A 144,179-nucleotide genomic window follows, 5' to 3' on the forward strand; every position below is an offset into this window, starting at 1 on the left:
CATACCCACCCCATCTCTACCCTCTGTTGATACTCGTTTTCAGGTACTTAAGTACAGGGTACAGAACAGGTTGGAAATTCTGAAGGCTGCCCATGACAATAAGCTGGATCATGTGGCTGTTGGAAGTTGAAGTTGAAGTTCTATATCTTTGGAAAATCTGTGTGTCTGAGGCTCCTGGTCCAGCTGGTCTAGCTCTGGACTTCGGTCATTGGAAGGCTCTTCAGGATCTCAGAAAGTGGAAGTCTCTACAAGCTGAATCTTCTTGTGCTGCTGCATCAGAAGTTGATGAGATGGAGCCTGAGGCTGATGAGATGGAAGTTGACAATCCTCTGCCTATGGTGGTTTTGAAGCCATAACAATATCCTTTTGCTCCCAAGGATTTTGTTCTGCTGACAGGGGACATGGAAACTCTGTTTTCTTGGTTTGACGCTAATCCAGTTGCTCAACCTTTGGTTCAAGCCCCTTCTTCTTTTGTTGCTAGTTCGCCAGCGTCTGAAGTGTGGAACACTCTGAAGGAACTTCGGAAGAATCAAGAAGCTGTCTTTGATCGTCTGGCCAAGCAAGATGATACAAATTAAGAGATCAAGACCTGGATGCAGAAGTCTGAAGAGACTTCTAAGAAGCAAGCAGAAGATACCGCTGAGATCAAGAACATCCTAGCCCTCTTAGCTTCTAAGTTGTCTTAGTCTGTGTCTTGTTTTTAGGAGTTTTCCTTTGTTTTTTCTTGCATCTGCTTTATTATCATTTTGTTTATCAATAAATCCAGTTCTTTCCTTTTCTTTCTTTGCTTTCATCTGAATCTTTTATAATTCTTTTTGATGACTGACAAAAAGGGGGAGAAACATATTAATTGAATTAATTTTATTATATTAGTTGCTAGACTTAAGTCTCACCATTTTCTAACAAAAAATGCAAAGCTCTGTATCTGAAAGTGTTGTAGGAATATAATGCTATGAAAATCTCAAAAAGGGAGAAAATATTCTATCTACTTAAGGGAGAAAAACAATTTGATGTTCTGAAGATCTTAAAGATAATGAATGAAATACTAAAAGATCTGAAGCAAAAAAAAGTTGATGCTCTGATACGCTGACTATCTAAGGAAAATTCAAAGCTCTGAACCTGTTCAAGGAAAGATCTGAATCATTCTCAGATAAAGCTCAACTGTAAAGTCTTTTCTGAAATGGAAAATACTCAGGGAAGTCTTTTTATAGCAATTTCATCTGGTATTTATTTCAGGGGGAGATTATCAATCTCAGGGGGAGATAGATTTAACATGCTCTGATTATTTGTTTTATGCTTTCATATGTTTCATATCTTATTCTGGATACAAATTCATATCAATTTTATATGTTTTTGTCATCATCAAAAAGGGGGAGATTGTTAGAACATGAAATGTTCTGATCATATTTTCTAGTTTTGATGATAAAGTTAAATATGAATTTTGTATAAGACAATGTGGTACTTTAATAAATAGTGTTTTCCATTTCAGGAAAAGTATAAAAGAGTATGCACTACATTAGCTTTCAGATGCCCTGTCTTAGATGTTCTGGATGGTTTCATCAGAACATGGTCTTGAAGACATCAGAAGATGAACTTGAAGTTCTCAGATCATGACAAGCAGAAGCAAGCTCTAAAGCTATAAAGGTATCACGCTCTAAAGAACTTCTAAAGGCTGAGGCGCTGAAGTTCTGTTCTGCACCAAACGCTGGAAACTCTGATAATCAAAGCAATACATAAAGTCTGAGTCCAGAAGAAAGCAAATGATGAAAAGACTAACTAGACTAGTCTGTGTCTCTGACAAAAGGAACGTTGGAAGTATGGCTACAAAAAGCAAAGTCAAAAGTTGCAGTTATTGCAAGGCTCGAGGTAGTTGACAAAAGTGTGAAACATTAAATGCAACTTTGTACTGTACACGCAAAGCATTAAATGCAAAACTGTTCAACGGTCATATTCTCATGCCCATAAAAGGAAGAAGTCAGCAAGGAGAAACGTTAGAAAGCTTACGTTCATTTTACATACTCTCATCATCTGACTCTGAACTTTCTCACGCAAACAGCTAAAGAAAATAAGCAACTTCATCTTCAAGCTCACATACTTTTGTATACTTAGTGAAATTTAGAACTTAAGCTTAAGAGAATAATCACTTGGTGATTACAACTTTATTAGAAGCAACATTAATCTCTTGTATTTGATTATATCTTTGTAAACCAAAATTCCTTGAGTGATCAAGTTGTGATCTGTAGACTCAAGAAGACTTAGATGTTGATCTAAATGGGGAACCGTTGTAATCATTTTTGATTAGTGGATTAAATCCTCAGTGGAGGTAAATCACCTGTGAGGGTGGATTGGAGGTTGTTTGAGTTCAAACGAACCAGGATAAAAATAATTGTGTTCATTATTTTTTTTTCCAAAAAGAAACAACCCTTATTCAATCCCCCATTTATAAGTTTTTTTCACTCCTTCAATTGGAATCAGAGCGCCTTGGTTCTAGGTGCAAGCACTTAATAGTGTTAGACAAAAGATTCAGGAGAAAAACACACGCCAATGGCAGCTCCAGTACCACCTCCTATTGAACAAAATAACAATGGTAGTAACAGTTTCAATGGATACAACAGACCACCAGTCTTTGATGGTGAAAATTTTGAGTATTGGAAAGATAGGCTAAAGAGCTACTTTCTATGTCAAGATGGTGACCTTTGGGACTTGGCGTTGGATGGTTACAAACATCCTGAGGGTATATGATAGAAGACCTTTGGTGTTGGAGAGTTTTGGAAACGATGCTTATAAGTAGGGGAAAATGGTTTGGAAAGTGATGGTGTTTTACTGCATGGTTGTTGCATGGCCCATGCACAGATTTTCCTAGCAATACCATAGCTGGACACGCTTCCAAAGGGCTCACTTTGATGCTTCACATCTCCTTCCATATTTGATCAAAATTCATGAGATGAGGATTAAATGAAAGAGGGCATAGGATACAAGAGCTTGATATGACAATGGGGTCCTAAAGATGCTTGTAGCTTCCTAAAAACTGATTTGAAAATGGCACACTGAGTGCTTGATGAAATGCCTTGCGCGTGACCTATATTCTGGCCCATGCATTTGGCAACACGTGACTTGGTCAGAACGTGACTTTGAGGCTTTGTATCTTACTCCACACTCAACCAAAGGTCACGGTATTGGTGTCAAATGAAAGAGGGAATGGAGGAGAATGTATTGATATTGGATTTGATTCTATATGCTGCTTGTAATCCTTTAGAGCTGACTTCAAAAATGGTACACCACGTGTTTGTGAGAATGCATGTGTTGTGCCCATCAACTTGTCTTGAACCAAATGTATTTCTTCAAACTTCTCTCTTTTGTATCTTTTAAACCATGCTTCAAATGGAAAAACACTCAACGACAAAGTTGTTCATCTCCATGAGATGAACAATATTGATGTTGAACATTTTATGAAATAATGCCTTCTGACACATGTAAACTGGTGCTGAAGTGAGCTGGTCAACCAAGTCAAAATTCCAAAATATTTTCTAAGTGTTAGAACCTTCCTTTTCAGGAAACTTCACATTTCAACTAACTTTCCCCATTTGGCAATTTTTGAATGTTTCTTGATTTTATTCATTCCTTTGACTTTTCTTTGACCGATTTTTCATCAAAAGTCAATATTTCAGAATTGACCCTGATTTTGCCCAAAAAGTCGACTGTTTGACTTTTTCTGTTCCAGATAAATTTTCTGATTAATCGATCTCCGATTCCACTTCAAATCAACCATCCACCAAAGAAAATCAATTGCGCACCCTCACATGAGCCTCATTCTATCTCACACTATAAAATCATCTCCTGATTAAATGTTAACCAAAAAGTCAACTGTTGTTGACTTCGGTCCAAAACCCTGATTTGGGAAGACCGGATGAACTTCAAGCCTACATTCTCTAATCAATGCCTTGAGTTAAAGATTGTGAAACCCTAATTCCAAGAGAATTTCAATGGGGATGATACCACACAATCAGACCTAAAATCCACCTCTTTATTAGGAATCTCCTTCAATAGAACTCCCTTTCTTGTCAATTCTTTGAGTAGTGATCATGAAATGATTGAATTTATGGGATGAATGACCTATATGGAATATGCACATGAATGTAAGTCATATAAATAGGGTAGGAAAAATTTGGGGTATGACATTTGCTGCCCCTATTTAATCGTCTTAAACCCGAAGGTGAGAGTGGCGTCGGCCTTTCGAACCTTCAAGGTAGAAGAATATTAAATACCAATATTAAATCCACCTCCTTGTTTTTTTTGTTTTTGATATCTGCAAGGGAAAGAGAATTTTTCTTTCTGGTGGAAAAGTTTATGGTGAGTAATGGTTGAATGGTGATAGCTTGTAACGTGGTAACGGTGCCAATACAAGGTTCTCAAAGGAAGTGATTCTTTCATGAAAAAGTGATTTGAGAATATAGGTTCTGACGGAGAGATAATGTAACACAGACAAGTGTTTTAAGAAAAGATACAAACGAGTATCGAAAGGATAACACAGGCGAGTGTTTGAATTAATACAGACGAGTATTGAAGGGAGATACATACGAGTATCAAAAGAATAACACAGACGAGTGTTCAAATTAATATAGACGAGTATTGAGGAACGACATGGACGAGTATCAAAAGAATAACACAGACGAGTGTTTGGATTAATACTGACGAGTATTGAGGAAGGACACGGACGAGTATCAAAAGAATAACACATACGAGTGTTTGAATTAATATAGACGAGTATTAAAGAAAGATACGGACGAGTATCAAAAGAATAACACAGACGAGTGTTTGAATCAATACAGACAAGTATCAAAAGCATAACACAGAAGAGTGTTTTGGAAAGCAAACAATGAGGTGCTTAACTGATGGACTCACTAGGTATTGGGAATAAGAAGTGGTCGACTTTAACACTATTGTTGAGAGAAAAGATGGTAAACATCAACACTAAGGTTGGAGGACATCAACACTAAGGTTGGAGCGAGAAATGATAGACATCAACACTGAGGTTGGGAAAGAAATAATAGATACCAACACTGAGGTTGGAGAAACAAATGATCGACATCAACACTAAGGTTGGGGGACGTCAACACTGAGGTTGGAGAAACAAATAACCGACATCATCACTGAGCTTGGAGGAAATGCTAGACATCATCACTGACGTTGGAAAAGAAATAACAGACATCAACACTGAGGTTGGAAAGCATCAACACTGAGGTTGGAGAAGGAGAAGATTATCATCAACACTGAGGTTGGGGATTGGGAATTGGTTTTGAATTTGTTTTCCAGGACGCGAACTGGGCTTTGAAAGGTTTTCCAGGGCAAGAAATGGACTTTGAAAAAACGTTTGCCAAGGCGAGAACTGGACTTTGACTTGGTTTGCCAGGGCAAGAACTGGGCTTTGAAAAATGATTATGAGGACGGGAACTGGAACTGGATTTTGAAATGGTTTGCCAGGACGGGAACTGGGCTTTGAAAGGGATCACCAGGGCGAGAAGTGGGTTTTGAAGTGATTACCAGGACGGGAACTGGGTTTTGAAATGGTTCGAAGGTTGGAAGGCAAAGGGTTCACAACACAAGGGTTGGATCCGAAAAGGTTGTCCACATAAGGGAAAATTACCACGGAGACTAGTGACGACTAGACTCAATCAAAAGACATCAGTAAACACCAAAGAGTCACGGAGATATTGATGCTTGTGAAGCACAAGAATTACATTAATCCCTCAGGCCAAAAGGCAGGGTGTAACTCATCAAGAGCGACAATCATTCGAGTTGCCACACACCAAGTATGGTTATTCAAATGATTGAAAATGAGATGGGTTGAATACCCATCCTCATTCGTACTCTAATTTGCACGCAACATGCGGAAAACTAACCACAACAAGACTAGTAACGACTAGACTCGACAAGCAGATGACAGTAACCACTGAACATCACGGAGATATAGATGTTTGTGAAGCATAAGAATTACATTAATCCCTCAGGCCAAAAGGCGGGGTGTAACTCTTCAAGAGCGGCGATCATTCAAATTTCCACCCACCAAGTATGGTTATTCAAATGATTGAAAAATGAGATGGGTTGAATGCCCACCCTCATTCACACTTTAATCTGCACGCAGTATACGGGAAATAACCTCGGAGACAACGATTCTGACGAAGAAATACATTGTACCGATCCACATTGGAGAGAGAAGATGAGACTTCTTCTGGGGATATATATCACTTCGTACCTTTTGGGCACATACAAACTGGCTTATGCATTGATGCATGTTTGAATTTTTTAATGGCATAATGCTCCATTTTGATGGACATGCTACGCTTTTGAGGATGCAATGTTATATGCAGTGAATATTATATGCAGAGTGCCAAATAAAGGCATTAGTGAGGTAAACACCAGGGAGAATCCCCTTAGTGTTAAGAATTCTATAGAAATGCCAATAGATATTGTACTTTGACTTGCAAGATGTACCTTCTGGTTGTTGACTTGAAGAATAACTCTTGACTTCTCACCACGTGCCACTGCTTGGAAGATTTTCAGCTTCACGAGATTCCCTTGATTCACCATGTTAGGGATGAGAAATCCAGATAAGGAGACCAGGTTGGGGAAGTGGAACAACTCTCAGGAGAAATAAACTCCGGTGCTTGGGGAGAGAACAAGTTTCCAGGATAAATAAACTCCTGTGCTTGGGGAGAGAATAAGTTTCCAGGAAAAATAAACTCCTATGCTTGGGGAGAGAATAAGTTTCCAGGAAATATCTAATGATCGGGGAGAGACAATATAACTCAAAATATTATGCCCCAAGCTTCATGACCTACGAAGGAATTCTCCTCAAAGGATCCTTGCACCACAAATACTCGAGATAATTTGCCCCAGTATGTTCAGGCGTTTGAAGTAATCCATCCTGATCAACGAACCCTTGAAGAGATTTGTCGAATCTCGACGTAACTGCCCTTGATTGACTGAACTTGAGAGAGATTCCTCAACTTGATTTCCCCAGATTGATGGAAGCTTGAAGAGATTTATCGACGTGATTGCCTCAGATTACACATCTTATTAGAATCCTCAAGTTCCACTATGATCAAGCAACATGTGGAAGCAAATTTATCACGCTCAACGGAGCATTCAACCTTTGCCCTCAGGATAATCAATCAAACTGCATTTGCTAAATAGAAAATTCAAGCCTTTCTCCTCAGGGTAGTCAATTAGCGGAAGTATCAACTGCTCATGCTCAACGGAGCCTTCAGGCGACTTTTCCCTTGATAATCAGTCTATGAAATGATTGGCTTTTTACTCCACGGAGTCCTCAAGTCTCGTTACTTTGACATGATCAAGCTCTTCACTGATTCTCATCCTTGAAAATTTCCTTGATGTTAAGCAAATGTTTTGCATGCAGAAAAATGTTAATTCTAAGAATAATAATTCTAATGCAAAGCCTATGTTAGTCTTGAAGTTTAAAGAAACTTTTTGAAATGACGTTGCGACCTCTTGTGAATGGATCACTAGTCGACACAACCTCGATTTTTTCATATGATAAAGCAAGCATACGAAACCAACATGGATATGTCACGCTTCATTGGGACTCAGTCAAACACTATCTCTTCGAAGTGTGCTTTCAAAATAAACTCTACTTCAATTAGGACTTTTGAGGGTTGTAACGTGGTCGGGGTCACGGTTTTAAAAAACAAAGGATTTTTAGGCTCAAAATTATTTGGTGCCCAACCCCTTCGTGATGTTCTCTAGTTCTATGTCCAGTTAACTCGACATGAGCATTCATCCCTCACAAGGAATTTTGAAATGGTTGAAGAATCAATGAGGTTTTTCGGACATGGTAGTCACTTACTTTCTTATTCTTCTGATTGATTATCACACGGCTTTGTCTTTTGCTTGGCACTTTTCAATATCATTTTATATTTTTTTTTGCACTATTTTTCTTTCATCATTTTTATTTTTTATTTTTTTTCATTATTTTGAACAAGTCGTGTGATCTTGCGTTGCTTTCGATTTGTTTGAAAGATTGTGGCTGCCTCATTCTTTTATTGATGAGGGATAACCATTGTGGCATGTCATCTTTTGACCATTGTGGTTTTGACATTCCTCAACCTTTTAAAGGATAACCATTTTTGTATCCTACCCTTGATGAGTTTTGAACGCTCGATCAAGTTAAATGAACACTACTCTGCCCAAAGATTAGAATTAAGGGTTTTTTCTGAATAGAAAAGAAACTCCTACTTCAAGGCTCAAAGGGGTTGACGAGGGTCTAAATCCCTTATATCTCCATTGTTTGGGGATGTGAAAAAAATGCATGTACATCATCAGTAGGGTTTTATTCAAAAGCACACAATTAGATATTTTTGCGCTTTTATTATTTTGTCATCATTCTCCCTCTGTTCTTTGTCTAAGCAAAGAATTAGTAAAGTTGATATCGTATGCAATCAAATCATTTTATGAGTGATAACGAATTGATTACTTCAAGACAAACAGAAGAGGAAAAAAAGGTGCAATCTAGCCCTTGGAAAGACGAAGATAGGATGACTAATGACTTCGACTCAGATAGAGTTTCGTCTATAAACTTAAAGTGCAATATGGTGTCAGTTCTCCCTCATGAGTATTATCAAGAGACGGAATTCGGGGATTGCGAGGAAGCTGACGAAGAAGAAATGGCGAAACACAGACCAGTGTGTTACTATGTGCTAAATAATGGTGCTGTCGAAGAGCAAAATGCATTCCTCGAAAGGCCTGACCAGGGTATGAGGAACCATCTGAAGCCTCTTTACATAAGAGCCAAAATCGAAAATGTAGGCATCAACAAGGTCCTCGTCGATGGATGGGCAGCGGTGAACTTAATGCCCCAGTATATGCTGAAGAGGATTGGCATGTTCGACACAGACCTAAAACCATATAAGATGGTCTTTTCCAACTTTGAAGGAAAAGTAGGACATACCTTGGGAGTTATCTAAGTAAACCTAACTGTAGGTTCAGTCACAAGGCCAATTATGTTCATGGTAATACCAGCAAAGGCGAACTATAACCTTTTGCTGGGAAGAGAATGAATTTATGGAGTGGTTGTCATACCTTCAACGATGCACCAAAGATTGACTATCTGGAGAGAAGATGGATTAGTCAAAAACATAGAAGGAGACCAAAGTTACTATATGTCTGAAGTAAATCAAGTCAACAAAACAAGCTTCGACAAAAACTTAGCCAACATAGGGTCATGTCAAGCAGCAGAAGAGATATAGTCTCCAAATAAGAATTCTCTGTACTATTTATCTCTTCACCCTAGTGGATTTCAGTGGAACAGAGAGATAATGGGAAATCTCGAAGAGACATAACACATAGAAGGATTAATAGGAATACAACCAACTGGATGGGACGAAGACGTTGAATATGTCTGAGTTATCTTTCTTCGAAAAGATTTTGGCTTACATAGCCGAGAATAAAAGAAAAGCGGCTCTTGAATCCGAAATATCAAACATGGCTGTCGAGGCCATACAAAAAGAATCAGAAGTACCAGGTCCAGGGATACACTTTATTCCAGAACCACCTGACGCTAAGGTCTCTGATGAACAGGTTTCAAGCGAACAAGCAAGTCAAAGATTAGACGTAATTTATATATCGTCCCACATCATCCAAAGGTCAGAGATATATATTGGTAAGGATAGACTATTTTACCAAATGGTTCGAAGCAATACCATTAGCTAACATAGACCAAGAGCCTGTGATTGAGTTCATTCAAAAAGACATATTATATAGATTTGGAATCCCATAGAGTATAACTACAGACCAGGGATCAGTGTTTACCGGTCGAAAGATGCAAGAATTTGCAAAAGAACTAGGATTCAAATTATTTACTTCTACACCTTATTATTCTCAAGCAAATGGACAAGTCGAAGCAGCAAATAAAGTGATAATAGGTTTGATTAAGAAACATGTAGGAAAGAAACCTAAGAATTGGCATAAGACTTTAGAAGAAGATTGATTTGAAGAGTATTCTCTTCCCCTGCGGGATCTACGTCCCTAATAGAAGATGTTATTAACGATCAGGCGATTATATACCCTGGTGTTGTCATTCCATAGTGTGGTCATCTTATTATATGTTTTTTTTGTCAGTATGCACATAACACTCACTTATGCATTCGTACATTCATGCATCATATATTCATGCACATCATTTGCATTTTGTTGATATAATAAGTTTATTATTCCCCAAGCAATGTCTTTACTCCTTCCATTTAAGCGTCAGCTTAAAGCAGAAAGGCCCATATCCTTTTGTTTCCCCGATGAGTCTGTTCCGCATGGGAAGGTTTTGTTTAGCTTATTCACCTATTTGAAGATAGGATGAACCCCCTTTTATGAACTTGTTCCTCAATGGGAAGTGTCTTGTTTGGTGTTTCACTCCAACTCCGCCTTGGTTTTAACTTTGTTTCCAGCAGATATGATTATTTGGATAAGCGAATCCTGGATTCTCAGAGTGCATTTATTTGGCACAATTGAAGACCTGATATTTCCAACATGAACCTGTTTGTGGTTCCCCAGAAAGTTAGATTTATATCCCCCGTAGTTACCACTGCAATTTACCTGACAACAAGTAATGGTCTCATTATTGGAGCAGCTTGTGTGTCCCCAATTTCCTTCTTGAAAGAAGATGATAGTCTCTATGGAGCAAGAAATATATTTCCAGCACAGAAGTTTGGGAATGATGGAAGTTTCACAATAGTTGATGAAGATAGTCTGTTGAAGAACCTAATTTTGCAAGTGATTAGTATCTTGGAGTAAGAAGACTGTTCACTATAGAAGTTTCACGATAGATGATGAAGACAGTCTATTGAAGAACCAAAGTTATTATGAGTGGTTGGTCTCTCCAGCGTCAAGACAGTTCATGTTAAATTTATTATGAATGGTTGGTCTCTCCAACGTCGAAATAGTTCATGTTAAAGTTATTATGAATGGTTGGTATCTCCAGCGTCGAGACAGCTCATCTTAAAGTTATTATGAATGGTTGGTCTCTCCAGCGTAGAGACAGTTCATATTGTTGTTATTTCTCTCTTTTATGAATGGTGAGTCTCCCCAGCGTATGAGACAGTTCATTGAGAAAACCCATTGATTTCCTTCTCCAGCATAAGAATGCAACCTATGGAAAAGAGCTAACCTTGTTATATGTGAACCCATAGCTTGGTGTTATTGTTGTTATGTGTGAATCCATAACAAATCTTTGTCATTGCAAGAGAATCCGTAATTGACCCCTTTTGTTCTGAAAGAATCCAGAACCCTTTTTACCTCGTTGTGTGAGAATCCATAGTCTGGTGATGTGTTATGTGTGAATCCTTAACATTGTCATTGCGAGATAATCCGTTATTGACCCCTTTTGTTATGAGAGAATCCAGAACCCTTTTTTCTACCTTGTCGTGTGAGAATCCATAGCCTGGTGTTGTGTTATGTGTGAATCCATAATCCTTATTTTATGTCAATAGGACTAATATTTAAACCTGGTTCATTCTATGAGAATCTTGAATTCACTAAAGTCTGTGACATTGTCCCTTTCCCAAGTGTCAGGGACTGTTTATCATATGTCCCCAGTAGATCTATTTCCTTCCTCCCAGCTTAAAGGAAGGATGTTGTCTGTTTGTTTGTTCCATATAAAAAAACAAAAAATATATGTTGCTTTCATATCACGCGTGTGGGCTCTCAGGGTCTAAAATTGTGTTATCTTTTGTATTTAAGTCCCTCCTACCATGCTAGGATGAAGATTCCATCTTCCCTTCATCAGGTATTAGGAACTTAAATAGGGGTAGTTGTTGCACCCCAATTTTTGACCATTGAGATCCCACCTTATCTTAAACATTAGGATCATCATTATCATTATAATCATCATGCATTTATCATTTGCTACCAAAAAAAATACAAAAGATTGTTGTTTATTGCTTGTGTCCCATGACAGGAGATTGATCAAGAAGAAGCTAAGCAAATTAGGGTTTTAATAACCACAAAGAAATTCAACATTCTTCTATGATTCAAGGGATTATCTAATCAATATCAAGGTCCAAAGATGGGTCAATGCAAGATCAATCACCTTCAAGTTCATCAGAAGCTCCAATTAGGGTTTTGGACCTAATTTCACTAGAGGGTCGACTTTTAATCAGGACATGGTTCCAAGACTCAAACTATGATTCAAAGGCATCCAAATCAACATTATAGTCCATTCATATCATTTATTTGAAGAGGAGAGTTTGATTCATGTGGAAATCACAAAACTGCAGTTCATTTGGAAAAAGTCAACTATGCAAGTCAACCTTTGACTTTTGAGAAAAATGGTGAAATATGGACTTTTAAGGATCCAAATCATCATCATATGGATGTTGAAGACATTTGATCAAAGAAAATTCAAAGAACTCATCAAGAATCAAAAAGTCAACAAAAGTCAAAATTAGGGTTTTAAGTGAATTTTGACCTAATTTTGAACTTCAAATTTTGCCTACAAACTCAAAAATCTCCAAACACGAAAGTTGTCACAATGCAAATTTTGGATAAAAGTGATTATTTTGAGAGATTTTGGATTAAGAAGGTTTATATTCAAAAAACTCAGAAAATTTCTAAGTGTTTTTTCTTAACTTTATGGCCTTTTTTCTCCATGATCCAAAAAGAGTTTGAGGAAACTTTCAACAAGTGAGTTGAAGTATGTAGCAAGGGCTTTCCAAAGAGATAAGTAGCATGAAAATCCATGGCTCCATCCAAGAGTTATCATTTTGTGAACAAAGCACCATGACACTTGAATTCAAGCTATTTCCATGAATAACTTTGAAAGATCAACGTGCAAGCTTATCAAAATCTGCAAGAATCAAGCCAAAACAGGTCCTTTAACTTGTTAAAGACCCCATAATCAGATGATTTCACAAACCTTTGAGCTATGATCCACTTGATTTAAGCATTGTCCATTGAAGGTATCCATTTCAATACTAAAGGCACCACTTCCATTTTAGAAAAGAAATGCTTTTTGCTTTGTCAATGCATTGAGCTACTCCCTTGTTTCTTCTGCACCATACTTCACATATTAAATTATAAGCAACATGTTTAAAGTGAATACCAACTCCAAGCATGCTTGTACTATGCATTGGAACCATGTTTGCAACCTTGCTTCAAAAACAAGTTATGAAGCCTTAAGTCTCCATGTGATCAGATTCAAACCCTAATGTTTTACTATAAATAGAGACCATTTCTACACTTCAAAACACATAAGAAATCACTACCAAACCTTTGAGAAATTCCCTCAAATCAAAATTGGCTCTAAAACTCCATTTTTGAGCTTTGAAGTCCTTATCTTCGAAACTCTCATCCCTTGCAACCTCTGCTCAAAACAACCTTTCAAACACTTTCCAAATAGCATATAGACACTTCTGTATGAATTAGAACTCAACTGAAACACACAAATCAAAACCTCCATTTCTAACTTGTTCATCATTGTAGGTTGAGGTTTGCAGGATAATCCAGGTGTTTCCAGATAAAAGTGAGCATTGCAATAGCTTCCTGGTGCTTCATGGAAGCTAACTGAATCGTTGGTTCATTCCTAGGTCCTCTCTAGCCCCATACTCAACCTCATTTTCAGAGGTATGTAGTTCAACTGTGAGCTCCTAGAATGGAGTTCAATTTATGTGTTTCTTGATACCAAAATGTTTATCTTAGTGTGCTAAATGATAGCACTAACGTCCTGATGATTGATTGTTTATATTAAGGATTTAATTTGAAAAATAAGTTTTTAGGGTTCATGCGTTTTTCCTGAAATTCATGTTTGTTTTTTCTTATTAGTGTTAATTAGCCACATGGTTGGATTCCTGATGAAATTTCAAGCAACTTATGTGTTTACACTTTCGCAAATGGTTGAGAAATGAAGGAATCAGAAAACAACCATGGAGGTTATGTTGTTGTTTCTAGCGCGAGGAAGAAGATGAAGTTTCATCTTCATTTAACTTTCAGTTTATTATATTTTTGACTGCACGCCGTTTATATACAAATTCATCGTATAGCTCAATTGGTCATTATGTGTGTACTTAGCGTGTCCCAAAGGTCTGGGATTCGAATCCCCCTCGCCCCAGACTTTTTGTGAATTGTTTTGCATTTTTCACTCAGGGTTTCTCTTCATAAATTATTCGCTGAATACGGCTTATATCAACTGCAGGCAGCTGGTCCAGTGGCTAAGCTTTTGCCTTGCAATCTTGAGGGCGTGGGTTCAAACCCTAGTGAGCACACTCCCTTCATTTTTATCACTTGTCCCTTTTTTAGCTTTTTTATAAAAAATTCAAAAACCCATAAAAATAGGAAAATTAACCTTTTTAATCCCTTTTTTTTTGTGTGTTTTACTTACTGTGTGTATTTATATGTTAAAAATCCAAAAAAAATATTTATTTTATCATCATTTAAAAATTAATCAAAAACATGTCTTTTAATATTGAAAAATCAACTAAAAATTGTTTTGTTTTGATTATTTCTTTAATAGGACTTTGTGTATGTTTTGTAATTATTTGTTTAGGGTTAGGATTAGATTTCATTAACTTCTCCATGTATCCTTATACCATTTCTCTTAAATAAATTGGTATTTAAACAATTAAAATCAATTAGGTTTAGGAGTTTATGTTTAAACCCTAATTTAAAACGCTAATTCAAAAAACCTTAGGTTTAAAACCCTAATCCAAAAACATGTTGATCTTTGTTTATCCAAGATTAATTAAGTTTGTTATCTTTTACATGTTGATTTTAATCCATGTTTTGTGCTTAATTATTATTTTAATCATTATCTTGTTAATTCATCTTATGTATTGTTTATCTAACCCCATATTTATTTATCATATCAATCATTCATCATTCATACATCCATCTCTCTTACTTGTTGATTATCATACTCACTTGTTTGTTCTTGTGTCACATGATATCACACACACACTTGAGGCATCCATTGTTGAATGCTTAAGATTGTTTGTTTTTGTCCAAAGGATAGGAATATTTTGGACTAAAACTGTCAAGGTACTCAAAGTTTTTTCCCCAATCTCTTTTATCTTATGTTTAAAGTATTGTTAAAGCTTTTGACTTTGTCTTTTAAAATGGTTTTGTATTGTTAAAGCTTAACCACACCTTTTGTTTTTAAACCTTGGCACTAAGAGTAGAATTATTCCCGGTGAAACTATTCTTAGTCCATTGACCTTTGTATTGTTAAAGCTAGGTCTTTTGTTTTAAACCTTGGTGTTAAGAGAAGAATTATTCCCGGTGAAACTTCTCTAAACCCATTGACCTTGTATTTTAAAGCTTTGTCCCTTTTGTTTTAAACTTGTTAAGCATTTTAAAGCTTAACCTTTTAAACTTATTAGGTATTTTAAAGCCTAATCATTTTTCAAAATGTTTTGTTATGTTATTTTAAAGCTTAACACCCAAAAAGATTTTGGCTACTTTTTCCCCTTTTTTTTCCTTTTAAAAGGAACTATAGAAGCTCTTACTTCCCTATTGCACTTAAGGGGTATGTAGGCCTAAGATGCGATGTCTTATCGAGCCTACTTTCAAAAACTTCTCTTCCCATCACCACCCTCTATTTCAAACAAGTTTTTCACATAGGATTTTCAAAAATGAACAAACAAAGATAATAACACAAAACAAAGAGGTTCCCATGGAGTACCGTGGATTTGAGGGGTGCTTAAAACCATCCCCTTGTATAATAAACCCTCCGTAGCCAGATCTCTGATAAGTTTATTAGTTTTGATTTAAAAAACTTCTATGAGTTTTATTTGCTCTTTCACCCATTCCTTTTGGAAACAATAAAGCGCGGTGGCGACACTGTTTAAAAATGAGCTAAGTCTTTCAATGACTGCAGTCTCACCAATTTCACTGCTACAATGGGGTCTTTTCTTTCGCAAATCACCATTCCATTAATTAATATTTGATTCTTATCTCATTTCTTGGAATTCGTATTCTATCTTGCAAAATTTTGTTTTTTGAAATTAATAGATTTGAAACAAAGTAAAAGTTGTTTTTCAAAATAAATAAAAAGATAGAACATTTTCTTAAAACTCTTGAACACATAGGTAAATGTTGACCTTGAGTCCCCATAAGAGTTGGTTCTCAAGACAAGAAACGAGAACACCAACAAATTTTATCCCCACAAAGCAACTAGGTTTTGATAAGTTATCTCCAACCAAGGATGGGTTTTCTTCTCGAAATGTGTTCCCATTTTCAACGGTTTCTCTCCTCAAAATGAACAAAGAAGATTGGTTTGAAGAGTATTCTCTTCCTCTGCAGGATCTGCATCCCTAATAGAAGATGTTATTGACGATCGAGCGAGTATATACCCTAGATTTGTCATTCCCTAGTGTGGTCATCTTATTATATGTTTTTTTTTTCAGTATGCACATAACACTCACTTATGCACTCATACATTCATGCATCATATATTCATGTCAGAAAGACCCATATTCTTGTGTTTCCCCGATGAGTTTGTTTCTCGTGGGAAGATCTTGTTTTAGCTGATTCACCTATCTGTAGAGAGGATGAACCCCCATTTTTTAGCTTGTTCCACGATGGGAAGTGTCTTGTTCGGTGTTTCACTCCAACTCTGCCTTGGTTTGAAATTTTTCTCCAGCAGATATGATTATTTGGATCCGCAAATCCTGGATTCTCAGAGTGCATTTATTTGGCACAATTGAAGACCTGGTATTTTCAAAAAGAATTAACCCGGTTATGGTTTCCCAAAAAAATTGGATTTAAATCCTCTACAGTTACCACTGTAATTTACCTAACAACTAATGGTCTCTTTATTTGAGCAGCTTGTGTGTCCCCAATTTCCTTCTTGAAAGAAGATGATAGTCTCAACGGAGCAAGAAAAATATTTCCAACAAAGAAGTTTGGGAATGATAGAAGTTTCACATTAGATGGTTGGTGTCATACCCCAAAATTTGCCCACCACATGTTCATCCTCAAGCTCATTTGAATATCAAAAGCTCAAGGCTCAATCGAGTACACACTCTCCTAATCAAATGCTCCTAAAACTAGGGTTTTGAATTTCTTGGTGAAAAAGGATAAGTCAAGGTCTCAAATGGAACCCATGGTCTCTCATATGCCACAAAGAATCCTCATGCCAAGTTGCAAGCTCTGATTCATAAGATCACTCAATCAACAGTTCAAATGGTCAACAGTCGATTAGTTTGACTTAAGAGTCAACTATGATCAAAGTACAGTCAAAATTCCTGATTTTTTGTCAACATCCCTATTTTGAAGTATCATTCATCATTTGATCAAGGATTGATCATGATTCATCAAGAAAAGCTCCAAAACCATCAAAAACCTATGTTTCTAAATTAGGGTTTTTGGACCTAAAGTCAACTGTACTTTGACCAGCCATAACTTTCACATGGAGCATCAGAAATTTTCCATCCAAAGCTCAATTTGAAGTAAATTGAATTCTGTACAACTTTGTCTATCACATGCCAAGGCTAAAAATGCTTCATTTAAGAGATATGAGCTAATACATCACAGGTCCTTCTAGAAGATCGCAGAAAAGCAATTTTTTGTCAGGAGAATATCATCAAGATAAAATCTCCAAATGAAAAATATTTTCCATAGTGGCTTGTAGAAGACATCTTGGGCTTTCCAAAAAGTCCTAGAACATCTCCATACCATAAAAAATGAGAGAGTTATAGCTTTCACAAGTTGGGCAATTTTGAGAAAATGCAGGAAGTGCAAAGTGAAGAATTTTGATTTTTTGAACCGATGGGCCAAAGTTTTGGCCTTTAAATATGTTCATGAAGTATATAAAAGCCCAACACGCCATATTTTTATTTGTAGCATTATTTATTTATTTTATTTTGAATTATATTCCTTTTAATTCAAAATTCAATGAAGAAATAATGATAACTATAAAAGATATGGTATTGATAAATTTCTCTATCAAATATTGTGCAAATATTGACCTATAAATCATGAGAGATTGATTGAGAAATATTGAATCAAATTTAAAGCCAAAATAGAAAGTTTCATGTAAATTTTCAATCAAAGATTTAAGCTTCCAATCACTTGATTCTTTCTATTATAATTGACCTAATTTGGTGCCCTATATAAACACAACAACTTCTGACCACAAGGGGACGAAAAATCAGAGGCAAGGGTTAGGGTTTCAAAGTGCAAAAAATATCAAAGGAAGGTGAATTTTCGTGCTCTTTGTTCAAGGAGTTTCAAAGCCAAAAAGCCACACAATTCTGTTCCTAAGGTGAGATAGAGTAAGTTTGGATCATTAACAATGCTTGCATACACTTAAAATTCGTGTACCATGGTCATCATATTTTCATGGATTCTTGATTTTTATATCTTACTATATAATGTGTTTTAATCCGAGCTAACAATCTCTTTGAGTCTATGGCTTCATTTAGGGAAGGTTGGACCCGTTATCATTGAGTTTTAACGTGTGATTCATAAAATGCCATGTTTAGGGCATAAAAGAACATCACGTTCTTTTTCATGTTTCCGGACATTCTCAGGACCTAAAAATGGCACCATTGAGTTCGTAAGGTGCCAATTAGTAAACCTGGGCAGATTTGCTTTTGTTTGATGTTGATTCTTGCAGGTTCCATGGAAGGAGAAAGACCTGCGGAAAAATCCTCAGGTAATTCCGAAGCTACATTCGCAAGAAATTATGCAGGTCTGGAGCTTGAAGATGATGAATAGTAGCCTGTGACCTTTGACCCTCACGCGTGGCGTATTGGCGCCTCCTGGTTGGCCAGATAAGTAAAGCAGTCTCTCTCTTCCACTTGGACCACGTGCGCCGTGCAATCATTGGCTGGTCAACCATTCTCTTTTCTCTCTCTGTCTTCATTGGACCATGCAGGAGACATGGGGGCCCATGTTTGAATGTTTTGAAAGCTTTGACATACTGAGCTTGTTTTATATTTATTATTATTGAAGGATTTATTTAACAGCTAACATTCATGGATCCATTGGCAAACATGAAGGTTTCATCTAACTATAAGGGTGTGGGTTCGAACCATATCCAATACATATTATTTTTCAGGGCTTTTCTCTAAAAAATCCAGTGCGCTGCTCTTTTCATGTGCCCACGCTGCACCTTCAGATCCACGCCATAGAATCTCCACCAAGCCATATCCAAGGGCCCTGGAATGCTACCCCACCATGGACCTTCAACACTCAACCACACAGGAGCAAAGCTAAGTTCCTTTTTTTATTTTATTTTTTAAATACCTTTTATTTATTTTCTTCTCTCTATTTTTTATTATCATATTAAAATTATTCTTGCACATGTTAATTATTAGTTAAATAAAGATTTTCATGACTCTCCAATTTATTTAATCGAAAATTCGATTTTTCTCATGACATCAAAATTTCTTTTACAATAATTGCCTTTTCACATCTGTTTTAATTCATTAATCAAGTTAGGGTTTTTTATATATTTTTATGTTTTAAATCCTAGTTTTTAGCCAGCTATTTTTCATCATGACTACTAATCACTGTTCTCCCCTAAAAGTTCCATTGTTGGTAGATGTTGCCCATTAACCCTGGTTAACTTTTGTCCCAATCGGGGTTTGCCTTTTTTGCCTTTTATTTGTTTGCCCAAAATTATTTCTAGTTTAATTTTTGATCTGTTACATCTACATTGTAATTGTTGAGATCTGTAATGCACTAACATTTTTCTTCTTCGTGACTAATAGGGTTTATTCCAAATAATCAATGAATCTCTCCTACACTCACCCCTATTATTTTCCGTTTAATTCTCAGATGTTAAGAGTCAATCAAGGGTTCGAGGAAGAACAAGGCATTCAAGATATGCAAATTAATTATTGCCCTCTCTTGTTTTCTACCTTTATTTTTCTGTTACCCTATAAGGGTTTTATTGTAATAGATTAGGTTTATTTTTCCGCCTTTTAATTTCCCCCATCCTCGCAGGTGTTTATTGTAATAGCGTAGGATTTTAACTATTCCATTTTCTGCCATGGTTAGTAATTTAGGGAGTGCAAGACTATTAACTAAATCTAGATCACTAATTTACAAGATAAATATCATCGAAGTAATTTACATGATTGTGCACCCACACACCTTTAGGGTAACCCTTCTTGTTGCCTGTTGCCTTATCACTTGCTGCCTTGTTGCCTTTATTTTGTTGCCTAAAAATAGTCAAGTCCCTCGATTCCGAGGATACCTAAAGCAAGGTTGCTTTTAAACATTGAAATTATCATATAATATTTTGTCCCTCGAAGTTGCCTCGGTAATACATGATAATTGTCCTAATTGCTAAGGTATCCTCGCATGATGCCTAAAAGATAAAATGACTATTATATCCTTCCCTTAGACTACCTGCCCACTTTATGGTAGGGACAGTCTTGTGGCGAACGATTATTCTCGATGACCCTTAAACATCCAATTGAAAGACTTCCTGCCCTCTCATGGTATGGATAGACCCTTTCGCCCGAAAGACTTAAAGAACAAAAAAGACAAATTTAGGGTAGGTAGTTCTCAATTGCTTGCTCAAATTCAAATCAAACTTTCAAATGCTTTTCACACCTCTCTTTTAAAATACTTTCAAAAAACTCTACGCTTATTTACAAGCTAAAGTCCTTAACGAAATCTTTTTACTATTCACACACGACACATCAAACTTTTCAAACAATTCAAACATTTTGAAAACAAAGTGAGCTAAGCAATTGAGAGCCCATGGAAAACCATGGATGCAAAGGGTGCCTTACACCTTCCCTTTGTATAACTTACCCCCCGAACTCAAAATCTTTTTAAAAGGTCTTTTCTTGTTCTTTTAGCCTTTCTTATTGGATAAAATAAAAGTCGATGGCGACTCTTGCTATCCGCGACATTTCAATAAAGTCAGTTCACCGTATTACAGTTGGCCTTCTCAAGATGACAAAGACAGTCTGTTGAAGCACCTAATTTTGCAAGTGATTAGTCTCTCGGTGTAAGAAGACAGTTCACTATAGAAGATTCACAATAGATGATGAAGACAATCTATCGAAGAATTATTATGGATGGTTGGTCTCTCCAGCGTCGAGACAGTTCATGTTAAAGTTACTATGAATGGTTGGTCTCTCTAGCGTCGAGACAAATGTTAAAGTTATTATAAATGGTTGGTCTCTCCAGCGTCGAGATAGTTCATGTTGAATTTACTTCTTTCCTTTGTGAATGGTGAGTCTCCCCAGCGTATGAGACAGTTCATTGAGAAAGCCCGTTGATTTCCTCCCCCATCAAAAGAATACAACCTATGGAAAGGAATTAACATTGTTATGTGTGAACCCATAGCTTGGTCTTATTGTTATGTGTGAATCCATAACATATCTTTGTCATTGCGAGAGAATCCGCTATTGACACCCTTTATTTTGAGAGAATCCAGAACCCCTTTTTACCTTGTTGTGTGAGAATCCATAGCCTGGTGATGTGATATGTGTGAATCCATAACCCTTCTTCTGTGTCAAAAGGACTAATATTTACACCTAGTTCATTCTGTGAGAATCTTGAATTTACCAAAGTTTGTGACATTGTCCACTTCCCAAGTGTCAGGGACTATCTATCATATGTCCCTAGTAGATCTATTTTCCTCCCAGTTTAAAGGAAGGATGTTGTCTGTTTGTTCCATATAAAAAACAAAAAAATATATGTTGCTTTCATATCATGCATGCGGGCTCTCAGGGTCCAAAATTGTGCTATCTTTTGTATTTAAGTCCCTCCTACCATGCTGTGACGAAGATTCCATCTTCCCCTCATCAAGTATCAGGAACTTAAATAGGGGCAACTGTTGCACCCCAAATTTTTATCACTGAGATCCCACCATATCTTAAATATTAGGATCATCATTGTCATCATAATCATCATGCATTTATCATTTGTTAACCCAAAATACAAAATTTGTTGTCTGTTACTTATGTCCAAAGACAGGAGATTGATCAAGAAGAAACTGAGCAAATTAGGGCTTTGAGACCCACAATGAAATTTAAAATTCTTCTATGATTCAAGGGATTATCTAATCAATATCAAAGTCCAAAGATGGGTCAATGCAAGATCAATAACCTTCAAGTTCATCAGAAGCTCCAATTAGGGTTTTTGACCTGATTTCACTAGAGGGTTGACTTTTAATCAGGACATGGTTCCAAAACTCAAACTATGATTCAAGTACATCTAACTCAACATTATTGTCCATTCATATCAATCATTTGAAGAGGATAGCTTGATTCTTGTGGATGTCAAAAAACTGCAATTCATTTTGAAAAAGTCAACTGTACAAGTCAACCTTTGACTTTTGAGAAAAATGGTCAACTATGGACTTTTGAGGATCCAAATCATCATCATATGGATATTGAAGACATTTCATCAAAGAAAATTCAAAAAATTCATCAAGAATCAAAAAGTCAACAAAAGTCAAAATTATGGTTTCAAGTGAATTTTGACCTAATTTTGGACCTTCAAATATTGTCTACAAACTAAAAATTCTCCAAACATGAAAGTTGTAGATCTTGGAAAAACAAACAACTTATCACAGTGCAACTTTTGGCTAAAAGTGATTATTTTGAAAGATTTTGGATTAAGAAGGTTTATGTTCAAAAAACTTAGAAAATTTCTACGTTTTCTTTTAACTTTATGGCATTTTTTCTCCATGATCCAAAAAGAGGTTGAGGAAACTTTCAACAAGTGAGTTGAATTATGTAACAAGGGATTTCCAAAGATATAAGTAGCATGAAAATCCATGGCTCCATCCAAGAGTTATGATTTTGTGAATAAGGCACCATGAACACTTGAACTGAAGCATTTTCATGAAGAACATGAAGAACAAAGTCCAAAATTCTTGCAAATCTGTGGGAATATCTCAAGTACAGACATTTTAACTTGTTCAAGAGGCCATAATCAGAAGATTACACATTCTTTTGGGCTATGGACCAAATGTTTTATGCATTGTCCAAGTTTCATGCCATTTATGAACTAAAGTCACCACTTCCATTTTGAAAAAGCTAGCTTTATGCACAAAGTCAATGCATTGAGCCTCTACATTGTTTCTTCTGCACCAAAAGTAATTCAAATCCTACAAGCAAGCCTCTAAGATCATATCAAAGTCCTTGCAAGCATGCTTAAAGTTTGTACCATCCATTGAAACCATAACTTTCTCATTTCTTCACAAAGAAGCAAGATGATACAAGGCTCACATGTGAGCTTCAAACTTCTGAATTTTTTCCCTCCAAAAACCCTAAATATTTCCTATAAATAGAGGGTATCACTCCCTTGATCAATTACACCAGAATTCTCCAAGTCACTACCTCACTTGAGATTCTCATTTTCCAAACTTTATACTTTTATATTGATTCGGAGTTCTAGCAATTCTGGGTGTCAACCAACACTTTAGACAACTTCTAAATACCATTTGGAAGCTTTCTATACCTTCCATAACCCCTCAAAATTCCCCTGACCAAAATTCACCATTTTCACTCCATTAAAGCTTCATTCAAGCTCATAACCTACCAAAATCAAAACCAAACACTTTTAAACCAAATCAACCATTCAAATAGCTTCTGTTAATCATATAGGAACTATCCATAACCATCAAACACCTATAAAAGGCTTGAACCAGAAATCACCTTTCAAAAACTCCATTAAAGCACCTTTTGAACCAAAGTTGTCATTTTGCATTTGGCTCGTGCATTTCTTGGCCTTTCACTTCAAACACCTTCTATATCATATATAGAAGCTATATAGGTCCCTAAACAAGTTCTATAACAACTAGAACATTGATTTCTAGCCATAACTTTTTCCATTTCCATTTGCATTGTGAGCATTCCAAAAGCTTCCTTGAAGATTCTTGAAGGTTCCTGAAGGTGTCCAGATACTTGAAGCATTCTCAGATCCTCTCAAACACTCTGCTCGACCTTATTTTCAGAGGTATGTAACTCAACTTTGAGCTTCCTTAAATGGAGCTCAATTCATGCAGTTCTTGATACCAAAATGTTCTATTTTACATGTGCAATGATAGCCCTAAGGTTCTGAACATTGATTGTTTGAGTTAAGAGTTTAATTTAAAATTTTGTTTTTAGGGTTCATCACTGAATCTCAGAAATTCTCATGATTGATTGTGTTTTAGTTATTGTTAATTACATGGTTGAGTTCATGATTGATTTCTGAGCACATTAGCATTTTATTTTGTTTTAAATGGCTAAGTTTTGAAGAAATTCAAATTTGTGCTATGGTGTTGTTGTTATTATGTTCACGTAGGCTGAGTGGAGAAGATGAAGTTTTAAACTTCATTTTAGGCGCGCGTTTTTAAAATATATAGAGTGGGAGGCATTTGCTAAACGACTACATCGTTTCAGCATAATTGGCAACCACTCTCATACAAAAGCGCCTATGACCCACAAGTCTGGGGTTCGAATCCCCCTCGCCCTAGACCTTTTTTTCTTTTATTTTTCATGTTTCGCTACTTGCCTTGATATTTTATCAAATGAATGGGCCTTATGATCAGATTGTACCGCTTGGCCCAGTGGCTAATGTTTTATGCTACAATGGTGAGGGCGTGGTGTTGCACCCCAAAATTTGCCCATATTTATTCCTGACTGGCTTTCACATCACATTCATATACATGTGTCATATAGGCCATTCATCCAATACATTCATTCATATCATTGTTACTGTTCGAGAAAACCGGTGAAAAAGAGGTTCAATGTGTGGGGTATCTGTGAGCAAAACAAGAAAGATTGAGGACTTGACTGCACAATACTGTTCTCATGGAGGATCCCCTAAAGATCAGGATTTCACTCTCTCCAAGGCAGGGCTCTGATTAAATGATACATGCTTCAGATTCATCAAGATCGTCAAATTAGGGTTTTCTGACCAACGTCAACTCTACTGAATTTTTGGTCAATATTTAATCGGGGAAGTGGTTATGGATGTGAAATATGGCTTCCTGGAAGAAATATTCATTGAAGCCTCTTTGGTTGAAGATTGATTGAGAAGTGGGTCAGAAACGATTTAATCGGGATATTCATCTAGAATCGGAGAAAATCAAAACAGGTGACTTTTTGGTCAAAGTCAAGGTCAAACTGTTAAATATTGACTTTTGGTGGAAGATCGGTCAAAGAAAGTCAATGAAATGAATAAAATCAAGTTTTAACTAAAATTTACCATTTTGGGAAAGTTAGTTAAGATGAGAAAATCCTAAAATAGAAACTTCTACACTTAGTAAAATTTCTAAAATTTTGAGAATGGTTGACCAGTTCACTTCCCAGCTTGATTTCACGTGGATCTATGCATTATTTCAGAAAATGTTCAACACCAATATTGTTCATCTCATGGAGATGAACAAATTTGTAGTTGAGTATTTTTCCATTGGAAGCATGGTTCGTGAGTTACAGAGATGCAAAGTCTGAAGATTTTCACTGAGTCAAGTCAAGCTTCCAGACAAATTGTCATGCTAGCGCAAGCATTTGCTCAAACATGTAGTGTGCCATTTTCCAATTGAGTTTCAGGAAATTCTAAAGATCTTTTTTAGGAATTATTGAGGTCTCTATCTTCCTTGCCATGTGTTCTTCCCAATGGGCTATGGGTTGTGTTGATTGAATACGTATTGATCAAAATATAAGGGCTCAAAGTCATCTCTTCATCAAATCGCGCGTTGACAAGTACAGGAGTCAAAACCCATGGCATGCATGAGACATTACGTCGAACACTTGGCAGACTACTTTTAATGCTAATTATTAAAGTCTACAAAAGTCCATTGAGAATGAGTGTGGAGCCATATTACTCTTTGCCACGTCTCCTTTCCATTAAGCCATATGCTATATCAATTGAACAAGTGATAGGCGAGATATATGGTCTGGAAGTCGTGTCCTGATCAAGTTAACTTTTGCCAAAGAATAAGGGCCAGAAGCTAGGTCACGGATGCCCTGGGTATACAGTGGGGAATCATTCGGTTTGCAAGCTGGTTTTGAATGTGTTACACTTGTTTTCTCTCCAAAGCATCAACATGAAAAAGGCTCTATCCCATGTCCCCTGCGTTATGAGCCCTTATTTGTGTCAAATGATGAGTCATGAAAGGATCTATGAGCCCACAAAGAGGGCTGTGTAGTTTGTTTTGCGAAAGGCTTGGCATGAGATAAGTGGCAGCAGTGTATACGTAAGCAGCATCCGGTACTTCCATAACGAACCATGCATCAGTCTGAGCCATCCAAAAGCGTGAGAGAGTTTACCAAAAAGAAACTTGTGTGTTCCCTAAGTTTTGTAGAGAAAAGATCCACTATTTCTCACCACACCATAGCCAACAATGCACACTCATATTATAAATACCAAAATCATACACATAGTTCAGGGACTTCATTTTTTTCACCCGTTTTCAATCTGAATCTTCTTCTTCTCTCGTTCTCTCTCCATTTGCTCACATAAGAAAGTTTGTTACACACCCAACAAACTATTCCACCAACCATCATCTTCACCATCCACCACCTCTCATCACCGCAACCACCTCTCTTCACCGCAACCACCTCCATCAACTTCCATCGTCGTTTCCGCCACCACTCGCTTCTACCTTGACAAGCATCATCTTCATCTACGATTCAGAATCATCCGCAAATGGCAAAAGCGTGTGGATCTTCGCCATATTACTGAGAACTTCAAGAGTCTTGCAAATCTGAGTTTATTTCTCAGATCGAAGTCACACGGTCAGGAGTGATTATCTTCGTTATCAAGGAGCTCGGAAACTTGCAGAGTTCTTCTTTCATTCTTCTTTGATTCAAGATCCAAACAGGTAAGCTTCTAGATCCTCTTAGCATAATAAATCGCATGCCATAGACTCTTGCACCGATATTCAGTTATGGATTCGTGAGGTTTGATTTCTGTTTGTGTGAAAATGATGCTTGTTTAAACGTTAACTCCTATATTTGAAGTGTGTGCGTGACGATGATTGGACGAATGTGCGTGTTGTTGATTTTGGTGAGCTTGGAAGAAATTAGGGCTTTACGTTTTGGTTCGAATAAGAAATTGGAAGGATTATTAGAGAAAAAGAAGCTCGGATTTAGACTCAGCATCAAAAACCGAGTCGAATCATGTGTGAATCTGTATTGTCCGGGTGTTTTCATGGAGGGACGGTGGCCGTATGACCGGAGAAGACGACCGGAGGTGGTTCTCCGGCGTCTATGTGTGCATGGTGGTTGACACTCCGTCTGCTTACGTGGCAGGCGTCCATTGGACCCGTCTCTTTTAAATTGTTTCCTTTTTGTCCTTTACTAAATGATTGGAAATGACGTGTTGCATTCTGGTTGGTTCTGGCTTTTATTTTGGCTTATTTGACTTAAGTGAAAGAGGGCCCAATTGATTCCATGTTGCGTTATGTCGTTACTGATAAAAATCATGTGATATAAAAAAAAGCTGCATGCATAATGATGACAAATAAATGCTGATAATCAAAAAGTGGAATAGCATGTGTATTGATTGGGCCACGAATCTATTGGGCTCAAGGTTGTTTTCTGGGTTACACACCCCAATTGCTAATGCTGTCACGAATTTGAGGTAGTGGGCCAAGAAGATTTATTCTTTCACCCCCCAGTTCTGGCCCAATGCGCCTTTAGTATAGATCTTAGTTCATTTGGTTTTTTTTTTTTTTTTTGCTGATTCACCCCCTTTGCTGATAATAAAAAAAAACAAATAAAATAGTTTTTTTCTTCTCGTGCTTGCTAATTGATTTTTGTTCAAATAAAAATGACAAAAATATATTTTTCACCCAATTAGAATTTTTAGAAATATTTGTTTTAATTGTTGATTTTCTTTTAATTTTGATTGGTCCTTAAAAAAAATATAGATAAATAGTGCTTTTAGTTTTAATTCATAAAAAATAGTTCTAAACATGAATAAAAGTGGTATGGTGCCTGTGTATTTTCCTTTTTAATATAGATTTTAATTCTTTTGGTTTGTGAATATTTTCAATCCTTTGTGAAATGACTAAAATACCCCTAGTTGTTAAAGGTTGATTTTGGTCAACTTAAACAACTTTCTCCTTTTCTTCTCCTTAGTCAAATCCCCTTAGATTTTAGGGTAGATTTTAAATAGGTTTTAGTGTATAACATTAGATTAGAGAATAGGTTAGTGCCCCTCTTTCATTTCTTTTCCTTTTTCAACTCTAAAATACTTAATAAACAAAAACCTGACAAAGATCACACTGTGACTTTTCTGATGTATAGTGAGAAAGAAATGATTGGGGTGTAGGCCCCGATGTACGTTCTTTCTCACCTAGTAGAAAAGAAATGATTGGGGTGTAGGCCCCGATGTACGTTCTTTTCTACTAAACGGAAAAGAAATGATTGGAATGTAGATTTCGATGTATCTCTTATCCGTTATTTAGAGAATCGATTGTGGTGTACACCTCGATGTGCATTCTCTAAATAGTCAAAAACAAAACTCTTTTTCTTGGTGTGATCTAAGTCGCAAAGTAAATCTCCCTTAAAAAATACTCAACCAGAAAACATTCAAAATGATTAATAAAGGCTTTGGCTTAAAACAGAGTAAGGAAGCGATGCGAAGCCCTGTAGAGGGTCTTCGTCATCGTGGAATTACAATAAAAGACACAAACCAAACTTTTGCTTTTCTTTTGCCTTGTTAGGCGCTTAAGAACAAGTTAAGTCCTTTCCAAAAGTAGGCGTATAAGTCTCCAAAGGTCGAGCATCGTGGATTGTGACCTTAACCGCTGTTCAACTAAAAAACACAAAACAAATGGAAACTATGGAGCCGAACTACGGTCGCTCTGATTCCTTGTAAGGGATACGTAGGCATTGGGTCGCGGGGCCTAAGCGAGCACACTTGTAAATGATTCCTTCTTTTCCCCGTATTTCTTTTGCATTCATTCGCATTTAGGTTTAGACATTAGATGCACCCTTTAGATAGAAACAAACATAGGTGGATACCATCGAGTACGATGGGCGTGAGGGGTGCTAACACCTTCCCCTCGCGTAACCGACTCCCGTGCCCTATTCTCTGGTCGAAAGACCTTGTTCTTGTTATGAGTTAGGTTTCCTGGTATTCCTTTCCCTTATGGGATAAATATATTAGTGGCGACTCTGATCCATTTTTCGCGGTAGCGACAGCTGGCGACTCTGCTGGGGATGTTGCTAGACCTATTGCTGGTCCATTCCTAGCGAGTCGATCCTAGCCTTTGTTTGTTTCTTTTACTGGGTGTTTACTTGTTTTATATCTATACCTTGTATATATGTTTGCATGTTTATTTTTCTGCTTGCATATCATGTTTATTTCTGTTTGCACATCATGCATATGGATTATATTCTGTGTTCCTTGGGGTCTTCTGTTCTGTTTTGCAGGTTGGGTGGGATGTTCTATGAGGTAAAAGGCCCAATACCCAGGCCAGAGTGACACATAGGATACCTAGGATAGAGTGGATAGTCATGACGCCGATGAGATGTCAGGTCTTGTCTAGTGCGATCATGAGACCCACGCCCAGTCGAGGTCCAAATGGGGTATCATTGTTGGCATGTAGATGCAACAACATTGGTGCCTCAGGAGGACTGATAACGCTGGTTGCCATTTTGACCTACCCTGACCTAGACTACACCCGTGAGTAGGGAGGGATATACATGACAGGTACCGTTGGTGACTATTTGGTTCTATTGATGATTATGGTTCTTCTGGTTCTCTGATCTATGCCGGACCTTTGATCCTATGATATCTTCTTGCTCAGAATTATTGCCTTGGTCCCTCTATGTCGTGGGGACCCAATCTGCATCATTTTCATCATAGCATGTTTAAATTTCAAAAAAAAAAGAAAAAAGAAAGAAAAGAAAAAAGTTAATTCTCATGTGCATGTCATTTTTCAGGGTATCCAGAAAATATCAATCTCTGTCAAGAATGGATAACAACGTGACCGTCAATCAAGGAGCTACAAGGCGCACACACACTTATACTTTCCATCGCGAGGGTATGGTTCAACTGGGACAATTGGGTGAATTGGTCACTGGTCATAATGAAACAGTGTTCAGCGACAATTATGGCAACATATTATCTCTTCTGTACTCGCGTGTCGACGAATGGGCCTTATCCACTCTTCTTCTGTTCTACGACCCAGATATCCGTTGTTTCACATTTTCAGATTATCAGCTAGCTCCCACTCTCGAAGAGTACTCTTACCTCCTCAACATCAAGATTCAACACAGAGTGCCTTTTGTTTGTGTCCCGGAGAAACCTAGGTTGGATTACATTGCCAACGCTCTTTATTTGAGCTTGGGAGATGTTCATGATAACTGGAAGAAGAATGGTGATACTCATGGCTTCTACATGAGTTTCCTGGTTGAAAAAGCTCAAGAATTTGCTGACAAAAGAATATGGGAGGCTTTCAATGCTATTTTGGCCGCTCTGATCTATGGAATTGTGATGTTTCCCAACATTCACAAGTTCGTTGATTTGGCTGCTATATGTCTTTTTATGGACAAAAATCCAATACCCACCCTATTGGCTGACACATATTATTCCATTCACTCTCGGCATGGTAAAAGGGGGGCTATTCGAGGTTGCTTGCCGCTGTTATATAAATGGTTCAAATCTCACTTGCCTGCTAGTGGTCCGTTTGTTACCTCTACTCAGAAATGGTCTCAGAGAATCATGGGACTTACTGCAAACGACATCGTATGGTATCAATTCCGAACAGGCATATCTGAAGTCATTATTAGGTGTGGAAACTTTGGTAACGTCCCGCTCATTGGGACAAGAGGATGTATTAACTACAACCCAGTTCTAGCTCTTCGTCAGTTGGGCTATACCATGAAGAATGGGCCTTCGGATAGGGAGATTTACCAATCCGTGTACTTTGAAAAGGGAGCTGACCCTGTAGCGCTTGAGGAAATCAGGAAGGCCTGGAATAACATTCATGTAGGTGAGAGATCCACTCTGGGAGCCAAGAATGCCATTGCTATGGAGCCCTACACTGTTTGGGTTAAGGAGAGAGTCAAGACACTTTTGTTGCCATTCCCGGAAGTTCCTCTCTTGTATGCACAACCTCCGAAGATATCAGAAACTATGGTATCAAGGGAACGTTTTGACCAGGTCCGCGTCGCCAATTTGAGACTGAAAGAGAAAGATAGAGATATGGATTTGAAGCGCTATTTCCTTAAACAGACAAAGAATGAACTAGCCCGTGAACTTAAAACTCTCAAAGGAGAGTCTTCTCAAGCCAGGAAGAGGGTTAGAACTGAAAAAGACGGAATAGCTGTTGCTGCTCCTACTGAAGACCCTCAAAAGGTTATAGAAAAGACTATAAAGGAAGAAAAAGAGAAGCTCAGACGAGAGTACCAAGAAGACCTGAAAGCCCACAAGCTCCGACTGGAGAAAGAAACCAAATATGAGTTGAGGACCATGAAGAAGAAACTGGAAGAAGAGACCACTCAGAGAATAGCAGTTGAGACCCAACTGAAAGGAAGTCACCTCCGCACCGCCCGACTAGCTGAAGAGAATGTCAAGCTCAGAGATCAAATGATGAGTGAAGCAAATGCACTTGAGAAGACTTATATCCCAGAATGCAAAGGGTGTGACGAACTTAGGGATTGCTGCAAGAATCTAGACACGCAGTTATTCCGAAAGGATGAAGTGATCCAAAGCCTTGTCAAAGGAAGAGATCGGGAGGCGACTAAGAAGCTGTTTGACGAAACAAAGAAGTGGAGTGACGCCCATTTCAGACAAGGAGGACCTTTGTTCTACATTGAGATGAATTGATAATTGAATTTGTTTGTAGATCACCACCAGATTTGTTGGATGGGGTCTCTAATGTTCTTTATATTGAAACATTGTTATTTGTGTATGAACCTACTCGCCTTAGGGAGCTGTTATGAATGAAATGAATTGCTTTCCGTTTTCACTTGATATCTCTCTCATCACGTTGTTATTTGTTCTTGACCATCAATTCGATTTTGGATACTCTGAAAATGGCACCTCACATCATATGCACACATGCACCTCATGCACATCATGCACAAACAGGTACATCAGATGGTGTTCTTATTTGACTGAATAGGTTTTCTCTTTCAGCAATTGCACCTCCACCTACACATCGCTACTACACAAGGGCTAATCATTCACTGCAAATGGATCAGTTAAGGGATGATCTTATCCAGATGAGAACTCAGGTTACTGCTCAGATGGCTCAGTTCATGGAAGTCATGCAAAACATGGCTGATCGCCAAGAAGAACTCAGAATCAGGATGGACACAGTTGCTCAGGTTGTCGCGGATCCCCCACAAAGAAATCCTGCTGATATTCGTGTCAATGGTGAGCCTGTGATCGGAGGACCTGGTGTGATTCCCCCTGCTGCTAATCAAGGTAATCCCCGTGGGCCTCCCCAGCCTACCCTTGAAGGACATACCACACAACAAATCAGAAGGGCTGCTGCTATCCCCGTGTTGGAAGAGGACCGACACGAGGATTTGTTTCCTGAAAGTGAATGGGGATTCCCACAGGATGCTGGAAGGATGTTTAGAGGTCTGGAGGAAAGGATGAGGGCAATGGAAGGCCAAGGATTGGGTATGGATATCAATGACTTGGGTTTAGTTCCTGGCGTCCGTGTGCCACCGAAATTCAAGGTACCCGACTTCGAGAAATACAAGGGGAACACGTGTCCTAAGACGCATGTCCGAGCTTACTATCGCAAAATGCATGTGTACTCTGAGGATGAAGGATTGTTGATGCACTTCTTCCAAGATAGCCTGACTGGGGCATCCTTGGAATGGTATATGAGGTTGGAGAGAGCTAATATCCGAAGTTGGAGGGACCTGGTTGATGCTTTCATAAAGCAGTATCAGTATAATGTGGACATGGCACCAAATCGCACTCAGTTACAGAATCTATCCCAGAAAGCTAATGAGTCCTTCAAAGAATATGCACAGAAATGGCGCGAGTTGGCAGCTAGAGTCCAGCCACCTATGTTGGAAAGAGAAATGATGGATTTGTTCACCAACACTCTGGAGGGCCAATACTACTCCGCCTGCTCTGCATCCTCAAGTTTTGCCGAGTTGGTTATGATTGGTGAGCGAATTGAAAGTGGGATTAAGGCTGGTAGAATACAGAATCCAAGTGCTGCTAGTTCCTCTTCTGGGGCAGGAGGGAAGAAACCATATAACGGATTTGCTAAGAAGAGAGAAGGTGAAACAAGTGCTGCTTACTATGGTAAAGGTAAAGGCCATGTTTATCAACAGGTAGCCGCTGTTACTATACCGAGTACTCCTCTTCAACAACAACCACAACAACAGCAGAGGCATCCCCCACGTCAGTATCAGCAAAAGTCGAGGCCACCAAGAATTTTTGATCCCATACCTATGACATATGCACAATTACTCGCTCATCTCTTACATGGGGACTTGGTGCAACTTCGTACCATGGGCCCTCCACCTGCTAAGCTTCCTCCTAACTATGATGCTGATGCCCACTGTGAGTTTCATTCTGGGGCTGCTGGGCATGATATTGAACATTGCATAGGATTCATGCATAAAGTACAGGATCTGCTCGATTCAAAAGCTATTGAGTTCACCCCTACTCAAGGACCTAACGTTGTACAGAATCCTATGCCTTCCCATGGAACTCATGCCGCAAATGCCATCGATATTGTTGAAGACATTTACTTGGTCAAGGATGTTATCGAATTGGGATCGTTGTTGCCATTATTGAAAAAGGAATTATTGAGGATGAGACTATACGCTGGTTGTGGAGAATTCTGTACTGATTGCATGGTCACCACCTCGGTTTGTGACAAGGTGAAAGATGGGATTCAACAGTTGATAGATAGTGGGTATCTACAGTTTGAGCATGTGCGACATCCAAAGTCAGTCAAGAATGAAATCAATGTGCTATCCATCCCGTATACTCATACTAAGATCCCGATTCCTGCCAGAGCGCCGCCTTTGGTCATCACGTTGCCTGGTCCCATCCCATATACTAGTGAGAAAGCAATCCCATGGAATTATGGCGGAGAAGTTTTCTACCAAGGGGCCAAGTATGAGATTAAAGCACCGGTTGAGAAAGAAGATGTTGATGATGTTGTCGGCATTGGAAGAATGACGAGAAGTGGTCGTATTTTCAATCCTCCCCAGAATACTCGCGATGACAATGCAGAAGCTCTAGCTCAAGCAAAAGGGAAAAGAGTGGTAGAAGATACGGTAGATCCGGGGCAAAGCTCTAACTCTGAAGATACTGTGGCCAAAGAGATGGAAGAGTTCCTAAAGATCATCAAGAAAAGTGAGTATAAAGTGGTTGACCAATTGAGTCAAACTCAATCAAAGATTTCGATCTTGCAGTTGCTCTTGTGTTCGGAGACACATTGAAACGCTTTGCTGAGACTTTTAAGTACTGCTTTCGTCCCTCCAGAGATCTCAGTGAATCAACTTGAAGGGGTGGTGTCAAACATCAATGCTGGTAATGGATTGGGATTCACTGATGCAGACTTGCCCTCCGAAGGTAGAAACCATAATAGAGCTTTGCATATATCAGTGGAATGTAAAGGGACTATGTTATCTCGTGTTCTCGTGGATAATGGATCTTCTCTGAATGTATTACCGAAGTCGTCTTTGATGAGGCTGGACTACTCTGGTGTCGAGATAAGGCCGAGTGAATTGACAGTGCGAGCCTTTGATGGGTCAAAGAGATCAGTATTTGGGGAGGTTGACTTGCCAATAATGATAGGCCCTCAGCTTTTCACTATTACCTTCTTTGTGATGGATATCCACCCGTCTTACAGTTGTCTCATGGGACGTCCGTGGATCCATGCTGCTGGGGCCGTGACTTCCACATTGCATCAGAAACTCAAATTTGCCACTCAGGGGAAGATAGTCACGATATGTGGGGAGGAAGAGCATGTGGTAAGCCATCTTGCGTCTTTCAAATATATTGATGTGGAAGGGGAGGTCCACGAAACACCTTGTCAAGCGTTTGAGGCTGTCCAGACTATCAAGATCCCTTATGTTGAAAAGAAGAAGTTGGAGGCTCCTATGTCTTCACTAAAGGAAGCCAAAGCTGTGGTTGAATCTGGTCATCCTGAAGGATGGGGCCGAGTCTTGGATCTACCAATCAAGCAGGATAAATGTGGGATCGGATATCAGTTGGGTCAGAGTTCATCTAACGAGGCCTTCAAGAAGCCCGGAACCTTCGTTCCGATCAAGTTCTCTAGTGCTGGCATTGTCAAGGATCATATTTGTGCTGCTGATGATGATATGGATAGTGATTATGACATTGAAGAATGGATCAAGCCGTGTGTCCCGAGACAGAAGCTTCTCAACTGGTCATCCGAAGACATCATCTCAATTGCTCTTGATCAAAAGTAATAATGTTTGTTTTTGTTTATCATGCAATAATTCCTGTGTTCTGCCCAAGACACAGTGAACATATGTAGGGCCTCATTTGTTGTTTTTCAATGTTAAAATCATTAATAAAAGGACGTTTTTGCATTCAAATATTTTGTTCCCTGTCTTTCTGTTTTTGCTTTTATATCTATAATTAATCAAAAAAAATGGCAACGTTTCTTATTCATCATCATCCCTCCATTCTAAAATAAAGCATAAATCATAATCCATGCAGATCCACTTCTCCTCCAGATTCTATTGACAACGATCTTGCTATGCCTCGTCATGACTTTGACAAACCTATCTACGCCGCTGAAGAAGGGGATGAAGAAGATTGTGAATTGCCCGATGAGTTGGCCAGATTGTTGAAACAAGAAGAGAAAGTGATCGAGCCACATCAAGAGCCTATTGAGACGGTGAATCTTGGCACCGAAGAGACGAGAAGGGAGGTTAAAATATGGGCTTCTTTGAATGAGAATGTGAAAGAAAAGTTGATTGGAATGTTGAAGGAGTATGCTGATATCTTCGCATGGTCTTACGAAGATATGCCTGGATTAGATACTGATATTGTTGTGCACAAGCTACCCCTTAAAGAAAATTCTCCGCCCGTCAAACAGAAACTCAGAAGAACACGTCCTGATATGTCCAAGAAAATCCAAGAAGAGGTTCAGAAGCAGTTTGATGCAGGTTTTCTTGCTGTAACAGTTTACCCACCATGGGTCGCCAACATTGTACCTGTACCTAAGAAAGATGGGAAGGTACGAATGTGTGTCGACTATCGAGATCTGAATAGGGCGAGCCCGAAGGATGATTTCCCGCTTCCTCACATTGATGTATTGGTAGATAATACTGCTCAGTTCTCAGTTTTCTCCTTCATGGACGGTTTTTCTGGTTACAATCAAATAAAGATGGCGCCTGAGGACATGGAAAAGAAAACATTCATTACGCCTTGGGGCACCTTTTGTTACAAGGTCATGCCGTTTGGATTAAAGAATGCTGGGGCAACCTATCAAAGAGCTATGGTGACTTTGTTTCACGACATGATTCATAAAGAGATTGAGGTCTATGTGGACGACATGATTGCAAAGTCCCATACTGAAGAAGAGCACCTGGTCCATCTGAAGAAACTGTTTGAAAGGTTAAGAAAGTTCAGGTTAAGGTTGAATCCCAATAAATGCACTTTCGGAGTGAGATCAGGAAAGTTGCTTGGTTTCATCGTAAGTGAAAGGGGTATCGAGGTCGATCCCGCCAAGGTAAAAGCTATACAAGAGATGCCTGAGCCGAGAACTGAGAAACAGGTTCGTGGATTCTTGGGAAGGTTAAATTATATTGCAAGGTTCATCTCACACCTTACCGCCACGTGTGAACCTATCTTCAAGCTATTGAGAAAGAATCAGGCAATAAAGTGGGATGACAATTGTCAAAAGGCGTTTGATATGGTTAAAGAGTATTTGCAAGAGCCTCCAATCCTCATGCCTCCAGTGGAAGGTAGACCTTTGATTATGTACCTGACAGTCCTCGAGAATTCAATGGGGTGTGTGCTGGGTCAGCATGACGAGTCCGGTCGAAAAGAGCACGCAATTTATTACCTTAGCAAAAAGTTTACCGATTGTGAATCAAGATACTCACTACTCGAGAAAACTTGCTGTGCTTTGGCATGGGCTGCTCGCCGACTGAGACAGTATATGTTGACTCACACCACTTTATTGATTTCAAAGATGGACCCAATCAAATATATATTCAAGAAACCGGCATTGACAGGGAGGATTGCCCGTTGGCAAATGATCTTGACAGAATATGACATCCAATACACTACTCAGAAGGCCATTAAAAGTAGTGTAATTGCTGATTATCTTGCACATCAACCTGTGGACGATTACCAGTCTATGTACTTTGAGTTTCCTGATGAAGATATAATGTGCGTGGCAGAAACATCCAAAAGTCAAGATCAAGAGGAAGGACCTGAACCAGGGGCGCGATGGACGCTCGTGTTCGATGGTGCCTCTAATGCATTGGGTAATGGTATTGGGGCTGTGCTTACTTCTCCAACAGGTTTTCATATTCCATTTACGGCCAGGATTTGTTTTGATTGTACTAATAATGTGGCTGAATACGAGGCTTGCATATATGGTATTGAGGCGGCCATTGATTTGAGGATTAAAAATCTCGCAGTTTATGGAGATTCTGCTTTGGTGATTAGTCAGATCAACGGAGATTGGGAAACACGCCACCCCAACTTGATTCCCTATAGAGAACATGTGGTGAAATTGGCTCAATACTTTGATGAGATCACCTGCGATCACATCCCTCGAGAGGAAAATCACTTGGCTGATGCTTTGGCCACTTTAGCATCCATGTTCAAAGTCAAATGGGACAATGAAGCACCGTCAATTGTGATCAAAAGGTTGGATGAACCTGCATTCTGTGGCGTCATTGATAATGTGCCTGATGAGAAACCATGGTTTTATGACATTAAGAAATTTCTGGAAACCCAAGAGTATCCTGAGGGTGCTTCCCTCACAGATAGGAAAACTCTAAAGAGACTATCTGCCAAGTTCTTCATTGCTGGAGGTGTGTTGTACAAAAGGAACTTTGATTCTGTGTTGCTCAGATGCGTGGATAGACACGAAGCAGCAAAGATCATGCAAGAGGTACACGAAGGATCCTTTGGTACACATGCAAGTGGGCACACCATGGCTAGAAAAATATTGAGAGCAGGTTATTATTGGTCGACCTTGGAACATGATTGTGTCAACCATGTGGTGGTATGTTACAAATGTCAAGTGTATGCAGATAGGGTTCACGTACCTCCGGTTCCTCTGAATGTGTTGACATCTCCTTGGCCATTTGCTATGTGGGGCATCGATATGATTGGGGAAATTAAGCCCACCGCCTCTAATGGACATCGTTTCATCCTCGTTGCTATTGACTACTTCACCAAGTGGGTTGAAGCTGCGTCTTACGCAAATGTCTCCAAGCAAGTAGTGACTCGCTTCATCAAGCACCATATAATTTGTCGTTATGGGGTTCCTGAGAGAATTATCACTGATAATGGATCCAACCTCAATAACAAGATGATGAAGGAATTATGCGAGAATTTCAAGATTACGCATCATAACTCCTCCCCGTATCGGCCAAAGATGAATGGCGCAGTTGAGGCGGCCAATAAAAACATCAAGAAGATTGTGCAAAAGATGGTGGTCACTTATAAGGATTGGCATGAGATGTTGCCCTTTGCTTTACATGGTTATCGTACCTCGGTGCGCACTTCCACAGGGGCAACTCCTTTCTCGTTGGTATATGGCATGGAAGCGATTCTTCCGGTTGAGGTTGAGATTCCTTCATTAAGGGTATTAACAGATGTGAAGCTCAGTGAAGCTGATTGGGTCCAGACCAGATTTGATCAATTGAACCTTATTGATGAAAAGAGACTAGCAGCCATATGCCACGGGCAAGCCTATCAAAAGAAGATGAAGAGAGCCTTCGACAAGAAGATTCGACCTCGACACTTTCAGGTTGGTGACCTTGTGCTCAAGAAGATCCTGCCTATTCACAACGATCCTAGGGGAAAGTGGACTCCGAATTACGAAGGGCCTTATGTCGTAAAGAAAGTCTTCTTAGGTGGCGCCATGATCCTCTCAACTATGGATGGCGAAGACTTCCCACTTCCCGTGAATGCCGACGCAGTTAAAAAATACTTCGCATAAACCTGATCAAAAAATAAAAATAAAAGAAAAGGAAAAGATCAGGAAAAAGAATGAAAAAGAAATAAAGTACACCCGCTAAGTTGAAAACCCGAAAGGGCGACTTAGGCAAAAAAGGGGTCCTGGTGGATTGAAAACCCGAAAGGGCGGTCCAGGCAAAAGAGGGACAAAAAGCGAATGACTGCGTCGTGCATTAGAGCCTCGAGCATAGTTAGTCACCATAATTGGAGGGTTCACAAGGGCAAAGGATCAATCCATTCATCCATTTCAGAAAGCAAAGTAGAAGGAATATCGAAGATCTGCAGGGCATAGCAAGATTGGAACCCAATGGAATCTTTTCTTACGTTGCCATGTTTGTAAAAGCTGTTTGTTTTCCTTTTTGGTGGCCACCTCCTTAAGGGGCCGCTTCCTGGTGTACTCGCCTATGTTAGGCATTTCTTTTCATTAATAAAAAGATGTTTCACTCAAAAAAAATTCCTACATCGTTTTATTTTTACCGTTTTGTTTACAAAAACGTCCAATTATTTTGGTAAGCATTGCATTTCTAACATCGAAGTCCTACAAAGAACACGATCTAAAACAAATAGAATTGCTTAAAGATTTTGAGTACTTGGGATGATGGACGAGGTAGAACCATCATACCTGGGGCATATTTGCTTGATTTGTTTTGCAAGAAGCTCCGATCATTCAGCACAGTCAGATGCCAGCACCTACGCTTCAAGAACTCCAAGGTCTCATTTCCTTCAAAAAAAAACCTGAGTTCATTCCCCTGAAGAGCTCTCATCCAAGGTTCAAATGCTCCGCAGTGTTGATTAGATTCCCTCATGCTTCGACAAAGATGTGGAAGTTCAAAAGGGGAGGTGCAATCTTCAAAGCTTCCAAACATGATCACGATATTGCCGCTCAAAGGTGCCATTGTGCTTCCTTCCTCACAAGTCTCATGGTGCAAGTTTCCCTCCGGCAGAAGTTACATATTGGGAGTCGGTCGAGAAACCATCTGGTGTGGCCTCGCAAGGTCAAGGCACCAAGAAGAAGTCCCCACAGAGTTCGTCAGACAAAAGGGCCCTCTTCGACGTTCATTCATCCTCGCTAGCATATAGTAACCATCGCATTCACATTGCATCTACAAAAAGCGTAGCATTTCCATGAATATGGAGCATTACGTCATGGAAAAATTCAAACATGCATCAATGCATAAGTTTGTATATGCTTCAGAAACACGAGGTAGTATATCCCCAGCAAGGGTCCAGTTTCCTCCTGTCGAGTCCAATGATTATTGGCATCTTTCTCAAAAAGTCCTGTGGTTACAGGCATCTTTCAGTTAGGTCTGGTTGTTATTAGTCCTATCCTTCCAAAATCTGGTTGTTACCAGTCAAGGTCCTGTTGTTACAGGCATCCTCGGTCAGTTCTAGTTGTTACTAGTCTGTTCCTTTAAAGTCCTGTTGTTATAGGCATCCTCGGTCAGTTCTAGTTGTTACTAGTCTGTTCCTTCAAAGTCCTGTTGTTACAGGTATCCTCGGTCAGTTCTAGTTGTTACTAGTCTGTTCCTTTAAAGTCCTGTTGTTATAGGCATCCTCGGTCAGTTCTAGTTGTTACTAGTCTGTTCCTTCAAAGTCCTGTTGTTACAGGTATCCTCGGTCAGTTCTAGTTGTTACTAGTCTGTTTCTTTAAAGTCCTGTTGTTACAGGCATCCTTTGGTCAGTTCTAGTTGTTACTAGTCTGTTCCTTTAAAGTCCTGTTGTTATAGGCATCCTTTGGTCAGTTCTAGTCGTTACTAGTCTGTTCCTTTAAAGTCCTGTTGTTACAGGCATCCTTTGGTTAGGTCTGATTGTTATTGGTCCTTTCCTTCAAAGCCCGGTTGTTATCGGCGAATGTCCAGTAGTTGACTGGCGCTTCTTGTTTATATCAGGCATCTAATAGTATTCCCTGTTTGGAATCAGTAGTGACTGGTGTCCCTTCTCAAAATCAAAATTGCAAGATACCACCTCAGAGTTGTAATGCCTGAGCGCAAATTTTTGGGTTCTTTGGTATTCAATCCACTTACACCTCAAATGTCCAGAACTTGTGTCGTTCATACATTCGGGTTTAAGAAGATTGAATAGGGGCAGCTGTTGCACCCCAAAATTTGCCCATATTTATTCCTGACTGGCTTTCACATCACATTCATATACATGTGTCATATAGGCCATTCATCCAATACATTCATTCATATCATTGTTACTGTTCGAGAAAACCGGTGAAAAAGAGGTTCAATGTGTGGGGTATCTGTGAGCAAAACAAGAAAGATTGAGGACTTGACTGCACAATACTGTTCTCATGGAGGATCCCCTAAAGATCAGGATTTCACTCTCTCCAAGGCAGGGCTCTGATTAAATGATACATGCTTCAGATTCATCAAGATCGTCAAATTAGGGTTTTCTGACCAACGTCAACTCTACTGAATTTTTGGTCAATATTTAATCGGGGAAGTGGTTATGGATGTGAAATATGGCTTCCTGGAAGAAATATTCATTGAAGCCTCTTTGGTTGAAGATTGATTGAGAAGTGGGTCAGAAACGATTTAATCGGGATATTCATCTGGAATCGGAGAAAATCAAAACAGGTGACTTTTTGGTCAAAGTCAAGGTCAAACTGTCAAATATTGACTTTTGGTGGAAGATCGGTCAAAGAAAGTCAATGAAATGAATAAAATCAAGTTTTAACTAAAATTTACCATTTTGGGAAAGTTAGTTAAGATGAGAAAATCCTAAAATAGAAACTTCTACACTTAGTAAAATTTCTAAAATTTTGAGAATGGTTGACCAGTTCACTTCCCAGCTTGATTTCACGTGGATCTATGCATTATTTCAGAAAATGTTCAACACCAATATTGTTCATCTCATGGAGATGAACAAATTTGTAGTTGAGTATTTTTCCATTGGAAGCATGGTTCGTGAGTTACAGAGATGCAAAGTCTGAAGATTTTCACTGAGTCAAGTCAAGCTTCCAGACAAATTGTCATGCTAGCGCAAGCATTTGCTCAAACATGTAGTGTGCCATTTTCCAATTGAGTTTCAGGAAATTCTAAAGATCTTTTTTAGGAATTATTGAGGTCTCTATCTTCCTTGCCATGTGTTCTTCCCAATGGGCTATGGGTTGTGTTGATTGAATACGTATTGATCAAAATATAAGGGCTCAAAGTCATCTCTTCATCAAATCGCGCGTTGACAAGTACAGGAGTCAAAACCCATGGCATGCATGAGACATTACGTCGAACACTTGGCAGACTACTTTTAATGCTAATTATTAAAGTCTACAAAAGTCCATTGAGAATGAGTGTGGAGCCATATTACTCTTTGCCACGTCTCCTTTCCATTAAGCCATATGCTATATCAATTGAACAAGTGATAGGCGAGATATATGGTCTGGAAGTCGTGTCCTGATCAAGTTAACTTTTGCCAAAGAATAAGGGCCAGAAGCTAGGTCACGGATGCCCTGGGTATACAGTGGGGAATCATTCGGTTTGCAAGCTGGTTTTGAATGTGTTACACTTGTTTTCTCTCCAAAGCATCAACATGAAAAAGGCTCTATCCCATGTCCCCTGCGTTATGAGCCCTTATTTGTGTCAAATGATGAGTCATGAAAGGATCTATGAGCCCACAAAGAGGGTTGTGTAGTTTGTTTTGCGAAAGGCTTGGCATGAGATAAGTGGCAGCAGTGTATACGTAAGCAGCATCCGGTACTTCCATAACGAACCATGCATCAGTCTGAGCCATCCAAAAGCGTGAGAGAGTTTACCAAAAAGAAACTTGTGTGTTCCCTAAGTTTTGTAGAGAAAAGATCCACTATTTCTCACCACACCATAGCCAACAATGCACACTCATATTATAAATACCAAAATCATACACATAGTTCAGGGACTTCATTTTTTTCACCCGTTTTCAATCTGAATCTTCTTCTTCTCTCGTTCTCTCTCCATTTGCTCACATAAGAAAGCTTGTTACACACCCAACAAACTATTCCACCAACCATCATCTTCACCATCCACCACCTCTCATCACCGCAACCACCTCTCTTCACCGCAACCACCTCCATCAACTTCCATCGTCGTTTCCGCCACCACTCGCTTCTACCTTGACAAGCATCATCTTCATCTACGATTCAGAATCATCCGCAAATGGCAAAAGCTGGTGGATCTTTGCCATATTACTGAGAACTTCAAGAGTCTTGCAAATCTGAGTTTATTTCTCAGATCGAAGTCACACGGTCAGGAGTGATTATCTTCGTTATCAAGGAGCTCGGAAACTTGCAGAGTTCTTCTTTCATTCTTCTTTGATTCAAGATCCAAACAGGTAAGCTTCTAGATCCTCTTAGCATAATAAATCGCATGCCATAGACTCTTGCACCGATATTCAGTTATGGATTCGTGAGGTTTGATTTCTGTTTGTGTGAAAATGATGCTTGTTTAAACGTTAACTCCTATATTTGAAGTGTGTGCGTGACGATGATTGGACGAATGTGCGTGTTGTTGATTTTGGTGAGCTTGGTAGAAATTAGGGCTTTACGTTTTGGTTCGAATAAGAAATTGGAAGGATTATTAGAGAAAAAGAAGCTCGGATTTAGACTCAGCATCAAAAACCGAGTCGAATCATGTGTGAATCTGTATTGTCCGGGTGTTTTCATGGAGGGACGGTGGCCGTATGACCGGAGAAGACGACCGGAGGTGGTTCTCCGGCGTCTATGTGTGCATGGTGGTTGACACTCCGTCTGCTTACGTGGCAGGCGTCCATTGGACCCGTCTCTTTTAAATTGTTTCCTTTTTGTCCTTTACTAAATGATTGGAAATGACGTGTTGCATTCTGGTTGGTTCTGGCTTTTATTTTGGCTTATTTGACTTAAGTGAAAGAGGGCCCAATTGATTCCATGTTGCGTTATGTCGTTACTGATAAAAATCATGTGATATAAAAAAAAGCTGCATGCATAATGATGACAAATAAATGCTGATAATCAAAAAGTGGAATAGCATGTGTATTGATTGGGCCACGAATCTATTGGGCTCAAGGTTGTTTTCTGGGTTACACACCCCAATTGCTAATGTTGTCACGAATTTGAGGTAGTGGGCCAAGAAGATTTATTCTTTCACCCCCCAGTTCTGGCCCAATGCGCCTTTAGTATAGATCTTAGTTCATTTGGTTTTTTTTTTTTTTTTTGCTGATTCACCCCCTTTGCTGATAATAAAAAAAAACAAATAAAATAGTTTTTTTTCTTCTCGTGCTTGCTAATTGATTTTTGTTCAAATAAAAATGACAAAAATATATTTTTCACCCAATTAGAATTTTTAGAAATATTTGTTTTAATTGTTGATTTTCTTTTAATTTTGATTGGTCCTTAAAAAAAATATAGATAAATAGTGCTTTTAGTTTTAATTCATAAAAAATAGTTCTAAACATGAATAAAAGTGGTATGGTGCTTGTGTATTTTCCTTTTTAATATAGATTTTAATTCTTTTGGTTTGTGAATATTTTCAATCCTTTGTGAAATGACTAAAATACCCCTAGTTGTTAAAGGTTGATTTTGGTCAACTTAAACAACTTTCTCCTTTTCTTCTCCTTAGTCAAATCCCCTTAGATTTTAGGGTAGATTTTAAATAGGTTTTAGTGTATAACATTAGATTAGAGAATAGGTTAGTGCCCCTCTTTCATTTCTTTTCCTTTTTCAACTCTAAAATACTTAATAAACAAAAACCTGACAAAGATCACACTGTGACTTTTCTGATGTATAGTGAGAAAGAAATGATTGGGGTGTAGGCCCCGATGTACGTTCTTTCTCACCTAGTAGAAAAGAAATGATTGGGGTGTAGGCCCCGATGTACGTTCTTTTCTACTAAACGGAAAAGAAATGATTGGAATGTAGATTTCGATGTATCTCTTATCCGTTATTTAGAGAATCGATTGTGGTGTAGACCTCGATGTGCATTCTCTAAATAGTCAAAAACAAAACTCTTTTTCTTGGTGTGATCTAAGTCGCAAAGTAAATCTTCCTTAAAAAATACTCAACCAGAAAACATTCAAAATGATTAATAAAGGCTTTGGCTTAAAACAGAGTAAGGAAGCGATGCGAAGCCCTGTAGAGGGTCTTCGTCATCGTGGAATTACAATAAAAGACACAAACCAAACTTTTGCTTTTCTTTTGCCTTGTTAGGCGCTTAAGAACAAGTTAAGTCCTTTCCAAAAGTAGGCGTATAAGTCTCCAAAGGTCGAGCATCGTGGATTGTGACCTTAACCGCTGTTCAACTAAAAAACACAAAACAAATGGAAACTATGGAGCCGAACTACGGTCGCTCTGATTCCTTGTAAGGGATACGTAGGCATTGGGTCGCGGGGCCTAAGCGAGCACACTTGTAAATGATTCCTTCTTTTCCCCGTATTTCTTTTGCATTCATTCGCATTTAGGTTTAGACATTAGATACACCCTTTAGATAGAAACAAACATAGGTGGATACCATCGAGTACGATGGGCGTGAGGGGTGCTAACACCTTCCCCTCGCGTAACCGACTCCCGTGCCCTATTCTCTGGTCGAAAGACCTTGTTCTTGTTATGAGTTAGGTTTCCTGGTATTCCTTTCCCTTATGGGATAAATATATTAGTGGCGACTCTGATCCATTTTTCGCGGTAGCGACACGTGGGTTCAAGCCTTGGCTCCCACATTCCATTTTTTTATCACTTGTTTTATTAAGCTTTTTTATTAAATTTTGAAAATTCATAAAAAATAGTAGATTTATCTTTTTTAATCCCTTCTTTTTTGTGTGATTTATTTACTTTGTGTATTTTAATAACATATTAAAAAATCACAAAAATATTTATTATTTCTTTATTTAAAAATTAATCAAAAACAAGTCTTTTATATGTTAAAAAATCAACCAAAAATTATTTTATTTTGAATATTTCTTCAAAGTAGTTTTGTGTATTCTTGTAAATATTTATCTAGGATTAGAATAGGATATCTTTGACTTTCTTCATGTACCCTTAGACCATTTCTCTTAAAGAAATTGGTATTTAATCGATTAAAATTAATTAGGTTTAGGAGTTATGTTTAAGCCCTAATTTAAAACCCTAATTCAAAAATCTAGGTTTAAAACCCTAATCCAAAAACATGTTAATCTTTGTTTATCCATGATTAATTAAGTTTGTTATCTTGTACATACTTGTTGATTTTAATCCATGCTTTGTGCTTAATTTTTATTTTAATCATTATCTTGTTAATTCATCTTATGTATTAGTTATCTAACCCCATGTTTATTTATCATATCAATCATTCATCATTTATACATGAGTTTGAATCCAAGGGTTTAGATACATCCATCTCTCTTACTTGTTGATTATCATGCTCACTTGTTTGTTCTTGTGTCACATGATATCACATACACACTTGAGGTATCCATTGTTGAATGCTTAAGATTGTTTATTTTTGTCCAAAAGGATGGGAATATTTTTTACTAAAACTGTCAAGGTACTCAAACTTTTTTCCCCAATCTCTTTTATCTTGTGTTTAAAGTATTGTTCAAGCTTTTGATTTTGTCTTTTAAAATGGTTTTGTATTGTTAAAGCTCAACCAAACCCTTTGTTTTTAAACCTTGGCACTAAAAGTAGAATTATTCCCGGTGAAACTATTCATAGTCCATTGACCTTTGTATTGTTAAAGCTAGGTTATTTGTTTTAACCCTTGGTGTTAAGAGAAGAATTATTTCGGGTGTAACTTTTCCTAACCCATTGACCTTGTATTTTAAAGCTTGGTCCCTTTTGTTTTAAACTTGTTAAGCATTTTAAAGCTTAACCTTTTAAACTTATTAGGTATTTTAAAGCCTAATCGATTTTCAAAATGTTTTGTTAAGTATTGTTAAAGCTTAACACCCAAAAAGATTTTGGCCACTTTGGCCCCCTTTTTTTCCTTTTAAGAGGAATTACAGAAGCTCTGACTTCTCTATTGCACCTAAGGGGTATGTAGGCCTAAGATGCGATGTCTTATCGAGCTCACTTTCAAAAACTTCTCTTCCTATCCCCACCCTCTATTTCAAACAATTTTTTCACATAGGATTTTCAAAAATGAAAAAACAAAGACAATAACACAAAACAAAGAGGTTCCCATGGAGTACCATGGATATGAGGGGTGCTTAAAACCTTCCCCTTGTATAACAAACCATCCGTAGCCAGATCTCTGATAAGTTTATTAGTTTTGATTTTAAAAACTTTTGTGGGTTTTATTCGCTCTTTCACCCATTCCTTTTGGAAATAATAAAGCGCGGTGGCGACTCTGTTAAAAAATGAGCTAAGTCTTTCAATGACTCTAGTCTCACCAATTTCACCGCTACAGTAATGTATCGAATGATAATTATGAATAAAGTCAGGATATGTAGCATTAACAATGGCCACAATCGGGTCTTCGAATCCTGTTATCAACAGATCAGGTGGAATTTCAATATCAGCAACACCGTCATTGGGCTCAGATACCTTTCCTTCGCCGATTCTTAACAACCATTCAGAAAACCGTGCAATTTCGGTTTTATCATTTTCTGTTGGACCGGATTGCGGACGCATGTTTTTTTTAATGTTAGCACCTAAAAATAATTCCATATGTAAGAAACCTTTATGGAAGAGTGGACAATATCTGAACGACTTCCTCGAGGGACAACGTGTAAAATCTGTCTGAAATCATCTCCAAAAACAACAACTTTTCCGCCAAACATATCTTTTGAGTTACTGTATGTAGACATTACATCTCTCAGAGTTCTGTCAAGTGCTTTGAAAGTATGCTTGTGCGCCATTGGAGCCTCATCCTTGATAATTAGTTTAGTTTGTCTAGGAAGGTCCCAAACATTATCATTGTACTCAATTTTGCAAGTAGAATTATCCAATGTTGGTACTGGCATCTTAAATTTTGAATGCGCAGTTCTACCTCCTGGTAACAATAATGAGGCTATACCACTGGTTGCGACTGTTAGACATATATCATGTTTGGACCTTAATGTTGCTGCCAGTGTTCTCCACATGTATGTCTTACTAGTTCCACCGTAACCATGTAGGAAGAATACTGCACCATTTTGGGAGTCGACGGCTCCCATAATTTTTTGATACATAGCTCTTTGTTCATTTGAGTGGTATTTGACAATGAAGAATAAATTTATGAATCTATAATGATTAGAAATATATAAAAGAATAATCCAAAATGAGAGTAGTATTATAAAAAATAGTTAACGATAATATCAAATGTTTACCTGTAAGTCCATTAAAAAGATTTGTGGATTTTTTCTTCATTTTTATAATGTCATAATTGCGTTCATCATATATCAGTCTATTAACTCATTGTTGCAGAACATACCCATTCGGATAAGGGATTGGTTTGAAATATTTTAGAGTCCTTTTATTTTCTTGAAGCAGCTTTTCAATTTCTATTAAGGTCAAATTTTGCTATTCTGATTCTGTGAGAACCAATTCTAATTTTGAACATTATAAGTAACAAAGTTAAGAATGGGATAAGAGGAGAGATGAGTTAGGTTGTAATTATATATACATAATATATATGTAATAATGAACAATATATATGTGTAATGTAAAATTCATAGACAAAATGTATGACATAGTGAGTGAATTTACACTATTAAAAACCTCTATTTAAAGCCAATAGCCTTTGAGCATGTAGGACACCATTAGATAACAACTCCCATGATTCCCTCCAAACATGTGTTGGGCGATTAACAGCGCCTGACAATAGCATGACCACAAATAGTTTTTGGACAAAATGTCCAGACCCCCATTCACTGGCCTCTTTGAGGGCACCAATATATTCTTTATCTTCAAAAAATCCCATTGCGAAGCATGCATCTCTAAATGTTTCGTATTGGTTGTAACCAACGTTGCGAATTTCTTCATAGGTTGTAGGTCCCTTGACTACTGTCAACATCATCCGCAAGTAAAAAAGTTCACCAGTTGTTGGTGGAACCCATATTAATCGACCAATGGTGAATCCCTTTTTGCGGGGCCTCCACTCCCTTTGTCTCTTGCGGTAAACAAATTTAGATACAAATTGACCATAAGTGAGTGACCGTGGCTCAGGATACTTTGAGTTTGCAAAGAGCCAACCAGTAAACACGTAGTCAGTAACACTTGCTTTCTCCAAAACATTTTCCATACGATCATCATCAGTGTAATAAATAGCCTTTTCGCCTACCAGGTGGTAGAACATACGCTCAACTGCAGGTCTTCTACCATGAATGTTAAAGGAGTAAATTCGCCAACATGCTTCACATGGGAAGATATATCTACAATCTAAGTATTGTTGTATTTCATCAACTGGTTCGTTGTCATTTGTTGACACTGAAGCTGTTATTCTATCATAGCCTTTGCTAATGTACTTGAAAAGATATTTGTTGGAAGTGCTCTGGTTACACCATTCCATGTTTATATGTGCCTCGTATTTTAGGAGAAATATTTTGTTATAAGGTACAACATGACGGTTGTACAATGTGATACCATTTTTTTCAATACTATGCGTTTTTTATCTTCTCCTATATAGAGGATAACCTTCTGCATTAACAATAGTTTCTTTGTTAAACTTCTTGGGAAAGTATTTAGAGCATTTACCATTTTTCATACAGGGTGAGATCATGCGCGACAGTCCACAAGGTCCATGAATCATGTTATATTTAACCAAGGCATACAACCTCGGATGAAGAGCAGGGTTTGGTATTTCAGCATAGATGATGTTGTCGATGTCGGATGGTGTGGGGTATTTGCTCTGAGGATGTAAGAAAATCAAAATATGTGTGTGTGGCAATCCTCTCTTCTGAAATTCAATAGTGTACATAATTATAGAGGTAACAGTTAGTTAATATGTAATTTGAATTTCAGAAAAAGATTTTATTTACTTAAAACAAAATCAAAAAGCATACTTACATGCCAAAACTTTGCCTAGAACATGCTTTTTAGTTATATCGGTCATGAGTTCGTCAAAATTTATTTTGAAGACTTTAGTAATGATATCAGGTCGATTGTGTGGTTGTAAACCAGTTTGTGACAAAGCCCGGGTGATCTCTGGCCATGTTGGATTGCAAGTAAATGTAATGAATAGGTATGGAAAACCCAATCTACTTGAAATTTCCATTCCGTCAAAATACAGTTGATCCATGTATCTTTTTCCACCAACAAAAGAAAATGGCAACATAACGCGCTTTCCCCGCTTTTGACGTCGTCTGGTATCATTGGTATTGCATTCATCAATTAACCTGTTATATTTTCCCACCCTTATTTTCGATTGATTATTTCGTAACCAGTTTAGTCTTTTAGATTCCATCATACAATAATCATCCACCAAGAACTGCTGAAAAAGACGGTGTGAGTGTAGCAAGGTTTTTGCTTCATATTTACGTTCTTATAACTTGTACGAAAGCCAGTCCTTGATGCTCTGACGATTTTGTGTAGTAAGCTGAGTTTCGTGGCGATATTTATGCAATATATTTTTCCTATAACCATCTTCACCATACGAAAATATGAGAGGGTATTGATATGCCAAATATGCCGGATGAAACTCATCAATACGTTGAAAACCACCGTTGCGCGCTTGAATAATAATGTCCCTATTGCAAGCAAAATCAATGTCTTCGACAATTAGTGCAGCAACTTTTGAAACTATCGGTCTGTTATAGACGCATCCATCCTCAGGTCTATCACATATAACCCTCAGTTTTAAGTTTAAGAATGAATTGTCGTCCAGAATATCCCTCGCCATTCTAAAAACTTTGGCATGAATATTGAATTCATCTAACATGATCTTTAACTTGTGAACAATGTGCTTGTAAATTTCAGTATTGTCTCTGTCCATTTTATGGGACGTGAAAAAAAAATATAGGCAAGGATCACGAAGAAATGAAATATTTGTGAGATATTAGAAATACCTAAAACACTTCATTCTATTAGAAACTTCATTGTCCGTGTCATAGATATATAGCTGAGCATATTAAGGATGCTGTCCAGTTTCTGGTAGTAGAGTACCTATTCGATGACACGTTTGACCGTGTAGTTTCAAAGTCGGTGGTCCTCCTGTCTTTGAGTATTTTGTGTCAAATTTCATTCCAGGAGAAGTAAAAGAAAACATGGAGTTGTATGTTCTAATGTTATTCCGATAATTTTTGCTGTCGGAAGATGTTTTATTATACAGCAGATGCTGCAACAGTGGTGGTGGTTCCTCAAGTAAAGGCAAAACAATTTTCCCACCTTGACAGCAGCGATGGAATGTTGGAACATGTCCCTTTTTGGTTTTTCTGGAACGTTCGTGAAGCCACATATGAGCATGACAATATGTACATTCCCATATTTGGTCTCCTATATCAGAATATTCTGCAAATTTATAAAATAAAATAATGTCATCTAAGAAATAAACATTTCATGTGTCGTTGTAATGTTTATTTTTTCTAACAATACCTTGTATATTTGAATCTGATAAGGGTTGTTGTTCAATGTCATCATCAGAGTCTGAAGTATTGGAGGAACTGTAATCATCCTCTGAGTTAGACAGTGCATCCTAGGAATATTGTGTTTTAGGTTGTATGTCAGAAATCTTCCTATTCTCCAATATAAGCCTTATTCTCTTCCTAGCATCAATTAAATGAGATTTATCTTGTAGGTTTTCAATAGAAACTGGGGAGACAGGACTTGGGGATGGGGCACTGTTGGCATCACCACATGATGTTTTCTTATTTTGCAATATCAACCTTCTTTTCTTCCTTGCATCACTTAGGTCAGTCTTATCTACCAAGTTTTGGTATGCAACAGGCACGGGAGAATAACCTGATTCATTGGATGTATGTGTAGATATAGAAGGTAGTACAGGTGTTACACAATTAGGAACTTGAGAGGAAGTAGATTTTTTGTGTTTTGGCAGGGTGTTGCTGTCGCACGCTCGCGAAAAATGAACAGAGTCGCCACCAATATATTTATCCCAAAAGGGAAAGGAATATCAGAAAACCTAACAAAGGAAGGAACAGGGTCTTGCGACCAGAGAATCAAGGTACGGGAGTCGGTTACGCAAGGGGAAGGTATTAGCACCCCTCGCGCCCATCGTACTCGATGGTATCCACCTATGTTTGTTTCTATCTAAAGGGTGTGTACTATGTCTATGTCTATATGCGAATGCATGCAAAAGAAGTACGGGGAAAAGAAGGAATAATTACAAATGTGCTCGTTCAAGCCCCGCGACTTGATGCCTACGTATCCTTTTCAGGAATCAGAGCGCCGTAGTTCGGCTCTATAGTTTTGTTTGTTTTTGTGTTTTTTAGTTGGGCGGAGTTAACGCTCGCGCTCTTGCATAAGGGGACAGCCTAGGATGCAATGGAGCGGAGATAACAATGCCCTTAAGAAAGGAGGTGAGAGAGAGATTTTGAGTGTTTCGAGGAAATCCCTAAAGCAAGGGAAACTCGAGTTACTCTTTGGTTTGTGTCTTTTAGAATTTGGAAACTTACGCCCGAATGGAACCCTAAAGCAAGGGAAATCCAGGCACTCGAATGATTCCCTAAAGCAAGGGAGATCCAAGCTTCCATTCCCTTTTTAATGATTTTCACTTTGATTATTAGTGTTTTAAGTATTTTCTTTGTATTTTTTATGGGGAATTTATTCAAGTATTTTTAGATGTTTTATGTTGTAAAAGAAAAAGAAATGAAAGGAGGGAACTATTCCTAGCTTCTACATCTATGTTGTTGATTAATCTAAGAGAAGATGAGGAAGAAAAGTTTTATTCAAGCATTTCACAATATATTGAATATATTCACAAAAAGAAAAGAATTAAAGCTAAACTATTTATGAAAATTTATTCACAAGCAACTTCATTCTTACTCATGTGAGAGACCAATTTGAATTAAAGACTAAAACTATCTATTTTTTATGGTTTATCAACCAATCAAAATTCAAGGAAACAACAATTAAAAAAACCAATTAAAGAAAGTAAAACTCTAAAAAGTCTAATTGGGTGAAAAATGTTTTTGTCAATTTTATTTAAGAAAAAATGGATTAATGTGCAAAAGAAAATAAAAGGAAAAGTCAATTTTTATCATTATTATTATTATTTACCAGACGGGGGTGTATTAGTTTTTAACAACTGAACTAAAAACAGTTGTAAAACAAAAACTGGGCTCAAACAGGGGGTGGCACTAGCAATAGCACTCAGGGCCCAATCTAGTAGCAGGCGGTGTATTTAGCAAAGCATGGGTGCGATTCAGAAATGTTTCTAGGCCCAGAATCTCGTGTAGCCCGAGTAGCAGTTATCAATCTGGTCCACATCTTTATTTCACACTCATTTCACTTTGCATGTGTATCATTTTTTACACTATGTTTCTTTATTAAAAAGGACGTGACATTAAATATAGACACAGTATCAATTGGTCAATTCTTTTTTAACCAGATAAGACAAAAACAACACCTGGCCAATCACGCTTCAACACACCTCATTCCAATCATACGCATGAAGGCAACAATGAAGAGAAGATAGGAGAGTGAGCCAACACATGCATGCCACGTCACCTCGCCTGAGTGCAACACTCAAATAACAACCCTCGCCGGCGTGCCCTTCCGGTCATCTTCCCCGGCGAGGTCCGCCACCGGAACCGTTCAAAAACGCCCAAAAACGAGAAGCACCACAACCAACTGACTCGAAATTTTACACAGAATACGGATCCGTCATCCATTTCCCCTGATACTTCCTCTAAGATCCTGACTGGAAGCACTTTATAAACCCTAACTTCTAGCATACTAATGAAAAACAACGTTACTCCCATCAATCAATTCCTGTGCACGCATGGAACGTGAATATGACCTCGAAATACAATGAAACACAAGATAACATCATGCATCTTAAAGAAATCGGATCTTGGAAAAAACGCATGTGCAAAATCATCATCAGGAACATACGAAACTAATGCTTCTGTTTGCCAGTATGCAGAACTTAAACAGATGCACATGTCATAATACGCATCACTAGCATGCTATGAAGTTCAGAATTGCTTACTTGTTAGATCCTTCAAGAAGTGACCTGAGGAAAAACCTTGTTGTTGTACTCCAATGCCGTAATGATGATCACTGATGGAACAACCACGATTCTCTGAGAAATAACTCAGAGACTCTCTTTCTCGATCTCTACAAACCAAAACACCACGATGCTTGCGATGAAGGCGATGATGATGTAGCTACGGGGCTCAGCGAATCTTGATGGAGACGGTGACCATCGGAGGTTGCTGAAGATGGAGGTAGTGTGTTGTTGTAGTGATGGTGAGAATGGAAGCTTGGCGGTGGAAGTGGTGGTTGAATGGCGGTGGATGAAGGAGGAGGTTGAGGAGGTTATGGAGTTTGTTCAGAGTTTGTTGAGTCTGTTACGGTGGAGAGAGAGAGAGGAGAGAGTGAAGATGAGAATGGGGGAGAGAGAGAATAGAGAGAGGTTTTTGGGATGAGAGTGAGAAGTGAGTGTGTGGGTTTGTGAATCGTGTATGGAATCTGAAATGAGAGCTGGGCATTCCTTTTTATAGGGCGAAGGGCTTGTGATTCAATGGAGAATTCTTAGAGTGGGGCTTTAGTGAGTAGGCATTGGCATGTATCTTGCAGCAAAATCATTTCTTGGGTGTGGGACTTTGTTTGTGCAATGCTTAATACACAAGTTTGTGTAGTTAAGGCAAGTCTTCATGCATGCTTTTTGAACTTGAGAGATTGCATGGCTAAGTGTGGGGCTTGTAGTGTGTAATTGCAATGGCTGAGTATGAGTTTTCACATGGCATCTTGCATGAAAATTGTGGAAGTGTGTTGATGGAATATTTGCTCAGCCTCTTGCCTACATGGATCACCCATGGTGGTGACTTTATGTGCTCATAACTCTAACCATAGGCCACCATTTGCTTCAATTTTATGATCAAATCAAAGAGGGCATGGAGGACAAGGGGTTTTGTGTTGGAGATTCATTGAAATGAAGGCTGGAAGTGGGGAGAAAAAGGACCTGGAACTCATAGGGACACCACTGCGCGCACATGACTTGGACTGGCCCCTATCTTTGGCCGGACACGAGACTTAACCAGGGCATGAATTTGAGTACCTCTATCATGCTCATTGCATGTCCATTTGATATGATCCATAGCTTGTTTGAAAGAGGACATGGCAAGGAAGAGTTTGAGATCAGCCTTGTTCAATATGGAGACTTGTGGAGGAAGAAAAGTGCATTGGAATTTGGCACACCATGTGTTTGCTAAAATGCATGCGTGTGCCCTAGAAATCTGCCTTGGCTGGATGCAGGACTTAGTCAGTGTAGGGGCACAACTTTGAGAGCTTGCATCTCATTCAATACTTGTTCAATTGTCCCAATTCTTGTTTTAATGGATAAAGGGGATGGCAAGGAAGAGAATGATGCCAAGTTTACTCCCATGGCATTTTTGTAGGGCTCTAGAAATAGCTGGAGATTTGGCATGCCATGTTTTTGTTGAAATGCCTGGTCATGACCTGGCTTGTGACTTGGATTATGACTTGGATTAAATGAATTTTCAGAAACTTCACACCACTTTAACTCTTCATACAAGCTTCAAATGAAAAAGTGTCCAACTACAAAGTTGTTCTCCTCCATTAGAGGAACAACTTTGATGTTGGAATTTTCTTCAAAAAATGCCATTTGCCACATGTAATCTAGTGCTGAAGTGGACTGCTCAACAAGATTTAAAGCATCAAAAAATTTTCTAAGTGTTGAAATTTCCTTTTTGTCTTTTTGCTATTTTTGGCAACTTTTGCCGAACTCCCGATTTTATCCATTCTTTGACTTTTCTTGATTAATTTTCCACCAAAAGTCAATATTTGAATAATTCTTCTGATTTTGACCCAAAAGTCAACTGTTCTGATTTTTCCGACTATTGATGAAATTTCCGATTTAGTCTCCTCCAGCCAAATCCAGTCAAATAAACACGTCCACATAGTCAGTATGAGAGCTTCCCACTCATAGAATCCATTCTTGATTAAATGTTGACCAGAAAGTCAACTGGTTGACTTTGGTCAAAGAAACCCTGATTGAGGACCAGGTGGCTCCTGGACTTGTACATCTCCATCAATGCCTTGAGCTGAGAAAAGCCTTAATCCAAGAAGACCTCAATGAAAACACAGCCACATAATCACCTCAGATCCTCACATTTGGTAGGAAATTCCTTGCCATAAGAGTTCTTTCTTGCTAGTCTTTGATTGATACCAATGATATGTATGCATGGGTATGGATTATGACCTAAGTGATATATGTACATGAATGCAAAGCCTAAGCCAGTTAGAAGTAAAGGGGTAGGACAAATTTGGGGTATGACAGCTGCCCCTATTTAATCATCTTAAACCTGAAGGTGAGATTGGCGTTAGCCTTTCGAACATTCGAGGTAGAAGAAGATTAAATACCAAAGTACCAAAAATTTGTCCTAAAGAGAAGATGGTGTAAGTGTTATTCTTATTTTTGTTTTGATATCTGCTGGGGAAAGAGAATTGTTTTTTCTTTTTTCTGGTGGAGAAGTTACAGTGAGTAGTAGTCGAATGGTGATAGCTTGTAACGTAGCCTAGGTGCCAATACAAGGTTTTTAAAGAGAATGTTTGTATGAAACAAAGACTGAAAGAAAAAAGATCTCGTGCGATCTACGACTCAACATCGGGAGAAGACCTCGTACGATCTTCAAGACTGAAAGGAAAAGATCTCGTGCGATCTATGACTCAACATCGACTCGACAACAGGAGAGGATCTCGTACGATCTTCAGGACAGAAAGGAAAAGATCTCGTGCGATCTATGACTCAACATCGACTCGACAACAGGAGAGGATCTCGTACGATCTTCGGGACAGAAAGGAAATAGACCTCGTGCGATCTACGACTCAACATCGACTCGACATCAAGAGAGGGTCTCGTACGATCTTCAGGACTTGAAAGGAAAAGATCTCGTGCGATCTATGACTCAACATCGACTAGACAACTAGAGAGGATCTCGTGCGATCTTCAGGACAGAATAGACCTCGTGCGATCTACGACTCAACATCAGGGTTCGTTTTGAAATGGTTTGCCAAGTTGAAAATTGGGCTTTGAAAGGGTTTGCCAGGTTAGGAACTGGGCTTTGAAATGGTTTGCCAGGTTAGAAACTGGGCTTTGAAAGGTTTTGCCAGGTTAGAAACTGGGCTTTGAAATGGTTTGCCAGGTTAGAAACTGGGCTTTGAAATGGTTCGCCAGGTTGGAAACTGGGCTTTGAAATGGTTTGCCAGGTTAGGAACTGGGCTTTGAAAGGGTTTTCCAGGTTGGAAACTGGGCTTTGAAAGGGTTTGCCAGGTTGGAAACTGGGCTTTGAAATCGTTCAAAGGTCGGAAGGCAAAGGATTCACAACACGGGGGTTGGACCTGAAAAGTTTTCCCATACGGGGGAAGGGACCACGGAGACTAGTGACGACTAGACTCGATCAAAAGACATAATCACGAAGATGTTGATGCTTGCGAAGCATAAGAATTACATTAATCCCTCAGGCCAAAGGCGGGGTGTAACTCTTCAAGAGTGGCAATCGTTCGAATTGCCACACACCAAGTATGGTTATCCAAACGATTGAAAAATGAGATGGGTTGAAGGCCCACCCTCATTCACACTCTAATTTGCACGCAGCATACGGTAAATAACCAGGACAAGACTAGTGACGACTAGACTTGACAAGAAGACGGAAATAACCACTGGGAATTACGGAGATACTGATGTTTGCGAAGCATAAGAATTACATTAATCCCTCAGGCCAAAGGCGGGGTGTAACTCTTCAAGAGCGGCAATCGTTCGAATTGCCACACACCAAGTATGGTTACTCAAACAATTGAAAAACGAGATGGGTTGAATGCCCACCCTCATTCACACTTTAATCTGTACGCAGCATACGGGAAATAACCTCGGAGACAACGATTCTGACGAAGAAAGACATTGTGCCCGATCCATATTGGAGAGAGAAAATGAGACTTCTTTTGGGGATTATGGATACCAGGTATCGGCACCGTGGTTTGAGGGGATTTGTAATGTAGTGGCAGATATTAATTGGAGTTTGTAAGGACAACTTTTATGTGGGGAAGTATCATCGTCTTGATTGAGTGCCAATTTGTATTATCTGGCTTATGCTTTGTATGCATGTTTGAATCTTCCTATGGCGTAATGATCCACTTTGACGGATATGCTACGCTTTTGAGGATGCAATGTTATATGCAGTGAACTATATGCAGACTGCCAAATAAAGGCATTAGTGAGGTAAACACCAGGGAGAATCCCTTTAATGTTCAAGACCATGTAGAGATGCCAATAACTATTGGACTTTGATTTGTAAGATGCACCTTCTTTGACTTGAAGAAAAAATTCTGATTTCTCACCATGTGCCACTGCTTGGAGGATTTTCAGCTTGAGGAGATTCCCTCGATTCACCATGTTGGGGATGAGAGATCCAAATAAGAAGCCTTGATTAGGGAAGTAAAACCTCTCCTGGGAGAAATAAACTCCAGTGCTTGGGGAGAAAATAAGTTTCCAGGAGAAATAAACTCCTATGATAAGGGAGAAGTGGTACAACTCATAAGGTTGTGCCCCAAGTTTCATGACCCATGAAGGGATTTTCCCTAAAGGATCCTTGGAGAGATTTGTCGAATCTCGACGTAACTGCCCCAGATTGGTCAAACTCAAGAGATATTCCTCGACATGATTGCCCCAGATTGATCAAAGCTTGAAGAGATTAATCGACATGATTGCCCCAGATATGTTGAACTTGATAGAGATTCCTCGACTCAATTGCCCCAGATTAGGTACATCTTACTAGAATCCTCAATCTTTCTTTGTTTTGAAGTCATACAAACATGGAAACAACTTTACCACGCTCAACGGAGTCTTCAAACTCTTCCCTTCAAGGTAATCAAGGAAAGCATTAACTCTTCATGCCCAACGAAGTTCGTTGGATAATCTTGCCCCTTGATGGTCAACATTTGAGATGATTAGCTTTTACTCTTCGGAGTTCCCAAGTCTCTTGTACTTTGACATGATCAAGTTACTCGCTAATTCTCATCCTGAGATTTTTTTATGTTTAAGCAGATGTTTTGTATGCAAAAGAATGTTAATTCTAAAAATGATAATCCTAATGCAAAGCCTATGTTAGTCTTGAAGTTTTACAACTTTTTATGAAATGAGGTTGCGACCTCTTGTGACTAAATCACTAGTTGACACAACCTCGATTTTTGCATATGGAAGACAAAGCAAACGTACGATACCAACATGGATATGAGTCTCGCTTCATTGGGAGTCAGTTAAATACCATCTCATCGGAGCGCGCTTTTCGAAATAAACCCTACCTCAATTAGGACTTTTAAGGGTTGTAACTTGGTCGGGTTCACGGTTTTCAGAAATAAAGGATTATTAGGCCCAAAATTATTTGTACCCACCCCCTTCCTGATGTTCTCCATTCCTATGTTCAGTTAACTCGACACGAGTGTTCATCCCTCACAAGGAATTTGAAATGGTTGAGGAATCAATGAGTTTCTTTGGACATGGCGGTCGCTCACCTTTTACTCTTCTGATTCCATTGTGACACGACTTTGTTCTTGCTTGGCAATTTCATCATCTTTTTTTTTATGCCTCTTTTGCCATTTTTCTTTTCATTCTTTTTTAATTATTTTTTTCGTTTCTTTTCGCTATACATTTTTTCAAACAAGTCGTGTGACCTCGCATTATCTTTGATTTGTTGGAGATGATTGCGACTTCATTTGATTTGATGAAGGATTACTATTGTGGTATCGTCATCTCTCGATCTCTTGATGGAATAAGGATAATCGTTGTGGTTTTGACATTCCTCAACCTTTTGAAGGATAACCATTGTTGTATCCTTAGATGCATACCCTTTTGGTGAGTTTTGAACACTCGATCAAGTTAAATGGACACTACCCTGCCCCAAGGTTAAAATAAGGGTTTTTTATGATTAGAAAAGAAACTCCTACTTTAAGGCTCAAAGGGGTTGACGAGGGTCTATCTCCCTTATATCTCCGGTGTTTGGGGGTTTGAAATAATGCCTGTACATCCTCAGTAGGGTTTTATTCAAAAACACACGATTAGAGATTTTGCATTTTTATTTTTCATCATTCTCCCTCCGCTCTTTGCCTAAGCAAGCGATTAGTAAAGTTGGTATCGTAATGCCAAAAACATTTTATGAGTGAAAACAAATGGGTTTCTTCAAGACAAACATAAACAATGTATTTTATTTTCATTCAGAAATTAACAAGTTTTTTACATGCTATCAATGCTTAAATAAACAATGAAACGCTACAAATGAGAATGCAATAAAGAAACTAAATGAATGCCATTGTTGAGGAGACTTGACTCCGTCTGGACTTATTGATCTTGAATACTTTTTGCAGTTCTTTCCAAACACTTCAGATTACTCCAAAAGAGAACTCCAACGAAGTCACCCATGAGTCGTAAACTTTTGCCTTGCTTTAGGGATTCGAGCAATGCGAGTGATGCAATGCTCAAGATAAGAGTACGTCTTGCTTATCCCTCGTGCGGGAGCCCCAAGCATAGTTGCTAGAGTAGTAATCGCCATCATAAATGGGAAAAATCTTGTATAATCATCAAACTCAAGAGAGCTACTTGCGGTGAAGAAGGCCCAATACTCGAATCTTAACCAACTGAAATTCCAACAAACAGGGAAGCGAATGGGCACAAGGCAATAGAATCACATCCATTTGTTTCTCATATTCTTCTCGTCTCTGTTAACAAGCGGAGGCCAATGAGAGGGAAATTCCGAGAAGAGGCAACTGGGGTATGAAGCAAAACCTTGAGAAAGAGAAGCGTTGTGTAGAACACTCGTGATTACCACTTGGAAGAAGATTCAGACGAAACCACCTAGGAATTTGTAGTGCTTTAAGGGATTCGAGCAATGCGAATGATGCAATGCTCAAGATAAGAGTATGTCTTGCTTATCCCTCGATCGGGAGCCCCAAGCAACTTCCACACATGTACAGGAGATGATTGCCAATTTAGCTTCAATATCCATCATTAGGAGTGAGAGTGGATGACCCTTGCATTTCTTGATATCAGGCATTAGGCACAAACCAATAACATATGAATCAGTAGAGTCACGACTTTTATGGTTTTCAATCTTCTTTCCAAGAGGTGGAGCCTTTTGTTAAATTCAATACTTGGAAACTTGAAGACTTCAATGATCAAATTGTTCTCATGATGTGTTTCCTCCTTAAGAGTGATAAGAATCTCAACTATGCTTCAGACATTTGAATCCATAAGACCTCCTCTTGAGGTGAGATTAACATTTGCATTTGACTTCTGAGGAACTTGTCTTAACTCTTCGTGTCAAAGAGAAAAACTTGAAGAGCCTCCATATATTGATTCATGTTAATCCCCATTTCTGGTCTCATCTCAGTCAAAAACCTCACGGAGTTGTTCCAATGTTAACTTTTGAGCACGTAGCGGTGAGAAGTCAATTGTCTTGTTGATCTTGAAATCTGGCAGAAAGGGTCCCATAAGTCTCTGAAAGAACCATGAAATGCATGATAGTATGAATGCATGTTTCATTTATGAGAGATCCTAAAGTCTTTTCATACACTTTTGTTCTTCTTTTTTTTTCTTTTGGAATCTAAGCTTTATTTTGTATAGAGTATCTTTTCTTTTCTTTTTTCTGCTCTTCTATTTCCTTTTTTCTTTTTGTTTTTTTTTTGGAAATAGGCTTTAGGATCTCCCATAAATGAAGTGGATAAAGCAATGATGTTATGCAATGCAACAACATGGGATCAAGGTCCTTATAATCTTAGTAGCATATGTACAATCCTCTGAATGACCGATATAAAACCTCCTTGCAGGCCAAATGTCACAGGATCAAAGGTTCGACGCCTTTTTAGAATACCAGAATATCAAACACCATGAGAACAGACCAAATAAAGGTCCGACCTCAAATATGAAGAAGCAATGGTATGTAGGAGTCAAGGTTTCCTGTCCCACCCCAATCTCACGGGTATGAAATCTAGACACGGACAAGTGGTCCCTAATGGTCACCAGGGTCTACAGTTCCCATGGGGTACAAAGTGTTTGAGGCAACAAGCGTGCCAGACACAGTGTTCCATGAAAGAACCTCGCCCAGTTGTGGTACCCCATATCAAGCTCGATCGTAGCAAGAGCCACGGGAGTCAACATGAGCATCCACGCTAATCCTATGTGTCACTGGCCTGGGTAGTGGGCCTTTTACCTCACACAAACCCCCCACCTGCAAAACAAAGCAGAAAAATATGTGGCCCCCACGGGGACCCATAATATAGTCCAGATGCATGCGAAAAGTAAACATGATATGCAAGCATAAAATGCAAACATATATACAAGATATAGACATAAAAGACAAATAAACACCCAATAAAATAAAACAAACAAAGGCTAGGATCGACTTGCTTAGGTTTCCCCAGCAGAGTCGCCAGCTGTCGCACGCTCGCGAAAAATGAACAGAGTCGCCACCAATATATTTATCCCATAAGGGAAAGGAATATCAGAAAACCTAACAAAGGAAGGAACAGGGTCTTGCGACCAGAGAATCAAGGTACGGGAGTCGGTTACGCAAGGGGAAGGTATTAGCACCCCTCGCGCCCATCGTACTCGATGGTATCCACCTATGTTTGTTTCTATCTAAAGGGTGTGTACTATGTCTATGTCTATATGCGAATGCATGCAAAAGAAGTACGGGGAAAAGAAGGAATAATTACAAATGTGCTCGTTCAAGCCCCGCGACTTGATGCCTACGTATCCTTTTCAGGAATCAGAGCGCCGTAGTTCGGCTCTATAGTTTTGTTTGTTTTTGTGTTTTTTAGTTGGTCGGAGTTAACGCTCGCGCTCTTGCATAAGGGGACAGCCTAGGATGCAATGGAGCGGAGATAACAATGCCCTTAAGAAAGGAGGTGAGAGAGAGATTTTGAGTGTTTCGAGGAAATCCCTAAAGCAAGGGAAACTCGAGTTACTCTTTGGTTTGTGTCTTTTAGAATTTGGGAACTTACGCCCGAATGGAACCCTAAAGCAAGGGAAATCCAGGCACTCGAATGATTCCCTAAAGCAAGGGAGATCCAAGCTTCCATTCCCTTTTTAATGATTTTCACTTTGATTATTAGTGTTTTAAGTATTTTCTTTGTATTTTTTATGGGGAATTTATTCAAGTATTTTTAGATGTTTTATGTTGTAAAAGAAAAAGAAATGAAAGGAGGGAACTATTCCTAGCTTCTACATCTATGTTGTTGATTAATCTAAGAGAAGATGAGGAAGAAAAGTTTTATTCATGCATTTCACAATATATGGAATATATTCACAAAAAGAAAAGAATTAAAGCTAAACTATTTTTGAAAATTTATTCACAAGCAACTTCATTCTTACTCATGTGAGAGACCAATTTGAATTAAAGACTAAAACTATCTATTTTTTATGGTTTATCAACCAATCAAAATTCAAGGAAACAACAATTAAAAAAACCAATTAAAGAAAGTAAAACTCTAAAAAGTCTAATTGGGTGAAAAATGTTTTTGTCAATTTTATTTAAGAAAAAATGGATTAATGTGCAAAAGAAAATAAAAGGAAAAGTCAATTTTTATTATTATTATTATTATTTACCAGACGGGGGTGTATTAGTTTTTAACAACTGAACTAAAAACAGTTGTAAAACAAAAACTGGGCTCAAACAGGGGGTGGCACTAGCAATAGCACTCAGGGCCCAAACTAGTAGCAGGCGGTGTATTTAGCAAAGCATGGGTGCGATTCAGAAATGTTTCTAGGCCCAGAATCTCGTGTAGCCCGAGTAGCAGTTATCAATCTGGTCCACATCTTTATTTCACACTCATTTAACTTTGCATGTGTATCATTTTTTACATTATGTTTCTTTATTAAAAAGGACGTGACATTAAATATATACACAGTATCAATTGGTCAATTCTTTTTTAACCAGATAAGACAAAAACAACACCTGGCCAATCACGCTTCAACACACCTCATTCCAATCATACGCATGAAGGCAACAATGAAGAGAAGATAGGAGAGTGAGCCAACACATGCATGCCACGTCACCTCGCCTGAGTGCAACACTCAAATAACAACCCTCGCCGGCGTGCCCTTCCGGTCATCTTCCCCGGCGAGGTCCACCACCGGAACCGCTCAAAAACGCCCAGAAACGAGAAGCACCACAACCAACTGACTCGAAATTTTACACAGAATACGGATCCGTCATCCATTTCCCCTGATACTTCCTCTAAGATCCTGACCGGAAGCAATTTATAAACCCTAACTTCTAGCATACTAATGAAAAACAACGTTACTCCCATCAATCAATTCCTGTGCACGCATGGAACGTGAATATGACCTCGAAATACAACGAAACACAAGATAACATCATGCATCTTAAAGAAATCGGATCTTGGAAAAAACGCATGTGCAAAATCATCATCAGGAACATACGAAACTAATGCTTCCGTTTGCCAGTATGCAGAACTTAAACAGATGCACATGTCATAATACGCATCACTAGCATGCTATGAAGTTCAGAATTGCTTACTTGTTAGATCCTTCAAGAAGTGACCTGAGGAAAAACCTTGCTGCTGTACTCCAATGCCGTAATGATGATCACTGATGGAACAACCACGATTCTCTGAGAAATAACTCAGAGACTCTCTTTCTCGATCTCTACAAACCAAAACACCACGATGCTTGCGATGAAGGCGATGATGATGTAGCTACGGGGCTCAGCGAATCTTGATGGAGACGGTGACCATCGGAGGTTGCTGAAGATGGAGGTAGTGTGTTGTTGTAGTGATGGTGAGAATGGAAGCTTGGCGGTGGCAGTGGTGGTTGAATGGCGGTGGATGAAGGAGGAGGTTGAGGCGGTTATGGAGTTTGTTGAGTCTGTTACGGTGGAGAGAGAGAGAGGAGAGAGTGAAGATGAGAATGGGGGAGAGAGAGAATAGCGAGAGGTTTTTGGGATGAGAGTGAGAAGTGAGTGTGTGGGTTTGTGAATCGTGTATGGAATCTGAAATGAGAGCTGGGCATTCCTTTTTATAGGGCGAAGGGCTTGTGATTCAATGAAGAATTCTTAGAGTGGGGCTTTAGTGAGTAGGCATTGGCATGTATCTTGCAGCAAAATCATTTCTTGGGTGTGGGACTTTGTTTGTGCAATGCTTAATACACAAGTTTGTGTAGTTAAGGCAAGTCTTCATGCATGCTTTTTGAACTTGAGAGATTGCATGGCTAAGTGTGGGGCTTGTAGTGTGTAATTGCAATGGCTGAGTATGAATTTTCACATGGCATCTTGCATGAAAATTGTGGAAGTGTGTTGATGGAATATTTGCTCAGCCTCTTGCCTACATGGATCACCCATGGTGGTGACTTTATGTGCTCATAACTCTAACCATAGGCCACCATTTGCTTCAATTTTATGATCAAATCAAAGAGGGCATGGAGGACAAGGGGTTTTGTGTTGGAGATTCATTGGAATGAAGGCTGGAAGTGGGGAGAAAAAGGACCTGGAACTCATAGGGACACCACTGCGCGCACATGACTTAGACTAGCCCCTATCTTTGGCCGGACACGAGACTTAACCAGGGCATGACTTTGAGTACCTCTATCATGCTCATTGCATGTCCATTTGATATGATCCTGTTGTACCCTAAATTTTGCCCCGACTGTTCATCTGCATAATTTTCATTTTTTGCATTCATTTGAAAAAAATCAAAAAAAGTTTATATGTAGTACTCATTTGCATCATTTCTCATTCAAAAAATTGAAAAAAATATATACATACAGTCATTACATGCATTTTATTTGATTTTATAGTTAATATAACTTTTGTTCACTTTTTACTAATATTTTGTGATTTTATAATTTTAATCTAAATTCAATTTAGACTTTAAGTTGAATTTCTATTAAAATTAAAGTCAATTTGTTATTACTTTTTATTTTGTTATTTTGTTTTATTTCCTTTTTATAGGTGCAAATAAAAGAACTCATTTTTGGGTCCAAGCTAATTCAAATTGAAGGCCCGTGTTCTTTAGTCCAAGCCTTTCTTTTGCAAGATTTTTGAAGCCATATTCAAGATGCTATTTGTGAGAAATTCGTGGGACCATTTACAGTGGAGCTCACGTTTCTCTTCTCAGCAAAGATTCATTTTTCAATGACATCATCATCTTCTAGAATTTGACTACAGACAAAATTGAAAACAAACTTTTTTGAGACCTCCCTCCGCTTCTCACGTTTTCTTCACGCGTTTTCACCCCAATTTCCCTGAAAAAGTGGATCTGATTCTCTCCTCTGCTCACGCGTTTCTTCTCACACTACTACAACGAACTTTCGATTCCAAACCCTCTTAGAAATTCCTCTTCTAACCTCACCCACTCTCACCTATATAAGGACCTCACTGCATCAGTAAAAAGGAAGGAAGAAAATAAGCTGTTACTCTGCCAAATTTATTACCAAATGCTTCCTCCAACTCTCTTCAATCTATTTGCATTTCTATCATCACTTTCAATCACTCCATAAACCATTCATTTCAAGCCAAAAACCAGCATAAACCAAAATCCCCTTCCTGTTTCGGAAGAACCATACTCAGCACCACAAATTCACCATTTACAGACTACAAACCAGCAAAAATCAACCAAACAATACATTACCACATCAATCCATCATATCCCCACCATAAACTGAATCAAATCCAACATCATCAACGTCACGTTTCATCCGTAGCCATTCCGCTTCATCAAGCATCCTCATCACTTGCAACAATGACGTGAAGCATCAGGCGCGAACAACACGACCAAGTTTCCTTCAGCGACGCCGACGAGGTAGCATCTTCGACTTCAACGACTTCCTTCGTCTTCAAATCGCAACAACACTGTGACAGACCTGAACAACAGAACTGATTCAATCAATCTTCTTCAAGCACCAGATCGAACCTCTATTTCAGTCGGTAACATTTTTCTCATTTATTGCTTTAATCTCAAGATGTTGTTATTGTCATGATGTGTTTCCTGTTCAATTATTGTTGATTCTTCATCACTGTTGTTGACGCGCTTTCCCTTTCAATCATTCTTTGTCATGTTTGTTTGGTGCTCCGTACTCTCTGCTTTCACTGTGTCACCATGTTTATTGCTGGATTTTTTGAACATGTGATTGTTGCTATTGATGTTATCGTGGCCGTGAGAGAACTGGGAAAGATGAAGTGAGGTTTTGTGGTGTGTTATTATTTGAGAGAAGGAACAGAGTGAAACAGGGGAGATAGTTTGAATGAGAGACACGAGTTTTCTTTTTGTGTTGTTCATTTGAGAGAAAAACGGAGCGTGAATGTGGAGAGGCGGAAAGAGATTGAGGGGGGCCGGTTCACATTTTCAGACTTCTAGGGTTTATTATGTTGTTATAATTTCGTTTTGGGCTTGGAATGTTGAAGCCCAACGTTTTTTCATATTTACCCCTGTTCGGTCCATGAACCCCCTCCCTTTGGTTGAGTTTTGTTTATTTCGTTTGTGGGCCTGTTGCTTAAGAGGCCCGGCGCCCTATTTCTTATGCACTACTCTGTTGGCAGCGCACCCCCTGGACGAATCCCTTTTGTTATGGAGCCTTTAACATGCTAAGCCCAGCGCCCAGTTACTAGTGCACCCCCATTTTACTATTTTGTTCAGCCCATTTAATTTGTTTATTTTTAGTGTTATTTGATATTTGTTTTTTTTTTTTCCATGATATATTAAAAAATACAAATAATATGTGTTAGATTTATCAATTTTTCTCATGTTAAAAAATACCAAAAATATGTTAGTTTAATTTCTCATATTATTAGAAACACCAAAAATATGTAGTTTATTTTAATTTCTTCTAGAATTTAATATGCTTATCTCTAAATTTTCCTTTAGTTAATCTTGATTAATATCTGTTAGTATATTTTTGTCATTCACTCATGCATCATTATATATATATATCCGTGACTAACATTTGTTTGACTTTTGTGAGGTACTACTACACTTGAGTCTTGGATATTAATTATGGACATTTATAATTCATTTTAATTTTTGTATATATTATCCTTTTATTTTTTCGCTTTATTTTTCGATTGGGTTGTAATAATTAGTAGTTAATTTTCATCCCCATTCGTTTAAATTTGTAATACCCCCATCCCGAGGCCTTGTAATAATTTTATCGCTTTCCTTTATCGCTTTATTTTATTATTGCTTGCATGCTTTTAACCATTTTTTCAAAAATAAAATTAGGATCTTAGCCGTTTTCTACCATAAGTCGATCGCACTTCACGCATCGCCATCAACCGTACTTACACATGCACACTTGCACATACACTCTTATTTTACCTCTTTCATGTTCATTCCTTTATGTTTGAACCCTTATGCTTGTATGGATTTTACCTGTATGAGCTTGTTTGTTTTCATTTACTTCTTCCATTTTTCTCTTTTAATAAATCTTCACCCCCGCATTACTTGGTCCATATACCAAGCTCCCAACCAACTCTTTGTAAGTCGAGTGTCTTGCGCACCGCCATCGACTTGTTTTTCAAAACTCTTTTTTCATAATAAAACATTGACCTTTTGTCATGTGTTCTTCTTTAAAATCTTTTGTGCGCTTGCACTCTTTTTACTTTAAAATTGTTTTCAATAAAACCTTTTTTCAAAACTTTTGAGCAGAACTACAAATGCTCTGACTTCTCCATTGCACTGAGGAGGTATGTAGGCACAAGACACAACGTCTTGCCGAGCAAACTTTTGTAAATAACCTTTTTCTTTTGTATATATTTCTTTTCTCATTTCTTCTTTTAGCAAACAAAAAATGGTTTTAACATAAACACAGATTTTCAAAAGGTTCCTGTGGAGTACCACAGATGTGAGGGGTGCTAACACCTTCCCCTTACATAACCAACCCCCGTATCCAGATTTCTTTTGTGGTTTTTTTCGAGTTTTTCCCCTTTCCTCTTTTGGAATCAAAAAAGTTCGGTGGCGACTCTTGCTTTTTAACGAGTTAAGTTAACCAATGACTTAAACTCAAAATTTCCGCCGCTATAGATCCATAGCTTGTTTGAAAGAGGACATGGCAAGGAAGAGTTTGAGATCAGCCTTGTTCAATATGGAGACTTGTGGAGGAAGAAAAGTGCATTGGAATTTGGCACACCATGTGTTTGCTAAAATGCATGCGTGTGCCCTAGAAATCTGCCTTGGCTGGATGCAGGACTTAGTCAGTGTAGGGGCACAACTTTGAGAGCTTGCATCTCATTCAATACTTGTTCAATTGTCCCAATTCTTGTTTTAATGGATAAAGGGGATGGCAAGGAAGAGAATGATACCAAGTTTAATCCCATGGCATTTTTGTAGGGCTCTAGAAATAGCTGGAGATTTGGCATGCCATGTGTTTGTTGAAATGCCTGGTCATGACCTGGCTTGTGACTTGGATTATGACTTGGATTAAATGAATTTTCAGAAACTTCACACCACTTTAACTCTTCATACAAGCTTCAAATGAAAAAGTGTCCAACTACAAAGTTGTTCTCCTCCATTAGAGGAACAACTTTGATGTTGGAATTTTCTTCAAAAAATGTCATTTGCCACGTGTAATCTAGTGCTGAAGTGGACTGCTCAACAAGATTTAAAGCATCAAAAATATTTCTAAGTGTTTAAATTTCCTTTTTGTCTTTTTGCTATTTTTGGCAACTTTTACCGAACTCCCGATTTTATCCATTCTTTGACTTTTCTTGATTAATTTTCCACCAAAAGTCAATATTTGAATAATTCTTCTGATTTTGACCCAAATGTCAACTGTTCTGATTTTTCCGACTATTGATGAAATTTCCGGTTTAGTCTCCTCCAGCCAAATCCAGTCAAATAAACACGTCCACATAGTCAGTATGAGAGCTTCCCACTCATAGAATCCATTCTTGATTAAGTGTTGACCAGAAAGTCAACTGGTTGACTTTGGTCAAAGAAACCCTGATTGAGGACCAGGTGGCTCCTGGACTTGTACATCTCCATCAATGCCTTGAGCTGAGAAAAGCCTTAATCCAAGAAGACCTCAATGAAAACACAGCCACATAATCACCTCAGATCCTCACATTTGGTAGGAAATTCCTTGCCATAAGAGTTCTTTCTTGCTAGTCTTTGATTGATACCAATGATATGTATGCATGGGTATGGATTATGACCTAAGTGATATATGTACATGAATGCAAAGCCTAAGCCAGTTAGAAGTAAAGGGGTAGGACAAATTTGGGGTATGACAGTTGCGCATCTCTCTTCCCCTTTAATATAAGTCTCCTACTTTGTCTAGCAATAGAAGATTTAGTATCATTGTTGCCTTCATTAGTTGGTAACATGTTTGAAACAGATAGTAACGATGGCAGTAAGTAGTGCAAAGAAGAATTTGAGTGTGGTAATTATATATATATATATATATATATCAATTAGAATATAAAATTGTATGGATTAAAAGTAGTGGAGTTAAAAAAGCAGTTATGAAACAAACATATATTCTATTAATGGGGTATGTTGGAAAGTTGATTGGGATGAGGGAAATGAATGGATAAGTTTATTAACTGTCTCAATAACTGAAGAATAATTTGCCATATAATTGCTACAGTGAAAATGGAAGGTCTTGTCATTATAATTTCCAAACGTTATGTAGAATCCGTAATAACCAATTATAAGTGTCCTTATTAATGATAATATCAATGAACATTTACATATTCCTAACTGTTATGTGTCTATTTCATGATATATGGAATGTAGAAAATACATATTTTGTTATCTTAACACATTAAGTTTATGTTTCAATATACCTTGTGTTCAATTCAATGGATTTCATTACCATACATATTATAAACTCTAATTCAGGGTACTCTTATATTCATTATTTATAACATTCAATGGATCATTTTGTTTGTGCATTTGAGCCGTTTTCATTTCTCAGCAATATTGTAAATTCTTTTTCATGTTATTTTTTAGATTAATTTTTTTATAATAGCATGCAATGGTTAATTGTGTATTCCATATGAGGCAATGACAAAGTATATCAAATCAGTAGACTGTATGATTAACAGAAAGCATAAAAGTGTTATATTAAGGGAACAAAAGTCAAATTACATAGTGGAAAGCCAACCAAAAGAACTACACTCACAAGTGTTATTTGTTTATGCGGAAATCACAACACAAGACTGACAAAACTGGAAAGGAATTAAAACATGTCCACACCATAAAAGAAAAACTTAACAAAACACACATAAAATTATGCAGCAACTACTAATCTATCTTTTCTACTTTGATAATTTTCTTGATCTTGTTTGATGAAAGTTCTCCATCACAAAGGCCATCCGAGGTTGTTGATTCACTTGATGCGCCTGGAAACAGTCTTTTGGCAGTAGGAGTAATTGGATTTGGGTTGTGCTTTGAAGTGATTTCAAGATCCTCTTATAGAAATTAAAAAATATCACACAATATAGATATTGAGCAGTTCAATCAAATAGAAGTACATTTCACACCATTAAATGTACTTACCACAACAAAGTCAGGTTCTGAAAGTGCAATGCCCTTTACTTCATCAACACTTTCCTTGATTTACAGGTCATTGGAAATATATTACATAATCATACTATGCGCAAAGACAGATAAAAATGAAATAACTTACAACTACTAAGAGACCAAAATCCTATAGAAACATAAATACCTGAAGTTGGACAGCCGGTATGGAGCGTATAGGTACATCTCCTATTAAAAGTAAATTACAATATATTAAAATGAAAAACCATATATTATAAATGGGTTAAGAATGAAAACGCAATGATTAAATTAAAGTACCTCAGCTGTGTCAAGCTGATCACTGAGCTCTTTCACAAAAGGGTCATTCTTCAATAGCATAACTACCGAGGCATTCTTCCACTGTGGTTGCCACTTGATTTTGAAAGCCATTTTGCGATCCAACATCTGATCCAATGCCAGTGGGAATTCCAATGGATCATGAATGCCAGCCTGTATAAGGATGCAAACCAATGAACATTTATATGTTGCATAATTGTCTATGTTTTAGGGAGTGTATGTAAACAGAAGTACCTTGATCATTGTATGACGCAGCTGAGATGCAGACAATCCCAAAAGAAGCTCACACTCTCTATCCCAAAATAGAAAGTTACAACTATTCCCTGCATGAGTAACTTGAATCTCAATCTTATACCTACATTGCCAGTATAAATGGGTCACACAAACAGGGTCAGTGTCACATATATAAAGGATTAGACATTTAAATGCACAAACGTATATCGTATGACAAGTAGGAAAACCGTAAAATCTATGCCTCTGTGAAATGGTATGCCTCACACTCAAATGGAGGTTTGTCACCACGAGCCATACAGGAGCAAGCATGGCAAGCACGATAATACCAGCCATAGGGAGAGACAACCAGCATTTTAGTTTCATCAACAATCACACAAAATGTAATCTGCAATAAGGGTACAAAAGATTAATACGATACACAGTCAAATACAAGGAGAAGATGGAAATATATAATAAATTAAGATAAGTTGTGAAAAAATTGGAAACATATAGTTCCAAGTTTTATGATATCCCCAATAGGCATAACAACAGCCTTTGAAAGCAATTTCTGAACAGGAGCCAGGTGTTGATTTTCAGAGTTCTGCGATGAAAGCTGCGAATTCGAACCCACCTGCCCAGACAAAGTAATCATGGACTCCTTCGGCATGCTGTAAAAAGAAGACATTAATGTGAGCATTACATGACATACAAGTGGAACCCATACCATGGCATATTCACATCGCGTACCTTTCCATAACTTGTTTCATCGGTGGCAAATCAATATTCAGACCAAGCAGAGTGACATTAAAGGTGTTTGTCACGGACAGTGGAAACTTTCCTACACCAATAGACTGTTACTGAAGGTTGTATTTAAAAATATTAGGATATCTTACACAAAGCTTACATCATCACTAACCCTGTTCCTTGACTTTTGCATATTGGAGCATGACAAACATGGGGCCGGAATCATCCCCACGTTCCTGGTTGAACTTGAGGAATTGTTCAGCATAGGATTCCCAAAGCGTACAGTTGATAGTATTGTCACTGAAGAAATAATAGAAAGCCATGTCATCTATATACTCAGAGAAGATATGTTGGATAAATTAGATAAAATCTATAAATACAAACCCGTTGTCCCGTAACATCATGTTAATCTGCTGCTTCCTGGCACTTGATATGGTCAGAGAATACCCAATACTTTCGACCATACCAATGATGTCTTAAAACACAAACATCACAAAAACAACATAACATGAAACAACAGATAAAAAAACAAACGCTATAAAATAGAAGAGCGGTAAAATATTTTACCTATTAGCACATCCTTGTTAAAGTTACCGGTGATTATATCAGTAAATTTAGTAAATACCAGCGGCTTTGCCGGTATTTCATTCTTGTTAACATTTGTAACCGTTGTGCCTGTGGTGAACTTCAACAAAAACTTATGTGACGAAGGTCTAAAAGCTGCGACATTAGGCTGAACCTTAAAATTGGAAACCGTGTAACTATGATACAATGCCATTTTTTCATCAAATAGAGATATATGTGGTGCAGGGACAACAATATGTATGTCACCACCCTGTGCAACACAAAAAACGATATTCAGCAGGCAACAAACTAAAGAAACTAAGAAATTACTGATACGTCGACAAAAATCATCTCAAAATGCTCCCTCCCATTAGACACAACCTTCCATTTGTGGTGCACTCGAATAGAAACCTTCCAAAGCTCTTTGTTATCGTTGATGTCACAGATTTTCGCCAATGGTCTCGCCATATCGTACAACCGGTTAGCAAAAGCAACAAATTCAAAGTGGTCTGATACTACAGGAAAATGGAAGCCACACATGCTATAAATATCAGAATGATTATGTAGAATGTAGCAGTTACAAACTCTTCATTACATAACTGATGCAGAGTAGAAGGTGGATGGACAGAAGCACACAAAGTGTTCATTACATAACTGCTGCATAGTGGAAGGTGGAGGAACAGAAGTTGATATATGAACAGTCCACGTGTTGCATCCATAAGCAACGTTGGAGAACATAATACTACTCTTAGAATAAGCCACTTGGCAGCATGAGAGGTAAAGTTCAAAAAGATACAATTTTCTTATATTATAGCTTCATCTCTAAAAAATATTCTTCTTACACATCTCATATCTATTAACCACATTAAAAAATGTGGTTAATTCAATCAATTAGATGATTAATCTTTCTAAATTATAATCCTACAGCTTCTTCCCGCCAAAATTTTCCCGCCAATTTTTCTACCAATAACAATTCATCAATAAATAATAAATAATAAATAATAATAATAATAATAATAATAATAATTGTATCTTTATTTTTTTTGTTAAAAAATTCTAATAATTAATGTCTAATCAATTGAAGACAGACGTTCCAAATAAAAAATGCCCACTAATTCTATCAACTAGTAAAAGAACCCATTAATAAATGTCTCACTCACTTATTTTTTATATATTAATATTAATAATAATATTATTTTAATTTAATTATAATTAATTAATTAAAATAATAAAAGAGGATGGATTTAGTGGGAAGTTATCAATAAATATGGTTTTGTCACAATAAAAAATGATAATTAATAAAAGAACTCATTAATAAATGTCTCACCGTAGGTACACCACATTTTCAATTATTTGATTTAATAAAAAATTTAAAAATAACTTACACGTTTTTCCAAATTTTAACAATCATTCTCACATTTTCAATTACTTAATTCACAAAAAAAAAAAAAAAATTAAAAGTAACTCTCACGTTTCAAAATTTTAACAACCATTATTAACCTTAAAAATGTCAACCTCCATGCTTCCAATTACTTAACTAAATAAAAAAGAAATCTCAACATCGTGGTTTATTTAAAATGACACCAACCTCCATGTTTTCAATTTTTTAACCAAATAAAGTTTTAAAACTATCCGACATTACCCCACTAACTCAAACTTACAATCTCCATATAGTTTCTCTTCACCAACAATCTTATAACATTCCACTATTTTATACATATGTAGAACAACATATGATTTGTGTATTTTCAAAAAAAAAAATTCTATAAGGTACGTTTCTTTCTATCAATTTTCATGATTGTTGTGTTTTTCTCTGCTTTTCTTCATTTCTTAGAAGGTACAATATTTTTGCATGTATCAACATGTCATAGATGGAGTTTCTTTATTTTATTTTTTTTTTCATTTATACTTTTAAACTTAAGTTTTATTTTCATTATTATTTTTTTTTGTTTTTGCATGTATAAACATGTCATGTATGGAAGAAGAGTCCAATTTCAAAGTAAATTTCTATTTTTTTTTTTTTTGCATGTATCAACATATCATGGATGAAGTTTTTTATTTAATTTTTTCTTCTATTTTTTAACTATGTTTTATTTCATTATGTTTTTGTTTTTGGAGATATAAACATGTCAAAGATGAAATAAACACACATGAAATTTGTAGTATTCTTCAATTATGTTGTTCATTCCATTTTAATTTTGTTAGTTTTTTGTATTATCACATATTTTTACTTTTATTATTTGTTTTTAACTTTTTCACTAATATTTTCTTTTAATTTTGTATGTGGATATTAACATGTGGTTATTTTTATTTTTGTAGATATAAACATGTCATGGTTGGAGAATCATACTATTTAAAGGTGAATGATGATTTGAGGTTTATGATTTAATGCATACTTTTTTCTTTCAATGATGGTTCCAGGTTTGTCATTTAATATATAATTTCTTCTTTTATTTTTGAGGTCCATGATGGTTTTAGATTTTGGATCTAAACCAATTTTTTTTTAGCAAAGATCATTTTTTGCATTTTTTATCATACACAAATTTTAATTTTATGTTATAGTTGCTATCTTATTTTTTTTCATTTTATTTATATGTTTTTATGATACTTTTGATTTTATCTTATAATCACTTTTTAGAATAAGCTTTTATCAACAAAATTATCCTTTTATTTATATAAATAAAAAAAATCATATTTATATAATAGTTATTTAAATTATTAATATTTTTTCATTATTTTTATGTTTCAAATACAAATTATTTATTATTAATTATTTAAATAAACCCGTGCATAGCACGGTGTACCGACTAGTTTACTTTTAATATCAAATAGTTGGATACAAGTGCCTAAAAAATAGCTCCGGGAGAAAGTCTTATCTATAAAAAGTCACTACTACATTTTTGGCCTACGGCCACGCTAAATTTTTCCACAGCTCTGGAACTGTGGCCAAATACACGCTTTAGCCATGGTTTTCAAATCGTAGAAATATGCTTTAAAATATTGAATCCGTAGTGTGAAACTGTGGCCTTTAGCTCAATTGCCACGGTTATGGAACGGTAGATATTTTAAGCCGCAATCAAAAAACCGCGGCCTTATAATTTTTACAATTTTCAGTTCAAATTGTGGCCAAAGCCAAAAAAAAAAAAACCCTCCAAAAGTTCCCTCTTTTTTTTTTTAGTTTCCCTCTCATTAATTATTTGCTTTTCTAATTTACTAGAACTTTTACCTGTGCGATGCACATGACTTATTAGGAAGATATATTATATATTTATAAATGTAAAAAAAAATTATATTTCATATGTTGTGAATATAAAAATTACAATTAATTAGTGAAATTGGAATTCTTGGAATTGGTAATTTGAAAAGAGTTGTATAAAAAAATAAAAAGATTTGAATAATTAAATGCAACTATAGATTTAATAAGAAGTAAGGAGGGAAACTTATTAAGGATTAGGAGGGAAACTTGTATTCTGTTTTAATATATTAAGGATTTAGCTTCCCTCTCATTAATTACTTTCTTTTTTAATTTTTTTTAAAAAAAATTTAAAAACGTAAATACGATGTCTTTCCATCTCTTAACTCAAACTTGGGTTCTGAAAACCCTAGAAGGAAAAGAGAAGAGGCGGAGCCTCTCTCTCTCCCGTCCTCACACTCTCTGCTCTCTCTTCCATTGTAGCTTTTTGTTCTCATCATCATCTCTCTTGTGAGCGACAACAACAACGATGGCCTTCGGTTTTCTCTTTCGCGAAAACGACGACAACAACAGAAAAACCTCTCTCTCAGTTTCTCACGGCGGCCATGGAATAAGCTCGAAGAAACTCACATACTCACGAACTCAGGTATGCTTCTTCCTAAAATTTTCATTTTCCTCTCTTACGGTATAACAACAACAGCTCAATTGATAGCTCACTCTCTCCGTTTTCGGTTTCCTCTCTTTTTTTGTTGATGTGGATGTGATTTTCACTCTTTGAATTCAGGGTTTTTCGTATTGATTTGATTGTTTTTGCGTTTTTTCATTGGCTAAACAAAGGGCTTTGATTTGGTTTGGGGGAAAATGGTTTTTTGGTTTGGGAGTGGTAGCGTCGGTGGAATTGGACCTGAGGTAGCACATCTTGGTTGGGGAAGATGGTACACTCTGAGAGAGCTTGAAGATGCTATTGGTGGGTTCCGTCCAGAAAATGTTCTTGGTGAAGGTGGCTATGGAATTGTTTATCATGGAGTACTCACTGATGGTACTAAAGTTGATGTTAAAAACCTCTTGAATAACAAGTATGTCTTCTTTTTCAGATTTTTCATTTCAGTTTCTTATTTGTGTTATTTGTGTTTTTGCCTGTTTACACTGAATACATAACATGTTTCTATGTTTGTGTCTGTTATTTAATGTTATGTCTTTTGTTCATAGCTGTGATCTTTCAGTTTCTGTTAACATGTTTTCACTATCTGACTATTGTTATTAAGTTCTTTGTCGTCTTTAAGTCTTCAATAATTTTGTTGTTGGCAACCATCCATAGTTGTTACATGGAAGGACAAAACAAATCAATTTTTATGGTTTCGTTTTGTTCTGAAATGCTTGACTAAGTTTTTGCTCAAACTCATGATTTACTGCAAACTCTTCCGAAGACAATTTCATTAGACAAAACTGCTGCTCTTAATGTTTCTTTCGTCGACAATCCTGTGCTAAGTAACTCGTCTATCGAACTCAGAATTAATGGTTTATTCAGTGAGAGAAAGGGTGTTTTAGTACCTCAAGGTTACCATAAAGAATCTGATGACATTTCTGTTACCAGACCCTATTATGGATGGGTGATGTCTATTAATGTCCGTGTAGATGATATCAATCAGTGTTTGCTGTGTGTGTTGATGATATCAATCAGTGTTTGCTGGGTGGGTGTGGGCAGCTGATATCAATCACAGTATGACTGAGTAGTTTCCTTTTGTATTGTAACTGACATCAATTACTTAGCGTTGAACATAACTAATTTTCTTTGAAGTCTGTTAATGAGACATTCCACTATGTAATGTCAATGGGATTCCTGAAGGACAAGGAGAGAATTATATGCTAATTTTAGTCTTATTTGTTTACTGTAACTTTGATAGGATGGAGATGAGCTCACTGGGTTGCACTGCTTTCGTCATCTTAGAGATCATGTGACAGGTTTTATAGAATCAATAAACAGGTAAACTTTTAGTGTTGTCCTGATCTATCAAGGTGGCATATGCTACTGTTTAGTTTCTCTTAGATTGTGTGTTCCATTAACCTGCATCTCAAAATTCGTTTGACAGTGCTTTCTACTGCTTTTCTTGATTTTTGATCACCCTATAATTTTTGGAAGAGAACAAAGTTGAACTATAGTGCATTGTATTGTTTTTTGTAGCATTCTCTCAGCAGAGTTTATTCGAGCTTCTTTACACGATGCTGCAGAATCAGATGTGATAATTTTATCTAAAGCTAAAGCAAGATCTTCCCTTCCCATGAATGGAAAAGATGATGAAGTAAGATTGAATCTTCAATTACTTTTATCTTTAACACCTCTGTTTGGTTGTCTCTCTTATTTTATATAAATCTTGTGCTGGAAATCTTTCAAATCTTTACCATTATGTTTTAGAGGGGATACAGTCACTGGGGTTTCTTCATGTAAACTAACCTGGCACATTTTAAAATGAAAATACTGTTAGGTTGTTAAACTTGAGTTGAGAGTGTAGGTAAACTCTTGGAGCTTCCGTTAACTCGTGAGAGTATTCCTAATATAAAATAATATTAAAAACCTAAATACGGCATGTATAATATATAATGTAATCACATTTACCCACTAATAGTTCAATATTCAAATTCATAATAAAGCTAAGTAGCATAAAGATTGAAATGCATAACTTAGAAGTTCGGTAGCCCGTAGCTCTTGAATCATTATACTAAACATTAGACATGCACTACATAATACACATTAAAATAAGATTCATTGTTTGTATAATGGAAACTCATCATTCCTCAATTATACAAACAATATCCAAACGATGACATGAATCTTAATATCTCGGTATCTTCTCCACCGTTTATAGAAGTGTATTATATATGTTTATCTCTTCATAAACAGTATAAATAAAATTTTGTTAAAGTGTAATTTTATAAAGAAAGAAATATTGAAAACTTACTCATTGCAATTCATGACTTTGCTTATAGGATAACCTAAGTCAACACCGCAACATCCTGGAACTGAGGCAATTAAATCATCTCTGTACCTGCCACGAAGCTTGGCTCTATAGCCATTGAAGGTAATTATGTTAACCTGTGTTGTGTCAGTTATCATTTCAATATAATTGAAACTTATTGAAGGTATGCTTATCTCTGTTTTTGTTGATACGTAGCTGCTCTTCCTATGTCTAGAAGTTATGGTAGTAAGTTAGTTATAGGAAGTTATGGTTGTTCATGAGGAAAAAAATGTAAATGACAGGATGGATATTGAGGTATATCCTATTTATGGGCCAAGGAGGATGCATGGCTATTGAGGTATATACTATTTAATCTGATCAATGTTAAGATGAAGTCAAACATATCATTGACATGTTTAATCATTATTACAGGATGGATATCAACTAGCATTGGAGTTGGACAATGGTTGGAAACAAAGTGAAAAATCAGGCTATCCAATTGACATTGATTCTTCCCTAAAGGATTATTTTACGTCGATATTGAATATGAAAAGTTGATATTGAATATGCCCATATGTTGAGATAAAGTAGCTTGGTGTAAAGGATTATTTTACGTTGAAATTGAATATGAAAAGTTTTATATGTCTTTTGTATTTTTTGCAAAACTATTGGTCATTGGATCAACGAATATAAGAGAACTAAAGTTCCTCGGTTAAGTTTGGCGGTTCTGTTCAACAGTTCAACACCCCTAGACTTAATTATGTAAAGGAAAGACAAAATGAAACACTTATGAAATGATAAAAGTGTTATATATATATATATAATGTTACAGAAATAAACTGTGGCAAGATTAATGGTTTAGAATGCATAAAATATAACCACGATTTTAAATCTGTGGTCATAACCAAATCGTGGCTATATCTTGAACCAATACTGTGTCGTAAACGTTAAATTGAAACCGTGGCTTTACCATATAGCCACAGTTTTGCAGTCATGGCAAAAACAAACCGCGGCCTTAATCAAGCTACCTAAACCGTGGCCTAAAAAAGCCACGGTTGTCAAAAAGGCGTGGTCTATACCAAAAAACCGTGGACTTTACTTTAAGCCACGGCCGCATACTCCACAGTGGGATTTCCGTGGCCAAACCGTGGCCTCAGCGTTACACCACGGTTATTTTGCATATAGCTTCGGTTTCCTGGGCGTGGCAGGAGACCTTTTTTTTTGTAGTGAGTGACCCATATATTATTTATATGTATTAGTTACTCAATGTATTTAGAAAACAATTATTTTATAGATAAAACTAGAAGGAGTATTGGATAAATGTGAACCATTTCTCTCTCATTCTTTGATTGTTTGTGACATAATGATGAGTGACAACAAGTTATTTTTCCTTAATCTATGTGTATCTTGGAAAGATGAGCTAGCGATTATTGTTAGAGCATCCAATCCATCTTACTTTCTTTCTTGAGTTCTTTAATTAGGTCTCATTCAATTTATCCTTTTAAATTATTTAAAAACACTTAAGTAACATACTAAAAATACTAAGTTACTCTTCAATACCATCTCCTAATACTAAGTTACTCTTCAATACCATCTCCTAGTTAAGTTAACAAAACAAATGAAACTTAATAGCTAAGCAAAATAAACTAAAACTCAGGAAGTTAAACACACTTTTGGAACAGTCGCCTCAGAAGCTTCTGCTTCTGAGCAACAATGTTTTTGAGCAATCACCTCAGAAGCTTTTGACTCAAACAACAGCTTCTGAGTATGAATTACTTCCTACATCATCCCTTAATTTATATTCAGCTAACCAAAATCTATAACACCAATTCCATCCCTCGGACGGATAAAATGTTCAGTCTTGACAGCTTTACGGGTTGACAACGCAACCACCAATTGCTTCTTGGAGCACAAAGAAATGGGGCTTCCCATATACTTGAAGAAGTATCCAGAAGTACTTCTCCTGTTAAATCTGTCTCTACACCTATCAGAGTCTGAATAGCATATCAGCTCTGCATCATTTTTACCAGCAGAAGGGAATAATACTCCATACCTCAGAGTCCATTCAGTATCTTGCAGCATGTCAAACTCTTCAAATCTCCTTGATATTTGTTTGATTTTTTGTGGCCTCTGAACTTATTCAGAATCTTCTTCTAATTCTAGAACAATATCAGATACTTGAACACCTCCCAAATTTGGATCACCTTCAGAAGCTCTGCATTCAGAAGTTTCACCTTCAAAAACATGATTACCAGCAAAAACATGATCATCTCTAGAAGCTTGTCCTTCAGAACCTACGTCTTTAGAATTTTTCCTTCCAAAAGCATGATCAACACCAGATTTTGAGTCGTCGTCAAAATCTGGATCAGAATCGAATTCACCATCAGAATCAAACTCGCCTTTAAAGTCTTCTATATCTTCCTCAGAGTCACCTTCAAACTCTGACTTGTTGATCGGTAAAATAGCAAGTGTACTATTTTGCCTCTGTAGTAATAAAGGGAAAATTCTCCGATTGTCGATCTCAAGGACTACGTATTAATACAAAGTTGTAATTCTTAATTCAATTAAACAAAAACTTAAATTGGAGTTTTGATTTGTAATTATAAATTAACAATAAATAAAATAATAGTAAATTGACTAAGTGGTTTTAACAAATATGAGAGCATGCTAGGGTAAAGTGTATGATTTGCCCAATAATAACCTTGAATATAGATTTCTCCAACAAATTCATAACCTTTAATTACCGCCCTTTAGATTATTTTTCCCTAATTCCTTAGCTGGAAAACCTTTGAACATTCATCCTAAATCCTAATTCCTTAGAGAATTATGATGAAATAAATCCTTTGAATTATCAAGAGTTAACTGGTAACTATAGGGTATCCCTATTCCTAGGTGATATCTACTATACTCTAATCGTACAAAAACCTTAATAAACACGGTCCAGCTGGTTGTTAACCGTAAATCAATCTTGTTGGTCCGACAAAGAAAGCATAAAAACCTTGTACAATTAAATAGAATACGAAAACAAATATATTGATGAACTAAGAAATTCAAAATCATTACAGAATCAAATTAGGGACACCCCCTAGCATTGGGGGGTTTAGATACTCATATCGTTCAAAGAAAACAAAATATAAAATAGAGACATTACAAGAATTTAGATGAAAATTGATCTTCAATCACTTTCGTTCATGAAAACCTTCTTCTCTCCCAAACCCTTGTTTTCTCCAATCTTCAATCGTGTATTCTTCTCTCAGCCAAAAAGTCCCTTCATTCTTCTTCAAAACTCAATTAAATAGAACACATTCACTTAGGTCGGTTAGAAGCACCCAAAGCGTCCCCACATCTTAACCCATGGAAAAATATGAAAAAAAAATCATAAAATCAGCATCACATGCTGACACGGGCCGTGTCAGCCAACACGAGCACCCGTGTCAGACTTCTGTCATCTTAAAAGTTGATTTTTTGTTCCAAGCCTCTTGACACAGCCCGTGTCAGCCCTTAACTTAAGAATATGGTTTTGTGTTCTTCATCAAAGTTGTAACCCTTTTTGTTAGCGAAAGTTTGCCATAGGAACCGTGTCATTCCGAGTTTCGAAGCTCTAGTTATGACCAAAATACTACACGTCTGTCATGATGAGAAACATGCTCAAAATTTCCAGATCTCACACTTGTTAACACGGGCCGTATCAGCCCCCTGACTTTCCTCTCTGTTTCATTTTCTTGGTCATGCTTCATCCTAACACGGCCGGTTTCAGGTGACAGAGGTGGTCGTGTCAGGCCTCACGTAGCATAATTTTTTACTTCCTTCGAAACTCCCATTTTTGTACTTTTGTACTTTTTTGCATAGATTTGTCTCGATTTATTCCTTTGAGCCTGCAAATAGTAAAATACATAACCAAAGCATAAAATGTAGAAGAATGAAGTAAAATGCTTGACAATATAAAGGAAAGGTAACTGAGTTAACTGATAAATAAACATGTAAAATCCACCGATCAAACACCCCCAAACTTAAATTGTTGCTTGACCTCAAGCGACAATTACAAGAGAGACTAAATATCATAGCATACCGGTATTGATACGTGAGATTTCTCTTCTGATTGATCAAGAGATAGTTAGTCCGACATTCACATGATGCGGAGAGTTTCTACAAGAATATTTAAAACCTTAGCTCCCCTTTCGGACACCTCTCTAACTATTCTTTGTACTTAAGTCTCTTTCTGATTTTCCTCCTCTTTCATTAAGACAATCAAATCAAGGCACTGAGAATTTACGATAATCATCACATGCACAAGACGAATCGAGAATTCATTTTTTCCAGCACCAAATGAGCAGCATTTTCTATTTTTATTTACCGATGAAATTTTCAAACTTTGCAGTTATATAGTGTCCTTATTTGGACGATGTTTGGGGATCAACCTCCTTTGGGCTGAATAATCGGGTGAGGGTCACTCAACATAGCGGGCCGGTTGCCTTTTACCGCCTTTTCATCATCTACTGCCACCTTTTTTTTTCTCAACCAATCATACATGCATGTGAATCTAAATTATGCCAGACTGTATAAAAAAACTACTTAAGCAGTACTTCTCAGGATTCAAGCACTATGGTACAAATATACACGTTAGACTCGTATCTCTTTTTAGGAAACCAAAGGTGTTCAAACAAACCCCCTTTCTATCACATTAGTCTGAATTTCCTGCACTCAACCCACAATCCCTTCATCTCTATATACTATTCCCGAATTCTTTTTAGATCAGAAACTCTTATGAAAAATAAAAAATTCGGTCAAATTTGGGAAGAACTCAATGTATGGTTTTACACATCATAACAACAACATAAAAAGAAAAATACAAGAGTAATTCCTCCCCCAAACTTGAACTAAACATTGTCTGTAATATTTAAGATCAAGCCCGAGAAGGGTGACTCACAGAGGATACTGAAACTCCAGCTGCTGCTTTCTAGCTTTCACCCAAAATGCCCCTTTTTATTTCGTGAAAAACAAAACAAAACAAACATAAATAGAAAACTAAGTTATTAAAAGCGTGGGTTGCCTCCCACGAAGCGCTTCGTTTAACGTCACATGGCTCGACAGTCCATTACCCTTTATTATGGAGGGTATTTCCTTCTCCAATCCTGGTTGCTTGTCACTTCTGCACCCACGAACTCATGAAGACGAAAAGCATTGACCATTTTTCTCTTCAAGTTACTACCCACTTTCATCTTCTCACTTTGATTGTCCTCTTTTTTCTTCTTTTTGACTTCTTGAATGAACGCAGAACTTATGATAGATGCACGAGCTGACCCCACATGAGAGACTATGCTTGAGACTTTTTTCTGGGAGAGGTTTTGGACTTTTTTTTCTCCATCACTTCTAATCATACCAACTTACGATTTATTATTTCCACCTGCACCTTTCTTGTTGACCTCCAACACCTTCAGTGTTACCACCTCATCAAATGATTTAACTATGAGTTCCCCTTTTTCAATATCCAAATTACAGCGACTAGTAAGCAAAAATGGTCGCCCTAGAACGATTGGAGTCTCTTCATCCTCAGGAATGTCCATGATGTGGAAATCATTTGGGAAGACAAACTTGTTAATCTCTACCATTACATCTTCAACTATCCCATATGACTTCTTAATGGTGTGATCAGCAAATTTCAAATTTATCTCACTCTCGCTTATTTTTTCAATCTCCAGCTTTTTGAAGATGGACAATGGCATCAAACTCACACTAGAACCAGAATTAATTAACACCTTCTTGAACATTCTGTCATTGATGGTGCACGGTATTGCCACCGCTCCATGGTCTTTCTTCTTGATAGGGATCTTCCTTGCTGGCATGACTCTACCACACTTTTCAGTTACAATTTATGATTCATCTCCCACTGACCTCTTTTTTGAAATTACCTCCTTCATGAATTTCTTGTATGCAGGCATATTTTCAAGTTCTTCAAAGAAAGGTAAGTTGATCTCCAACTTTTTGAACATTGCACCAAACTTCTCAAAGTTTGTCTCTTTTGAATCCTTCTTTGTCACTCTAGAGGGGAAAGGTAGCTTGATCACCAGTTTAGTTTCTTTCTTATTTTTCTCTTCAAGTGGCTTAACCGGTGGTACCACTACTTTGGGTTCTTTCGTATTTTCTTTCACTTCCAGATCTACCTCTATGACTAAGTGGTCGTCTATTTCCTTTTCTTCTTCAGGCTCTGGCTCTTTCTGACTTCTTGTTGTGACATCATTAATTTTCTCTTGGTTATTTGGATTTGCCACAGTTGAGCTTGGAAGAGTACCTTGTGCCTGTAGAGTGAGATGTTGTGCTATCTGCCCCACTTGAACTTCCAGGTTTTTGATTGAATTTGTTGTATTCCTATGGTTGGTTCTTGTCTCTTCTTGAAACATAGAATATTGTCCAGCCAATCTCTCAATAGCTACTTCCCATTCTGCCTTCTTAGGAACTTATTGTTGCTGATCCTTCAAGGAGAAGTTTTGATGATTCTTCCACCCCGGATTATAGGTGTTAGCATAAGGATTGTTTTGTTTCAAGAACTTGATCTCTTCAATATGTTGAGGCGTTGCGAGACAATACACAGTTTGGTGAGGGCCATTACAAATCTCATAACTGACAGTCCGAGCTGGTTGAACTTTAGCCACTTGTTGTGTCTCTATATTCATAGCCTTCAATTTCTTTACAACTTCTGCAGCTATTGCATCTTCAACTCGAATTTTAGACGTCTCCAACTTCAGATCAATGACTCCTTCAGGCATGCTAGTACACCTGTCATATAAATCCAAATGCTCATTTGCGGCAATTGCTTCAATGATCTTGATAATACCGGAGGCTGTTGTGAAATTAGTTGAGCCACCAGCCGCTATATCGATTAACTGCTTTGCTTTTATTCTGAGCCCATTGACAAAAACCTGCATTTGTTCAGTCTTGTCCATATTATTAGTGGGGCATGCCACTAGAGTCCTTTTGAATCTTTTGTACGCATCTCCCAAAGGCTCACCCTCCTTCTGCTTGAAGTTCAAAATTTCGTACCTCTTTCTCAGAAATACCAATGATGAGAAATACTCATTTAAGAACACCTTTTCCATCTCTTCCTATGATGTCATGCTTCCTGCTGGGAGAGAATAGAACAACTTTTCCGCTTCTTCTGCTAGTGTGAACGGAAAAATTCGCAACTTTTTCGCTTCATCTGTGTGCCCATCAATCTTGAGAGTAGTGCTCATAGTTAGAAATCTTTGTAGTGTTTGTTGGCATCTTCAGTGACCTTTCCGGTGAAAGGTATTCTCTCCAGTTGAGTGATGGTGCTCGGATGCAGCTGAAAAATTTGGCACATTCACCAGGTTAGTTTATAATTGTCAACCTACCACTCGGTGTGTTTGCCCTACCGTAGTCCCCAAGAAGTCTCTCAGGTGCTGGTGGATTCTTGCCCATGATTTCTTCTTCACTTTCAGTGTCTGAACTTGAATGAACTGAAATAACTTCTTCTTCGGATTCCAGTTTACCCAGAACAGGTTATCTACGCCTTACGTACAAAGTTCTTTCAATTTCTGCGTCAAAAAGAAATTCAGCTGAGGCCTTATCTCGCATAAACAAATTAGATGATTACTACAATGAGGAATAATTTGTAAAGATGAGCGGAAAATAAAATTTTAGTTGCAAAGCAACAAAATTTCAATTAAACTAAACTCAAAACTCTATAATTTGGTAGTCCCCGGCAACAGCGCCAAAAACTTGATCGGTAAAATAACAAGTGTACTATTTTGCCTCTATAGTAATAAAGGGGAAATTCCCAGAAAATGTCGATCTCAAGGATTGTGTATCAATACAAAGGTCTAATTCTACATTCAATTAAACAAAAACTAAAATTAAAGTTTTGATTTGCAATTATAAATTAACAATAAATAAAATAACAGAAAATTGACTAAGTGGTTTTAACAAATATGAGAGCATTCTAGGGTAAAGTGTATAATTTGCCTTGTAATAACCTTGAATCTAGATTTCTTCAACTAGTTCATAACCTTTAATTACTGCCCTTTAGATTATTTTCCCTTAATTCCTTAGCTGGAAAACCATTGAACATTCATCCTAAATCCTAATTCCTTAGCGAATTATGATGAAATCAAGCCTTTGAATTATCAAGAGTTAACTGGTAACTATAAGGTATCCCTATTCCTAGGTGATATCTACAATAGTCTAATCATACAAAAACCTTAACAACCGCGGTCCAGCTGGTTGTTAACCGTAAATCAATCTTGTTGGTCCGACAAAGAAAGCATAAAAACCTTGTACAATTAAATTGAATAAGAAAACAAATCTATTGATGAACTCTGGATTTCAAAATCATTAAAGAATCAAATCAAGGACACCCCCTAGCGTTGGGGGGTTTAGCTACTCATATCGTTCAAAGAAAACAAAATATAAAATATAGACATTACAAGAATTTAGATGAAAATTGATCTTCAACCGCATCAGTTCACGAAAACCGTCTTCTCTCCAAAACCCTTGTTTTCTCCAATCTTCAATCGCGTATTCTTCTCTCGGCCAAAAAGTTCCTTCATTCTTCTTCAAAACTCAATTAAATAGCACACATTCACTTAGGTCAGTTGGAAGTACCCAAAATGCCCCCAGAGCTTAACCCATGGAAAAAAATATGAAAAAATCATAAAATCAGCGTCACATGCTGACACGGGCCGTGTCAGCCAACACGGGCACCCGTGTCATACTTCTGTCATCTTAAAAGTTTATTTTTTTTCCCATGCCTCCTAACACGGCCCGTGTCAAGTAACACGGCCCGTGTCAAGTAACACGGCCCGTGTCAGCCCTTAAATTCAGAATTTTTCTTTGAGTTCTTCATCAACGTTGTAGCCTTTTTTGTTAGCGAAAGTTTGCCACCGGAACCGCGTCATTCCGAGTTTCGAAGATCTAGTTATGACCAAAATACTACACGTCTGTCATGATGAGAAACATGCTCAAAATTTCCAGATCTCACACTTGTTAACACGGGCCGTATCAGCCCCCTGACTTTCCTATCTGTTTCATTTTCTTGGCCATGCTTCATCCTAACACGGCCAGTTTCAGGTGACAGAGGTGGTCGTGTCAGGCCTCACGTAGCATAATTTTTCACTTCCTTCGAAACTTCCCTTTTTGTACTTTTTTGCATAGATTTGTCTCGATTTATTCCTTTGAGCCTGCAAACAGTAAAATACATAACCAAAGCATAAAATGTAGAAGAATGAAGTAAAATGCTTGACAATATAAAGGAAAGGTAACTGAGTTAACTGATAAATAAACATGTAAAATCCACCGATCAAACACCCCCAAACTTAAATTGTTGCTTGACCTCAAACGACAATTACAAGAGAGACTGAATATCATAGCATACTGGTAAACTTCTCTTTAAGCATGTTTTTTCTGTTTCTGGTCCTTCTTGACAAAATAAGCTTTTAGAGCCTGCTCAACTTCTCTTTAAGAAGTTCTCTCAGTCAGACGCAACTCTTGCGCCTCTAGACTGATTTGTAGCTCTTCTATTCTCATGGTTTCCAGATCTTTAGAATGTTCAATTGCTACAAGGATGTAATCAAAATGAGAAGTAAGATACCTAAATACCTTCTCGGTTATTACTTTTTTAGAAAGGGTTTCTCCACAGGCTTTCTTCTCATTAGTGATCATAATCACTCTAGAGATGTACTCAGATACTTTCTCGTTGTCATTCATGTTGAGATTCTCATACTGCTTTCATAGGGACTGAAGCTTCACCTTCTTCACTGATGCGTCACCACCATAACACCTAACCAGCGTGTCCCACGCTGCCTTCGCCATCGTCGAATCAACGATTTTCTCAAACACGTTCACATCTACACACTGATGGATGTAGAACAACGCCTTATAATCTTTCTTCTTCAGGTCACACTGAGCATTTCTCTGTGCATCAGTTGTATTTTCTGGAAGTGCAACTGAAACATAACCATCATTGATGAGATCAAGAATATCTTGAGCGCCAAACAACACTCGCATCTGAATCATCCAACGATTCCAGTTCTTATCATCGAACATTGGAAGTTTGGTGCTCAGACTACCGTTTCCGTTCATCCTCAACCTTGTGCTAGTCACTCAGATCTCACCAAACGTAGTGTTTCCCAATCCCGCAGAATCATAAAATGTGATTATGTAATAAATCACACAATGCCTCACCATTTCACTCGTGTTTCCCGTGTATCCTTGTGGATCTGAACCGGGGCTCAAGATGCCAATTGTTAGTGCACAAACTTAAGAAGAACAAAAAGGAATGAGTGTGTGTGTGTGTGTGTGTGTGTGTGTGTGTATATATATATATATATATATATATATATATATATATATATATATATATATATATATATATATATATATATATATATATATATATATATTGCACTCTGCAATGACGACTACAAAAACTGTAAGAAAAATAACTGATTAATAAATGACAACTACTACTAGTCTATTTATACACACAAACTAGGGTCACATAGGCAACATATTAAAAAAACTAAATTACATTTCAATACCATCCCTTAGTTAAGCTAACAAAAAAAACTAAACTTAATAACTAAGCAAAACAAACTCAAACTCTAGAAGCTAAACACACTTCTGAAACAGTCACCTTATAAACTTATGTTTCTGAGCAACACTGCTTCTGAGTAATCACCTCAGAAATTTCTGACTCTAACGACAGTCTCTGCAGCCTCTGAGTATGAATTACTTCCAAGAGTTAATGACAATGTAATGAAAAGGAGTGTTCTACAATCATCTGCTGAATTTATTTGTCAATAATTAATTGATCATACTATTATTATGTTATCCTACAAGTCTTTAGGTTGGACATCTTTATAGATGGTTAATTAAATATGACAGGTATAGGAAAATTTGAGTGAGTACGAAACATTTTTGTCCCTTCAAATGTTTTATGGCGATTGACACTCTTCACTTACGGTAATAGGCGTTTTACCAACTTGAGTTCATCAGTTAGTTATAATATCACCTTCATTAACACATTAATATGTAGAAAGAAAAATATATGAATTGATATTTTAAATATTAAATTTAACTTTCTACATAATTGCATCAACTTTGATCCCATTATATATAGTATTTGACTTACATACAAATAAAGAGAATGTGCTAGCCCTAAGTTTATGTTTCAAGCCGCCAAAACTTCCATATTTTTCTTTCAAAAGTTTCTAGTATGGCTGAAATGCAATATTATATCCAACTTTTCTTCTTCTGCCTCCTCCCCGCAATAGCAGTTCTTGCCATACAAACTCGAAAGAAGAACAAAAACCATCTTGCTCCACCATCCCCTCCATCACTACCTATCATTGGACACCTTCACCTTATATCTAAAATACCTCACCAAAGTTTTCACAACCTCTCAACACACTATGGTCCCATAATTCAACTTTTCCTTGGCTCTAAGCGATATGTAGTAATTTCAAGTCCAGAAATAGTAAAGGAGTTTCTTAAAACCAATGAAGCTTACTTCTCCAACCGTTTTACAAGTGCTGCAGTTCACTACTTATCATATCGATCAAAGGGTTTCTTGTTTGCTCCATATGGTCACTATTGGAAGTTCATGAAGAAGATGTGCATGTCAGAGCTTCTTGGTGGAAGAACACTTGATCAGCTCCTTCCCTTGAGGCAACAAGAGACTCTGAGGTTTCTGAGACTTTTGCACAAGAAAGGGGTAGCCGGTGAGGCTGTTGATGTCGGCGGTGAGCTCTTGACTCTTACCAATAGCATTATATCAAGGATGACTATGAGAAAAATTTGCTCTGAGAACACTAGTGATTCTGAAGAAATTAGGAAGATGGTGAGAGATGCGGCAGAGCTTGTAGGGAAGTTTAATATATCAGATCATATTTGGTTTTGTAAGAATTTGGATTTGCAGGGAATGAACAAAAGGCTTAAAGGGATTATGGAGAGGTTTGACTCAATGATGGAGAGGGTGATAAGGGAGCATCAAGAGGAAAGGAAGAAAAGGAAGGAAAAAGGTGAAGATGGTCATGTTAGGGATCTACTTGATATTTTGTTGGAAGTTCATGAAAATGAGAACAGTGAGATAAAGTTCAGCAGAGAGAATATCAAGGCTTTCATCTTGGTTAGCAAATTTTCTAATTTCTATATTATTCTCAGCTATTTTCATCAACATATGCATACCTGAATTCTCTTGCCGTTTGTGTCCGTAAGTTCTATTCATCTTGACAAAATCCCTCTTTTAAACAAAATTAGAGTAAAAGGCATGATGCGCTTGCAAACTGCAACCACAATATTTTTGTGCCATGACTACATATAAGGCATTTTACATCGGGTAGAATAGACATTTCACATCAGTTGACAGATTGGGATTAGGTAGGAAATTGCAAGATATAATAACAAATCACTCTTTTAAAATAAAACCATTTTATTTTCTCAATAGATAATTTACTAACTTTAGAAGAACCAAATTCACCAATCCCTATACAATACTGAAATGAACAATAAAATTAATGCAAACAAAATCAGAACTTAAATTTAAACCACATTAATGAAAAAACTACGCAAATCTAATGAGGGTGGAACCGAACATAATAATAACAAAGCTCTATGATAATAACTAGTGAAAATATTTGAAATTAAAAAAAAAAAAAACAGTTCCATTAATATATCAAAATTTAAAAGATGAGAGAATGAGAGAGAATCATAAGATATGCAAACCCGAGAGAGTTGGCCTAGTGGGAGGGTGTTTGAGTCTCAAGGGTTTGCTCTCTTTGAGGTCCTGAGTTCGAAGGAGTCTAGGACCAACTTTCGGAGGCTACGTGGGGCAGTAATGCTCTCGGTGGATTAGTCGGTACGGAAGGAAGGAGACCACTCTATAAAAAAAAGAAGAAGATATGCATGCATGGACATATAGAAAACGAAAAGAAGACGAATGGGCGATGGGGTTGTAGATGAAGACGACGATTTTTGTATGTTGCTGATGAAAATGATGATGAAGATGTTTCGTTTTGAGTGTTGGTGTTTCAAAAGTTGCTTCAGCATGGACGTTTTGAGAGAGGTTGACACTAATGGCATTTAGGGGAAGTGGCAAAAGTTTCTTTATGGGATCTATTTCATTTCAAGTAAGTTTGGCACAATAGAATAGGCTTTAGTTACATTTTCATATTGGTTAAATTGCTGGATCCTTAAGTCGGACCTTTGTCGCCTATAGAGGCAATCAAAATTGTTGGATCCTTAAGCGGGAGTCTTGCCACCCATTGATGTGATCAATCGGTGAATCCTTAAGTGGAATCCTTTTCTCCCATAGAGGCGTTCAAACCGCTGGATCCTTAAGTGGGATCCTTGTCGCTCAAGAGGCGATCGAAGCTACTTGATCTTTTAATTGGGTATTTGTCGCCATAGAAATGATCAAATAGATGGATCCTCGAGTGGGATCCTTGCTGCACATAGAAGTGATCAAATTACTGGATCTTTAACTAGGATCCTTGTCACCTATAGAGGCAAGCATAACTCTTGGACCCTTATGTGGTGTCCTTGCCGCCCATAGAGGCGATCAAGCATTTGGATCCTAAAGTGGGATAGCTTCTGCTCATGGAAGCAATCAAAATACTAGATTCTCAAAGTAGGGTCCTTGTTATGTCCCCTTTCAGTTCTTAAAAGCAATCAAACAATGTCAAGAGGAACGATGGTAGAAGACTCCCTCAGTCTAGCGCTAAAGAGTTAATCACACAACATTAACTATGGAAAAGGATGACAATAAAGCCAATTAACATAAATATCACCCTCAAAAGTCAATGTTGTTCATCAAATATTAAAAAAACCCAAAGTGGTGAAGAAGTACAACATAAAACCCCTGAAAGGGCAAAGAAACACAATGTCACTATGGTCCAAAAAAACAATCACACCATCAAAAATTGTCATGATTCATCTCCTCCTTAACAACATTTTATGGCTGAGGTGCTCTAGACTCACCACCACCCATTGTCCCACCCATACCATGGGTGTCTTCAGTGGCGGAAAAACTTCCATGCCACCTCATCTTCTAGCTGGCTTCCATAGACGACTTTGAGAAAATCCATTTAGCTCAAGTTCAGATAGGGGGAAGAGGGTCTTCTCCTTGGCACGCTCGAAATAGATTCTGAAAGCATACACCGCCTCGTCGGTAAGCTCCGACAATGCCTTTTCCAACTCCTTTTAACAAAGGAAGGAGGTGTCTAAGGATTCTTGCAAAGTCTCCTTCTCGGCAAAGATTCTTTTTCCCTTGGCTTTCACATCTTCTATTTTCTCCTCCCACTTTTCCGTGTCTTTCTAGAGGGCTTGTAACAACCTTTGACTCTCATTGTATGCATCCACTTGCTTTTGGAGCTTCGCCTTCAGCTCTTTCACAACTTTGTCGCGCCTCTCCTGTTCAACATCCTGCAGCATGAGTATCTTCAACAAAAGGTTATATTTCACATTCACAATTGCTAAGGTCAGTTTAGAATAAAGGGCTTGGTAATCAGTACGAAGTCCCTTGGTGAAATAGAGGTTAGAACTCTTGAATCGGAGGATGTCGAAAACGACATCACTCCACAACGTTGCATGAGCTAGGGGAGCCTTACCTTTAGAAGGCGCGCCTGAGTGCTTGTATTTTCCACAATAAGTGAAGAACCTTCCTCCAGCCTTTGAACCTTAACGTTGCACAAATCTGGATCCTGGTACTCAGTTGGCCTCTAATGCCCCTTGACATTGAAACCCTCTGGATGACTATGGGGATTATTGGTACCCGAATTAACAAACTTGAGTTTCTCGCCCTATTTGTCCTCTACTCAATGGAGATCCTCACTATTTGATATGCAAAACCACTACAAGAAAAAATCCAATTTGCCAGGGGCTAATCCCCTCACAAATACAAAACTTGCGAGGGGATCGCTCCCCTAGAAAAACAGGGGGTCGCAAATTAATTTTCGAAGGGATATACATGTCAGTAATTTTCCTAGGGCATACCACCTGGCTAAATGCAGGCTAAATGCAATTCTCATTTTCAAGTCTGCAACATGCAGACGTAGGCACTAGCGAGTAGTCAGCCAGTGTTCAGAGTGCGTTAGATATTTTGCTTAGGGAAAAGCCCCTCGTAAAATGCAGTAGTTTTCAGTTTGCTAGGGGTTAAGCTCTTGGCAAAATGTTTTCCGTCTAAAAAAATATAATTGATCAAATCAAAGATAATAATTAAAATAAAAATATAATTATAATATAATTTAAATTAAAAAAATATGATTTAAATTAAAACAAAATTAATATAACACATATAAATAATTATATTTAATTAAATATAATAAAAATTAAGATAAAGCTCCATACAAAATTACAATAATATTTAAATGAAGTTCAAAATAGTTGCTAACACCTAAATTCTTCCATACAAATTAAAATAAACTTAAATATTCAAATTTAATTATTCTCTGCATCTTGTTCCTCTTCTTCTTCAACAACTCCTCCATATCCACCAGTTCCTCCAAATCCACCACTAATATTTTGTGAAGCAAATAATTGATTAAATCTTTGTGCCCGCTCGTTTGCAATCGGCATTGCTTCTTGATACTCTTGTGTCTGCCTCCTCATTTCTTCCCGCAACTGTGTTTCTTTTCTCTGCATTTCTTCTTGCATCTCCAATTGTTCTCTTCATCTCTTCAATTTCCTTATTTCTTGCTGCTACTTGTTGTGCTACCACAGTATTCACCAAGTTTCTCACAGTTGCAAGCATTTCGGCGGTTAATATAGGTGGAGTGGATGATCATTCTCCATCAACATATCTCATTTTGAAATCCCTATTACGACGCTTGATCATATTGGCGTACCTTCTAGTACCATACACTCTCCCATTTTTCTTCTTTCCATCTGAAACATTATACCAAGTCCAAAAACCAACACTAGGGTCAACATGATACCCCGGTGGTGGTTCAGATGTTTCAGGATGCTTTGACAACTTTATGGCAAGTTCTCTATCAAACTCCTCCTATAAAAAAAATTAAATGTTATCATGATTCAAATAAACTAGGTACATATAGAAGAAATAAATAAAATGTCTTAAATATAAGAAAAACTTACTTGAGCGATTTTTGCGCGCTCGTCAACAAACTGTCCATTTCTCTTGAGATGAGTCTCCATGTGGAGCTCATTAAGAAGTGGAGTTCTACCTAACTCTTCACTCTAAATAAGTAAAAAAAATAATTATTTATACATGATGCAACATCCAAATGATAGATAACTAATAAATACATGTACCATCCTTCGCACAACTTCTGCCACACTAATACTTCCTGTAGCGTAGCTGCAGCCACCAACTTTAGATGCTCTATTTTTCTTTGCCTTCTAAGATATTTTCTTAAATTTATCAGAATTTCAATGATCAATAAACTTTGGAAATATTTCTTCTCCTATCCAACGTGGATGTGTCCCTTTTATTTCTCATTTAAGTCTAACATCCCTCATGGTATCAGAAAACCGAGTAGCACATTTTGAGTGAAAGTTTTCTTTAATTGCGGCGTCATCTCTAACATCCCAACTACACTTCTCCTACATTGTTGTATGAATTCAAAAATATTAAATAAAGTATAATCATGAATATCTCAAAAACTATAAAGGAAATGCCAAAATTAATAAGTAAATTATATCTGAAATGCTTGAAACCATTTTTCCCTTTCATCTTCAAGTACAACTCCATAAGTCGGCCAGAATTGTGTATACTTCTCTTTATAATGTCTGTTATGATCGATACTGCTTGATGTGAGGGCACAATTCTAAACAACAAAATATTGAGTTAGTATTGATTAAATAAAACTCAAATGTAAAATATAATATAAAAACATCTTGAGTTATTAAATCAAATATAATACAATAGAATTGAGTATACTTCTTTCACTGAAGTGAACTTTGTTCCTTATGATTCTTGGAGTCAACATCATGTGATTGAAATAACGAGAGCAAAAATGTGATGTTTTGCGATGTATATAATGTGCACAAATTGATCCTTCTCTTCTATGTTTCGCGATGTATATAATGTGCACATAGGAACAAAGCCACGCATCTATTTCCACACAAGGATCAAAGCCAACCGTAGTATCATCTCCCCATGAATGCACGCGTAACAAGACTCACAATATATGCAATTAATATTATCACACAACCTTAATTATCCAAGCATATCTCAATAATTCGCACCAATTGAATTATCCATCACAATTTTGCACAACACACATTTATCATTAATTGAGAAAATACATAGCATTTAATGATCACATATAACATCTAGCACACAAGCCCATTCATGTTATTCACACCATTCACCAAATACATTTTATACACATACCAAATCTAAATATCATGTACATATTCAATTTTGATTCAAAACCTATCCAAACATCATTGAATAAATTCTCAAAATACATGGAAATCCATCTTAAATCATAAGCATACGGAATCCCAAGTAAAAGAATAAAAAATAACAAAATTACGTAGCAGGCCGCGCTACGCGCCCACTTCCGCGCTATGCGCGTTCAATCAGAAGTTTACGTGCTATGCGTGCTCTTCGTATTTTGGAGAAAAACCATATTTTTGACAGCACACTGAAAACACGATTTTTACCAACCAAATAGCAATTAATCACATATAATTGATTCCTAAACACGTTTCTACTCATGGGTTAGCATCATATAACATAAAACATGATTTAATCCCACATTTCATGGATTCTACACAAACCCTAACATTTGAAACAATCAGAACTTGAAGAGATGAACAACCTAAGCATACAACTACCCATTGCATACATTTATACCCATAATAATGAGGATTATCCCCTTACCTTAGGTTAAATCCTTCTCTTCTATGCCTTCCTTCTATTTCTCCATTTTTCTCCTCTTTCTCTTTTCTTGAGCTCTCTCTTTCTCTTTACAAAATGAATGTGTTATGAGGCTAAACCTAACTCATCTCACTATATTTTTTTAATCAATTGGGCTTAGCATCTCTCACACCCCCTTATTACTATTATTTCTATTAATTAGGTCCAATAGGTATTTACTTCATTATTTTACTAATAGTTAAATTAACCCAATTAGCATAATATTACACAATTAAATAATTATCGCACCAACGAATAATTAAATAATTATAATAATAATAATAATAAAATAGCTATCTAAGTAAATAAATAAAAAAATTGAGATGTTACAACTCTCCCCTACTTAAAAGATTTTTCTCCTCGAAAATTACCTCAAGTGAACAACTCTGGTTACGATTCCTTCATCTTACTCTCGAGTTCCCACGTCACATTGCCATCGGCCGGTCCTCCGCAAATAAATTTCACTAAAGCGACATCCTTACCAAGAATCTTCTTCACTTCTCAATCATCAATCATAGGTGATGTATCAACCGTCAAGTTATCTCTTACTTGAACATCATCTAATTGAACAACATGCGATGGATCCGCAATGTATCTCCTCAATTGAGACACGTGGAACACATCATGAATATTAGCAAGCGATGGTGGTAATGCAATCAGATATGCCACCTCACCTTCTCTCTCGGAAATCTGATATGGACCAATAAAACGTGGCGTCAAATTACGCGATTTCAAAGCCCTACAAACACCCGTCACTAACGTAACTCGAAGAAACACATTCTTATCCTTTTCGAACTCAAGTGCTTTCCTCCTCTTATCATGGTAACTCTTCTGACGACTCTGAGAAGCCTTCATATTTTCTTGAATCATCTTGATCTTATCCGTAGTCTGTTGAACTATCTTGGGTCCAATCACAACACTCTATCCAGATTCATACCAACATAAAGGAGTTCTACACCTTCTACCATACAAAGCCTCAAAAGGTGTCATTCCAATACTCGAATGGAAACTATTGTTATAAGTGAACTCATTCAAGAACAAGAAACTATCCCAAGCACCTCCTTGTTCTAAAACACAAGACCTCAAAAGATCCTCAAGTGACTGAATCTTCCTCTCTGTTTGACCATTAGTTTGCGGATGATAAGCCAAACTCAAACGCAACTTAATACCCAAAGCACTTTGCAAACCTTCCAAAAATCTTGAAGTAAACCTCAAATCTCTATCAGAAACAATACTCGACGGAATACCATGCAAATAAGCAATCCTTTCATTGTATAACTTTACAAGTCTCTCCATCGAATAATTCATCCTCATAGGAATAAAGTGAGCATATTTCATCAATTTATCCACAATAGCCGAAATTGTCTCAAATTACTCGAAGTTCTCGGCAAAGCCCAAACAATATCCATCGAGATGCTATCTCACTTCCACTCAGGAATAGATAACGGTTGCATCAAACCAGACTGTTTCTAATGTTCAATCTTTGACTTCTGCAATATCCTTCTTCATACCTTGCCACCAAAATAACTTCCTCAAATCTTGATACATCTTAGTAGCTCCAGGATGAATACTGAAATCACTTCGATGCCCTTCATCTAAAATCCTCTTCTTCAAATCTGATACATCCGGAATACAAACTCGGTCACGACACCTTATGACACCATTCTCATCAATCCAAATACCACCACCTTTTCCTTGATTAATCAATGTCATCATGTCAACCAATTTCAAATCTGATTTATGAATTTCTCGAATCTCATCAAGGATACCACAAGTAAGCTTCAACATACCAAGTTTAACACATGAAGAAGTAGCTTCACAAACCAAACTCAAATCTCGAAATTGTTCCAACAATTCCAACTCTTGCATCGTTAACATTGACATATGCAAAAATTTCTTATTCAATGCATCCGCTACAACATTCGCTTTTCCAGGATGGTAATTCAAACCAAAATCATAGTCTTTCAAGAATTCCAACCATCTTCTTTGTCTCATATTCAACTCTTTCTGATCAAACAAATACTTCAAACTCTAGTGATCACTATACACATGAAATCTCGATCCAAACAAATAATGCCTCCAAATTTTCAAAACAAACACAAGTGTGGCCAACTCTAAATCATGCGTCGGGTAATTCTTCTCATGAAATTTAAGTTTCCTAGAAGCATAAGCTACTACTTGTCGATTCTGCATTATTACACCTCCTAAACCCATCAAAGAAGCATCACAATACACAACAAACGGTTTCAATGGATCCAGCAAAATCAAAATAGGAGCAATTATCAACCTTCTCTTAAGCTCTTGAAAATTAGCTTCAAATTGCGAAGTCCAGATATAAGCTTGACCCTTCCTAGGCAATTGTGTCAACGGTAAATATAACTTAGAAAATCCCTCAATGAACTTTTTGCAATAACCAGCCAAACCAAGGAAACTTCTAATCTCAGAAACAGATTTCGAAGCTTCCCATTGAGGTACAACCTCAATCTTCGGCGGATCAACAAAAATACCTCCACTCCAAATCACATGCCCAAGGAAACTCACTTCCTTCAACCAAAACTCGCACTTAGAAAGCTTAGCATACAATTGCTTTCTCCTTCAACACCGATAAAACAATCCTCAGATGTTCAACATGGTCATCTTCACTCTTAGAATATATCAAAATATCATCGATGAACACAACTACAAACTTATCCAAATACTCATGAAAGATCCTGTTCATATATTCCATAAATACACCAGGTGCATTGGTCACACCAAAAGGCATAACATAATACTCATAATGTCCATACCTCATTCTAAAAGCAATTTTCTGAATATCCTCCTCCTTCACACGAATCTGATGGTACCCAGATCTCAAATCTATTTTACTGAACACACGTGCACCCACCAACTAATCCATCAAATTGTCTATCCTCAGAATTGGATACATGTTCTTAATCGTCACCTTGTTCAATTGTCTATAATCAACACAAAGTATCATAGAACCTTCCTTCTTCTTAACCAATAAAACAGGTGCACCCTAGGGTGACACACTCGGACGAATAAACTTCTTCTCAAGTAAATCCTCAAGTTGACTCTTCAATTCAGAAGCTGATAATCGATATGGAGCCATCAATACAGGACTAGTTCCAGGAACTAAATCAATCATAAAATCCACTTCAGGTTCCGGTGGTAAATCACTTACATCTTCAGGAAATACCTCCGCAAAATCACAAACTATTGGAAATTCCTCAATTGTTATCTTCTCGTGAATATCCAAGGTTGCCAACAACATAAACAACATAGCACCATCTTGCACAGACTCCTCCACTTGTTTGGCAGACAGAAACACATCTTCCTTAACACTCATTTCTGGAAATCGTCTTATCAAAATAGTTGATTTATACATGATTAAACTCCAACCAGTTCATACCTAAAATCACATCAAGTTGATCTAACGGAAGACAAACTATATCAATTCCGAAATCTCTACCAAAGATACTCAACGGAAAATTCAAACACACAAAAGAAGTAGGCACTGAACCCATAGAAGATGTATCAATAACCGTACTTCTACGCATATCAGACAACATAAGATTCAATCTGATAGAACAATCTAAAGAAATGAAAGCATGTGTTGCACCAGTATCAATAATAGCAATAAAAGGTGTACCATTAATAAAGCACGTACCTCGGATTAGCCTATCCTCAACAGTGGTTTTAGAACCAGACAATGCAAACACTTTTCCTTTCTCTTGCTCCTTCTCTGGCTTATCACACTTAGTACTAATGTGCCCTTACTCACCACAATTGTAGCAAGCCACACCCGAACAAACTCTACAATCAACAGATTTGTGACCCAGCTTATCACACTTGAAACACATTCCAGGATTCTTGTCGCATTCATTAGCACGATGTCCTTCAACACCACACTTGTAACACATAATCGGAGTACTAGCTCCTTCCCCACCTGGCTTCCCCCCATAATTACATTTCTGCTTCTTCTTATTATCATACAGTTTCCCGCGGTATTGTCCTTTTCCTTTCTCATCGTTCGAAGACTTGTAGTGAGAAGCACTCTCCCTACTATCCTCATCATAAATCCGACTCTTGTTGACCAGCTCCGCAAAGCGAGTAATCTTTTGGTAACCAATGGACTTCTTGATATCACGTCTGAAACCATTCACAGAATTCAGACACTTAGACCTCTCCGCATTCATAGCATTGTAATGAGGATGATACGTAATCAACTCTTGAAATTTTGCAACATATTCCGCCACCGTTCCATTCCCTTGCTTCAATTCCAAAAATTCCACCTCTTTCTTTCCACGCACATCTTCCGAAAAATAGTTTTCCAAAAATGCATCATGGAAAAGAGCCCAAGAAACTTCCATGCCTTCCTCATCAAATATTTGCAAAGTGTTACTCCACCAATCATCAGCTTCATTCTCTAGCATGTGAGTACCAAACTGCACCTTCTTCACATCGGTATAATTCATGACTCGAAATATCTTCTCGATCGCTTTCAACCAGGCTTGTGCCTTGTCAGGTTCATGCTCTCCCTCAGAGATCGGCGGATTGTTCCTTATGAAGTCTCCCAAAGCACAAAACTCATTCTCTTCTCCATTACCAGCATTCGCATGCGGCGCTTGCCTAATAGCACCAGCTAACCTTGTCAATGCTTCCGCAATAGCATCACCATTCCTTCCCGTAACCATTGTCCTAAGACAACCAACAAACAAGCAGAAAAACAGTATTGGTCGTGTTAGATACACAAATCTAATATAACGGGAACGAAAAACATTAATAACCTTGACCAACTGGTTGACCATGCTCTATACCACTAATGTAACACCCCTTTTCTAACCCCAAATAATTACATACATTCACAGATTAATATTATAGCATGCATATACAAAAGAGCATCACATGTCGTTTCCATAACAATGAAAACCAAAGCAAAACATACAAACATGCACCTGATCATATTTATAACACAATTTGAAAACTTCATGTTTCATCAATATGCATATCGCACCGGAATAATAAATCCTCAAGAATTTCAATGATTATATCCCATACTATAATCATCTATCGAAAATCATAATAACATTATCATCTCATTAAATGTCATATGAATCCAACAATAGGAAACATAGCCATTAAGATAATCTATCTAAAATACCATGTCAAATAAGATAAAACATCATAACATCTCAAACAACCAAACATGAGTTCAAATACCCCCAGTGTTACATGATCAGAGCATTGACTCACTACCTAAATCAAAGTAGTTAACCGAACAAGCTCCTCGACTAATCCTCGGATCCTGCGCGATGTCACAATAAACATCATTCAAACAAAAGGGTGAGAATTCACATCATAATGAATACATATAATATGTACAATGAACATAGTATCCTACAATCCAACAAATTCACCACACTTCATAATTAAAGGAGTTCTACAATTACTACACATAACATAAATAGCCAATTATCACATAAGCACACATTAATCCAATTATCACATAGCGAAATCAATGTGACTCCAAATGCAACTAATGTGACTCATGCATGTGGTACCATGTGAACATCAAGCTCACCCCTCCCGATTTCATACTCAAGAACCAGAGCCACGCTTCTGATCCAGACAAGACCAAAGCTCTCAAAATATGAACATTTAGTCAACCGCTTCTGCATCCACATAGGAACAAAGCCACGCCTCTAATTCCTCACAAGGATCAAAGCCTACCAGAGTATCATCTCCCCATGAATGCATGCGCAACATGGCTCACAATATATGAAATTAAAATTATCACACAACCTTAATTATCCAAGCATATCTCAATAATTCGCACCAATTGAATTATCCACCTCAACGTTGCATAACACACATTTATAATTAAATGAGCAAATACATAGCATTTAATGATCACATATAACATATAGCAAACAAGCCAATTCATATTATTTACACCATTCACCAAATACATTTTATACACATACCAAATCCAAATATCATGTAGATATTCAATTTCGATTCAAAACCTATCCAAACATCATTGAATAAATTATCAAAATACATGGAAATCCATCTTAAATCATAAGCATACGGAATCCCAAGTAAAAGAATAAAAAATCACAAAATTACATAGCAGGCCGTGCTACGTGCTCTCTTCCGCGTTATGCACGCTCAATCAGAAGTTTACGCGCTACGCGTGCTCTGTACCGCGCGACACGCGCTCTGTACCGCGCGACACGCGCTCTGTACCGCGCGACACGCGCTCTGTGTATTTTGGAGAAAACTAGATTTTTGACAGCACACACAAAATATGACTTAACCAACCAAAACTTAACCAAATAGAAATTAATCACATATAATTGATTCCTAAGCATGTTCTACTCATTGGTTAGCATCATATAACATAAAATATGATTTAATCCCACATTTCATGGATTCTACACAAACCCTAACATTTGAAACTATGAGAAATTGAAGAGATGAACAACCTAAGCATACAACTACCCATTGCGTACATATATACCCATAATGATGATGATTCTCCCTCTTACCTTAGGTTTAATCCTTCTCTTTTATGTCTTCCTTCACTTCTCCCTTTTTCTCCTCTGTCTCTTCTCTTGAGCTCTCTCTTTCTCTTTACCAAATGAATGTGTTATAAGGCTAAACCTAACTTATCTCATTATCTTTCTTTAATCAATTGAGTTTAGCATCTCTCACACCCCCTTGTTACTATTATTTCTAATAATTAGGCCCAATAGCTATTTACTTCATTATTCTACTAATAGTTAAATTAACACAATTAGCATAATAACACACAATTAAATAGTTATCACACCAAAGAATAATTATATAACTATACTAATAATAAAATAGCTATCTAAATAAATAAATAGAAAAATCGGGATGTTACAGGTCACATACATTATTCCATACTTGAGTCGATGAAAGTCGAGGGGGAGGTAGATCTTTTACTTTTTCTCCTTTTTTAAAAGCATTCTTAGTCCTTATAAATTCATGGTTGGTAAGTAAGAACCTACGGTGATAGTCAAACCACAAACTTTTCCCACCAAGATCCAAAGTAAACACTTTTATGTGATTCATGCAATGTAGACATCCCATTTTGCCATGTGTACCCCATCTAGACAACATGCCATTTGCTGGAAAGTTGTTAATTGTCCATATCAAAGTAGCTCGCACATTACAATTTTGTTTACGAGATACATCATAAGTCCACTCTCCCACCCACAACCTCTTGAGATCATCAATTAAAGGTTGCAAATAAACATCGATTCCCGCCTTTGGAATCGACGGTCCCGGAATGATTCATCTTAAAAACATGTAAGGTTTTGTCATGCACATCTCAGGAGAGAGATTGTACGGGGTAACAATAACTCGCCAACAAGAATATGCATTTCCTGAAAAATTATAAGGAGTGAAACCATCCGAGCATAATCCAAGCCTAAAATTCTTGGGTTCTAGTGCAAATTCACAATGAACTCTATCAAAGTGTTTCTATACCTCGCCATCAGATGGATGCTGCATCATGCCTGGACTAATTTTGTTTCCTGAACATTCTTTGCAACCTAGGTATTATTGGTAGATAGAACATAGACTTCACTGCAACTCGATTTTTTTTGGTCAACTCCTTACCTGCTAACTAAATACTTATGACTCTTGCAAAACTTACATTCCTCAAATTCCCCATCATTTGCACCAAACTCGTTGTCATAAAACAACATGCAACAATAATTTGTTTACTTCTAATCCCAACTTCGACACCATCCTCTTTGCATCATAATAACTTATAAGCATGTTTTCTTTCACATGAGTCACATCCAACATTATTCTCGCAAAGAATTCTAAACACTGATTAGGAACATTCCAATTTGACTTCGCAGCCAAAAGTCTCACACACATTGATAGCTTAGAGTCAGAAGACCCCTGAAAAAATGGTATATTTATTTCTTTCAACAACTGATAAAACCTTTGCGCCTTCTCATTTGGAAGCTTTTCTCCATCAAAGTCTTGAGGTTCACCATAAGCCACATTCATCCTTAATGCGTCACTGAACATGTCCTCGACTAGGTTAAATTGTTCCTGGCATTGCATATGTGTTTGACTGCTAGAAGCCTCTCTATTCATCTCTGACATTTTTCCCCCTTAGATGTCCAAACCCAATAATTTGGCCTAAAACCCACTCTCTCCATGTGACGTTTGAGTTCACTAGGGTCACTAATAATATTTCTACAACCACACTTTAAACACGGACACCTTACCCTTCATTCGCTTCGACAACATTCTTGAGCAAACGCATACGTGAGAAACGCGACAACTCTTTCCATAAAAAGTGGTTTAAGCCCACGTCTTTTAGGAAACATTCTATTATACATCCAACTAGGATAGATTTGATAATGCTCCATACTGCACATTTACAACATTGTTCATGTTTAATTGTATTACATAAAATGAGGAGTGATCTATCGACAAAATTTTAAATTTTTGTCGATAACATCATATAATAATTATATATAAAATTATATTCAATACTTGTTTTATTTTAAAAATAAATCATATATTACTATTCAATTATTCTAAATATTCACTTTAACATATATCTATACAATATATCTACCTAATTTCAAAATATATATTAATACTTTTTTAATATATATTTATTTGTTTTTAGTCCTAAACATATATAAACTATATATTTATTTTTAAAATATATTTATTTGTTTCTAGTCCTAAACAAAACTACATATTTGTTTTTATTCTAACTAAACATACTTTTAAAATATTTAATCATACAAATATACTTTTTAGAGATATCTTTCTTAAATGAGTATATAATTATAGTTATCAAATTATACCTTCTAAAAAATATTTTTTCTCTTTTTAAAATATATATATATATATATATATATATATATATATATATATATATATATATATATATATATATATATATATATATATATATATATATATATATATATATAATATATATATATATATATATATATATATATATATATATATATATATATATATATATATATAAATAAAACATATTTTATATACTAAATATAGTATAATATTTTTTAATAATAAACTTATTTTACATACTAAAAAACTAAACATAAATTATACTTCTATTTTATATACTAAACGTGTTTCTTTAATAATAAACTTATTTTACACAAATTATTATACTGTTTTTTTTTTTGTTTTAACATAAAAATATAAAAAATTGTTTTAATTAAATAAACGGTTTTATATAAATAATTTTAGACTTATACTGTTTATTTTTATTTTATTTGCATTAACTCAAAAATAAAACGTTTTTGTTTTAAGAAATAAATACTTGTTTTATATAAATAGTATATAATAATTCTTTATAGAAATTCTATTTATATAGTATATATATATATATATATATATATATATATATATATATATATATATATATATATATATATATATATATATATATTTGTTTTTTATAAAATATACAAATATTGTTTTCTGAATAAATATCATAGTATTTACTAAAATATAAAAAATACAATTATTTTTTATTAATATAAAAATACTGTTTCTAAAATTAATTAATATACACCCTTACTTTAAAGAAAGGAAAAATAAATAAATAATAATTTACAAAAAACGAAAAAAAATTATATACTGTATTTTAATTAAATATAATATACATTACAATAATATATTTAAAAATAATTCCTAAATAAAAGTTATATATACTACTCAAAGGAACACCAAACAAGTATACCTATAAACATATTCAATCTGCTAGATAAACATATCATATAAATAAAAATTTAATAAATTTGATATTGTGTACGGGAAATCTTTATCCCAAAATCTGTAAATATTCAAGCTATATCCTAAAATCTTACTCCTCTATAAATCAATTGCTATATAAAAAAAATAATAAATATAAATTAAAATATAAATTAAATGTCTGAGAAAAATTAACATTTAATCACTCAATAAATTTACCTGAAGTATTATATCACGATTTTGGTTGTTCTTCGTACCATTGTTGAGAAGTTGAGAGGAAGAAGAGAGAAAAAATTATGAGAGTTTTGTGAAATGAAGATAATGGTGGTTGATTTTGAAATCAAGAAATATGAATATCTAATAAAGGGGAACCGAGCGATGGGAGTGGAACGTTGGAATTAATTATGGAGCAAGGGGCGAGGGGACTCTCTCGTAAACTGCAACGGTCAAAACGTGCGTGGGACAACCCCTCGCAAATGACATCATGGGGGAAGATATGTGATTTCTCGGTCGAGTGCGAACACCCCTCGCAAAATGGACTTTGTCTTTTTGCTTGGGAATACGCCTCGTAAAATATTGCATTTTCTGACTGTCGAAATGAAATTTTGGCGCCACATTTATTTGCTTGGAGTTGCCCCTCGCAATATATTTTTTCAAAATTCATAAAATTTCCTCCATCTTTTTGCGAGGGGTAACCCAACGGTATAATTTTTGTTCTTATAATTGTAATTTGCGAGGGACTTTACCCCAAGCAACGTCATTTTTATTGTGTGGGATTTTACCTCTGGCAAATGTCCCTGACAAATAACGTTTTTTCTTGTAGTGAACAATGCACAGTGATCACAGATACGGTCTAAAAACACCTAAAAAATAATATGTGACTTATCAGAGTAAGTCGAGAGATGTTTGTCGCCTTCCAACCAAAATCTAATCACTGATAATCTTGAACTACCGCTAATAGTGTTAAGTATTATATTCACAATCAGTAGTTAATAAATTCAAATATGACTAGCTATTTTTTCAATAATTTGTTAATTGTTTGTTCGTTTTGCAAGTTATATATTATTTACGCATAATCTTTTTATCTAACTTGTACGAAATAGACTTCCTCCGTGATTGACCAAATATACAATATTTAATTATAATATCGACAAAATGACAACCGCAACAACAATGAAAGGAGTAGATAGTAAATTTTTTTACTTCATGCTTGGCAATAGAAGTTGATAAAATCTTGTTTGTATCATAATTTTAGAATATTGTTTATGCAGGACATATTTACGGCAGGAACCGACACATCTGCTATAACAATTGAATGGGCTATAGTTGAGTTAATAAACAACCCACATGTGATGGAAAAAGCAAGACATGAGATTGATTCAATAACACAAAAAAGTAGATTAATACAAGAATCAGATCTTCCCAAGCTTCCATACTTGCAAGCAATAGTAAAAGAAACACTAAGAATTCATCCTGCAGTACCAATTTTAGGGAGAGAATGTTCAGAAAGATGCGTCGTTAATGGTTATGAGATTCCAGCAAAGACCATTTTATTTGTTAATTTATGGTCAATAGGAAGAAACCCTAATATATGGGAAAACCCACTCGAGTTCAAGCCAGAGAGGTTTATAAGTGAAGATATTAAGCTTGATGTGAGAGGACAAAATTTTGAATTTATGCCATTTGGAACTGGAAGAAGGGCTTGTCCTGGGACTTCATCAGCACTTCAGGTTGTTCCAACAAATCTGGCTGCTATGATTCAATGTTTTGAGTGGAAGGTTGATGGTGATGGAAAGGTTAACACGGAAGAGAAAGCAGCATTGAGCCTTCCAAGAGCTCATCCTTTGATGTGTGTCCCTATTCCTCGTTTTAATAGCTTTCTATTTGGTGTGTAGACTAAGAATAAAATGGTACCATATATAGCTTAATTTGAATGTAATGATATGTGTGTGCTCCTGCAATTGTACCAGGAATGAATATTTGTTAATGTATAATATGTGTGTTCTTTTGTGTGTGCTCTAGCAATTGTACCAGGAATAGATAATTTTTCACGACTATTTATTTTTCTTCTCATTCATATACAACTACAATTAAATTTTGTTTTTAATTGAAATCAGTCTCATAGTGATGATTGCGGGATTGGCGAACGAAAGTTCCTTTGTACTTTTTTGCAATGGTAAACATACAAATAGTTTGATGCTCAAGTTACTAATACTCTTTGAGACGAGTTTAGAATAATGAAATTTTTTTACATGGACACCATCCTAAATCTATATTCTTAGAAACAACTAATAAGAAGAGAGAATTTTTTAATTTATTTTATTTTAATTTTATTTTTAATTAGATTCATAGAGTGGTTGAGATTATGAAGGACAGAGAAAATTTAATATTTAATATTTATTTTTTAATTTCTTAAGTATGTGTTGGAGGATGATTATTTAGGTTTATACACCCTAAGGGGTAGTGCTGTGTAGTTTTTCTTTCTTTTAGACTTAGGCCCTCTTTTGTCTAAAAAAAAAAAAAGTATGTGTCCACCTAAGAATTTTCCAAAAATAATACATACATTTAAATGTTGTGTAATGTGTGGCTTATATATAAAGCTGTCAAAATGAACCATTAAAAAAACGCAAAATTGTAAGACTTAGAGATTGAATTTTGGACCGTTTGTTTTGAGTTTTTGTTTTTAAATAATTTTTATAGTGTAAAAAAATTTAAAATGTTTTTCTTCATAAAAGTTTCAAATGAAAAATTAGTCTGAATAAAAATGTTACTTTAGATATTTTATCATTTTAGTGAAACTTTTTTTAATCAAAATTTCACTTAATTTTGAAGCTATTTGAAATAGTTTTTCATAAAAATCATTTTTAAAATACAATTTTTTGAAAAAAATGCGATTTCGATTATGTTTTGATCTTTAAGAATGTATGTTTATATTATAGGATATCAAAATTATTCTTTCCACTTAGATAAAATAATTATAAAAAACTTGTAGTATTTTAAAAAACGATTTTGTAAAATCTATTTTTTAAAATAAAAAGAAAAAATTTATTTTTTTAAGCTGAAACAAAAAGGACCTCTATATCTAAATTAAAAATGTCTTTTTTAGCCCAAAACTATATAAGTTCAAGGTGATTGCTCATTTTACCCTTACTAAATTTTTCAAATTTTATGGAAATTCAAAATTATCTTTTAGCATTGTCCGGAGATTGAAAATTTGACGCACCACGATCCAAATAATCTTTTCATCATAAACGCACCCAATGCAAGAAACAATTGAATGGATTCAAAGATCCTGACACACCCATTGTTAATTGAATTCCAGGCACACTTTTTAGAATTCAAACAGTCACAATTTTTGCATATTATGTTCACTATTACGGAAAACACATATAATGACGGATGCACGTCCGTTGTTAGGTAGCGTGTGATTGTATGTATACTAGTTATCATAACGGGCGTGTGACCATGGTTATAAATTAGATACCACACTACTTATAATTATAGGTGAAGGAAACAACTGTTTTGAAATAATTCATAGGTCATGGATTTGAATCCTAGCAACGCCGTTCTAGAATTTTTATATTTTGGATAGCGGTCTTCTTATAGCAACGATTGAATTAAAAACCATTATGATATTATTTGTTTTTCTTAAATATTTTTTTCAATTTTACAAAATTCCCAATTTTTTAACCTAAGCATTTCTAAACCCACCACTACAAAACTCGCAAATATCAACGCCCAAGTCACCACGGTTCTTCCAAACATAGTGGGACATCTCTAAACTCATGCGCTAACATTTTTTATTTATTAATTAAAAGTTGTTAGGATATAATAACGGTTGATAGACTCACTGTGGTGATACAGTCAAGCTTTCATGGGTTCGAACCTCACAACCCTTAAATATTTTATTCCTTTAACCGTTGTGACACACACACACACAGATATATAGGGGACGGCTCAAGTGAGAACACTTGGCTATTGTGAGAAATGAGAATAATGAATCACGACCATTAAATTTTGATTTTGTTGATTTTAATGGACTGGATTGATTTCTCTTTCTATGTTGATTTAAAATAAATACTAAGGATCATAGAAAGAGAAACTAATGCAGTCCATTAAAATCAACAAAATCAAAATTTAATGGTCGTGATTCATTTTTCTCATTTCTCACAATAACCAAGTGTTCTCACTTGAGTCGTCCCCATATATATATATATATATATATATATATATATATATATATATATATATATATATATATATATATATATATATATATATATATATATATATATATATATATATATATATATATATATATCCCCACAGTTGGTAATGACAACCGTTGTGAACTTGTTTACCCATATATAATCGAACTAACTCCCGCTTCTTGACAGTATAGTCGTATCTTTCACAACAAAACCCTAGCACCCATTTTTTCTATTCTTCTTCATCATTAGCTGTCTTATTCTACAATATAGGCGTCAATCTTGTTCTTCATACAAAAAGGTATTCTTCTTTTCCTTATTCTCTCGTATTCCTGTATGTTGTTGTTATGTTTCGCATGGTTTTCATATAATTTTATTCTTGTTAGATAGTTTATGGTTTTTATATTATTGTATGTTGTTGTATGATGTTGTTGATAAATGTTTGTTGACATGATTTTCATATTATTTACTTCGATTTCACATGTTTTGTTGTTGTTGAATTTTTTTTTTTCATATTCTCTCTTCTTCATGTATGTTGTTGTTATGCATGTTGATACATTTTGTTAGATTACAAATGCTAGTTTATGTTAACACGCTTATTTTTTTCACGGTGTTTGTAGGATTCAAATTCACGTTGTATGGTTGTGGTTCACTTGAATGTTTGTGATTCATATTTAATGAGAAAAAAATACAAAGAGGATGAAGCTATTCATCCTTATTGTATTTGAAATTTGGGAACTTACAAATAGATGTCAAGACTGATGTCCCAACACCAAAACACGATGTCAAGACAGATGTTAAGACATCATCCGCTGATAGATAAATTTTATCAAAATAATAATTATGCAGAAGTAAATAGAAGAAGGTAAAAGACACAATTAATTGTTCACCTTGTTCGGTGCAACTCACGTACTCTAGGGGCTACCAATCCAAGAAGGAAATTCACTATAATAGTATTAGTCACTAGTGCAGGAAATACTTTTTACATCGGGCGAAAAACACATTTTACAACGGGTCTGAATCCGATGTAAAGTGAAGTGATGTAGTAAATAAAAGACATTTTACATCGGTCAGTAGTCCGATGGAAATAAGGGGTTAATTATAATTTTTTTAAAAATAACTACAGTATTTAACATCGGTTGCCTTAATGGCCCGATGTAAAATATAGGTTTTAACATATGTTTCCTTAATAGCCCGAGTCAACTGCCTCAATGGTCCGATGTAAAATATCTTAACAAATATAGGTTTTAATATCTTAACCAATTAAAATTTAAGATTTAAGATAACTTGATAAAAAATCATGTTGCCTCTTTACAATCAGCGAATAAATTTCTCCCTCCATTGTTTGATAAACTAAGGCATAAACAGTACCTCCTTTTATTCTTCCGTTGTGATATCCAAACATTAAAGTCCGTACTTGAGTCATTATAGTTTATGATACTATCTTGGCATCCTGTAAAGTACACACTCCAAACTGGATCTATGTTTATCAAAGCATGAGCTGTGTGAGTAGGGATAGCAGCAACAATAACCTCATTTCTAGCTATGGCCACCTTAGCATAACCAATATCAGTTACACACTGTTTTCCACCTGCATATAATAAATATTGTGAAATCAAAATTTTGACCGACAATGATAATTAAATTCAAAAAAAAAAAATCTTCATTTCAAGAATTTGCTTCATTTGAAATATATCAATTAAGACTGTAAAAATCAAAATCAAGAATTTAATTGTACTCACAATATATGCATTTGAAATACCCGAAGCATGTGCCATGGATGAGTTAACGGAGTTGAGAGATTATATATTGTCATTTGTTATATCCTCATTCTTCATCAAGTGTGTAACCCTCATCCCACAACTCCATTTAACCTTCACTGCATCCTCGAGTGTCTTAGCTCCCACTACAAAATCAAAACCACCTACCGGCAAATAGTACACAACTCAAATGCTACCTTCTTCTTTGCCAATTCTGCAGCCTTGTTAACTTCCTTTTCCGTTATTTTACCAAACTCTATAAACTCCCCACTATTTCATTCAACATGGAGATATCAACAGCCACCAAAAATCATTCACACAACAAACTTCAGCTCAACCTTCAATACTATCCATAAAACCACTGCAACAAATTCCCTCTCAGAAGCAACATACAACATAACCAGTTCCTATTTTATTGCAAAGTTTCTTTTATTGTGTGTAAAACAAGGTACACACTCAATTCTTATCTCCATCATGCTGCAATCAAAACAATGTAACAAATCAATTAACGACTTATTCTATATTTTTTTCTTAATATTCGGTATGATAAAAACTAGTAGCATGAGAGTAGTTGGTACTACTCACATCATATGCAACAAGAGATCTGTAGTAATTAGTGTTAGTAAGCATTGTGCTTGTCGAGCCACACTCACTGTCATGGAGTGAAACCGCTGACCTATCAAGCTTAATTGACCATGGATATTGGTAATTCTGAACAGTGGCACCAACATGTGAAGATGACCTCTGCATCCTCACTGGCCTATGTACATTTCTTCCTTCAATCGAAATTCTTCGTCGGCTCGGTTGCTTCTCGAATGAATCTGGCCTTTGTTTTGGTGCACTATGTGATCTAGCTTTAGCCTTTGATGATTCTGAATTGGCCGTGTAACTTGGATACAAAGGATAATCATAAGATATAGATTCTACATAGGAAGGTCTAGGTAAAGAAAAAGGATGATTTGAAGCTGAATCGTCAGTTTTTGATATAGCAGAATAGTAATGAGGGATGCTTTGAGCTGTACTAAAACAATCTTCAAAATGGCCACTTCATGATTTTGGACTCATTTCTGTTACAAGTGATGGAGCAGGTGATAGTTTGTAGTTTTCTTCTTTTGAGTAGGAATAAGAATCATTTGTGGAATATCTATGTTCAGATTGTTCATAATATCGTCCATGTTGATTTATGTTGCTGCTTCTGCTTGTAGAGTTACATTTTGATTCACAAAAGTCCATTTCCACAATCTTGATATTGTCTTCTAAGCATATGTCCATTTCCAATATGTACAAAACCGCATTTCTTTTCATGATTAGACAACTTCAATTTTAGATAAACTAATCACTCTAACATCGTCAAAATTTGAGAAAATATAAGTGATTATATGTAATCACAAGTATCTGAGTCGTGCCTGTGTCAAATATCAACACTTCTCAAACATTCAGACACGCCTTCAATTTGAAGTGTCAGTGCTACATAGCTAGTGACTCATAATAGAATACTTTTCTAACTAATGCAAAATGAATTCTATTACTTTCTTCTAATTATGTATATGATAACATCACATTGATTCGGAAAATTCCAGCTGTCGCACGCTCGCGAAAAATGAACAACAGAGTCGCCACTAACATATCTATCCTAAAAGGAAAGGAACGTCAGCAAACCTAAAACGAATAAGAACAAGGTCTTTCGACCAAAGAACTAGGTACGAGATTCGGTTACGCAAGGGGAAGGTACCATAACCACTCATGCCCATCGTTCTCGATGGTATCCACCTATGTTTTTTTATATCTAAAGAGTGTGTACTATGTCTAAGCCTAATGTGAATGCATGCAAGATAAACACGGGGAAAAGAAAGAATTATTTACAATTGTGCTCGCTTAGGCCCCGCGACCCAATGCCTACGTATCCTTTTCAGGAATCAGAGCGCCGTAGTTCGGCTCACATGTTTTTGTTTGTTTTTGTGTTTTTTAGTTGGGCGAAGTTAACGTTCGCGGTCTTGCATAAGGGGACGACCTACGATGCGATCGAGCGGAAATGGCAAAGCCCTTAAGAAAGCCAGAAAGGCAAGAGAGAAGAAAGTTTGTGTGTTTCAAGTGGAACCCTTAAGCAAGGGAGACTCGAGTTACTCTATGGTTGGTGTTTTTTATGATTGGGAACTTCCACTCAAGTGATTCCCTAAAGCAAGGGAGACGAGAGCTTCCATTCCCTATTTATTATTTTTTACCTTTATTAAATGTTTTTTAAATGTTTTCTTTGTATTTTTTAAAGGGAGTTAGTTTGAATATTTTGTAAGTGTTTTTAATGTTGAAAAGAGGAATGAAATGATAAAGGGGAGACTAGCCTAAGAATTATTCTAATCTAATAGTTATTGTTTATAAAAGTATAAGTCCTAATTAAGAACTAAACTAAAATCTAAGGGGAATTAACTAAGCAAGAGATGGGAAAAAGTCATTTAAGTTGACTAAAGTCAACTTTAACAACTAGGGATATTTTAGGTATTTCAAAAAGTACAAAAATATTCACAAAATAAAAGAAAATAAATTCTAAACTAAAAAAGAAAAATATTCACAAGCACCACTTTATTTCTATTCATTTTTAGGACTATTTTTCAATTAAAACTAAAAATTAAGTATTTCCTATTATCATGAACCAATCAAAATTAAAGGGAAATCAACAATTAAAAATTCTAAAAAAATTATGGATCCTAAAAATCTAATTGGTTAAGAAAATATTTTTGTCACATTTTTATTTGAGGAAAAATGAATTAAGAAACAAAAAAAATAAAAGAAAACAAATTTTTATTATTTTTATAAAATCTGCCAACAGGGGGTGTACTAGTATTTTTAGATTGAACTGGATTTATGCACATGAGAGTTTGGCCCAGAATCAGGGAGGTGTGAAAAGAAATTTGCACTAGGCCCATCACTAGACATGGCCCAGCCTTACACAATTTGCATACCATTTTTATTACTTCATTTTATTTCATGCATTTATTTTATTTGTTCACTGCAACATGCGCGTGGAAGTGTGACATGAAAATAATAGTACACTTTTATCATTTGGTCACAGCACACTTGAGTCACTAAAAGACAAAACAAATTCCAGCCAATCATAGCACGCCATCATACATTTCAATCATATCAGTAAGGACAAAACTGGAAACAAAAAATGAACATAGAACCAGTGGCGTTGTGCCACGTTTGTAACGGAGGGAAAAGAATTTAAACAAACTCAGAGACCGGAGATGCTCTCCGGTCGTCTTCTCCGGCGGTATGCTCACCGGCCTCTCATCGAAACACCCAGAAATTAAAAAAGTGCACAACTTCTCACTCGATTTTCCACGCAGATTACGAATATGACATTAGTCTTCACTGATTCTTTATCTATCTCTAATATCGAGTTCGTTTGTAAAACCCTAACTCTAAGAACTTGACTAAAATTCATCCTAAACACACCAGCATGCTCATTACTGCTCACAGGTTTCAAATTCATGATTCATACGCTCATTCAGATGGTGTTCCACGAAGAACGACAAAATTCAAGAATCAAAGCTACAAAAGATATACGCAACTCATAGCCACCACGCGCGTTGAACCTAGCTTACAAATATATTACATTGCCCTAGCTAATATGACTATCATGTTTAGAGGATTCAGGAGCGTTTACCTGGCCAAGTCTTGGTTTGTAGAGAAAGAAAACTTCACGCAACTCTTTTGTATGGTGAGGAGGATGATGAGAAGCTTTAGAACCAGTGAGAAGTTCTGAGAAATAAACTCAGAGGTTGGTTGAAACATTCAGACCTTGAATGGAGATGGATGCTTACTCCAAAACGCACGAGGAAGGTTCTGACGGATTAACGATATTGGAAAGAAACTTCTTGCTCGTAACCAGGTGATAGTGAAGTTATGCTTGATGAAGGTGGAGAAGTAAGAGATGAGGATCCATGGAGGATGAAGAGTGGTTTTTTCGGTTATGGAGTTTGTTAGAGATTTGTAACAAACTTCTTGAGAGAGAGAGAGGGGGGGGGGGGGAGAAGGCAGAGAGAGTTGAGAGGAAACTGAAGAAAAATGAGAGAGTGAAGTTTGGAACTAAAAATGAAAAATGGACCGTGGGAATGATTTTTGGAGGGCTTGAGTTTATATAGGTGAGTGTGTGAACATATGGTGCATGGTAAGGTGTGGTGTAGTGTTGTGTAGCTTATCTTTCCCATAAACTTAATGCACAAGTTTGAGTAACTATGGTAAGATTTTCTCATCTTTCACGTAGCAAGCTTTTTTGCATGGCAAAATAAGGCAAGGTTGTGTGTGGGCCAATCGTGCCATGTAGTGGTTTCCTATTCCTTATGCCAAGAAGGACCATGTCCAAGGTGCTGACTTTGTTCATGCATAACTCTAGCCATAGGTCATCACTTGTCTCAATCTTGGTATCAACTTGAAGCTGACATGGATGAAGGATAGAAAAACACTTAGAAAGGGGGGGATTGAATAAGTGTGACTTTAAATCTTGGACGATAAAAATAAATTGCACAATTATTTTTATCCTGGTTCGCTGTTAACGAAGCTACTCCAGTCCACCCCCGCAGAGATGATTTACCTCAACTGAGGATTTAATCCACTAATCGCACGGATTACAATGGTTTTCCACTTAGTCCACGACTAAGTCTTCCAGAGTATTCTGATCACAACTTGATCACTCCAGGAACACTGCTTAGTTCACTCCTAAGACTTTTCTAGAGTCTACTGATCAACCTGATCACTCTAGTTACAAACTGCTCAGCCAACTGCCAAGACTTCCTAGAGTATACTGATCACACGATCACTCTAGTTCCTTACAACTTAATGTAATCTATTCAACAGTATTACAAATGCTTCTTAAAAGCGATAATCACAACTGTGATATTTCTCTTACAGTTTAAGCTTAATCTCACTAAGATATTACAACAGCAATGTAGTGAGTTGATGAAGATTCTGAGCTTTGATTTGAACAGCGTTTCAGCAAGTGTTTTTGAATAAATCTTGTTCAGGATCGTTAACCTTGCTTCTCATCAGAACTTCATATTTATAGGCGTTGAGAAGATGACCGTTGAATGCATTTAATGCTTTGCATGTTCCGTACAGCATTGCATTTAATGTTATACGCTTTTGTCAACTACCTCGAGCCTTGTTCACGCTGTGTCTACTGACGTTGCCTTTAGTAGCTTTAACGTTCCTTTTGTCAGTCAGCGTAGTCTGCCACCTGTACTTCCTTCTGATCTGATGTTTGTGAATATAACGTTTGAATATCATCAGAGTCAAACAGCTTGGTGCATAGCATCTTCTGATCTTCTGATCTTGAAGTGCTTCTGAGCGTGATACCATCTTCTGATCTTCAGTGCTTCTGATCTCATGTTCTTCTGATGCTTCCATAGACCCATGTTCTGATTCTGCTTCGACCATCTTCTGATGTCTTGCCAGACCATGTTCTGATGTTGCATGCTGAACCATTTGAGACACAACTTCTGAGCGCTGAATTATGCGTACTCTTTATATATATTTCCTGAAAGGGAAATTGCATTGGATTAGAGTACCATATTATCTTAAGCAAAATTCATATTATTGTTATCATCAAAACTAAGATAATTGATCAGAACAAATCTTGTTCTAACAATCTCCCCCTTTTTGATGATGACAAAAACATATATAAATGATATGAATTTGCGATCAGAAAGAGTAGACGGCAAAAGACAAATTACACAGCTATAGCATAAGCATATGAATATGTCTCCCCCTGAGATTAACAATCTCCCCCTGAGATAAATAATCTCCCCCTGAAATAAATACTCGAAGAACTTTAATAAAAGACTTCCCTGATTATTTCGGTAGAGACGATCATATAAGCTTCTGTCTTCAGAAAATTCATAGCTTCTGACTTCTGCTTCCATTGGACAGCTTCAGAACTTGAATTTCTTTAGATCCTTAGAACACTCACAGCTTCTGATTCCTGCTTCCATCTAGGACAGCTTCAGAACTTGAATTTCTTTGATCTTCAGAACATTCACAGCTTCTGACTTCTGCTTCCATTCAGGACAGCTTCAGAACTTGAATTTCTTTGATCTTCAGAACATTCACAGCTTCTGATTTCTGCTTCCATTCAGGACAGCTTCAGAACTTGAGTTTTCTGGATCTTTTAGAACATTCACATCTTCTGATTTCTGCTTCCCTCGGATAGCTTCAGAACTTTGAATGTCTACCAACATCACTTCATGCTAGATTTGTATCAGAACATTGTTGAATGTACCAGAGCATCATCAGAGCATCTCTACATCCTGAAATGTTACAGAACAAAAACTAAACGACAAAAGTCAGCATGAACGAGTTAGAACATAAAATGTATATTCAAATACATGATATGTATCAGAGCCAAATGTATCAGAGCATTTAGGCTAAAAACGTGTATCAGAGCAAATAATGTATCAGAGCCATAACATTATATGTATCAGAGCAAATAGAATTTTGTCAGAACAGGATAGACAATGATATTCAAATTCTATTATCAGTGCTTCTGATTCATTCTTCTTTCTTGCTTCTGATCTCTGAAGCTTGACAGCACTCGGCTTGCTTCAGTTTCCATGGTTTTGCTTCTAGTGTTTGCTTCTGAAGATTCACTTCACTTCTCTGTACCTGCAAAACACTTAAACCATATAGAACTTGCAGTTCTTGTTAGTGAATGTGTGGGAGCCTCTTTACCCAGCAACTGATAGATTTACTCAAATCATTTATCATTTATCTTCTCCCCCTTTTTGTCATAACATCAAAAAGAATATTTAAAAAGATTCAGATGTATAAAACGACAAATAGAAAGCATTTAATGTTACGTGACGTGAGGAGAGATAATAAAGACAAATGAGGTGACTAGCACAGTTACCTATGGTCGGTGTCCCTTCAACTGCACGCACGTTTATCCACAAATAGTAACGACAGGTTTACCATCCCGAGATAAAACGTAACAGCTGTTTTGCTTTACAAGAGGTTCTGAATCAACTTAGACAATGAAACGTTAGTAATAACCGAATCATAATTTCTAAAAGATTTCAATCAGAACTTCTGATATAAAAAAAATAATCCATTTTCATTTCAGAAGATACTCATACATGAGAACTTCTCATCTTCTCATTCTGGGCATAGATCCATACTGATGTTCTTCAGAATGAACTTAAACCTATCTTCAGCCAGGGGTTTTGTAAAGATATCAGCCCATTGATGGTCTGTATCAACAAAGTTTAAAGATATAACACCCTTCTGAACATAGTCCCTTATGAAATGATGTTTAATCTCAATATGTTTAGCTTTTGAATGAAGAATAGGATTCTTAGATAAACATATAGCAGAAGTATTATCACAGAATATAGGAATGTTACTCTCAAATATCTGATAATCTTCTAACTGACTCTTCATCCAGAGTATCTGTGTACTACAGCCAGCAGTAGCGACATATTCTGCTTCTGTCGTTGATAGAGCAATAGTTGCTTGCTTCTTGCTGTACCAGGAGATCAAATGACTTCCAAGAAATTGGCAACTTCCTGAAGTACTTTTTCTTTCAATTCTGTCTCCAGCATAATCAGCATCACAGAATCCTACTAAGTTGTATTCTTTAGATTTTCTGTAAACTAAACCAACATTAGTAGTACCTTTCAGATACCTTAGAATTCTCTTAACAGCAGTTAAATGAGATTCTCTAGGATCTGATTGGAATCTAGCACACAAACAAACACTGAACAGAATGTCAGGTCTAGAAGCAGTCAAATATAGAAGAGATCCAATCATACCTCTGTATAACTTCTGATCTACCTTCTTACTTACCTCATCCTTACCTAGGATGCATGTTGGATGCATAGGAGTTTTGGCTTCTTTGCAGTCCAGAAGATTAAACTTCTTTAGAAGTTCCTTCACATACTTGGTTTGGTGAACATATGTTCCTTCTGATGTTTGATTTATTTGTATTCCAAGGAAATACTTGAGTTCTCCCATCATGCTCATTTCAAACTCAGCCTGCATAGACTTAGCAAACTCCTTTCCAAGTGTAGCATTAGATGTTCCAAAAATAATATCATCTACATATATTTGACAGATTAAAATATCCTTTTCAAAGGTTTTACAAAAGAGAGTAGTGTCCACTTTTCCTCTAGTGAAACCATTATCTAGAAGGAAAGAACTTAAGCGTTCATACCAAGCTCTGGGAGCTTGCTTCAATCCGTATAATGATTTCTTTAGTTTAAACACATGATTCGGAGACATAGAGTCTTCAAAACCAGGAGGTTGATGGACATAAACTTCTTCATCTATATAACCATTTAAGAAGGCACTCTTAACATCCATCTGATAGAGAGTGATGTTATGTTGAGTGGCAAAAGAAATTAATAGACGAATAGATTCTAACCTGGCCACTGGTGCAAAGGTTTCTGTATAATCAATCCCTTCTTGCTGACTATAACCCTGAGCCACCAGTCTGGCTTTGTTTCTTACCACTTCACCTTTCTCACTGAGCTTGTTTCTGAAGACCCATTTTGTACCAATTATATTGAATCCATCTGGTCTAGGAACAAGATCCCAAACATCATTCCTTGTAAACTGATTCAGTTCTTCTTGCATAGCAATTATCCAGTCTGGATCTTCTAGAGCATGATCAACAGAAGTTGGCTCGATTAAAGATACAAGACCTAATTGACAATCTGCATTGTTCTTAAGGAATGCTCTTGTTCTGATTGGATCATCCTTCTTTCCAAGAATGACATCTTCTGAATGACCAGAGATGAGTCTAGATGATCTTCTGACAGATGGTTCTTCAGAAATACTCAGATCCTCCAGAGAAGCTGATACTTGATCTTCAGATTCTTTGCTTCTGAGAAGCTCTGCTTCTGATGCATTGCTTCTTGGCTCAACAACTTCTGATATGTCAATATCATAACCTGCAAAATTATCAACCTGCTTTGGTTTTTCAGAACCAAGCTTATCATCAAACCTGATATTGATTGATTCTTCTACAATCAATGTTTCAGTATTGTATACTCTGTAGCCTTTTGAGCGTTCAGAATATCCAAGAAGGAAACATTTCTGTGCTTTGGAATCAAACTTACCAAGATAATCTTTAGTGTTCAGAATAAAGCATACACATCCAAAAGGATGGAAATATGAAATGTTGGGCTTTCTATTCTTCCACAATTCATAAGGAGTCTTATTTAGAATAGGTCTGATAGAGATTCTATTCTGAATATAGCATGCAGTGTTTATTGCTTCTGCCCAGAAATGCTTAGTCATATTGGTTTCATTGATCATGGTTCTGGCCATTTCTTGCAGAGTCCTATTCTTTCGCTCTACAACTCCATTTTGTTGTGGAGTTCTAGGACAAGAGAAATCATGGGCAATACCATTCTCTTTGAAGAATTCTTCAAAGGATCCGTTCTCAAATTTACCACCATGATCACTTCTGACCTTTATGATTTTACACTCTTTTTCAGATTGAATCTGAATGCAGAAATCAAAGAACACTGAATGAGTCTCATCCTTGTGTTTCAAGAATTTTACCCACGTCCAGCGGCTATAATCATCTACGATGACTAATCCATATTTCTTTCCTCTGACAGATGCTGTTTTGACTGGTCCAAACAGATCAATGTGCAAGAGTTCTAATGGCCTTGAGGTAGAAACAACATTCTTAGACTTGAATGCAGGTTTGGAGAACTTGCCCTTCTGACACGCTTCACAAAGAGCATCTGATTTGAATTTCAGATTAGGGAGTCCTCTGACAAGATTCAGTTTGTTAATCTGAGAGATCTTTCTCAAACTAGCATGACCTAATCTTCTGTGCCAGACCCACTGCTCTTCAGAAACAGACATAAGACAAGTCACCTTCTGACTCATAAGATCTTGCAGATCTGTCTTATAAATGTTGTTCTTCCTCTTGCCTGTAAATAGGATTGAGCCATCCTTCTGATTTACAGCCTTGCAAGACTTTTGATTGAAGATTATATCATAACCATTGTCACTTAATTGACTGATAGATAAGAGGTTATGAGTTAATCCTTCTACAAGAAGTACATTAGAAATGGAAGGAGAGTTACCAGACTTTATAGTTCCAGAGCCAATTATCTTGCCCTTTTGATCTCCTCCAAACTTGACTTCTCCTCCAGACTTAAGCACCAGGTCTTGGAACATAGACCTTCTTCCTGTCATGTGTCGTGAGCATCCAGAGTCCAGGTACCATGACATGTTGTGCTTTGTCCTTCTTGCAGCCAAGGATATCTGCAATAGGAATAATCTTATCCTTAGGTACCCACATCTTCTTGGGTCCTTTCTTGTTAGATTTTCTCAAGTTCTGATTGAACTTGGGTTTGACATTATAAGCAATAGGAGGAACAGCATGATAATTTTTAATATGAGTTTCATGATATTTCCTAGGTTGTGTCACATGCTTCTTGGTGTGTGTTATGTGAAAACTTTGTGCATGTGAAGTGTGCCTAATATCATGAGAGGGGCCATACTTGAACTGATCATACAATGGCTTGTATGTAATTTTCATTTCATCAACAGGTTCAAGTTTGTATGGGGTTTCACCCTCATAACCAATGCCAACTCTTTTGTTTCCAGATACGGCATATATCATAGAAGCTAGCTGACTTCTGCCAATACTTCTAGATAAGAACTTCCTGAAACTTAAATCATATTCTTTCAGAATATGGTTTAGACTAGGAGTGGATTTTTCTGAATTAGAAGGAGATCCAACATTATTGGATAATTTTAAAAGTTTTTCTTTTAATTCAGAATTCTCCAACTCAAGCTTCTTTGTTTCAAATTCAAATTGCTTTTTCAGCTTTTTGTATTTGAGACTAATCTGAGACTTGAGTTCCAGAAGTTCAGTTAGACCGGAAACTAACTCATCTCTAGTAAGTTCAGAAAATACCTCTTCAGAATCTGATTCTGATGTAGATTCTGATCCGTCATCTTCTGTCGCCATCAGCGCACAGTTGGCCTGCTCATCTTCTGAATCATCTTCTGACTCATCCCAGGTTGCCATAAGACCTTTCTTCTTATGAAACTTTTTCTTGGGACTTTCCTTCTGAAGATTTGGACATTCATTCTTGTAGTGTCCAGGCTCATTGCATTCATAGCACATGACCTTCTTCTTGTCAAATCTTCTTTCATCAGAAGATTCTCCACGTTCAAATTTCCTTGAACTTCTGAAGCCTCTGAACTTCCTTTGCTTGGTCTTCCAGAGTTGATTTAGCCTTCTGGAGATCAGGGACAGTTCATCTTCTTCTTCAGATTCTGATTCTTCAGGATCTTCTTCTCTGGCCTGAAAAGCGTTAGTGCATTTCTTGATATTTGATTTTAATGCAATAGACTTACCTTTCTTTTGAGGCTCATTTGCGTCCAGCTCTATTTCATGACTTCTCAAGGCGCTGATAAGCTCTTCCAGAGAAACTTCATTCAGATTCTTTGCAATCTTGAATGCAGTCACCATAGGACCCCATCTTCTGGGTAAGCTTCTGATGATCTTCTTCACATGATCAGCCTTGGTGTATCCTTTGTCAAGAACTCTCAATCCAGCAGTCAGAGTTTGAAATCTCGAAAACATCTTTTCAATGTCTTCATCATCCTCCATCTTGAAGGCTTCATACTTCTGGATTAAAGCAAGAGCTTTTGTCTCCTTGACTTGAGCATTTCCTTCATGAGTCATTTTCAAGGACTCATATATATCATAGGCTGTTTCCCTGTTTGATATTTTCTCATACTCAACATGAGAAATAGCATTCAGCAAAACAGTTCTGCATTTATGATGATTCCTGAAATGCTTCTTTTGATCATCATTCATTTCTTGCCTTGTTAGCTTTACGCCTCTGGCATTTACAGGATGTTTGTAACCATCCATCAGAAGATCCCATAGATCACCATCTAGACCAAGAAAGTAACTTTCCAGTTTATCTTTCCAGTATTCAAAGTTTTCACCCTCAAATACCGGCGGTCTTGTATAACCATTGTTACCGTTGTATTGCTCAGCAGAGCCAGATGTAGATGCAGGTGGATTTGTCGGAGTTTCACCAGCCATCTTTTAAATGAAGCGTTTTTCTCTTCCTGAATCTTTTCTAAACACGGTTAAGTGCTTGCACCTTAGAACCGGCGCTCTGATGCCAATTGAAGGATAGAAAAACACTTAGAAAGGGGGGGATTGAATAAGTGTGACTTTAAATCTTGGACGATAAAAATAAATTGCACAATTAGTTTTATCCTGGTTCGCTGTTAACGAAGCTACTCCAGTCCACCCCCGCAGAGATGATTTACCTCAACTGAGGATTTAATCCACTAATCGCACGGATTACAATGGTTTTCCACTTAGTCCACGACTAAGTCTTCCAGAGTATTCTGATCACAACTTGATCACTCCAGGAACACTGCTTAGTTCACTCCTAAGACTTTTCTAGAGTCTACTGATCAACCTGATCACTCTAGTTACAAACTGCTCAGCCAACTGCCAAGACTTCCTAGAGTATACTGATCACACGATCACTCTAGTTCCTTACAACTTAATGTAATCTATTCAAGAGTATTACAAATGCTTCTTAAAAGCGATAATCACAACTGTGATATTTCTCTTACAGTTTAAGCTTAATCTCACTAAGATATTACAACAGCAATGTAGTGAGTTGATGAAGATTCTGAGCTTTGATTTGAACAGCGTTTCAGCAAGTGTTTTTGAATAAATCTTGTTCAGGATCGTTAACCTTGCTTCTCATCAGAACTTCATATTTATAGGCGTTGAGAAGATGACCGTTGAATGCATTCAATGCTTTGCGTGTTCCGTACAGCATTGCATTTAATGTTATACGCTTTTGTCAACTACCTCGAGCCTTGTTCACGCTGTGTCTACTGACGTTGCCTTTAGTAGCTTTAACGTTCCTTTTGTCAGTCAGCGTAGTCTGCCACCTGTACTTCCTTCTGATCTGATGTTTGTGAATATAACGTTTGAATATCATCAGAGTCAAACAGCTTGGTGCATAGCATCTTCTGATCTTCTGATCTTGAAGTGCTTCTGAGCGTGATACCATCTTCTGATCTTCAGTGCTTCTGATCTCATGTTCTTCTGATGCTTCCATAGACCCATGTTCTGATTCTGCTTCGACCATCTTCTGATGTCTTGCCAGACCATGTTCTGATGTTGCATGCTGAACCATTTGAGACACAACTTCTGAGCGCTGAATTATGCGTACTCTTTATATATATTTCCTGAAAGGGAAATTGCATTGGATTAGAGTACCATATTATCTTAAGCAAAATTCATATTATTGTTATCATCAAAACTAAGATAATTGATCAGAACAAATCTTGTTCTAACAATGGAGATGAACAAAAGACATGTTGAAGGTTTCCTACAATGATGATCATAACATCCTTTAAAATAGCCTTGAAGTGTAGCAAACACTACCTCTAGTAACTGGCATGCGTGGGAGGCTTGAATCTGGCCTATGTCTTAGCCAACATACAGCTAGGCAAGGGGTGACTTTGAGACATTGCATCTTATTCCACACTTAAGCAAGAGTCATGGGACCGGTGTCAAATGAAAGAGGACATGGAGCTGATCATGATGCAATTGAAATGGAATCCACAAGATGCTTGTGTTTCTTTAAAAATTGAATCCAAAATGGCGCACCAAGTGTTTGATCAAATGCCTCGGGTGTGCCCTAGCCTCTGGCCCATCTTCCTGGAAATGTGTGTCTTGGTAAGGTCGGGACTTTGAGCATTCGCAATTGATTCAATATCCACTCGATTGACTTAATTCTTGGCTTGTTGTGTAGAGGGCATGGAGAAGAAAAGATTGATACCAAGTTTTGACCCAATGGATGTTTGCATCATGATTTGTATTTCAATGAAAACTTCAAACTTCTAACCTTTATAACTCTTCAACCAAACTTCAAATGGAAAAGTGTCCAACTACAAAGCTGTTCTCCTCCATGAGGGGAACAACTTTGATGTTGGAATTTTTCCCAAAAAATGCCTTTATCCACCTGTAAATTGGCCATGAAGTTGACTGATAAAGCAATTCAAAAAGACAGAAATATTTTCTAAGTATGAAGTTTTCCCCTTTTGGAAACTTCTCATTTTCAACTAACTTGCCATTTTTGGTAATTTTTGTCAAACTCCTGATTTTATTTATTTCTCTGACTTTTCTCGATCAATTTTCACCAACTCTCAAAATTGGACAATTGACCTTGACTTTGACCAAAAGTTAACTATTCTGATTTTTTCTCCATTCTTGATGAAATTCCTAATTAATCAGCTTCTTACCAATGACAAACAATTGAATACTTCCACATACATCCCATGCCATCTCCCATTATAAAATCAGCTCCTGATTAATACATTGACCAAAAAGTCAACTGTGTTGACTTTGGTCAGGAAACCCTAATTCAGGATGACCAGATGAATTGCGAGCTTGTATACTCCAACCAATGCCTTGAGTTGAGGATGAGAAAACCCTGATTTGAGGAGACCTCCAAATAAGGATAATATGCCAACTGACTAAACCTCAGGTCCTCTCCTTTTGATTAAGAATTCTCTACAGTATCAATTGTATGAATGCATGTATTATGCTATTTATGAATTATAAGCCATAAAAAATAGAGTAGGACAAATTTGGGGTATGACAACTGCCCCTATTTAATCGTCTTAAAACTGAAGGTGAGATTGGCGCCGGCCTTTCGAACATTCGAGGTAGAAGAAGATTAAATACCAAGACCAAGAATTTATCCTGAAAAGATGGTGTAAGTGTTATCCTTATTTTTTGTTTTGATATCTGCTGGGGAAAGAGAAATTTTATTTTCTTGGTGAAAAAGTTTACACTGAGTAATGGTTGAATGGTGATAACACGTAACGTGGTAACGGTGCCAATACAATGTTCTCACAGGAAGCAATTGTTGTATGAAACAATGATTGAAAATCATAGGTTTGACAGAAAGGTAAGATTGACGGGCGATCTACGATCCCAAGGTCTGAGGTGAAGGCAACATGGACGAGTGTCTGGTTCAATACAGACGAGTATTGAAGGAATATACAGGCGAGTATCGAAAAATAACACGGACGAGTGTTTGAGTCAATACAGACGAGTATTGAAGAGAGGTACGGACGAGTACCAAAAGAATAACACAGACGAGTGTTTGAACCTATACAGACGAGTATTGAAGAAAGATACGGACGCGTATCCCAAGGAAAATAACATGGAAGAGTGTTTGAATTAATACAAACGAGTATTGAAGAAAGGTACGAACGAGTACCAAAAGAATAACACAGACAAGTGTTCGGATCAATACGTGCGAGTATTGAAGAAAGATACGGACGAGTATCCACAGGAAAATAATACGGACGAGTGTTTGAATCAATACAGACGAGTATTGAAGAAAGGTACGGATGAGTACCAAAAGAATAACACAGACGAGTGTTCAGATCAACACGGACGAGTATTAAAGAAATATACGGACGAGTATCCAAAGGAAAATAACACAGACGAGTGTTTGAATCAATACAGACGAGTATTGAAGATAGGTATGGACTAGTTCCAAAAGTATAACACAAACGAGTGTTTGAATTAATACAGACGAGTATTAAAGAAAGATACGGACGAGTATCAAAAGAATAACACAGACGAGTGTTTGAATCAATACAGACGAGTATTGAAGAAAGATACAGACGAGTATCAAAAGAATAACACAGAGGAGTGTTTGAATCGAACAATGAAATTTTTAGTAGATGGACTCACTGGGGATTGGGAATACCAGGTATTGGCACTGTGGCTTGAGGAGGTTTGTAATGTGATAACAGATATCCATCGGGGTTTGTAAGGATGACACCTTCTGTGGGGATGTATCGTTGTCTTGATTGAGCGTTGGTTCGGATTATCTGGCTTATGCTTCGTATGCATGTTTCAATTTTTCTATGGCGTAATGATCCATTTTTTCGGATGGAATGCTATATGCAATGAATACTATATTCAAGGAGCCAAATAAAAGCCTTGGTGTGATAGAGAAGCGGATTCATTGGGGTCCGTTGCTTGCACTCTTGAGTTACCAATATGAATCGGTGTTGGAAACCCTGCTGTACCAAAGATCATTAGCAACTGCGCTGAGGGTTGAAATGCAGCTTTGTCGGGGAGGAAGAGACTTCATCTGACTTTCCTTACATCTTGAACTGCTTGGGGATTGTGAACTCGAGGAGATTCCCTGGATTCACCATGTTAGGGAGTGGACAAGGACCTTTCCAGGTGCCCCGTGCTTACCAGTACTAATGAGTTACGCGCTTAAACTTCTACGCGGGATGCTGACGGCCTTTGCAATATAAGATGGTTCAAGATTATGACTTGTTACATTCACAAAAAAACAACATATGGATGCAATGGCACTCCCTTGGGTTGCTTTCATGTTCATGTAAAGTTATGTTTCATTTTTAGCTTGTGATGATTATTCCCCAGTGTTTTCAATGCAATGCTTAATAACAAATTAAATCACATTTCACATACAAAAAATGGAAAATAACGGGGAAATCTTTTTAACAAAAGGATCATTTTATTCACGGCATGCCTATGACTAGGCCTTTGATCAAGGAAGCAACTCCTAAATAAGGTAGTTGCAAAAAGAAATAAAAACACAATAGGTAAAACGGCAAAGAGAGATGCTATAATTTCCATTAAAATTGATATTGCTACAGTTCCCATATCCTTGATTGTCTCAATGATTTTCTTCAGAAGCATAGTGGTTGAATCGATCTGTCCATTGCCAAGGGCGCATGACGGTGTCTGTGAAGAGTATTCAGCTTGCAGTCTCTCGCTTTTGTTCCCTGATTTTTGCCTGGATCACCCTTTCAGGTTTTCAATCCAGCGGGATACCCTTTTTGGCCTAAGTCACCCTTTCGGGTTTTCAACTTAGCGAGTTATTCTTCTTTTTTTGTTTTATCCCTAACTTTTGCCTGGGCTTTTCTTTTTTATGTCCACCGGGAGGCCCATTATTTCCTAAGTTACTCTTTCGAGTTTTTAACTTAGCGGGTCTTTTATGCGTAGTATTTTTTGACTGAGCCTGAATTGACTGGAAGTGGAACTTCTTCCCCATCCATCTTTGTCAGGATTAAAGCACCTCTTGAGAAGGCCTTCTTCACAATGTATGGTCCCTCATAGTTGGGAGTCCATTTTCCTCTTGGGCCAGTGTGAATTGGCAATATCTTCCTTACGACCAGGTTGCCTGTGTGGAATTCTCGAGGCCGAATCTTCTTGTCATACGCTTTCTTGATCCTCTTTTGGTACAACTGACCATGGAAAATAGTATATAAGCGTTTCGCCTCAATTAAATTGAGATGGTCAAGCCTCGTCTGAACCCATTCTATTTCATTAAGTTTGGATCCATAATGACTCTTAGGAAAGGAATTTCCACTTCGACGGGAAGTACAACTTTCATGCCATAGACAAGAGAGAAGGGAGTTGACCCAGTTGAAGTACGGACTGAATTCCTATAGCCATGCACGGGAAAAGGTAACATCTCATGCCGATCCTTGTATGTTCTCACCATTTTTTGGACGATCTTCTTTATGTTCTTGTTAGCAGCTTCGACTGCGCCATTCATCTTCGACCGATAGGGTGATGAATTGTGATGTTCAATCTTGAACTCTTCGCACAACTCTTTCATCATTTTGTTATTAAGATTGGACCCATTATCAGTGATGATCTTGTTTGGAACCCCATACCGGCATATGATCTCTTTTTTTATGAAGCGAGTGACGACTTGCTTGGTTACATTCTTGTAAGAAGCAGCTTCAACCCATTTGGTGAAGTAGTCGATGGCAACAAGGGTAAATCTGTGTCCATTTGAAGCTTGTGACTCAATTCGTCCAATCATGTCAATACCCCACACAGCGAAGGGACATTCAAAGGAGATGGAGGAACATGAATTCTGTATGCATACACTTGGAAGTTATGACACATCTTCATAAACACATAACAATCGCTTTCTATTGTCATCTAATAATACCCTTCTCGCAAGATCTTCTTGGCCATAGAATGCCCACTAACATGAGTTCCAAAAGAAGCCCTCATGGATTTCTCGCATGATCGATTATGCTTCGTTTCTATGCACGCATCTGAGCAAAACCAAATCATAGTTTCTTTTGTACATGATGTCTCCTGACAAGAAGAATTTGGATGCTAACCTTCGAAGCATTCGCTTATCACCAATCGTAGACCCTTCAGGATACTCTTGTTTCTCAACATATCTTTTAATATCGTAATACCACGGCTTTTCATCATACACGTCTTCAGTAGTAAGACAATGAGCAGGGAATACATCTGCACGCTCTTTGTAATGGAGAATCCTTATGCTGGGCGCTTGATTAGGATAACTGAATTTGAACATTGCTTCCAAAGTGGCTAAAGCATCTGCCAATTGATTCTCCTCTCGAGGAATATGATCGAAAGTAATTTCCTCAAAAGCGGGCAACAACCCCAGAATATAGTCCTTGTAAGGAAGTAAATTGGGATGTCGTGTTACCTAATCACCTCGTATATGATGTATGACCAAGGCGAAATCCCTATAAACTTCAAGGATCTTAATTCTCATATCAACGGCTGCTTCGAGGCCCATCACACAAGCTTCGTATTCTGCAACATTATTTGTGCAATCAAAACATATTCTGGCCTTGAAAGGAATGTGAGTCTGGCGAGGAGAAGTCAAAACTGCCCCAATACCATGACCCATAACATTTGATGCACCATCGAACGTGAGAGTCCATCGCTCCCCTGGTTCGGGTCCTTCATCATCATCATCATCATCATCCAGTTTCATGATATCTTCATCAAGAAAGTCGAATTTCATCGACTAATATTCTTCCAATGGCTGATGAGCAAGATGATGTGCAAGAATACTACCTTTGATGGCTTTCTGTGTGACATAGTGAATGTCATACTCTGATAGAAGCATTTCCCACTGTGCTAGTCTGCCTGTAAGTGCTGGTTTTTCGAAGATGTACTTTATCGGGTCCATTTTAGAGATCAATAAGGTAGTGTGAGTAAATATATACTGTCTCAGTCGGCGAGCAGCACATACCAAAGTGCAGCAAGTTTCATCGTGTAGTGAGTATCTTGATTCACAATCGGTAAACTTTTTGCTAAGGTAATAAATAGCATGCTCTTTTCGACCAGACTCGTCATGCTGTCCCAACACACACCCCATAGATCCTTCAATCACAGTTAAGTACATAAGAAGCGGCCTCCCAGGAACCGGAGGCACGAGAATTTGTGGCTCTTGGAGATACTGTTTGATCCTCTCAAAGGCTCTCTGACAATGATCGTCCCAACGAATATCTTGATTTTTACGCAGTAGCTTAAAGATGGGTTCACAAGTATCAGTGACATGAGAGATGAACCTGGCTATATAATTCAATCTCACCACGAACCTACGGACTTCCTTTTCATTCTTTGGTGCTGGCATATTCCGTATTGCTCTTACTTTATCAAGGTCAACCTCAATTCCTCGTTGGCTTACAATGAATCCAAGTAATTTTCCGGATCAAACTCCAAAGGTGAACTTGTTTAGATCAAGCCTCAACTTGAATTTTCGCAGACGAGCAAACAATTTCTCAAGATACACCAAGTGTTCCTCCTCAGTTTTAGATTTTGCAATCATATCATCGACGTACACCTCAATCTCCTTATGGATCATGTCATGGAAGAGGGTCACCATCGCTCGTTGATACGTTGCACCGGCATTCTTAAGACCAAAAGGCATTACCTTATAACAATACGTACCCCACGGAGTGGTGAAAGTAGTCTTGGTCATGTCTTCAGGAGCCATCTTTATCTGATTATAGCCAGAAAACCCGTCCATGAATGAAACCAATGAATACTAAGCAGTATTGTTGACTAGCACATCAATATGGAGTAAAGGGAAATCATCCTTCGGACTTGCCCTATTCAGATCTCGATAATCTACGCACATACACACCTTTCCATCTTTCTTAGGAACAGGCACAATGTTCTCAATCCATGGAGGATATTCACACACAGATAGGAAACCTGCATTCAACTACTTTTCAACCTCCTTGATTTTCAAAGCCATATCAGATCGAGTTCTTCGCGGTTTCTTCTTTACGGGCGAACATTCTGGTTTGAGTGGCAACCTGTTCATAACGATATCAGTGTCTAAACTAGGCATGTCTTTGTACGACCAGGCGAAGATATCAACATACTCTCAGAGCAACTCAATCAACCTCTTCTTTTCATCACTTTGCAGAGCGACACCTATCTTGACTTCTTTCTTTACTTCTTCTGTACGGAGGTTTATGATTTTTATGGCCTCTTGATGTGGCTGAATGGACTTCTCTTCTTGTCTTAAGAGTCATGCCAATTCCTCAAGGGACTTCACAATCTTCCCCACTATCTTCGTCAGCATGGTCATTTGGATTCTCAAGGATATCAAGACGTGGAACGGTAGCATTATCATTTTTGATGGAATCCGAGCCGGATCTGCACGATGGATGATTCATGCTTTAGAATGCAACATATAGAGGAAATAAAAAAATGAAAAAAGAAAAAAACTTTGCCTTTTTTTATTTTATTTTTTAAAAGTAAAAAGTAAAAATGAAAGAAATGGAGCAGTAATTGTATGCGAAACTGTGATTTTTATTCATTATTAAACAGAGATTGAAACATATGGGGGCCCCTTTTCTACAAGCTGTCAATATGCCTTGGGCAGAGCAAACAACTTATTGAAACAGAAAAATTACATTTCCATAAAAACAACTTTGGGGATGTCCATCACGATCCAGTTGTTGAGTTCCTGATCAGGTGCGGCTTGATAGATGAATTTGGAGAGATCTTCATCATCATCGTCATCACCCACAACGAGAATCTGACCTTCTGAGCTAGAACCAGCACTAACAAATACTTTGGAGATCGGGGGGATCACCTTCTTTTCAAGAATTAAACTGAACTGGGCAGAGAAGGAGGGCTGATATCAGAGACCATACTTATCTCGCTTCTCATAAACGTCAATCACTTTACCCCAAGCATCACGGGGAACCCCAGCTTCTAAGAAGGCCTTGGCGTCACTCAAGGATGAAAGAGGTGCTCCAGATTTCTTTTTGTCCACCACCACAGGAAGTCTATCAACTGACACAATCTCTAAGGCTTGGAAGGGTGTCTCGTGCACTTCTCCTTCAACCTCCACATAACGGTAGGTCGTCAGATTGTTGATTACCAAGTCTTTCTCACCAGTGGTCACAACAATTTTATCACTCACGACGAATGTCAAACACTAATGAAGGGTAGATGTCACAGCTCCTGCCGCATGGATCCAAGGACGACCCAAGAGGCAAGTATACGATGGACGAATGTCCATGACATAGAAGGCAATATAGAACATGGGAGGACCAATCTTGACAGGTAAATCAATTTCTCCCTCTACAGACCTTCGGGAACAATTGTTGCACCCCAAAATTTGCCCATCTAATTTTATTCATAATTGGCTTAAGTTTCATATTCATTTGCATACATTCATTAGGTCATGCAACATATCATGCATTCATCCAACAATAAAACCTGGCATTGGATCATTGGTCATGGAAATTAGGGTTCCTATCCCCTATGATTAAGTTTAACAAGTTGTTTCAAATAGGAGTCAAGAATTAGGGTTTATTGCCCTATGATTGAATCCATCAAGGTTTTTCAATTGAGATCAACTGGATTGGGATTGATTCCCCTATTCATGTAGTAATCAAGAGGATCTTTTTTTTGAGCTCAGACATAATTATTGATTGTATTGTTTGAAGTGAAAGTTATGGCACACTGCTTGGTGATTTCATTTGAACAAAAGAGAACGAGTAATCTTGGATCACATCTAAAAAAAAAGGTATTGATGCGTCGTTAACTTTTGGATAAAGGTTAAGTGTTGACTATAAACAGTTTCAAGACATTTGGTTTCCACCTTATGCTATGGTGCTCATTCAAGTTGGCAAAGGAGATTTGAATTTCAAAATGTTACTAGTTGGAGGGAAAAGAGGTAATCCAATGTTTATTTGAAAATGTGAAGGAGACAATACTTACATACACCACATTCATTTCCGATCCAATTCAATGCAACAACAAAAAAAAACAACAATCAATCTTATTACAAATACATCCATCACATAGATAAGCTATACAAAGTTTGTTTTAAATCTATCCTAAACTCAATCCTCGTTTCCAATGTTGGCTTTCCATGACAAGTTGTATCAAGCTGATTTGCTTGCCCCAAGCTTTGTTTCTCTTATACATCCGCCTGCCATCATGTTCAATTGGATGAAACTTTCACCTGTGCCAAAACCTACTGCCTGCATCTTTAATATCCCAAATATCACCCAACAATATTCCAGCCCTGCATTTGCAAACCACAAAAAAAAAAATCAATATCAAGCATAAATTCTACACTTATCAAACGGAAGCCCAATGACACATGCCAAGACTTAGGCTGCAAAATCCTGCAGATAAAAGAAAAGAACAGCAGTAACTAACAGTTACTTTCCTAACCATTTCTAACTGAATCCGTAACAAACTCCCAAACCAGTTAACAAACTCTAACAACCTATAACAGCTTCATAACTGCCATCTAACAGATATTTCAACAGAAAATTCAGAATAAACTAACCTTTCACCACTATATATCAGATTCACCTTCATCACTTCTCAGTCTTCCCGATTCATTCTCTTCACTTTCACTCTCCACAATTCTTCAACCATCTCTTCACTTTCACTTCCACAATCCCCTCCACAATTCATTCATCATCTCTTTCATTCTTGTGTCTTCATCCTTCATCACTAATCTCTCGATCCCTTGACACTCTCCATCATCCTTCCAATTTCTCAGCTTTCTCTCACACACCATTCTTTATCAGTTTCAGATTCTGCAACCATTGTTCATATTCTTCAACTTCTCTCAGCCATTCTTCACCCTACACACACACACCTCTTCACCATCTTCATCTTCATCAACTTCATCCCCTTCTTCAACTATCACTCTGCATCATCACCTTCTCCACATTCTTCAATTCATCTTCATTCAATCATCATCACTCTGCAACTTCAAGCTCTCGACTCTTTCTCCATCTTCATCTTCTTTCACTCATCCTTCATCATATCCACCGTTTTCAATCACCAACTCAACCTTTACTCCTCTCCAAATTCATCATCTTCATCGCTTCTGCACACTCAATTCAACCACGATTGCCACCATGATTCACCTCCATCATCTTCCTCAATCTTCATCATTACCCTAACAGAAAATCGACAACAGAATTCACAATAAAAAAGGAGAAAGATCTCAGAAGAAAAAGAGATGATAATCAAGCCTGGAGACTCACCGTGACAATCACATGAAGAAGACTCAAGAACTTTCTTCATCGATTCAATAATCACCAACAACCTTCAACATTCGGAAAGCTTCAATCGCTACTCACAAGACCGTCGTCGAACCTTCTCTAATAATCTGAAAGCAACATCGTCTTCATTTCGATCTTCACCCTCATCTCCATCAAATTTGCATCAACCCGGTACAAAAGAAAAACGACGATTCAAACGAAAAGAAACCGAGAGAAGTCGGAGACGAGAGAAGAAGTGGTAGCACCGTGAGTTTGTATGTCGATCGGAGAAGAGAGTGAGGTTCACCGCGCCGGTTGAGGGAGAGAACTCAGAGGTTCTCTAAACTCACGATAGAAGCTGAAAGGTCACAATTCCGAACCCTAGTTCCTCTTTCATTTTCTTTTTCTTTTGTTAATTATTATTATTTTTATTCTGAATAATAATATGATAATAGCATTAATCTGAATAAACCTCTTGGATCAATAATCAATCCTTGACCGAATTGCTATTCTCACACCCCTGAGCCCACTGCGCCATTTTTGGTTCTTTCATAAAATTCTACAGCAATAAAACTCTGCTGGGCCAACACCCTGGGCCCAGCGCCTCATTATTGGCACCCAGTATTTCAATTTCACACCTCCCTGTTTACTTTTTATTTAATTTCTAGTAGATTTTTTTGCCATTTCTATTTTAGTAAATAATCACTAATTTTTCTACTATCATCTTGAGACTATAATACAAATTTTGACATATAAAAATGATCATAAAAATATTAGTGTAGGCTTGTATTTTAATTCTTTTGCTTGATTAGAATTCTTGCTTTTGTCATATAAAAATCATTAAAATAAATAGTATCTTTTAATTCAATTTTGCACTATATTTTGATTAATTTGTTTTCATGTTTGGTGCTATATTTTCAAGTCATGCTTTTGTACTAATTTTGTACCATTGTTTACTTGTAATTTTTACTTGTAATAGTGGTTTCACTTGTGTGTTCCCATAGATTTAGGACCCGTAATCCATAACATTAGGCTAGTTGATCATTTTAGGCTAGTTTCCCTTCTTTTCCTTTTCAACTTTAAAACATTAATAAAGGATGACGCGAATCATGCTAATGCCTTTTTTAGTGTGAAAGAAATGATTGGGGCGTAGGCCCCGATGTATGTTCTTTCCCACTTAGCGGAAGAGAAATGATTGAGGCGTAGGCCTCGGTGTATTTCTTAACCGTTATTTAGAGAAACGATTGTGGCGTAGGCCTCTATGTGCATTCTCTAATTATTCAAAAAACTGTATTTCATTTAGAGAAACGATTGTGGCGTAGGCCTCGATGTGCATTCTCTAAATATTCAAAAAAACATTTTAAGGCATGATTCAAGTCACAAATTAAATTCCCTTAAAAGACACCTAACCAAAAACATTTCAAAATATCTAATAAAGGCTCAGAGCTAATCAAAGTGAGGAAGTGATGCGATGCCTTGTAGTAGGTTTTCGTCCATCATGGAATCACACATAAAAGACACAAACCAATCTCTTCTCTCTCTTGCCCCCGAGGCATTCCTTCTCTTGCCTTCAGGGCATTCTTTCTCCTTAAGAGCACGTTACTTCCGCTCCATTCCCAGCTTAAGACTCCAGAGGTCGAGCAGCGGAGTGTGAATGTAACTGTTCAACTAAAAAACACAAAAACAAACAAAAACTAAGGAGTCGAACTACGGCGCTCTGATTCCTGAAAAGGATACGTAGGCATTGGGTCGCGGGGCCTAAGCGAGCACAACTATTTATAAACCTTATTTTCCCCGTGTTTCTTTTTCTTTCATTTGCATGCATTCCATTAGTAATTAAGCTTTAGATTTATACACCCTTAGAATAGAACAAACATAAATGGATCCTGTGGAGTACCACAGACGTGAGGGGTGCTAATACCTTCCCCTCGCGTAACCGACTTCTTACCCGATCTCTGGTCGCAAGACCTTTTCTTATCCTTTCTTTATTCCAGGTTTTCTGATATTCCTTTCCCTCTTTGGGATAAATATATTGGTGGCGACTCTGTTCACATTTCGCGAGCGTGCGACAGCTGGCGACTCTGCTGGGGATCTAGCTTAGTCGATCCTAGCTTTTGTTTGTTTTCTTTTCTTTGGGTGTTTATTTATTGCTTTATTGCTTTATTGCTTTATTGCTTTATTTCTTTATGTATCGCATTTTATTTTCCTATACTGTGGATTATTATTATGATGTTTTGTTGGGTTGGGATGTTACTGATTTGAGGTAAAAGGCCCAATACCCAGGCCAGAGTGATACTTAGGCTACCTAGGATAGAGTGGATAGTCATGATGCCGATGAGATGTCAGGTCTTGTCTAGTGCGATCATGAGACCCACGCCCAGTCGAGGTTCAAATGGGGTATCATCGTTGGCATGTAGATGCAACAATGGTGGTATCTCAGGAGAACTGATAACGCTGGTTGCCATATTGACCTACCCTGACCTAGACTACACCCGTGAGTGGGGAGGGAATCATATCCTTTACAGATACAGGTACATGTTCTGTTGGTGACTATCGGTTCTCCTGGTATTTAAAAAGGCGTCGAACCTTTGATCCTGGGACATTTGACTTATGCAGAAGTTCTACATCAGTTATCTATCAGAATCAACGTCGAACCTCTGAATCTGGAGGTTTGACCTTATATGACTTATGCAAAAGCTATCTATCAGAATCAACGTCGAACCTCTGAATCTGGAGGGTTCGACCATCTTTGACTTATGAACAAGCTGTTTATCCAGAAAGCAACGTCGAACCTCTGAATCTGGAGGATTCGACCATATCTTATTGACATGAGAAGCTGTTATCCAAGAGGCCTTGATCCTTGATCTTGACTTATGTTGCATTTGCATCATCATTAACATTTTGCATTCATGCATGTGCATCCATGGTTACCAATACTCTTGCCACTCTTCCTCTCCATCAGATCAGTCAAGACGATTCCTCTATACCGATATCTGACAAAAGACAACAGACAAAGAATCATGGGGAATTACAGACAAGATCAAGCTATTATCAAACAAACCCATGGGGAACCTTCCACCAGTGGAGCCTAAAGACTTTATGTTTGTCAGAGAACATTTCATTTGCATCAGAATAAGGCCAATCTTGCCATTGCTTAGATTTCTTAAACACTTTCAATTGTATTACTTTTGTTGTTATCAAGTACTTCTCATTGTAAGAAACTCATTCTGTTTGAATACATAAAAATAATGCAATATACATGCTTTTCTCAAATCATTTCATCTTTGTCATTATGTTCATTGATACTTCACTCACTTGTCTTAAGCAACTAAAAAAGGGGGAATGATGAAAAATCAAAAACACATGAACTACTAATTGTATGCTTTTGGAACAAAGATCCTGCTGATGATGTACAGGCATTGTTTCAATTCCTAAACACCGGAGTTATAAGGGAGTGAAACCCTCGTCAACCCCTTTGAGCCTAAGGAGTAGTAGTTTCTTTTCAAAAATACAAAACCCTCAATATTAACCAGGGGCAGGGTAGTCTTCAGTTAGTGCGACCGAGCTCTCAACTTTCAGGTATTCCATCAGAGGATCAATCATATTCCGTCTCTCACAACAAAAGAAGAAGAGCACAATCCACAATGGATGTCTCTCATTCACTGGGAAGAAGGCAGTCACAACCTTTTCATCAAGTCAATCACCAATGTCATACAACTTGTTTCCGAACGAGACAAAAAAGAATGAAAAGAAAGTATTGAATCATGATCAAAAAGAAAGAAACAATAGCCCGCTAAGTCAAAAGAAAAAAAAAAGCTTTGAAGCAATTGACTTAGGCAAAAATTAGGGCATATCCCGCTGGACAACAAAAACCAAAATCAAAAGAAACTTTCTGTCCAGGCAAAAGTTAGGGAAAGCAAAAGAAAAGAACAAGAACAAAAATCCTCCAAGGGACAAGTTGTTATAATCATCAACGAAAGCACCAAAGGGTGACTGCCACCTCCATCAAAACTATAAAGGATCCTCATCCATCGCAATCCTTCCTGAAAGGTGAATACTCGTGTCGAACTAGCTGAACGTAGGACTGGAGAACATCACGAAGAAGGGGTGGGTTAAGTAGAACTTGAGCCTTTATCCTTTGTTTCTTAAACCGTGAACCCGGCCACGTTACAACCCTCAAAAGTCCTAATTGAAGCAGGGTTCGTTCTGAAAGCATACAAACTGTGAAATCATGTCAAAACTGACTCCTAATGTTGCTGTGTCATTTGTGTTAGTATCAGTACAACATTTTGACAAATAAAAACTTTTACTTTGAGATTAACATGTGCATTGCATTCTCATTATCTTTCCAAAACAGAATTGTCTCTAAACTTGAAAATAAGTACTTGATACCAAAGAAAGTTCAACATTGAAATTCCATCGAGTAATCTTACAAAGACAAAGGTTGGTCATCCACAAAGAAAATATCTGAAGAATCCATTGTGTGGAGGAATTCCTTTCAATCTGGGGCAATCATTCCATGATCAACACTGGGACAGACCATTTCAAATCTCCATGATTCAAGCTTCATCAAAGTTCTATCTCAAAAGATCATACAAGCTGGGGCAAGATAGAAACAACTCATTTCTTCATCCTCAATCAAGTGTCAGATATCGAAACAAGTGTCGAGGAGTCAAGTCAAACACCTCACATTCACAAGTTCTATCCTTCAAGCAACAACCTTTCCACAAGGGCATCCTCCATCCACTCTGCCTTGGAAGCAATCATTCCATTCATAATCATACAATCATCACGCATATCATTGCATCCTCATTATCATTTTTCCCACATGATCCGATCATCAATAAAGCGGGGGCATCCACCCTATCTTGAATCAAGCAAAGTCCAGAACTCCACCTGATTTATTCCACATCGAAGCAGAAACCCTGAAAAATCAATCAGTACACTGCATATAGAATTCATTTCATTGCATCTTCAGAAGTGCATAAAACAAATCAAACATTTGCATTTGAAGCATAAGCCAAGTTACTCATCAGATGAGGTCCCTACAAGTACAAATTGATATTCTACTGGATCACTCAGAGTTACCATTGTGGTGTCATCTCCCAAAGTCAATCATGTTCATCTTTCTTCAACCCAGAGTTGATGTTTTTGTGTTCAACCCAGAGTTGACTCTCCTTTCATCTTTTAACCCCGAGTTAATTATCTCTTCCCACTCAACTCAGAGTTGACGGTTATGTCTTATTGATTTCTTTTTCCCACTCAACCCAGAGTTGACGGTTATGCCTTATTGTTTTCTTTTTCCCACTCAACCCAGAGTTGACGGTTGTCCTTTGTTCAATCCAGAATTGATTCTTTTTTCCTCAACCCAGAGTTGATGGTTACCTTTTATTCAATCCAGAATTGATTAGTTCCTTTTTCCCACTCAACCCAGAGTTGACGGTTGTCCTTTGTTCAATCCAGAATTGATTCTTTTTTCCTCAACCCAGAGTTGATGGTTACCTTTTATTCAATCCAGAGTTGATTAGTTCCTTTTTCCCACTCAACCCAGAGTTGACGGTTGTCCTTTGTTCAATCCAGAATTGATTATTCTCTTTTCCCACTCAACCCAGAGTTGACGGTCATCTTTTATTCAACCTAGAGTTGATCCATTGTCTTTTCCCACTCAACCCAGAGTTGATGGTTATCCTTTATCCTTTTTCCCACTCAACCCAGAGTTGACGGTTACCCTTTTATTCAATCCAGAATTGACTTTCCCTTTCCCTCTCAACCCAAAGTTGATGGTTATCCTTTGTTCAATCCAGAATTGATTATCATTTCCAATCAACCCAGAGTCGACGGTTATCTTTTATTCAACCCAGAGTTGATCCTTGTCTTTCTTTCCCACTCAACCCAGAGTTGACGGTTATCTTTTATTCAACCCAGAGTTGATCCTTGTCTTCTCTTTCCCACTCAACCCAGAGTTGACGGTTATCTTTTATTCAACCCAGAGTTGATCCTTGTATTTCTTTCCCACTCAACCCAGAGTTGACGGTTATCTTTTATTCAACCCAGAGTTGATCCTTGTCTTTCTTTCCCACTCAACCCAGAGTTGACGGTTATCTTTTATTCAACCCAGAGTTGATCCTTGTCTTTCTTTCCCACTCAACCCAGAGTTGACGGTTATCTTTTATTCAACCCAGAGTTGATCCTTGTCTTCTCTTTCCCACTCAACCCAGAGTTGACGGTTATCTTTTATTCAACCCAGAGTTGATCCTTGTCTTTCTTTCCCACTCAACCCAGAGTTGACGGTTATCTTTTATTCAACCCAGAGTTGATCCTTGTCTTTCTTTCCCACTCAACCCAGAGTTGACGGTTATCTTTTATTCAACCCAGAGTTGATCCTTGTCTTTCTTTCCCACTCAACCCAGAGTTGACGGTTATCTTTTATTCAACCCAGAGTTGATCCTTGTCTTTCTTTCCCACTCAACCCAGAGTTGACGGTTATCTTTTATTCAACCCAGAGTTGATCCTTGTCTTCTCTTTCCCACTCAACCCAGAGTTGACGGTTATCTTTTATTCAACCCAGAGTTGATCCTTGTCTTTCTTTCCCACTCAACCCAGAGTTGACGGTTATCTTTTATTCAACCCAGAGTTGATCCTTGTCTTTCTTTCCCACTCAACCCAGAGTTGACGGTTATCTTTTATTCAACCCAGAGTTGATCCTTGTCTTTCTTTCCCACTCAACCCAGAGTTGACGGTTATCTTTTATTCAACCCAGAGTTGATCCTTGTCTTTCTTTCCCACTCAACCCAGAGTTGACGGTTATCATTTATTATTTCTCTCTCAACCCAGAGTTGACGGTTATCTCTTGTCTTTCCCACTCAACCCAGAGTTGATGGTTATTCTTAATTGTTTATCGTTCCTCTTTAACCCAGAGTTGAATTACCTTCTCTCAACCCAGACTTGATGTCTACCCAGTGTCTTCAACCCAGAGTTAATTTTCTTTTCTTCTTCTTCAACCCAGAGTTGATGCCTATATCTCGTCCCACTAATACTGATTTCTCGTTCCTTTTTTAATCCAGAATTGATGTTCGCCTCTTATCCAACCCCGAGTTGACCTCCTCTTTATTCTCCAACCCAGAGTCGACCCACCATTCTTCTTCAACCCAGAGTTGAGTTCTATTTCTTTTCTAACCCAGAGTTAATTTGTTCAATCCAGAATTGATACACTTTTCCTCATTGGAGTTGACACCATTTCTTCCCTAGTAGATCATATCTCATGAGGCAAATTTTCAGGTTCACTTGGTATTTAATCTTCTTCTACCTTGAATGTTCGAAAGACTAGCGCCAATCTCACCTTCAGGTTCAAGACGATTAAATAGGGGCAGCTGTTGCACCCCAAAATTTGCCCATCTAATTTTATTCATAATTGGCTTAAGTTTCATATTCATTTGCATACATTCATTAGGTCATGCAACATATCGTGCATTCATCCAACAATAAAACCTGGCATTGGATCATTGGTC

At 37.2% G+C, this 144,179-nt stretch overlaps 3 protein-coding genes and 1 pseudogene across 3 annotated transcripts; 2 read left to right on the forward strand and 2 right to left on the reverse strand.

Moving 5' to 3' along the window:
* Positions 1-51,050: 51,050 nt before the first annotated feature.
* LOC131662571 (uncharacterized) lies at positions 51,051-73,933 on the reverse strand. The gene is made up of 12 exons (XM_058932386.1): positions 73,796-73,933; positions 73,469-73,736; positions 73,286-73,376; positions 73,074-73,201; positions 72,905-72,995; positions 72,789-72,825; positions 72,505-72,563; positions 72,179-72,299; positions 71,927-72,097; positions 71,627-71,680; positions 51,515-51,614; positions 51,051-51,430 (listed from the first exon to the last, which is right to left on the reverse strand). The coding sequence occupies exons 1-12, from the start codon at positions 73,931-73,933 to the stop codon at positions 51,051-51,053; spliced, it is 1,638 nt and encodes a 545-aa protein (XP_058788369.1).
* Positions 73,934-77,097: 3,164 nt separating this feature from the next.
* LOC131621701 (probable receptor-like protein kinase At2g42960) lies at positions 77,098-79,965 on the forward strand. Its single transcript, XM_058892740.1, has 5 exons — positions 77,098-77,304; positions 77,496-77,734; positions 78,563-78,642; positions 78,841-78,958; positions 79,644-79,965. Exons 1-3 carry the CDS (start codon positions 77,188-77,190, stop codon positions 78,615-78,617), a joined length of 411 nt encoding a protein of 136 aa, XP_058748723.1. The 5' UTR covers positions 77,098-77,187; the 3' UTR covers positions 78,618-78,642; positions 78,841-78,958; positions 79,644-79,965.
* Positions 79,966-90,759: 10,794 nt separating this feature from the next.
* On the forward strand, positions 90,760-109,378 carry LOC131644782 (cytochrome P450 93A3-like). Its single transcript, XM_058915371.1, has 2 exons — positions 90,760-91,754; positions 108,584-109,378. The coding sequence occupies exons 1-2, from the start codon at positions 90,843-90,845 to the stop codon at positions 109,205-109,207; spliced, it is 1,536 nt and encodes a 511-aa protein (XP_058771354.1). The 5' UTR covers positions 90,760-90,842; the 3' UTR covers positions 109,208-109,378.
* Positions 109,379-113,736: 4,358 nt separating this feature from the next.
* Positions 113,737-114,585, reverse strand: LOC131662576 (protein IQ-DOMAIN 19-like; annotated as a pseudogene).
* Positions 114,586-144,179: the final 29,594 nt, after the last annotated feature.

This window comes from Vicia villosa, linkage group LG1 (assembly GCF_029867415.1).
Source record: "Vicia villosa cultivar HV-30 ecotype Madison, WI linkage group LG1, Vvil1.0, whole genome shotgun sequence".
In the NCBI taxonomy this organism is placed as follows: Eukaryota; Viridiplantae; Streptophyta; class Magnoliopsida; order Fabales; family Fabaceae; genus Vicia; species Vicia villosa.

Bases quoted from the DNA above. Each gene is read 5' to 3' on its own strand.
- LOC131662571 (XM_058932386.1), bottom strand. From the start codon at position 73,933: ATGGCGAGACCATTGGCGAAAATCTGTGACATCAACGATAACAAAGAG. The intron at 73,737-73,795 runs GTAATTTCTTAG...TGTGTTGCACAG, and splicing joins TGATTTTTGTCGACGTATCA to GGTGGTGACATACATATTGT. The intron at 72,826-72,904 runs GTACGCGATGTG...TTCTTTTTACAG, and splicing joins ATGAAACAAGTTATGGAAAG to CATGCCGAAGGAGTCCATGA.
- LOC131621701 (XM_058892740.1), top strand. From the start codon at position 77,188: ATGGCCTTCGGTTTTCTCTTTCGCGAAAACGACGACAACAACAGAAAA. The intron at 77,305-77,495 runs GTATGCTTCTTC...GGCTAAACAAAG, and splicing joins TCACATACTCACGAACTCAG to GGCTTTGATTTGGTTTGGGG. The intron at 77,735-78,562 runs GTATGTCTTCTT...TAACTTTGATAG, and splicing joins AAAAACCTCTTGAATAACAA to GATGGAGATGAGCTCACTGG.
- LOC131644782 (XM_058915371.1), top strand. From the start codon at position 90,843: ATGGCTGAAATGCAATATTATATCCAACTTTTCTTCTTCTGCCTCCTC. The intron at 91,755-108,583 runs GTTAGCAAATTT...TTGTTTATGCAG, and splicing joins ATATCAAGGCTTTCATCTTG to GACATATTTACGGCAGGAAC.